The sequence below is a fragment of the Diceros bicornis genome, chromosome 1, assembly GCF_020826845.1.
Source record: "Diceros bicornis minor isolate mBicDic1 chromosome 1, mDicBic1.mat.cur, whole genome shotgun sequence".
NCBI lineage: Eukaryota > Metazoa > Chordata > Mammalia > Perissodactyla > Rhinocerotidae > Diceros > Diceros bicornis.
The window spans coordinates 15,009,848-15,154,026 of NC_080740.1; the positions used below are offsets into that span (position 1 = coordinate 15,009,848).

The 144,179-nt window shown below is 36.5% G+C and overlaps 1 protein-coding gene across 5 annotated transcripts; it reads right to left on the minus strand.

Annotated features, from left to right (window-relative positions):
- Positions 1–40,834: 40,834 nt before the first annotated feature.
- TMEM161B (transmembrane protein 161B) lies at positions 40,835–111,332 on the minus strand. Of its 5 annotated transcripts, XM_058527433.1 has the most exons (14): positions 111,252–111,325; positions 103,589–103,734; positions 91,218–91,321; positions 79,243–79,326; positions 76,992–77,089; positions 73,055–73,211; positions 53,480–53,631; positions 52,880–52,940; positions 52,240–52,380; positions 49,442–49,555; positions 44,508–44,682; positions 43,341–43,441; positions 42,474–42,522; positions 42,082–42,144 (listed from the first exon to the last, which is right to left on the minus strand). In XM_058527433.1, exons 2-13 carry the CDS (start codon positions 103,637–103,639, stop codon positions 42,510–42,512), a joined length of 1,251 nt encoding a protein of 416 aa, XP_058383416.1. In that variant the 5' UTR covers positions 103,640–103,734; positions 111,252–111,325; the 3' UTR covers positions 42,082–42,144; positions 42,474–42,509. The 5 variants fall into 5 exon arrangements, with proteins under 5 accessions (XP_058383299.1, XP_058383355.1, XP_058383481.1 ...); XM_058527316.1 differs by lacking the exon at positions 42,474–42,522 and having other exon boundaries at positions 40,835–42,144; positions 43,345–43,441; XM_058527372.1 differs by lacking the exons at positions 42,474–42,522; positions 103,589–103,734 and having other exon boundaries at positions 40,835–42,144; positions 43,345–43,441; positions 111,252–111,332.
- Positions 111,333–144,179: the final 32,847 nt, after the last annotated feature.

Sequence of the window (144,179 nt, forward strand, 5' to 3'; positions counted from 1 at the left end):
ATGTAGCCCAGGGGATAGGGAACATAGAGATCCATTCAGTCCTTTAACTGTGTTCACAGAGCTCCTTCTATAGTACAGACACTGGGCCAGGTACAAAGAATCCAAAGCAAATAACTGCTTTTCTGGAGTTCATACTATTGAAGAAAAAGACATACATAACCATGCAACCTAATATGTGATATCAGTGGAGAAAGCAAAGTGGTTGAATTTATGGGTTTGGGGGTCAGACAGATCTGTCCGAAGATTCACTATCCAAGTGATCTGAGCAAATTACACAAAGCATCTTAATTTCCTTTTCTTCATCAATAATAATAGAATTATAGCACCTAAGCATTCAGTAGATGTGAGTTGTTACTGTTGTTGTTAAATTAAAGTATATATTAATGGAGTGATATATTAATTCTATCCATAAAAGTCTTCATCAAGAAATATATTTGAATTTTATCCTGCAGGATGAGTGTGATTCTCCAGGTAAAAAGGAGGGGAACAGGATTCCAGGCAGAGAGGACAACACGGATAAAGTCACGAGAGAATGAAGTACATGATCCATCCAGGGATAAAAGAGCGTTTAAATGTAACCATAATAAAAAGTCGGGGAGGAGGCTGAAATGATGATGAAAATGTAAAACAGGGTTGTGGTGTAGCAGGCCACATAACCTGTAAGCAGTGAGGAACCATCAAATGTTTTAAACCAAGGAGGAGCAGAATTAGATATATTATTTTAGAAAGATAATTGCGGTGCTATGCAGAGACTGGAATAGAGGAGGAAAAGTCAGTAGGGTAGGACATCCAGGACAGAAAATCTCTGATGAAAATTAAATAAATATACCAGGGAAATCTTTGGGAATTATTGGTGTGGGAGCTGGGGAAGCCAGACAATCTATATCACTTTCTTTCTCCCTCTTTTACATACATACACACCCACAAATAGGTATAGTTATGGGTTGGTGATATAACCTCTGGACCTTAGTCTCCCTATTCATAAAAAGGAGATAATAATAGAATGTTGTAAGGATTAAATGGGTTGATATATTAAAAGTGTCTGGCACACAGCAAGGGCTATACAAACATTATCTCACTCTTTCCTATCATATCAACCCTTTCTCTCTTTTCTCTGATTTAATCACCATTCCCTTCCCATTGTCAACTACTTTTATGTCACCGAAATTCCAATTGTAAATCTGTAGGCCTAAAACGTTCAAGGAGTTCCATAACTTTGATTTAATTCAATACCTTTTAACTGGATCCTTCTTATATTAGAATTTCCAGACATGGCACGGGATAATCCCTGTATAAAACGAATCATCCTCTTTTGCCTGCACTACGGAAGTTCACAATCCATTAGGAGGAAGATGAGAAGTACATTAGGTAGTAAAATGTAGTGTGGAAGATAATGAGAGAAGTTACAACCAAATGCAAAATGGAGGAGCACTTCGCTAAGACTCAGAAGACCCATGTTCTAATTTAGGATCCAACACTTAGTGGCCAAATTTCCTGGGGCAAGTTGCTGAACTTTGGCTGGGCAGAGAGGTGTGATGGTTAAGCACTTGAATCTGGAACCAGACACGTGGAGTCTCATCTGACTCCACTATTTACTCATTCTGCAGCTTTGGACAGGTTCCTTTACCCCTCTGTACATCTGTGGTTCAATCTATAAAGTGAAGATGACAATAATAACATCCACTTCCCATAGCCCCTATCTAGATCAAATGAATTAAAAACAAGTCAAGTTCTTAGAACACTGCCTGGCACAAAGAAAGTACTCCATTAAGTGAGTTATTTTCAATATTTCTCAACTTCAGTATCCTTTACTATAAAATGAGGATAAATAATTGTCATCACCAATCTATCTTATAAGATCGTTGTGAGATAATATACATGAAATGAGATGATTTACGTGAAAGTGTTTTATCAATTGTTGAGTTTATAACATAGAAATTTACAATGTTGTTTATAATACAGATGAACACTAATACCGTTAGGTAATAGGTATTTCCTTCTTGGAGTGCCTTTTGGCCATCTTGTAAATGGGAACTTCGTTTGGAGTCCTTCCTAAGTGAATCAAAACTAGAATGAAACCTTTAGATCTATTTTACTGGAATTCTAATCAATGAGAATTTGGGATAATGTGGAAAATAACAAAAAGCATTGATGGATGTTTTTTAATAATCATTTGAGTGGGTTGTCTTTACTGATGAACCTGTAGGCATTGATGACCACATTTTTGAGATGATATTAGAGTAAATACAGGAAATTCAATCTTTTTTAAATGTTATCCACTTGGGATGTCTGTTGACATTTTGCAAAGCAAACCATAAATGTACTTAAACCGATGAGTAAAACATTAAAATTAAAAATCAGCCTATCTTTTCTCTGAGTACCTTTTTCAAATGGCACAGAGAACTTTACACAAGCTCCAGGCACCTCTATATTTAATTCCTAGGGGCAATGGTATTCATCAGTGCATTAAGCAGCCCGGTCAGGTACTGCTGAGTCAACCCCATTCTGGGACTTTCCTTGCTTGTGAATGCAGCACACAGGCCTTGAGATGTCATTATTCCAACATTATGATAAGGCACTCACTTATGCTGCTTTACAGGAGAGAGAACCAAAGTTTAAAAAGCCAGAGCCACCAATTTATATTATGCTACTGTGACACTCTTGAACAGAATCTCATTTTAAAAAACAGTGCCTGGAAGAGAAAAAGGCTTAATCCATAATCTTAATCCACAATCATGGAATTGGTGGTCATTTGAAAGGTGTCTCTTCTTTGTTTACCATCAGTAGTTGCATTTTCATTAGAAATCACACTCGATATTAAGGCAGCACCAATTTATTTGTAGCACAAAGCACGAAGGTGATCTCTTAGTGGGAGAACAGCTGCTAAGTCACTGGGCTGCTGATCGTCACAGTCCAGCACTTCTTAGCTTGGACGTGTTTACTAAATACATTTGCAGCAGTAACGACAAAAGTTATGAGTGCACGCTTCTAAATTATCTAATTTGAATAAAGGGCTGCAAATTAGCTTATTTGGGGGAAATGGCCACCTGCTCAAAATCTTCAAAGTGCACCAGAAAACATGAAGCTTAGGTGTGTTGTAATTAACTTAAGCAGGAAAATGGTAGATGCCTCCATCAACGCAATTTTGCATGATTAATGAAAGAAATCTATAACAGCAAAGCCCAGGGTTCATAAAGTGCTTCTTGCTGGCGGAATCTTAAAATTGTAAGTAGCAACGTGTTTACTCCTTTGCCCTTTTATAAGTGAGAAAATTGTGGTACAAAAAGGGAGACTTTTTCCCAAGGTCTCACAGAGCCTTAACAAAGCTAAAATGTGGCATCTACATCCCTTGATTTATAACTTCTCTAACCTTTACTTAAGAACTTATCCAAAGTGAATTCCAAGCGCCTATGTTACTAACTATTCTTTTAGTTGTCTAGTTAAATGAAACTTTTGTTTCTAGAGTCATTTGCCAGAGGGTGATGCTGATTATTAGAACTAAAACTAAGAATGTCATGTGAAGTCTCATATGTAGCAACTGGATAAAATTTTAACCTAGAAAAACACCCTGTTTTAGCAACAGAACTAGGATTAAAAACAGCACTCCTGTGATCACAACACTGTGATCACTCTTTACAGCTGGGATTGTCGTCTTCTCTACTCTAACCACGCCCAGAAAGTAGTCAGTCTACGAACATTTGCTTACTTCTCTCCTTCCCATCTTGCACATTAATACTGGGACAGCTGGCTTTGACAAAGACAGCTTTCAAATAGCTATGAGAGGACTATAAGTGTTTAAAATAAATAAGGCTTTAAGTAGTAGGTAATTCACAAACAATTGATATTTGACTTTGGAATTCTGAGACATACATTAAGAAATGCTTGTATGCCCACACAGGTTTACATACTCTGTTCCTGAACTTAGCACCTACTCTGTACAGTCCAGCTGATGGCTTCTCAGGGTCCAGGTAAGATATAAACAAGAGGAAACCAAACAAGAAGAAACCAAGCCCTTGAGGGTTGACAGGTTAGACCAAGATCTGGAATTACTCTGAATCCTTAAAATGTTTAGAACTCCTAGACTGATGATGTAAAGTTGTCATCCTGTATCAGATGTGTGGGAAACTCATTCTGCCAGTAAGGCTCAACGTGGACCTCAAAGAGCAAAGGTCAATCTTTCAACAAGGATTTGGGAAATATTTAGAAACAAGCCATTGTTCTACACTTGGAAATATACGGATGCTCAAAGAGTTAGAAATCTAAGTCATCAGCCACAGACCTGTAAATTCTCACATGCAGATCATCCGCCTCTCTAGTTATTCTGTCCTATTGCATTCAAGGTAACTAAATTAGACAGCAACTTCCAAATGACTGTGAACACGCATGTTTTTCTCTACATTTGGCTGGGTAGGTTTTACCTAGCCCAACACTGCACAGTATTTAACATCAGATTATAGAGTTGGCCTCTGGGGGCAAATAACCGAACACATTTATCAATGTAATACAATAACCATTCACAGATCCACATTATACATGACAACACCCTGGACAACAATGAGTCCATTCCTGGAATCAAGAAACTCTACACCAGAAATAATGCAAATGGCCTTCAACTGGTAAAAGGATAAACATTCTGTGGCATGTCCATGTAATGACATACTGCTCAGCAGTCAAAAGAAACAGACTACTGATACACTCAACAACATAGAAGAAGATCAGTTCATTAAGTGAAAGAAGCCAGATGCAAAAAAAAGTCTACATACTGCATGGTTCCATTTATATTACATTCTGGAAAAGGCAAAACTATAGGGATGGAGAACAGATCAGTAGTTTCCAGAGTTGAAGCTTATGGGGGAGTTGACTACAAAGAGCAAAGGGTGACTACAAAGGAGAGAACATAGGAATTTGGGGAAGACAGGATGAAACTGCACTGTTTCCTGCTTGTGGGAGTGATTACATGATTCTTTGCATATGTAAAACTCCTAGAATTGTATACCACCAAAAAAAGTGAATTTTCCTATATGTAGAGTTAAAATTACACAAAAAGTGTAAAAGATTCAGCATTTCAGTATGTCTTTTGAATATTCCTATTAAACTTGCTTATGACTTCAAGAACTTAGCTTCAATGTCACTTCTTCTATAAAGCTTTCCCATGCTTCTCTACGTTCCCTCATCTTTCTAAGTCTTTTTTTTTTTTTAAGGAAACAAACATTATTCATATAGCTAAAACCCGTATGGTTAAAGGCTCCCTCTCCCCCCTGGGGTAACCCCCATCCTGAAGTTGGCATGCATCTTTCCCTGACATATTCTTATAATTTTACTACATAGTTATGTACTAACAACTTTTGTACTGGGGGAGCTTTTTAAAAATTTTACATTTTAATAAAGATTAACATTACATTGATATCACGTGTATTTTTTCAATTTGTTGTTTTCACCCGACGTTGTTTTCAAGACAGTCCATTCATTTTTAACTGCTGCAGAATATTTCACTGTAGGAATATGCCAATATATTAACTCATTGTACTCCTGACAGATATTTAGACTATTTCTATGCTCCATGTTACACTGTACCACAGTGATCTGTCACCTGTCTTCGATGAGCAACTCCAGGGCAGAAACTGTCCAGATTCCTGTTCCTCTCCCTAATTTCCAGTACACCCGAGAATCACCGTGCATATAATGCGCTTTGCATGGAAGGTGATGCTGTGTACCTGGCACGAAATAAGCACTCCATAAAAATGTGTTGAATGAATAAATGCTGACAAAATATTATTTCAAATCTTGTGCTCGCTACTCACTCTTCTATGGTGTAAGATTTGAGGGGGAACTGACTCAATTCTCACTAGAAAGTCTTTTAAACATTCCTGTGTTGAAGTAGACATTGATGAAACAAGGTCACTTCACAATTTTCCTGCTTTCTCATTGGAGGATCTCAAAGCACTATACAAACCGTGATTTTCTCCAGTGACATTTTTCCCCTCAATGTGCCTCAAGGTCAGTTCAAAGCAGTATTTAAAGCTTGAATACCCTTTACCGGTGGCTGTAAAAGGCCGGGAAACCAGAGTCTGGATGTAAATGACAGTAACAATCTACTATTCCCAGGTCTTGTTTTTTCTTTGAGGATTTGGTTTTTCTTTTCACGGGTCCCCGTTTGGCTGAGTCTGCTCACCTGTGCCGTTCATTAAACATCAAACTGTACACCTTTAGCCGCTCTTGCGCCACCATTCGCTCCTCCCCTCGTCCCCACTTCTCACTCTCTCTGATACTACTAAGTAGCTCTAACGCTGTTTGAGCTCATCTCCAATTCTTTGCAATTTAAGGAGCTGTGTAGCCTTGATGTACAAGACAAATACACACTGTAGCTCTGGGCTTACAAAATCATCTATCATCATCCTGCCTTTGGACGCGACCGGGACATTGCGTGTTGCAGAGAAATTAATCTGGTGTTTAGGAGAAGAAAGGCATTTCAAAATCAGTCTGCGTGCAGAACCTTCCCGCAGACCCTGCAGAGGCATTTTCGACGCCTTTCGTCTGCTCAGCAAGCCTTAAATTTGACATTCGAGAGGGTTTCAAGGGTAGTGCCTTCCTCCCTTTCCCTCGCCTGTTCAAGAGCGCGCGTAGGCCTCCTTTCGGGAACCAGCTGCCCGGGACCAGAGCTCGGAGAACTGCACGTCCAGGCGCGCGGACGCGGCGGGGAAACCGGCGGAGGCACCGGCGGGAGGCGGGGGCAGGGGAGGGTGAGGTGAGGCAGGAGGGAGGGGGGCAGGGCACGATGGGGCGGGGAGGAGGAAGATCATCTGCATATGCATGAGGCACCCAGCACTGCCCTCTTCCCCGGCAGCTGCTCGGGCGGGGGCGGAGGAGGGAGGGGGTAGGGAAGGTGGAAAGAGGCGGGGGCGGGGCGGCAAGAGCAGCCTCTAAGACCGACGCAGGTTTTGAGAACGGAAGAGGTGATTTGCATGGCGCCTGGTGATTGGCTGATAGCCGGGGGCTGGGTCTGAGAGGCAGCTCCTGAATGGTTTAACGGAGGAAATTACAGGATTCGTTTGGCTCAAGGGGGCCAGGGAGGGCCAGGTCTGCTCAATATGAAGCCTGGCCGCTAGGGGGCGCGATGTCCCATCTTTGTTCTGGTTAAAGGCTCTTTTTCTCTCCTCCCTACCCCACCCCCGGTCCCTGCCCCCACCCCCCACACACAGACACATGCGGAAAGTGCAGAGAAACCCTGTGATCCAGTCAACTGGCTCTGCCCCGTCTATTAAGAAAGATGAACACTCCTTTCTCTTCCATCTCCTTCATGGGAGACCACTTTTCATTTCAGATTATCACATCAATAAATATTCTTCGAGGAATAAAAAAGGCACTCTGCCAAAAGATAAGAGAATATATATGAAATGTGTGGATTATAGAGAAAGACAATACATGTAGGCAAGGGAATAGGCACACATATGTAAATACGCACATAATCACCCTGAGAACACAAAACATGGGGGGAGGCAGAGACAGACAGGACACCCCGGGAGAACACACATCACTCACAAGGTGCTCGTAGGCTGTACACACTCTCCCACACACCGAGGAACACACTCACTGACCAGCACACCACCACCCCCACCCCCATACACACACGCGGACCTCAGAAAAGGCATCCAAGTGAATTCACACGCAGTGGAAAGACAACCGAGAAAATGAGAGGAGAATTTAAATGGCTCATCCCCTCCCCCTCCAAAAAATAGTCAAGCGGAATGATTCTATTTGCATAATACTGATATACGCAGGACGCAGACACGGGCACAAAAAATGGCTCCATTTGAGGCACACACCAGAGAATGCGTGTATCCACATACAGGCACACGCACGCGCAACTGTGGGCGGGACACAACCACAGCCTGTGTCATCTGCCCACGGGCACAAGCAGAGCACAGATGCCATCAACAGAGCAGTTTTCCAGAAAACACTAACGCGAGAAAAGAAATCCAGCTCAGCCACGGAAGCACCATTAGTGAACCCAGGTTTTCTAAACACACACACACACACACACACACACACACACACGCACGCACGCTTGTCAGACAAGAGAGTTGAGTTCCAAGAAATAATGGATTCGCAATAGATAACTGAGAGCTTCAGTATGTCATCAGCTTAAACAATACTTTGAAATTACTTCAGCCTGAAGACTGGTTTCTGGGATGCTCCTGAAAAATCCTACCTAAAAAAATAAAACATTTTCATTTATTCTGCTTTGCCTTTCTTTTCTTTTTTTTCTCCTTTCCGTTTTTTTTTTTTTTTAGGACAGGAGAGAGGGAGAATCCCCCTTCCCCAAAGGAGGGTAGCCCCTGTTTTTGTTTTGCGAGCTCATGAGCTTTCCAGTTGATTTCCCAAGGAGGAAGGTGCTGGGGAGCGGTCCTCTCCGCAGCCACCCAGCCAGACGGCACCACAAAAGGCATTATTACACATTCCAAATAACAAGGGCTGTCTATATGTTTACAAATCTGTTCAAATATTTAACCTCTTAACTTGCTAAATATCCTCCTCTTCTCGCTTTCTTTCTCTCCTGCGCTCTCTCCTCTCCCCCTTTCAGCCCTGTCTCCTCCTTTTCCTTTCTCTTTCTAAAAGCGGTGGGGACGGGAAGTGCCCTTCTGGGGTCCAAAATCTGGCCAGGGGCGCTGGGCTTTACCTAACCCTATTTGAATGCCAATTTCGTTTCCAGGCAATTGCTTCTTTGCCAGCCAAAAGATGGAGTTTGAATCACCAGGGCTACGTTTTTTAAAGGAGAAGCCCTGACGTTGCCTCAGTTTTCATACTGCTGCCGAAAGGCATCTCCTAAACAGAAGGGATTTTCCTGACCCTTTAGAGTTACCAGTGCCCCCAATCCGTGATGTTTTCCTCCGCATGACACCGCCTGTCCGTCAAGGAACTAGTAGAGGGGCAACTGCATAAGTGAGGACCTTCTACAAACAGCCAGCAAGTTTCGGAAGGATTTGGAGACCCAACCAAGGCCAGGGCTGAGGCACACGCCTATTGCAGGAACCAGTTTGAAATGCCCCCGTTGAGAATTTCTTACTGCCCAAATCCTTCTTCATGGGGCTAGTTAATCTCATTCTGCGGGCCAGTGTAAAGGCAGTGGGCCTTTAATGCAGCAAAAGCGTTAGACTAATCCAAAATCCAGGTGTTCTCACTTTGATGCATAAAGAGAAAAGAAAAGTTGTGCGTGGGCACAGCGGGAAAGGTGCAGGCGACCCGCTGGGGGCACGGGCACTGCCCACGCCCTACTGTCCAGGCGACCTTGGTAGGCTTCCCTTCGAAGGACCCACAAGCACCCTCACTCTGGGGTGTTCCGGCCTCCCCCAAGACTCCGCTGTGACACAATTTAAGCTCCCCTAAAGGGCTTCCCCTCGCCTTTCTGGGGTTTTCTTTTCGTAAAGAAAAGAATGGCAAGGAAAATCCGGTGCCTCTAAAGTTGCCACAGAAAGGGGCACTTCCTCTTGGCACGTTTCCTCTGGCCTCAAATAATTACTTTATTTACGTTTGTATTTGTTTGTTTCGAGGTGATGCAAAAAGTGAAACTGCAGTCTGGCGAGATGACATGTTTGTCTCCACGTCAGATTTCTTCAGTTGACCATAATAGTTCAACTCTCACCATCTGTTCTCCTGCGGCGCCCTACCCACCAGCGGCGGAGAGCACCTTAGAAAACCCAGCCCTCGCCTGGGAGCCTAGCCCTCAGCACACTCAAGTTGGGGTTACATCTCTCAGTGGTCCAAGAACTCCTCGCCCCGGGGTATCCGCCCGCCGCTGACTCTCCCGAGGTGCTGAAACGCACCGGTCTGCGCCACGATGACCTTTGCTCGCGGCTGTCGGGGCTGGCACGCGGCGCCAGGGGCGCTCAGGGCCGCCTAAGCCCTGGGCATGGGGAAGAAGAGAGGAGGGAGTGGCTAACGTGTATGTTTTAAAGAGGTTTGCTGAAAACTTTTACAGATGTCAAACAAGAGAAGGAGGGAAGGCTGAGTTAAAAAAAAAAAAAAAAAAAAAAAGTATGTTTACTCTTTGTGCCATGCCAGACCCGGGAGGAAAACGTTGGCACCAGATTCTTATGCAGTGTATCCTGTAAAATGCCATCTATCTGCATGACGGTCAGGACATTTCTCCCCTATTGCACGAATCCCTCAGGAAAACCACTGGCGGTTTAAGTGTTTTCTAGTTTTTCCTGATCGGAAAAGATATTCATCCAGAGACACTATCTAAATCTGCGAAAGAATGAAGGCTGCTTGTCATGCGTCCTTCGTCTCCAGTAATGTGTGCCACCCAATTAGAAGCAATTTAAGCAATCAAGGCCGTTATGAGAGAAGGGGGTGTTAAAAAATAGATTTTCTCTAGCCTCAGAACTCTAATTCGGAAGAAAATCTAAAATTACATACGTATGTTTTCCTTATATAAAATAAATATATAATCCGAGTGTCTCCTGTTCGCTCTTTTTTACTCCATGGTCCCTCCCCCACCGCCTGCCTTCCTTTTGGGAATTCATAACCGAAGTAAAGTGTAAAGCTCCGATGAAGAAGAGGGACTAGGGTCTTTAAAAGTCTTTCTGAGACCAGACGAGAGGATCTGGGTGGAGGTTGGCCCAGCCTTTCCCCGGCTTCTCACTGCTGTTGCGCCCTTGATAGTGGTTCCTATCTGACTTCCATCGCAGTGGGAGGAAAAAAGTCCCAAAAGTAGTGCCCAGAGATGGAGGGATCCCATTCCTGGAATCGAGTTGTATGACCCCAGGGCTCCCGGCGGGTCAGGGGTGGCGGTCTGAGGCGGCGGGCTCGGGTCACTGGAGGAAGTCAGGATAGCTACCGACACATGCGCTCATCTTGGGGGTTAGGGGTGCAGAAAAAGGGCAAAGAGGATGTGTTGGGGGAAAGGGGTAAGTAAAAGCAGGTATATGTTTCCAAATAGAATGCGAAAAGTAGAAATCAAAAGAAGTAAAACAAAACAGAAAATAGACCCGAAGCAAGAATGCAGAACTCGGGGCGCCACTTCTCAACCAATTCCCACGTTCCCACCGGGCGAGCGCGGGCCGGGGGAGACCGGGAGCAAGGGTCGCATGCAGGAGTGGCTGGCTCCCGCGCCTCTTTCCCTTCCCACCCAGCCTGCCCCTCCCAGCACTGCGATTTGAGGGGCAATTTTATCCTCCCCAGCTCTCGGGAGAGATTCGAAGAGAGCCGCTGCGGAAACGGACAAAAGCAAAGTTGGCAGAACTTCCAGGAAGCGAAGGGCCAGTCCCTGCGCTGCCTGCAGGCGCTGGGTGCGTCCTGAGCCTTTGATCCCTGTGGCCACGCGGCCCAAGTTCTCTGGAAGTGAGTTGTGCTCGAAGCCAAACACCTAGAACCTGAACCCTGAAAGCCCTGGCGGGGCGTGGAGGGCGGGGAGGGATGGTACGCTGAGCCGAACCCTGGGCCCACAGTGACAGGGTGCACCGAGGGAGGCGGGAAGTCGTCCTGCGGCCCACGAGAGGACACCAGCTGTCCCGAGGGGGCTGACAGCCTCCAGAGTGGGAATTAATCACCTGGCAGTAACCCCCTTCAGAACCCAGTCTTCAGGAAGGAGCTTAAGGTCAAAACAACATTCCCTCCCCAAAGCTCCTGAGGGTGGAGGACGAGGCAGAAGTCAGGACGCTTCTTGTCTCAGACGTGCCACTGTTGTTTCAAAACAGTAACAGTTCCAGAGGAGGCAGCAACGCCTCAACAGGACAAGCTGAGGACCAACGTCTGGGTTTCTCCGAGTGTGAGCCACAGACCAACCTCCACGCAAGCAGAGGCAGGTGCCAGGGCCCCCCTCCACCCCCAGGAGATTCTTGACAGAAGATTCTCGAACACAGCTATGATAATATTGCAGCGTTAAAATCCTTCCTAATAGCACCTAATTTATTTCCTATTTGTTCTGCTTGTTTGTATCTGATTCATGAACTGAAACCATTTGATTTTTAACAAATTGATCAATTTAACTATTCAAAAAGTATTTCTATTTTCAAATAATCTCTGGAAAGTAATGTTGAAATTTCTTCTTGAATTTAAAGCTTAATTGCTTCCAAAATTCTTTGAAAAAGCAAATATACTGTATTTTTACACAGTTGAGTTAGAAATAGGTGATGTTTAAAAAATGTAGATATTAAGAATATTTATGCTAATAAGTTTTTAGATACAAGCATTTCTGAATTTAATTCCTCCTTTTGCTACATAATGCCCTAATATGTTGGGGTAGAAATGACAAACAATGGTACCCTTTTAAAAACTAAATTTGTCCTCTAAATCTACTCTTTTCATATAGCAGTTTGAAAGTTTAATACACATATGTACATGCATAGAACTTAATATAGTCTTTGCTCTGCTATAAACTAGCTGGGTGAACTTAAGTCTTTTCTCCTTACTGGGTCTCAGCTTTGTTAATTTTGGAGATTGAACTAAATAATCCATAGTTCAAAAATTGTCGAGTTTTACGAAATATTTTACTTCGATGTATTTTGCAGTTACAGAAAGCAAGACAATATTAATATCAAAGTAAACATTTTCCTGGCTATTTTATACAATTTATCTCTATTTTAATTGTCTACTTTCTGTAATACTCTATGTTTTAACTGTCTAGGAGGACTTCCCACCCTGATCCATCACCCCTAACAGTCTAAAGGTCCATGAATATACAGGAAAGTTTACACAGAATTGTGTATCTTTATGCATATATCTACTTTTCTGTAAATGAGGTTGTATCTTTCACTAGATTCCCAATGAGATTCATGGTTAAAAAAAGTTTAAGAACCATTGACCTGTACAGAAAGCATTCATAAGCAAAAACACAACAATGCCAGCAATCACTGCATTTACATTCCTTTGCATGGATGAAATGGTTGGTTCTTAAAGTATCTAAGGGCACCAAATGCTATGTGAACTTCTCCAATAGCACCCTGTTTAGCTGTAGGAAATGAAGATCTCAGGAATGGTGTTATCTATGAGAATTTTATGCCCCTAAAAAGAGCTGAAATTTTTCCTCCAGCTATTGAAGTTGGTGAATACCCAGTTCCCTCTGGGCCCATCGTTCCAGCCTGACACCGAGCTTATTTGGTTTGAGCAACATTTTCAGGAATCATCATCAGCAGATTACAACGAACATTTTGTTTTTTGCAGTTCAGCCCCAAGTCTACGAAATTAATTTCCATTTCGACAATCACAAGACTTCCCTTGGAAATATCAGTGACTGCACAAGCCATAGACAGATCAAGTCTAGGTGCTCCATCATCTGAACGGGGTTGGGTTACATTTTCAATTGAAACAAGGTATTAAGTGATTAAACTGTGCCGGCAGACATAGCACTTTTATCAAGCCCTTCTCTACCCAAGCAGGCACAAGGATAGTCAATCCCTGGCCCTGAAAGTCTCTAAGGAAAACTTGGAATGCTTTAGGAAATCATGTTTGCAATTAAGCACTGGCATTTTTCTTCTCATCACCGAATAAAGGCTGAATACCAATTTTGAAACTTTACCTTTTTTTTATTTCAGTAAGCTGCTTAAGATCCTCTTGCATTCATTGACAGGATTTTTGGCACCATTCTGCTGCACTAGTCCACAACCATTTAATTATTAAATGTTAACAGATTACAAATGACTTAACAGAGGCACATTCAGAATTCCAGACACCATTATCTTAATTCCTACCACAGCTAGCATTCACACAAGACAGAAGATCAAATACCAATTTGGGCACCATGTTTTGTCTGCTGTTTTGTAGACAGAGTTAGAACACTGGTATGTCTTCACTTCATTCCTTTCAGCATACCTGGCACATGGCTGAGAGAATGAGTGAATTAATCAGTGAATAAATAAATATCCCAATGTCTATTTGACTATTTGGAACCATGGAAGAAGTGACAGCTTTTTAGTGATTCCTATCATGGTTCCTATATTATAAGTGCTTTTAAATGAAAAACATAATATGAACACAATAAAATACTAAATACATATCATAAATCTGAAATAAAATTGTTAAGCAGGCTATTATCATAAAATTCTTTTTAAAAGTCTTCCAACTGATGGAAATAGGGGAAATAAAAACTAAACTTCCTGGGGCCGACCCTGTGGTGTAGTGGTTAAGTTTGGCATGCTCCACTTTGGCAGCCCAGGTTCACAGGTTCGGATCCTGGAAGCGGACCTACACTACTTATCAGCTATGCTGTGGTGGTGACCCACATACAAAGTAGAGGAAGATTGGCATGGATGTTAGCTCAGGGATAATCTTCCTCAGCAAAAAACAAACAGAAAAACACCTAAATTTCATTGGAAAGACCAGAAGATTAGAGTGTCAGGCACTGTTCTTAGTGCTTTATGTGGCTTATCTCATTCAATCTCCCAGGAAAACCCTCTGAGGCATGGACTGTTACGTCCATTTTACAGATAAGGACACCAAGGCCGAGAGAGGTTAACTCACTGTTCAGAACATCTGATGCTGCTGACTAGTGGAGCCAAGATTCAAATGGAGGAACCTGGTTCTAGAGACAGAGCTCTTAGCCATCAGGCAGTACTTCACACAAAACAGCGTTAAATTGATGCTCATATAATTTGAGGTTTTTGTTTTTATCATATAATTTGTTGAAAGAAGTAGAAGAACACAGGAATTAAAGAAATATTCAGAAAAATAGCAGGTGCTTCCAAGAATCTAAAGACTACACTCATATTGCTAATGGCAAATGAATGAGTGAATGAATAAATGAATGAATGAATGAATAAATAAATACATGAATAAATAAATAAATAAATAAATAAATAAATAAATAAATAAAATGGCAGCATAGCATGGCCTGTAGAGTCAGTTGAGCTGGGTTCACATCCTCAACTCTCTACACGTTCTTTTCAAATGCACATGGAACATTCTCCAGGATTGATCACATATTAGGCCACAAAACAAGTCTCCATCAATTTAAGAAGATTGAAATAATACCAAGCATCTTTTCTGACCACAATGTTATGAAACTAGAAATCAACTATAGGAAGAAAATCAGAAAAGCCACAAATAAGTGGAGATTAAACAAAATGCTACTGAACAACGACTGGGTTAACGAAGAAATCAAAAAATACCTGGAGACAAATGAAAATGAAAATACGACATGCCAGAATTTATGGGATACAGCAAAAGCAATTCTAAGAGGGAAGTTTACAGCGATACAGGCCTATCTCAACAAACAAGAAAAATCTCAAATAAACAATCTAACAATGCACCTAAAGGAACTGGAAAAAGAAGAACAAACAAAGCCCCAAATCAGTGGAAGAAGAGAAATAATAAAAATCAGAGCAGAAATAAATGAAATAGAGACCAAAAAAAAAAAGAAAAAATTAATAAAACCAAGAGGTGGTTCTTTGAAAAGATCAACAAAATTGACAAACCTTTAGCTAGACTTACCAAGGAAAAAAGAGAGAAGGCACAAATAAGTAAAATCAGAAATGAAAGAGGAGAGATTACAACAGACACCTCAGAAATACAAAAGATTATAAGAGAATACTATGAAAAACTATATGCCAACAAATTCGACAATCTGGAAGAAATGGATAAATTCTTAGAATCATACAACCTTCCAAAACTGGATCAAGAAGAAGTAGAGAATTTGAATAGACCAATCACCAGTAAGCAGATCGAAACAGTAATCACAAACCTCCCCAAAAATAAAAGTCCAGGACCAGACGGCTTCCCTGGTGAATTCTACCAAACATTCAAAGAAGACTTAATACCTATCCTTCTCAAACTCTTCCAAAAAATTGAGGAGGGGGGGAAGCTCCCTAACTCATTCTACGAAGCTGACATTACCCTGATACCAAAACCAGACAAGGACAACACAAAAAAAAGAAAATTACAGACCAATATCACTGATGAACATCGATGCAAAAATCCTCAACAAAATACTAGCAAATTGCATACAACAATACCTTAAAAAGATTATACACCATGATCAAGTGGGATTTATTCCAGGGACGCAGGGATGGTTTAACATTCGCAAATCAATCAACGTAATACACCACATTAATAAAATGAAGAATAAAAATCACATGATCATCTCAATAGATGCAGAGAAAGCATTTGACAAGATACAGCATCCATTTATGATAAAAACTCTGAATAAAATGGGTATAGAAGGAAAGTACCTCAACATAATAAAGACCATATATGAGAAACCCACAGCTAATATCATCCTCAATGGTGAAAAACTGAAAGCTATCCCTCTAAGAACAGAAACCAGACAAGGATGCCCGCTGTCACCACTCCTATTTAACATAGTACTGGAAGTCCTAGCCAGAGCAATCAGGCAAGAGAAAGAAAGAAAAGGGATCCAAATTGGAAAGGAAGAAGTGAAACTGTTACTATTTGCAGATGACAGGATTTTATATATAGAAAACCCTAAAGAATCCACCAGAAAACTTTTAGAAGTAATAAACGAATATGGTAAAGTTGCAGGATACAAAATCAACATACAAAAATCAGTTGCATTTCTGTACACTAACAACAAAGTAGCAGAAAGAGAAATTAAGAATACCATCCCATTTACAATTAGAACAAAAAGAATAAAATACCTAGGAACAAACTTAACCAAAGAGGTGAAAGATCTGTACACCGAAAACTATAAAACATTGCTGAAAGAAATCGAAGAAGACACAAAGAAATGGAAAGATATTCCGTGCTCTTGGATTGGAAGAATTAACATAGTTAAGATGTCCATACTTCCTAAAGCCATCTATAGATTCAATGCAATCCCTATCAAAGTTCCAACAACATTTTTCACAGAAATAGAACAAAGAATCCTAAAATTTATATGGAACAACAAAAGACCCCGAATAGCTAAAGGAATCCTGAGAAAAAAGAACAAAGCTGGAGGTATCACACTCCCTGATTTCAAAATATACTACAAAGCTATAGTAAGCAAAACAGCATGGTACTGGCACAAAAACAGACACACAGATCAATGGAATAGAATCGAAAGCCCAGAAATAAACCCACACATCTATGGACAGCTAATCTTTGACAAAGGAGCCAAGAACATACAGTGGGGAAAAGAAAGTCTCTTCAACAAATGGTGTTGGGAAAACTGGATAGCCATATGCAAAAAAATGAAAGTAGACCCTTACCTTACACCATACACAAAAATTAACTCCAAATGGATTAAAGACTTGAATGTAAGACCTGAAACTGTGAAATTTCTAGAAGAAAACATGGGCAGTACGCTCTTCGACATCGGTCTTAGCAACATATTTTCAAACACCACGTCTGACCGGGCAAGAGAAACAATAGAAAAAATAAACAAATGGGACTACATCAAACTAAAAAGCTTCTGCACAGCAAAGGAAACCATCAACAAAACGAAAAGACAACCTAACAATTGGGAGAAGATATTTGCAAACCATACTTCTGATAAGGGCTTAATCTCCAAAATATATAAAGAACTCATGCATCTCACCAACAAAAAAACTACCAACCCAATTAAAAACTGGGCAAAAGACCTGAACAGACATTTCTCCAAAGAAGATATACAGATGGCCAACAGACACATGAAAAGATGTTCAAAATCACTAACTATCAGGGAAATGCAAATCAAAACTACAATGAGATATCACCTCACGCCTGTCAGAATGGCTATAATTAAGAAGACAGGAAACAACATGTGTTGGAGAGGATGTGGAGAGAAGGGAACTCTCATACACTGCTGGTGGGAGTGCAAACTGGGGCAGCCACTATGGAAAACAGTATGGAGATTCCTCAAAAAATCAAGGACAGAACTACCATATGATCCAGCTATTCCACTGTTGGGTATTTGTCCAAAGAACTTGAAAACACCAATGCGTAAAGAGACATGCACCCCTGTGTTCATTGCAGTGTTATTCACAATAGCCAAGACTTGGAAGCAACCTAAGTGCCCATCAAGGGACGAATGGATAAAGAAGATGTGGTATATATACACAATGGAATACTACTCAGCCATGAGAAACGATGAAATCCAGTCATTTGTGACAACATGGATGGACATTGAGGGTATAATGCAAAGTGAAATAAGTCAGAGGGAGAAGGTCAAATACCGTATGATTTCCTTCATTAAGTAGTAGGTAATAACAACAATAAACAAACACATAGGGACCGAGATTGGATTGGTGGTTACCAGAGGGGAAGGGGGGAGGGAGGAGGGTGAAAGGGATAATTCGGTACATGTATGTGGTGATGGGTTGTAATTAGTATTTTGGTGGTGAACATGATGTAATCTATGCAGAAATAGAAGTACAATGATGTACACCTGAAATTTTTACAATGTTATAAACCAATGTTACTGCAATAAACAAAAAATTAAAAAAAAAAAAAAGAAATATTCAGAAAAATAGCAGGTGCTTCCAAGAATCTAAACACTACACTCATATTGCTAATGTCAAATGAATGAGTGAATGAATAAATGAATGAATGAATAAATGAATAAATGAATAAATAAATAAATAAATAAATAATATGGCAGCATAGCATGGCCTGTAGAGTCAGTTGAGCTGGGTTCACATCCTTAACTCTCCATTTTTTAATTGTGAGATTTGGGGCAAGTTACCTAACCCCTCTGAGCCTCAGTTCTGTGGCTGTAAATTGGCAATAAGAATACTAACCCCAAAGAATTGTAATGATTAAATATAATGGATACAAAGTACTTGATATAAAATAAGTATATAATAAGTATCAGTTATTATTATGTGAGATATAGATTATAGGATTAAACTGCATCCTAATTACAGCATTGACTCGATTTGAAAATTGAAATGCCAATATTCAGTTAGGTTAGATCTCCTAGCTACTTCCACAACATCCCCACTCTTGTTTTTCCCATCCTGTTATTTTCAGAGAACGTTTCTATTACACTTAATATGAAACCAAACAGTTATGCTCTTTGTATTTCAGAGATAAATTTGCAAACCTTCTCCCTGCCCTCACCAAAAGTACTGTCTTGCAAGTATTAAGAATGTCTCATCTGGAGGAGGCCTAAAACATGAGGAAGACTTGTACAGGGGCATGAGAGAGCTTGAAATGAGAGGAAACAGTCTTTGTAATCTGGTCATTAATTTTCTTGTAAGAGGAGTTCTTTCTGATATTTATTTATGTATGTATGTATTTATTTATTATGTGTCATATTTATTTAATTACATATTTACATAATATTTTTAATTTTTATCAAAGTAAAGCATATACATGGTTTAAAAATAGTATAGACAGGTACAGTCTCCTGCTCTAACTTTCTCTACTTTTCCACTTATAACCCTTCATAAAGAATCACTTTAAATGTTTAAAACTGTCTCTGATTTTCCTTTTTCTGGGAATTACCACCATATTGCTAAATAATATATTTATATATCTATTTTTTGTTTATTAATTTAAACATTGCCATAAACTTCCTGCCATGAGAAATGCAGATATAGCTTACCTGTACCACTTCATATACCTTTTCCTAATATAGTTTCATCACTATTTTTTCTTGTTTCTATATCATTTGCCTTTTTAATTTTAAATAATACATTTTCACATGCATTTCTTGGTGCATCAACCACAGATAATATTCTTTGATTTCACAGTTTAGCTCTCCTCCCATCTTTCACCACCCAAATAATATTCTTTGTATTTTGTATTTACCTTACTAAAATTGATGACACTATATTTTGCTTTTTTAAAAATTAGCTGTATGTACTTTTTTATAAGTTGAATATAAAATGGAAAATCAATCAAGTTTTTAAATTGTGACAATGTAAATATTATTTATTGCACAACAATACTTATATTTCCTCTTGTACAGCTTTTTGTTTTTCCTGGAGTTTCCTATTGCCTTCCTTTTTTCTTGAATTAGCTATCTTTGTTGCCTCCATAAGTTTTGCAGATTCTCAAGGATGGTATCAAATCTTTGGAATCTACTATTTGTCTGAAACCTCCCTCCATGAGCCTTCTCATTTTCTGCTTCAATCTTGACAGATTTTTCCTCAAGTTGTCTGCACAACAGATGGGGTAGATTACTTTTCTGGATTGCAGCCAGTATTTTCTGCATTGGATCTTGTGTCATTCTTTTTTAGATCACTCCTCTCTCCTCTTCCCATTTTGCTCAAGTAAACTCCTAAGGTTGAGCATGTGGGAGACAATTTTTCTGAGTCCTCTCTTGTCTAAAAATGATCTTTATTCAATTTTCACACTTTATTGATAATTTGGCTGGGTGTAGAATTCTAGGTCTAAAATGTTTTCCCTCAGAAATTTTCAGACATTGATCCACTATTTTTTGCTATGGCTGATGAGAAGACTGATCAAATCTGATTTTCACTCCTCTGTAAAAGTTCAGGTTTTTCCCCCCCTCTGGAAGCTTTTAGAGTCTTCTCTTTATCCTTAGTTTAAGTCCTGTAAGTTTAAGTGATATATCTAATGTGGGTCTTCATTTATTCATTGTTCTGAATATTCAATGGATACTTTCTAATTACTTATGCCCTTCAACTCTAGTTCCTCTCTTTAGTTATCTTTTTTTCTCTGTTTCTGAATTCCTATTAGTTGAGACTGGGCCTCCGAGATTAATCTTTTCTCCCTTGCACTTCTGTTGTATTTTCCATTTATTTTTCTATTTATTTTACTTTCTTTGAAATTTACTTAATTTTGTCGTTCAACCGTTCAGTTGACTTTTTTAGTCTGATAATCACATTTTTAAATACCAAGAGCACTTACTTGATTTATAATTTCTTTTTCATAGCATCCTATCCTTTTTTAGCAGTCTATTCTTATTTTCCTGATGCATTATGTTTTCTAATATTTCTGTAGTATGAATTAGAATTTTTAAGGATTTTGTTTTTGGTGTCCCTATATTATTTTTTTCCTTCAGGGTTTTGCCATTTCTCTGTCTGTTTCTTTCTTTCTTCCTTTCTTTCTTTCTTTTCATGACTGGTTTTCCTGGCCTTTCTCATTCATATTGCTGGCTTTCCTCAAATGATTAGAAATACTTGGTTTCTGTTTATATCTAAGAAATAGTAAAATGGCCGACTGGTAGCTCTCTGAACATGGGTAGGGTCTTATTTACTGGCAGTTCAGTTAATGAAATGTGATTGGGAAACTGGCCATTTTATTGAAGAACACATACTTGCCTTAATTCAGAGGTCTTTGTTCTGGGGTGTCAGTGCCTGCACAAGCTTCTCTGGACCCATTTTGACAATTTCTCTAGAGAAGGCCCTTCATTATATTTGCATCTATGCTACAATGCCTCTACTCTACACACTGGGTGGGGGCCTTGATAGTTTCATATACAATTGATTAAATGCTTGTTTTTAGCCACATATCTCACTTCTATCCCTCCCCATACCTGCTATTTCTGAATTATGAGACTTCCAGCATTCCATATGGCAGTCTGGTCCCCTCTTTGCCTCAGGTCACCTCTGCAAGTATTGTAGGTAATGGCTCTTTCTTACTTGGTTCATCAGTTGCCACACCTCCATCCATTTTTCAACCTCCAGAACTTTTCAAAATCTCTCTTTTGCCATTAGATTCTTGTTATATTCTTTGTTTTATACCTTTAAAGATAGTTTTCTATAACTTATTAATGTTTTATGAAGGTCAGACTGCCATATTGAACCAGAAGCTTATGTTTAAAAAATTAAAAACCTTTTTATATTGTTTATACTTTATATATGCTACATCTGATTTATTGCTTTTTATTGGCAGTTTCTACTCAATCATGAACCTGAATTTAATTTACAGTGTAAATTCGAAAGAAAGATAGTTATAAGACACAGTCTTTGATGATATAAAAGACTAAACATAACTCTTTTTTTTTTCAAACTTATGCTTTATAATGTGAAATGGATATGAAATGTTTATTTCTAGGGGATCATATGTCAGTGCTAAGAGCCTAGAAAAGACAATGTTGGATTTACTGAAATTTATTTATACCACACATCTTTTCAAAAGCTACTTAAAGAAACTAGAAAATCCTACTTGCAGCAAAAGCACACACCCCAACAGTTGGCATTCCATTACTAGATGTAAGTTTGCTTACCTACAAACGTGAAAGCTTAGATTTTTCCTCAAAAGTGTCTTCAGTACCCTCACAATGGTCACAGCATTGACCATTGATACCGTAAATGATACACATTCTTTGACCCTAATTCATCTATTCACCTTATAGATTAGCTCCACAGGGTCTGTGGTCATTTCTGTTTTCACCACTGTATTTCTAGTGCCTAGCATAGCTCTTACACGTTGTGATGCATCGAGTAAATGCTGAATGAACCATGTGTCCAGGCAGGGTTCTGAAACTGACAGTCAGGTTTGGGAAATTAGATGTATTAAGATGTATTAGGAATAAGAGTCTGCAGTGTGTGATAAATGTCATAGGGGTCACCTGAGCAAGTGCAATAATAGGCATTCAAAGGAGGGGAAGATTGCTTTAAGCCAAGATGATTGCAACATCCAGCAGAAAATGAGGGATAGGGTTTTGATAGGTAGAAATGAGAAGGGAAGAGCTTTACATGGCATACAGGGTTTAAGTCAAAATAATATCCATCTTATAAAATGTTTGCACGTATTCAATATATTTCACTTAAAAACAAAAGCCTGACCTACAGAATTCAAAAGTAACAGTTTCATAAAGAAGCACTGAAGGTAGATCAGATTTTTTTTCTTAAATCAACTCTATAAAGGTACTGAATGGACATTACATATAATTATCTTGGTATGTAAAATCACATTCTTGAGGCAAGGTTAGAAAGTTTCATACCATATCTGCTTGGCTTTGGAGCTGAATTAAAATATACTACTAATTCAATATGCAAATGTCCTTTACTTACGGTTGATTGCTTAGGAAATAGGGACAAATATCTCTCATTCCTGATAATTTTACTTAGTTTTGGCAATTTCAACTCGTAGCTATTAGATTTTCTTAATGAAAACAGAATGCCTGGATATTTCAATGTTCTGTTTACAAATACTCAGGTGCTTGCACTTTAATCAAACCACAAAGTGGTCAGGCAGAACTAAATGAATCTGGCTGAAATTCCCCAACAGAGCCCTGCCAGGGACAGATTGTGACACTCAGGGTGGGTCGGTGCACACACTTGCAATAGTGTTATCTGGGGCCCCCTTCAGAGCAGAGTTGAGAGTAACCATCAATTCCAATTTTCCTGGTAAGAGAAAGCAGCATCTCAAAAAAGAAAGGGATACACATGACTATTTGGAAAAAGAATGTAAGCAAGGAAAGAAGAGGAGGAAATAATAAAACAAATGATAAAATAGTCATAATAGTCAAGCACTCTGAGGTCTTCACATGTATTAATTCATTTAAGGAGAGAAGAGAAGAAGAAGGAAAGCAGAGAGAGGGGGAAAATAAATTTATTTTCCTAGAAAGTTATGGTCGTAAAATGACATACAGTGGTCCCACTATTGTCCTTGAGGAAGTATGATGAACTGGATTGTCTTCCTCACCTTCGGTCCTAAAGTCTTGGATCTTGCCAGAAATCAATCTTGCTTCACATTTTATGTGATAAAAGAGGCATTCACAGAGGTATTTACTGGCGACTCCACCAAGACAGCCAGATGGGGAGAAATGCTTAGTGCCCTTACATTTGGGGGTGGTAGGCACGCAAATTAATTGAATTAATAAATCTCAATGCAAATTCTATATTTTTATGCATAAAAACTGGAATAACATGTTGTTTTTAAAAATTATTTATAAGCTATATTGTAACATAAGTCCTCTTCTAAAAGCGCCATTATGCTCTTAAATAGAATGAATGATCAACAGCATGGCAGTAAACGGCAAACTGGTAAGTGTCTTGGCAATGTGGACTCTAACCTCAGCTCTGGCAAGAATCATCTCTGTGAAGTGACCACATGGAACAAGGTTTTCCAGACACTCTTAACGGTGCCAGGCACTCACATACTAGGGACCTGCTAAATTCTCACCGCCACTCCCACTGCCTAATTGGTTATGCCTCAAACTGACTGTTAGGCTTGTAGCTTTGTTCTGATTTAAGATTGCCTTCTTCCTAACGAACTAGCTGAGCTCTGCAACTCCAGCTCTAAAGAAATAAAATGTGCCCTTTACAGCCATCACATGGAAGAGCCATGTGCTTTTCAGGACATCTCAGCTGTGCAAATCCGTTTTAAAAGGCAAAATTACACATGTGCTTTAGTGGAACCCTACATTACAAGTCAATATCCAAACCACCTGGTCATTTTAAATTTCAAAGATTATGTGTTATTTTTCCTATTTTTCATAAGCAAGGCTTACTGTTGCTCTAAAACATGCAAATCAACGCCCAGGAAAATAATGCAAGCTAATGGCAAAGCAGAAAGAAATCATTAAAACCTGCTTTTACAAAGTTTCAGCCTCTCTCAAAAGTACCAACTTTTTTAATATTAGTCTCTGTGTGTCTCAAAGTTACTAAAATGTCATCTTCTCATTTTGCAGTGTCTAAGCCACGTTGCCCACTCTTATCCCACTTATTTTCCACTCCCCGTATGCCTACGCCCATCCAGATACCAAATCAAGTGACCAATAGTCCAGTCATTTTTTTAGACCAATAGTTTTTAATTCTGGCAAAGCCAAATAACAATAGAAGGCCGCTTTGGAGTGTGCAGCATTGCCAAAATTGCACCCATGCGTGAGCGCTAATTTTGTGGTATGCAGGTCTCCAAAACAGAGACTCTGCTACTGTTAGCGATGAAGTGTCTCTGGGCAGGAACATTCAGAGCCCCCACGTGTACAGGAGCGGCACCTGCGAAGATTATGAGAGCATTTGCAGGCTCTGCATAGTACTAAAAGCTCTGCCGGATCATTCCACTGCTGCTCTAGTCAGTAACAAATTGAAGCACTTTATAAAATTTGTGGCTCTTCAATAATTTTGAATCACTTTAAAGTGCTCATGCTCCAAACCATAAAGTCTTTCTTAACCACTGCAAACATATAAAAGGCACATCATCAAAATGACAGTAATCAACTCCTTCAATTTTAGGTGTGAAATTGTTCTGTGTTTTTTCTCCTTGTTTTTGTTGTTCATCAAGTGCAAAAAAAAAAAAATGGTCATAGGGACACAACGTACAAAATCTCCATTTTTCAACAGCACCAAGAAATCAAAATTTTAAAAAGTTCTCAGATAAAGAAATTTGATTTCAGATAAGATACCCTAAAGGGTGTGTGTGTGTGTGTTACATCTGTCCAGGATCCTAAATGAACCGAGAGAGGCCATTCATAGGTGCAAAGAAGACTCTGCTGATGCAAGTGTTTGGGGATGCCCTTGAAGTAACATGTAGCATGTTGTCAGGGAAAGGAAGAGAAGGGATGGCAAATGAAATGGGTCATGCATTTGATAGCGTATGAGTTTCTTTTTGAGTTAAAATAAATTTTGTATGGCTTAAACCACTAACTGAAGAGCACTAAAACACTGTCATGTTGACACAATTTTTTAGTGTGCTTTTGTCTTTAAATTATTGAATTGATCCCATTCAGATTAAGTCCTTCTAGCCGATGGATCATATCAACCCTAGTTCAAATTCGTTCACAACCAAACCAAATAAAACCACACATTACTTTCTAAACAGGGTGTTGCACCAGACTAGTGTAATAATACCTTCCATTTCCTGGGACAGCTGGAAATTATCTTAGAAACATTCTGTGTCCAGAAAGCACAAGTCAAATTTGGTTCACTTGAAAGCATGCATAAAAATGAACATATCCTTACAAATTTGAGGTTGCGATGACACACATCACTTCTCACAGCTCTCGCTCACCCTAGTTGGCAGAACTGGCCACATGGCCCTGCCTAACTGCAAGAGAGCTGGGAAGCATCAGGGAGCACATACGTATTTGGTAAGCAGTATGTATCTTTGCCACAGGTTCTACTCAAAACACAGCAGATGCCCCCTACTAATTTTTTTAAATCATACCATGTGTTCATACAGAGCTTACTCTCAAGTCTAGGGGGATCATTTTTTTTCAAATATAGCATGGGTTGAACCTTATTTCCCCTTCCTATATTTTTTTTTTTTGTAAGATTTTATTTATTTATTTATTTTCCCCCCAAAGCCCCAGTAGATTGTTGTATGTCATAGTTGCACATCCTTCTAGTTGCTGTATGTGGGACGCGGCCTCAGCATGGCCGGAGAAGCGGTGCATCAGTGCGCGCCCGGGATCCGAACCCGGGCCGCCAGCAGCGGAGCGCGTGCACTTAACCGCTAAGCCACGGGGCCGGCCCCCCTTCCTATATTTGTATAGCTGGTGGAACTCAGAGCAGATTTTTTCTCCTATAAACAAGAACTCAAATTCATAAAGGCAAAGCACGAGCAAGCTCTTATTCTTTTGAGTCTCCATGTGTAATGGACTGAATGTTTGCATCCTCCCACTGCCCCAATTACATGTTGAAATCCTAATCTCCAATGAGATGGCTTTGGGAGGTGGGGGCCTTTGGGAGATAATTAGGTCATGAGGTGAAGCCCTCAGGAATGGAATTAGTGCCCTTATAAAAGAAGCTCCAGAGAGCTCTCTGGTCCCTCTTTCCACTACGTGAGGACACAGTGAGGACAGCAGTCTGCAGCCCAGAAGAGGGCCCTCATCAGAACCCGACCGTGCTGGCACTCTGACCTCAGACTTCCAGTCTCCAGAGCCAGGAGAAATAAATTTCTGTTGTTTACATATAAGCCCCCTAGTCTATGCTATTCTGTTATAGCAGCCTGAACGGACTAAGACAAGGGTGGGAAAGAAACAGATCTCCAGCTGAAGGATATGGCTTCTTCCCACGGCAGGTAGGCTGCTATACACATCAGTGGTGAAGAAGGGGGATGAATTGTTTCAACAGCCTGTGGGCCCTGAGAAAATGTGGCCCTTCCTTGTCCAATCAAGGAAGAGCAGCTTGGCCTTCAGCACATCAGCAGGGGTGACAGGCTCAGGCTCGGGCGCCCAGGAGAGAGAGCCGCCAAGCCCTCTCTATTTATGAGCCTGCAGAGTGTAGCCCTGACTAAACCCAATCTACCATTCCCATGAAAATATTAACTAAAAAGCCGATCACACACATTTCGTATATGGCATTGGGACGTTAATTTAAACATCGATTACACAGTTGCTTCAGACAGGTTTGTATTTATGGTTTACATACTTCAATTAATTTAAGAGACATTTCAATGACAGAAGAAAATCTCTTTACAAAGCAGCATTTAGTTTTGGGCCTCAGAACCCAAAGTAGGATCAACAAGGGACATTTACCAAGCCAAGAAGCATGTAATTTTTCTTGATCAAAAAAGAGAGCATTGATTTGACAAGGCTAACACACTTGATATAGAAGAGACTGAGGTAGTAAAACTGTTCCCTGTGAGTTTCTACGTGAATTAGCATGAACCTAAGAATGTACAGTAGTCGCCTTTATTGTTGGGCAATATGTTCCAAGACCCGCAGTGGATGCCTGAAACCGTGGATAGTACCAAACCCTATCTATACCTTTTTCATATACATCCATACCCATGATAAAGTTTAACTTATAAATTAGGCACAGTAAAAGATTAACAACAATTTTTGTTGTTAGTGCAATCGAGTTGATTCCGAATCCTAGCACCCCTGTGTACAGCAGAGCAGAGCACTGCTCAGTCTTTTTGCACCAATGCTCCGCTGCTATTCATGGAGTTTTCATGGCCAATTTTTTCGGAAGTGGGTGGCCAGGTCCTTCTTCCTAGACTGCCTTAGTTTGGAAGCTCCGCTGAAACCTGTCCACCACGGGCGACCCTGCTGGTATTAGAAATACTGGCGGGCTGGGCCGGCCCGTGACTTGGGGGTTAAGTGCACGCGCTCTGCTACTGGCAGCCTGGGTTCGGATCCCGGGTGCACACCGACGCACCGCTTCTCCGGCCATGTTGAGGCCGCTGCCCACATGCAGCAACTAGGAGGATGTGCAGCTATGACATACAACTATCTACTGGGGCTTTGGGGGAAAAAATAAATAAATAAATAAATAAACAAACAAATAAATAAATAAATAAAAATTTAGGGAAAAAAAAAAAAAGAAATGCCGGCGGCGTAACTTTCAGCATCACAGCAACAGCAACCACCAAAGTATGACAACCACAGATGGACGGTGTGGTTCCCTGACCGGGAAGCGCACCCAGGCTGGGCGGTGAGAGCACCCAATCTTAACCACCAGACCACCCGGGCTGGCATTAACAACAGTAACTAAAACAATTATAACAATACATTGTAATAAAAGTTATGTGAATGTGGTCTTTCTCAAAATAACTTATTGAACCGTACTCACTCTTCTTGTGAAGATGTGGGATGATTAAAATGTCTACGTGAAGAGATGGAGTGAGGTGAATGATGGAGGCCTCCAGACCGAGGCTCGTGAGGGCGTGGGGACGGACCGTCAGGCCACGACTGACCTTTGACGATAGCTCAGGAGGAGGATCACAAGCTTCCGGACCGCGGCGTCGGCGGGTAACGGGAACCGCGGGAAGTGAAACCGGGGATAAGGAAGGCTGCCATATCAGGAAACAGCTGTCATACAAACTGCACAGAGCTCCAGGGGTTCTCAACTAGGGGAAGGTTGCCTTCCTAGGAGGCAGCTGGAAATGTGTAGGCGTGATTTGCTTTTCTTTTTAGTTATCCCAAGCATTTAGTGGGGGGCCTCTCTTGGTGATAGTTAGTGGGGAGCCAGGGATACAGATTATCTTGCAGTGTGTGACAATCCTACATATAAATACAAAAACTTACAATAAAAATAAGAAAGCACTGACTCTTTTTATATTCCTCTTACAACAAAGCAGAACTCTCCCTATCATATATCCAGAGAAATGCAGATTTCTGGAAGAAGAGATAAAACACATCAAGCAGTTGGAGGAACTTGAGACAAAAGTCAATAACATCTTAAGTTAGTTTTTATTCAGACGTTTAAAAACTAACCTTTGACTCCTTCCTCTTCCTGAACAAAGCAGCCATTAAAGGCACTAGGTGGGCTGAGCATTGTAGGCATCCATGCTGGGGAGGGGCATTGCCATGGTTGTCAATATATTGCTGGATATGAAAGTCAATCTAATTGTAAATGTACGTACGTATGTTTCCATGTGTTTGTGCTTATACTCATACATTCCATGGCTCTGTTCACTGAGAAGGTCTGGGAACAATGACAATCCAAAAGCAATAAACATACCTAAATACTCAACTTGTGGTTTCTAAATGCCATTTTCCACTAAAAGAAAAAGAACTGTTTCTTAGAAAAATGACTGATTCCAGAGGAGGGAAAGTGCAAGATGAGTATGGAATATCTTGCTGTGCCAGAAAGTAAGGAAGAGCTCAAAGAATAAAGGGGACATGTCAAAAGGTCATAAGAGCCAGCTTAAAGGAACTTCCACTAGCAACATCTGGGACAATATGAGCATTAAAATAAATGATGATAGTAACAGATAACAACCCATTTAAAATCTTCACAGAAACATTTGCATGAAATTTTAGGAGTTTGCTGAGCACAGCACTCTCCCTTCACAAGGTCATTCATGTAACCCAGATTATAAACCCCTGATCTTCTATGTGTCAGTCATTGATTACTTCAATTTTATTTTCATGACAACCCTGCACCCTATACCCTGAAGGTATTGTTATCCTCATAATACAGCAGAGGAAACTGGGCCATATCAAATGGTATAACTGGGATTTCAATCAATGTGTCTTGCCTTCCCTAGATCCTTTCACCTACATACTTTTACCTACAAAATGGTCCTCAAAACTCACCCAACTAAACCTAGAGTCTTACAGTCAGCCTTCATCCATCCAATCAGCTTCCACCACATGCCAAATCTTTTAACCATTTTCCCACTCATCTGAGAAAAACAGAGTCTAGAAAAGCTGCCAAACCTCTCAAGAGACTCACAGAATTATTTTAATAGTTATCCCCTTGCTATGTGGTCTCTAGAGGCAGCTTCCTAAAAATGAGTCTAGCTTGTAGGGTCACTGCGAGCTATTTTTAAAAGTTCCTCAGTGAGGAACGGTTCCTTTGTACACAGCTTCTGCTTGTAACTACCAGGCTAATGATAAATAGGGATGTAGCTGGGCTTGGCTTTCTAAATTCTCAACCTCCTTCTTCTGGCCAGCTTACCTCCTTGGCGACAATGTATCCTCATCTCTAGAACCATTCCTCTGCCTTTCATTCTCTCTCAGTATTCAACAAGAAGGAACTTTATGGTAGTCAGGGTTTTGGAATAACTGATTACACATAACTGAAACTCAGGCAGGTGAAAACACTACTTCAACCACAGAGATACTTTTTAAAGATTTGTATGTCTCAATGTGAAATAAAAACTTTACTTTCTTGTACTTCCATGCATCAGCAGGCAAATGGACAAATTATTGTTGTTTGTTTGATTGATTGATTATAGGAGCAGAAGAGAGAATGAGTTGAAGTCCTGATAGATGAATTAAACATGGGTAGACTCAGGTTTTGTGGATCCCGAAGCATAAACAATTTGCGGGACTCTCTTTAAGAAAAATATGTAATTATGTATACAAAATTAAGTTAAAAAAAGTGAATACTTAGAATGAAAATTCACATCAAATCACAATTATTACACCATTCAAAATAACACAAATATCACAAAATCCAGAAAAACAACAATATTTTATTAGGTGACACGCCTCTGGCCCAGTCAGCACAGTGGGAGTTAGGAATATTCTAGAAACCAGTCCTATACTTGGATGGCCAGCAATAACTATACATGGAAGTGACAGAAAACCACATAAACATACCCCACTAAACCTGAATGACACGTCTGCAATTCATCTTCCCCTCAGTGGGATGCCCCTGCCACTCCAATACCATTCAACCTCAGGAGCAGTCAACCAAGGGGAAGTCTCAATTTGAGTCAGCCATCTTAAACAACTGCACATTTTGCAGAGAATGTTAAAGTGGAAGAGATCCAGGAAAACAGCTGCTACAACTTTCTTCATTTTGCCTGGTAGCAAATAATTATCTTTGTCTGAGACCATCACAGGGTCTTTGCCTTGGCGACGAATGTGGAAGGACACTCTGCTGCTGTTGGATGCCTCTCTCCTCTCATCCCTTCCTCCACTGTCCCTCCTCTGAACCTCACCTCCTCTAGCTTTGTCTCTGGATAAAGGTAGACTCTATACATTTAGTGTTTTTCGGCTTTGATTTCATTAGCAATTACAAAAATAAAGAGTTTGAGGAAAGGGATTCTGAAATAGACCATCTATTTTTTTTTCTTCACCTTATGAATAAGGAATCCTGCTCAAAGCAAGTTTATAATTCACATTCCCAGACTTCTAAAATAGTGGTTTGAATAATGTTCCATACTACTATCCCCATATCTGTGATTCTAGAATATATCTTTTCCTTTCAATATGATTCCAACTGCTAAGTTTGAAGTTTCTTCCTTGATTGCTCTTGACAGTAAGAGTATTGGCAACTCTTAATATCTTGATTTCCTTAACGTTCAGCCACACAAACTCCAACTTTCTTTTTTTTTTTGTGAGGAAGATCGGCCCTGGACTAACATCTGCCAATCCTCCTCTTTTTTTGCTGAGGAAGACTGGCCCTGGGCTAACATCCATGCCCATCTTCCTCCACCCTATATGGGACACCGCCACAGCATGGCTTGACAAATGGTGCATCGGTGCGCGCCCGGGATCCGAACCGGCGAACCCCGGGCCACCGCAGCAGAGCGCGCGCTCTTAACCGCTTGCGCCACCAGGCCGGCCCCCAAACTCCAACTTTCAATACGGTGTTTGTCCTTTAAAAAGTTTTCCTAAAAATCAAATTTACATCAAACCTTAAGGAAGTACTTACCATACTGTATGGCAATCATGTCTCTCAACTAGATTAGGAGCCACTTCAAGGCAAAGACTGTCTGGTTCACATTTATATACACAGTACACAGTACAGAGGCAAAGACTAACCACTAAATGTTTGCTGGGCAAACTAATGCACATTTGAATGAAGGATATACATCACTAAAACATGCACTTAGTTTATAGAGGTATGACCATCAATGGGAACACTTGGAACTTCACTTTGCTTCTGTAATGTAACCGTTACCACACAAGGCAATAACCATTGTATAAGTCGATGGAGGTTTAAATTATTTTCAGATAATCTTAAAAGGTTAGCCAGTGGAACTTCCAACTCTTGTAATCTAGGAAGAAAACCCCCCAGCTCACTCCACCCTAAAACATAAAAAGCCATGATGAACCTTTTCCGGTTCCATTATGGACAGATTTCTACCACTTACCTTCTGAATCCATTGCCCTGAGGTGCCATACTCTCCAGAGTCTTCATTTTCTACCTTACTGTTAAGAAAAAGTTGATAAAAGAGTTCTTTTCTTGGATTTTGAACTTGGGAAGATCCTGGTATTTCTTTTTACCACTGGATGCCAGATGAGATTGTGGGAAATCTTCGCTTTTATTTTACTTGGTTCTTCTGCTTTGATTTCCTTTGCTCAAGGGTGCCATAAGTATCAGATACCCATCTAGACTCTTAAAAATATGTAGAGGTAGATGTAAGAGAAACAACATAAAGCAATAGTATTTTGGTTCCGCCTGGCAAGAGGAGCAAATTTCTGAAAGGGTTTTCAGAAACTGAATGTAAAGGCAGCGGCTCAGACTTTTTTATTTCGGGGACAAATAATCAACTTCTTGTGGTAGTATAGTAGTAGACCAAATCTACTATTAGCATCATTTCAAAGCAAAAGATAATTTAATATCACAAACTCTAGAAACACTCCTAGAATAAAGAACAATACTTTAAATTCTATCACTGTAGCTTCATGAAAAACATATTACTTTGTTCTATTCTCCTTATCCTTATGCTACACAAGAGCAAACACCCCATTACATTCAGAAACCTGACTATGAGCTCTATTCTTACTTGGCATTCCTGGAGTCTAATATTTATATACTTTTAATAAACTGTAGATAAACTTCATATTTATTTTTAAATAAACTTTTTATTTTAGAATAGTTTTAGAGCTACAGAAAAATTGCCAAGGTCGTAGAGAGACCTCTGTGTACCCCATACCCGGTGCTCCTATTAACGTCTTACGTTAGTAGCGTACATTTATCACAACTAATGAACCAATATTGATACTAAAGTCCACACTTTGTTCAGGTTTCCTTAGTTTTTACCTAATGTCCTTTTTCACTTCCAGGATCCCACCTAGGAAATTACATTACATTTAGTCATTATGTGTCCTTAGTCTCCTCTTGGCTCTAACAGTTTCTCAGAATTTCCTTGTTTTGATATTCTTGAAAGTTTTGAGAAGTACTGGTCAGGTATTTTGTGGAATGTCCTTCAATTGGGATTTTTCTTCTGTTTTCTCATGATTAGACTGGTGTTATGGGTTTTGGGGAGGAAGGCCACAGAGGTAAAGCGCCATTCTGATCACATTATATTAAGTGTACATACTAATAACATGACATGTTGTTGACACTAATCTTGATCACTTGGCTAGGGTGATGTTTGTCAGATTTCTCCACTGTCAAGTTTCTATGATTACTATGCTGACTAGTGTTCTGTTGTACACACACACCAGTGTATTTATCTACTCTCCTACTGATGGAAACCTGGACAGTTTCTAATCTGGAGCTATTATGAATAAAGCTGCTATGAATATACTTAAATTTTTTGCAGACGTGTGTTTACTTCTCTTGGGTAAACACTTAAGTGTAAAACTGCTGGGTTGTTGGGTAGGTGTATTTTTAGTCTTATAAAAAGAACTACTAGAACTTTTTATAAAGTGGTTTTATCATTTCCAACGTGGCTATATCACAAAGTATGAGTTCCAGGTGCTTCATATACTTGTCACCATTTAGCAGTGCCAGAGTTTGTAATTTTAGCCATTCCAGTGGGTATATAGTGGTATCTCATTCTGGTTTTAATTAGCATCTCCCTGATGACACAGGATGTTGAGTGACACATCTTTTAAAATAATTGTGAATGTAAGGCTGTCTCTGAACAGACTCTTGGTTAGGAACAAAAAGTCTCCAGTAAGAAATTGAAACTTGGAAGCTGGGGCCTTCCACTTCTAGCCAAGGAGAAATTAATAGGGACCGGATGTACTCTTCCATCTTACAGAACTAAAAAACTGAATAAAATACATGAAACAATAGTTTTAAGATACTGAACAGGCAGCACAGGACAGTGATCCTTGAAAGAAGGAAAATTATGAGGTGAACTCTGATTTCTCCAGCTTACTGACTGAAGTCCCAGCCACAGCACAGGGAAGAAGAACCTAAGTGAGCCCAATGGTCTCCCTGAGTTGAGAATCCAGTGAGGCAAAGGCAACTAGAAACCAGAGAGAAGAGTATCAGAAAGGAGAACTGCAAAGAGAGAGAGCTCTTGAGATTGGCAGAGTTCCTTCACGTCCTCAGCTGAGTTCTGATCAATAGATGCATTTGAGGAAATTACCCAATGTTGGGGAAAGAACCAGCAGAAAGGAACAGGCAGAAAAATCCTCGGGACTCAAACAAAGGTGAGAACAGTTACTGTTCCCACCAGCTAAAGTCAGAAAACTTTGTAATACAGGGGGCATTGGTGAAGTACTCAGAAGGGTGTTTCCTCAGTTGTGAGTGAAAATCAGCACTAAATTAAAGGCTGCTCTTGTCTTAAAAGCAAGCCTCAAAAGAATCAAACCTGTTTCCTAGGTTTCCTAGTAATTTAGCTGCATTCCAAAACAAAGTTCAGGAATATTTAAAGAAATACTAAAACATCCAGTACTCAACAAGGCAAAATTCAGTGTCTGGCATCCAGTCAAAGATTTTCAGGAATGCAAACAAGCAGGAAAATATGACCCACAATGAGAAGAAAATTCAATCAACAGACACAAGTTCCAAAATGACACAGAAGATAACATTAGTAGACAAGGATATTGAGTCAGCTATTTTTAATATATTTAAGAAAATAGAGGAAAGCATGAACATGTTAAGGAGAGACATGGAGGGGAAAAAAAAGACCCAACTTGAACTTCTAGAGATTTTAAAAAAAAGGTCTGAGATGAAAAATATACTAGATGAGTTAAACACCAGATTAGACACTGCAAAAAAAAATTAGTGAACTCCAAGACATAGCAATAAAAACTATCCAAGGTGAAACACAGAGAGGAAAGAAAAAAACTGGAAAAAAAATGTACAGAATGTCAATGAGTTGTGAAACAAATTCAATTTTTTTAAATAACAGACAAAAAATTTATTGCGTTACAAGCCAGCAACAAATACAGCTGAATAATTACAAACATGGTATTTCTAAATTCTCAAATGGAGTGACAAGACCAGAAAGTGCTCTTCCCCTTAAAATGCTAAAACTGAAATCCACTACTTTTACCAACAACTTTAATATTTCAAGCAGAATCAATACTTAAAGAAGCAAAGAAGGGGTCGGCCCAGTGGCACAAGCGGTTAAGTGCGCCCGCTCTGCTGCAGTCTCCTGGAGTTCGCTGGTTCGGATCCTGGGCGCGCACCGAAGCACCGCTTGGCAAGTCATGCTGTGGCAGCGTCCCATATAAAGTGGAGGAAGATGGGCGTGGATGTTAGCCCAGGGCCAGTCTTCCTCAGCAAAAAGAGGAGGATTGGCAGATGTTAGCTCAGGGCCGATCTTCCTCACACACACACACAAAAAAGCAAAAAAAACTGTTATCAAATTTACTGCATACATTTGATTGTGTAATTGAAAAGCCTTTTACGCTTGATCCAGGTCGTACTATTAAGTAACATTTTATGTAACCATCCTAACTATTAAGAATCTAACACCCTTTTCTATCAACACATTCTTCTGCACAAAGAGCTGTCAAAAAAATTACTGTAAAATCCAACAATGCATTGCAACTGTATTTCTACTTCTTTCCTCAGGATGAAAAAATTAGTCAGTCTTGAACCCGACCTGAGATAAAAACCTTAGTGATCTAAGAACCTCAATGACCTCAGTGCAAGAAATACAAGAAAACTATAGCAAGGATGCATCATATTACAATTGCTGGGGGTTGAGCACTTTTTCATGTGCTTTTTGGTCAACTGTGAAGTGTCTATTTAAATTTCTTGCCTATTCTTTAATCTTTTTTTTTTTTTTTGTAGTTCTTTCCATATCCTGAATACCAGTCCTTTGTCTCATGTTTTGCAAATATTTTATCTCAAGCTATGATATGTCTATTTTCTTAACAGGTTTTTGTGCGTGTGTGTGTGAGGAAGATTAGCCCTGAGCTAACATCTGTTGCCAATCCTCCTCTTTTTGCTTAGGAAGACTGGCCCCGGGCTAACATCCGTTCCCATCTTCCTCTACTTTATATGTGACGCCGCCACAGCATGGCTCGATAAGCGGTGCCTAGGTCCATGCCCAGGATCTGAACCTGCGAACCCTGGGCCTCCAAAGTGGAGTGCGCGAACTTAACCACTATGCCACCTGGCCGGCCCCTGAACAGCTTTTTTGATAAACAGTTTTTAATAGATTTCTGTGAAATCTATTTTGTCATTAAAACAAATTTTATGGTCCTTGCTGCTTGTGCCCTAAGAAATCTTTGTCCACTCCTAAAATTACCAAACTATTCTGACTTCCTCTAAAAACTTTATGGTTTTAGCTTTTACAATGAGGTATATGGTTCCTCTTGAATCAATTTTAATGATTAAAATTTTTTAAATAAAATTTTTTGTTTTATTCCTAGAATTCAGTTCTTTTTCTGAGGTTGATATTCAATTTCAACAGCCTATTCAGCTGACATACTATCAACTTTAGACATCAACCACTTATCCAAAACATAGGGGGACTACCTACTATAATGATAGAAATTAAATTATGTGGAAAAAAATTACATTTCACACTCTAAGGAACTGTTAAATATAGATATGAAAGAACAAGTAAATATACACATAAACACAATTACAGTAATTCCTATATCCTATCATTGCTAACTATTTAAAGTAATTCTACTAACATTGTTTCATTTTAGTCTTTTGGAATTTTCTATTCATAAGTATAAATTGTTTCAGTGTAGAATTACAGAAAGAAAAATGCATTCCAAATAAACAAAATAGATGTTAAAGCTAATTTTTGTAGAGTACTATTTAAAAAAATACACCTCCCTCATTTTTAATACTTCAGCAATGGGTACTCAATATATTCAAAGTGAGTTATACATTTAAAATTTTGATTTTATTAATCCAAATTTGTCCTCAGCCATGTTACCCTGTGTGTAATTACTTTTGTGTAACAGATCATCTGCCGGATTGAAGAACAGTGGTTAAAATTTGTCTGCCAAATGGAAACATCATATTGCTCCAGGGTCCTGCAATTCTTTTGGCACCCTCTGAGTCTTTAAAAGTTATACTGAAATAAAATGCAAACATGCAAATTAAGTTAAAAAGCACTTGACAGAAAAACTGTAAAAGTGGACTCAGGAGATAATATTTGTTGTATGTTTTACTATTTATGAGCAAACAAGCAGCATTTAATTCAATGGCTATAATCTTTCCTATACAATACACCAACTGAATAAGAAATATACAGTATTGTCCATCTTTTTAAAAATTCCTTTAGTGACCTCACAATTAGCAAAGTGCAAGCAATCAGGGGGTTTTGTCTACCAACGAACTACAGTCCTATAAGAAAAAAACACTATGATGGGCCTCATTTCCTTCAAGTCTTTACTCAGAAATCACCTCAGTGAGGTTTTCCCTCGATGCTGTATTTAAAATTTTAACTTTATCTCTACCCTCCAACTTCATATTCTCCCTTCTCTGATTCCCCCTACCTCCCACTCACTGGATCTTATCACTACCTAATATATCCTATATTTGACTCCCCCACTAGACTCTAAGCTCCTGGAGGGCAGAGATTTTGATGTTTTGCTCAATGCTGTATGTAAGGCAGTTTCTGGAATATTGTAGGCACTTAATAAATATTTATTGAACAAATAATTAAATGAGTATAAACCAAAATATTCCTGGAGAAAACACTCTTTGTGAAGTCATTTCCAGCTAACAATAAATGAATGTCCTCTAATTGACATGATCTGTAACCATTCCTGAAGCCAAAAATAGCTATTCATTTTTCTCATGCTAACACAAAGAGAAGTCAATATCAGATTTAGGAATATATAGCCACATATTTAATGTAAACTCTTTATTTTATCTTACATATGATAAAACTGAGGTCAAAAGTGACAATAATTCAGTTTTATTTAATTAGTATGGGCTGAATGCCTAATAAGTGCAGAAAATAGCTAATTACAGCAGAAATTGGGTGAAAAGAGGCTATTCATGAATCTTAGATTAATATTCTTTGCACAAAATTATCCTGCTACTTCATTTAAGAAAATGAATAGTCTTTTGACAAATGGGAGAAAAGAGGGGAATAACTACCCATAGGGAGTTACAAGGAAAAAGAAAAAAAACAAAAACATCCACAATGGGATAGAAAAAATATACGATCTCTGAATCAATAGGCCCAACCAACATAATAGTTTGTAGCTAAAAAGGAGTCCAATACTAACAGAAGACAAGCATTTGAACAGGCTATATCTCGTTTTTCTTTTTTCTTAGGAAGGAAACAAAAATAAGTGAAAATGTTCACCATTTTGAAGAGAAAAGTTGACATTAGCTTTTTGACCATCCTTAGTGTCCATGTCAAAGTCTTCATGGCATACAACCAACTCAGCTATAAACCCACGATATAGACATAATGAGATGAGTGGGAGTTAAAAGATGAGATTGTACGACTATTTGAGACACTGGGTTCAAGCTCTAGGATCAGAAGTGTATTTAAATCTTATTCTTTAAGCCACCTAAAGCTCTGTGAAGACACAGGATGATCCACATTCAAAAAACCACTTAGTTTTATTTTGCTGAATAGAGCCATACACCATGATAGACAATTTCTAATTAGGAGATGGCTCAGAAAGTGTGTATGAATTCAGAGAATGTTGAGACGCTATGCTTTGCAGTACTGAGAATTTAATCTTTCATTTGAAAGAATAAAATCTATCCAGTGAAGTTCCAATTATAGATTTCATAATGAATTCTACTTATTGCTTCCTGGACCTATCGATTCCATTAATGGATGAATATCTCTTTTGAATCATAACTCAAGAAGAAACGTCACTATTTTACCAATGATATTTATGTCAGAAACAAGAAGATAATGAGTCCATTCTGCTTGGATGCATTGGTCATTTATGCATAGCCATTGGAATTCTGGGGAAAATACCAAAGATAATCAAAATGCATACGAATATTAAGATAAAATGATATGCTTTTCATTTCAGACAAATCAATGAGGGTAGAAGGGCGAACAGAGCTCTGATTATAGTGCAGTGGGCAGGGGATGTAGGGTGGAGGGCAGGAATAAACAAATTGTCAAATAAAATTCCACAAATCATGCAAAGCAAGATTATAAGGGTTCCCAGTCAATTTGGTAAAAATCTAAAATACAAATAAATGACCTTGGAAGCATTCACATTGACTAGAGTCCAATACAAAAAACAAAAGAATTCTACTGGTCTAATTTAGGATATTAAAATATTATTTGGAATCATTTCACAATACATACACATATCAAATCATTATGTTGTACACTTAAAACTAATACAGTGTTATATGTCAATTATATCTCAATTTAAAAAAATATTTGGTTTAAAGTATAAACTCTTTTGCACTTAATTCGTGGTACCAAGACAAGATGCTTAAACAAACCAGTTAGTAGTTATAACCATCGTTCTCTTCAAATTTGCTTTGAAAGGCTAAAAAAACCTAAACCAAACCGATTACTTAAATTAATGTGCAGTTTGTGCAAGTTCACAGTATACTCAGGGAGAATTCAAGTTTAAAAAGAGTAAATCAATAGTATTTTAGAAATACACGTTATTCCATCCAATAATGAATTCTATGTCCTTTCCCCTCATATTACTCCTCTACAATTTTTGAAACTCAAAATAATAACTTTAATTTTTTAAATGTAGCTCTTTTATAATAAGAACGGTTATAAATACCAGGTGAGATTCTTTTCAAGTTCAACATGTGAGAACTTTCACATACGAAATAAATGTCTTACTTTGCTGTAATCTTGTTATAAGATACTTATTTTAGTAATGCTGATGTATCTCAAAAATATATTTGGAATGCTTCTTTTGGAAAAACACATGAACTATCATTAGGATATATTCACAATTCATTTCAACCAAAGAGTATTATCCAACTTAAGCACTTACCACTCAGTCTTATTTAAAATATCAGTTATTTCCAAAATATTTAATCTACACCAAAAGACAGGAATCTGCTGTATTGAGATTATTCAAATGAATGTGAACCACAAGCCTTAAGTAATTCCAAAAGAAGAGTTTCAAAATTGCCTTCAATAGTGACAATAGCACTGAAACATAATATACAGCCTCTCAAGACAGTTCTATGGAAGAACATTTATTTATAAATTCTACTATTTGTTAAAAAAAAAAAAAGCCTGTTATCTCTTATATTCATTCCCTTTATAACTATAATCCTTCATTTTGGGTTTTAGATGTAAAAAGCATCAAAAAGAATTTTACTTTTTCTTTTCATTTCATTTGAATTTTTCATTCAAATGACCTCAATTTCTGTTCTGTAAAATAAAAATTTAATATTTCTAATTCTAAATACTTCAAATTTAAAACAAGCCTTATTTAACATGGGCTTAAATAATAGCCATAGACTTGTTTAGAATGGGAAAGGTTCTAATTTTTGACAGAAAATGAATTTTAATTTGGGAAAAATCACCTGAGTATTTATAAAATTTTAAGTATGCTCACACACAGGCAACACAAATAAATTTCTTGCTCTGATGAACTTTCAAAATGTATTTTAATCTCATTCCAAAAAGAAAGGAAATTTCTAGATACAAATACACCTCATTCAATCACATTTTAACATACATTCAGCAACTTAAAATATTATAAGGATTCAATATTTTCATCTTTTATAATCTCAATATATTATATATTTAATATATAATATATATATATATATACACACACACAATACATACAGGTAGTCAGCAGGATTACAAAGTAATTTTTTAAAAGTCTCATCAATGTTGATAAATATTTTTAGACTATTAAAGAGAACCATTTAGGATCATAGAATAAAATGAAATATGGGAGGCCCAAACATGACAGCAAGATTGCAAATGTTCATACAGTCAACCATTTAAAAAGATTCCTCAAGTTGGCTAGAACACATTTTAAAACAATACTCTTGCTACTCTCAGGCAGCAGTACTTGTAGATATTAAGCATGTACATCTCCATTATATTTAAAATTACTATTCAGCTTTCTTTACTGTAATATACAGTAGCTATTTCTTCCTTTCTGTTGGATTTTATTGTTGTTGTCTGAAGAAGGACTAATATATTAATTACCAACAGAAGCGACTTTAGCTCCTCTCCCTCCCCTAAAGCATGGCTCAGTGTGAAGATTGTTCTATAGGCAGCCATTATGAATACTAACAGTACCTTAATACCATTAAGAGCAATCAATCAATAACCGGAGTCATGTGAGAAGTTTCAAAGACTGCTGGAGGTTTCTGTAAACCAAGGTAATCAGAAGTATTACCCTTGTAGATAGCTCTCTCACATCAGTTAATACAAGGAGTTAAAATTCCAATGCCACAGTATAGCAGTTAACAATCTATTCTGTAATTTTAAATATTATACCATTAATTCACCCTGAGAATACAGAGGAAGCATTTAAAACAAGATATTCTGATATGGTTTTTTTCCTTTGCATTTGCTTTCTTCTGGTTTTCGTCAGCCGTTCCAGGGCACCGACACTTGAATTCGAAGTATGACTTGGATATCCTTTTGTGTTAACTGAGATTCACGCCACAGTCAGATACTGGTGATAGAAAAGCCCAAAAAGGCTTGTAGAAAAGAGACAAGCAGCGATCCACCAGGTCAGGAAAGACAGAAGCCCTCGAAAAAGCAGAGGGGTGAAAATGTTTTTTAAGCTGCTCAGTGCCACCGTTATTTGTGTGACAGTCACCTTCATCTTCCCATCAGCAGACGGTAATTCAGACTGAACAGAATGGGAGAGCAGACCATGGTCCACTGGCAAGGTAGAGACAGGTTCTGGATAAATCCCCCAGGAATGATTACCTAGAAAATTCAAGACACAAATAAAACTTGGAGAATAATTCCAAACTTCCTTATTCAAAAAATAATACTAAATTCCTTAACTTATATTTGAAATTAAGAACAAAAAGTTTAGTGATATAAAAAGTTACTTTATGCTGAAATAAAGTAAAATAATAATCTTTCTGCATACCTAGTAAAAAATTCACTTAACTTGACCAGACTACAATCTGGCTTTATCATTAAAAGTACACATAAAAGCTAAAAGTCTAATTTACTTTTAATTAACTGCACTAAAATCTGCTAAAATAATAAAAACAGTTTTCTCCTTGTATAATACATGAATCAGTTACCTCTACTGGATTGACAGGGACAGACTCAATAACTTCTTAGAAATCTTTTCTACCCGTAGAATATCAGAATAAATTTCTTTCTCAGAAACTATCTATGATTTCAATGTGAGAGACTATTAATAGCTTCCAGAAGTTTTTTCATCATATACTTTCCTATGTTGGATAGGATATGAGTCACATAATTTATAATTGTGCTGCTCCTTTATGTTCCATAGATTCCTAAAGGACATTTACATCTATCAACAGCTCTATGGGATCTACTAAGCCCACCTAAATAATACTTTTAGTCCCTTTGGGCTTCTTAAACCCCCACATTGGCAGACTGCTTGATCTAAGCAAAAAGAAATGATCAATAGAATAATGGATAGTTCCTGAATAATACCACACAGGGACTTGATAGGTTAGTGAACAGACTCATAGGAGAACTTTGTTCTTCCATTGAGAAATCTTTGCTCTTTCAACATAAGTTATCTAAAGTAGAACTCACCAAAGGACTCTGTAATTCATGTAAGTTTACAGGTATCTTGTGAAAATTTAAATGTTAGGCACTAACAAAATCTTAAATCATCCTCTTATAGCACAAAATAACTAAGATCAACAGTGCTTACTCAAGTGACTCAGTAAATTTGGAATTAATTTTTAGCAAACAATTCTTATAAGTAAAGCAAAACGTTATAAAACTGTATGGTCCTGAGTTTTCAAAATCAAGATGATGAATCAACTTCTACAGCTAAAAGTTTCCCATGTTTCCTTTTAAAACTTTTAAAGAGAGAAATGATTTTAAGAGGCGTATTTCACGTAGGTAACAAAAAGCATTATTAATTACAGGCAGAAAGTAAAACCTGTTTCCCAGTTGCCAGGGCACGCCTACCTAGTGTTTTCAAAAGCAGAGTTGTATGAAGCAGCATCACCAGAGGTGCCACATACTGCAGTGCAACGACACAAAGGTAATAAAAGACTCGAGCCACCTGCAACCAACAACATTCTTAAGTGTCTAATATGGCTGACATGTTATAAATGAATTAAACGTTCATATAATTGTCAAACTGAGTTGCTTAAGAGATAAGTTATCCTTTCTTTGGAAGGAAATTAAATGGTAGTTAAGTTTGCACTTTATGAATGCCCCCAAACTGACTTCAGAAAGGCTCAATTTGAAGATAAGTTTTTTAAAATGTGAAAATATTAAAATAAATTCTTTAAAAACAGTTCTTAAGTGATTAATATAAATTGAAGAAAATAACCATTAAATTCAAACGGTATTCACTTACATTTCAAATATAAAATAAAATGCTAAAATCTCTAAAGACACCTAAAACATCAAACTAAATAACAACAGGCAGAGTCATATACAAGCATAAACCCCTCATAAATAAAAACATTAAATGCCCATGCTATATGAACATATTTGACTGAGATCAAATTATAGAGTACGAAAATACATAAAAAGTAAAACAGAAAAAAAGTTGTTTAAATCTTGATAAAACTCTCCTGACTTATGAAAGAGAGTCAAAAACAGAGGACTCAACACCAAATCTCTTAAAAAGACATGATCAGATTATAGGTCCAGTCCACTATAATGGCGGATGGATTCCTAGCACTTTCCTTCTCTGGAAGTCCCATTAACTTAAATATTTACATTCCATGTTCAAGTACTTGGAATAATGTTAAAAGGAATAAATATAGTCACTAAAACTAATATTTCCTACCCTTTAAGCCATAAAGGCTGGACAATATACTGTAATGTCTTTCAAATCAATTAGAGGTCCCATTTAGCAATAGTAGACATATCACAGATTTGTACCACCCAACTGTATGATACTTAAACCACTTCAGGCAGGAAGAATTGAGACCTTTTCTTCACTTAGCACCAAAATCAGATCAAGGTCTGTCTGATATCTGTCAGTTTAAGATTATCCCATTTATTTACAATAAGAATATTATGCGGTAAAATTACTATCTATTAAAGGAAAGCAAATTCTTTCTTTTCTTACAACACAGTATTTGCCATTCTTCATACTACAGTATAAAACTTACCATTTTCTGTAGCTCAACCGTACTTATTCGCCCTGCTTCTTTCTTCATCTGATCCACACATTTCTGGGCTAAATTTAAGTAAGCTTGAAGGTGACTACGCATCATGGCCAACCGCAAAGCACACAGCAGGATTATTAACCAGAGTCGCAGAGTATCGAATGTAGCTTCTGTCATTCTACAGATCAAAAAGTTGATATGGTGCTCTCAAAGACCAAAATATGCTAGCAGGCTAGTTATATGTGTTAATGTTCACCATTTAAGATATAGGAAGTCTAGGGGCCGGCCCCGTGGCTTAGCGGTTAAGTGCGCGCCCTCCACTACTGGTGGCCCGGGTTCGGATCCTGGGCGTGCACTGGCGCACCGCTTGTCCGGCCATGCTGAGGCGGCTTCCCACATACAGCAACAAGCAGGATGTGCAACTACGACATACAACTATCTACTGGGGCTTAGGGGAGAAAAAGGGGGAAAAAAAAGGAGGAGGATTGGCATGGATGTTAGCTCAGGGCTGATCTTCCTCACACACACACAAAAAAGATATAGGAAGTCTATACTTAGCTATATACTTGGAGATATAAAACAAAAGTATTCCACTCTGCCATAGACTTATCCATATAATACTCTCACTTGCATACTAGAACCAGATAGATAAATGTATCATGAAAGTAAAGTAGTAACAGATACCCAGAAGAAAAAAGTAGAGCAATACTTGGGATCCTTTTCTCTACCTACCCTCCTCCACGGGAAACAAACTGGCTATGAAATGAAAAGAGAAGTTGGGTGCTCTTAAACTGGAACCTAGGAGAAAGAAAGAAGGAAACTACAAGAAATTCCAGGTGAGAAGATGTACCCTGAGGCCATTGTTTTGAGAAACTAGACTACTGTTGAGGGCTCCTTAAAGGACTTGAGAAAGAAGAGGTAATTTCTGATGTCCTTCTGGGGTTTAATGTTTTTAAAAGACCATGTTTTCGGGGCTGGCCCGGTGGCGCAAGCGGTTAAGTGCGCGCGCTCCGCTGCGGCGGCCCGGGGTTCGCTGGTTCGGATCCCGGGCGCGCACCGAAGTACTGCTTGGTAAGCCATGCTGTGGCGGCGTCCCATATAAAGTGGAGGAAGATAGGCACCGATGTTAGCCCAGGGCCGTCTTCCTCAGCAAAAAAAAAAAGAGGAGGATTGGCGGATGTTAGCTCAGGGCTGATCTCCTCACAAAAAAAAAAACAAAAAAAACAAAAAAAACAAAACAAAAAAAAGACCATGTTTTCTGGTCTTGATAAAAGATCACATTGTGAGTAGTTTGAAAGTAATGACTAGACCATGCTCGGCATCTAGTCTAATCTCCAGTAGAGATCGGGTACCTAACATGTGACTGCTGAAACGTGTGGAGTGATCTGCCAGATGGGATCTGAAAGGGTCTCCCTCAAATTCTTAAGACCATGAGGGTAGAATGGATGGCTATAAATAAGAATGAATGGGAAAAGATAAAAACTTTACAACACTTCTCCCCAACACAGGTTCCATCATCACCTTTTCCTCCTGTGCACTTTAAGCACCTAGGAAATGGACTAAAACTACAATACAGGAGAAGTTGCCAGAGGAAATACAGCTGAAGGACAGTACAAGGAACAGAAAAGGCAGAGCAGATGTGAAAGTGTACAGTTTTGTTGGAACTATTTATGAAATGGAAGTTAGAAATGGGCATAGAACAAATGCTTTATTATGTATGCTCTCTTTTGGTTTCCTTTTTACAAGGTCATGAGTGCAGGAAATTCACATAAAATTCCAATGGAAAAGCACGGTTGGCTAGGAAGGATAAAGGCCTAACTTTTCATTTTTTTTCTGTTGAGGAAGATTCACAGTGAGCTAACATCTGTGCCAATGTTCCTCTATTTTGTATGTGGGACGCTGCCACAGCATGGCTGACGAGTGGTGTAAGTCTGCACCCAGAATCTGAACCCACGAACCCAGGCAGCCGAAGTGGAGCATGCCGAACTTAACCACTATGCCACAGGGGTGGCCCCAAGGTCTAACTTTTTATCCACATTTCCATTATTATGAACAATGAGCTTAAGGAGTCAGCCATGTGAGACAAGGCCACCCACAGCCTTGAACCTTTCCAGGGGCCCAGAGACAATACGGCGCTCCCTGGAGCTGTGCAGCAGGGATGCCTGACTGGTAGCATCCTGAAGACAGCTATTACATAGACTCTGAGGGTGATAATAGGAATGAAGGGAATGGAATAAGGCACTGAATCAAAAAATATTCACTCAGTTTATAAGGAGTTCAGGATTTAGGATAATAGTCATTAAAGAGTATCTTCTAATTCAGACTATGTAACTAACCTCATAAAGATCTGGTAAACTGATCTGATGGGTAACTCAGGAAAGAGCCTGAGCTGGGATAAAATACATAGATAAAGAACAGGCAGGAGAAATTTCTCCAAATTCCTAAAGCCATTCTAGGTTTCCCTGTATATGTTCTCTTTTGGTTTTCTTCTCACAAGGTCACGAGCACATATGGACTCTGTTTGCCTACATTTTATTTTTTTGATGCCAAATCAGAACACATGGATGGATTTAAATACACTTCCAGGTTGAAACTGCATTATAACCATTTTTGCTTCTGACTACAAATAGAGACCTTTCTACAAACCATTTAGTCCAAGTGACAGACGAAGACCTGTCACTTGCTTTCTTCTTGATCTCATTCTCTTTGATTGATGGGCAGCCATTCTTTCTCAATCTACCACATGGACTTTGGATTTTAAACAAAAATTTAAAATTATCTCTGTCTCATCACTTAATGTAATGGTCTGACAAATAAAGAAGAATAGGATGGAGCAGAGATAAGACTGTAATTTTGTTTGAATTGTTTATAAAACAGGTCAGAAATGGGGATGGGACAAAGGAAATAAAGCTATAGGAAGAGGATCCTAGGTCTTTGTATACAACCAATTTTTTCCTATAATTTAATATACACCCAAGGAAAAAATTCCTTATCCCCATTTCCTTTAGCATAGTCTTCACTACTAATCTGCACAAAGTTTAGTCAGGCTGAAAGTGGGAAATGAATGTTGGTATAACCACTAAATGCTTTATATATACCATTTCTGGCTGAATAATCTTAGCCAAATTATTTAACTTCTGAGTCCGTTATTTCATCTATAAAATGGGATGAGAACAATCACAAATAGAGAATTACTATAAGAATGAAGGAGATAAAATACACGAAGTATCAATACCTAGCATAATAACTGGTGTATGATGGATGCATCATAAATGCTAGTTTCTTTGTTTTCCTAATTAAACTAAGGCAAATACAAAATCAGAGAACATAATTACAAGAGTATAAAATCCAACTTCTAAGACTAAACTTCAAGGAAAGACTGGGAATACTTTTAGCATCAAAGACGTGAGTTAGAAGATTTTGTCTAGAACCCTAGGATCCTTTTTTTTTTTTTTTTTTGTGAGGAAGATCAGACCTGAGCTAACATCTGCCAATCCTCCTCTTTTTTGCTGAGGAAGACTGGCCCTGGGCTAACATCCGTGCCCATCTTCCTCCACTTTATATGGGACGCCGCCACAGCATGGCTTGACAAGCGGTGCCTCAGTGAACGCCTGGGATCCGAACCAGCCAACCCCGGGCCGCCGCAGCGGAGTGCGCACCCTTTGCTTGTGCCACCAGGCCAGCCCTAGAACCCTAGGATCCTTAAGATTACTTTTAAATACTTAGTGAATCTGTCAAGTTAAAATTACCATTAAAGCTTAATCGTGTGAGGAAAAAACATTGTGACTTCAACGGATACTTCCCTAGTTCAGTAAGATTAACTCTTAAAAAAAAAAAGTCATGGTCATCACTGATTATATATTCCAAGAAAAATGTGTACCAGGATCTAGAAGAAATACATAATATAAAATGCACACTGTAGAGTCCATGACTGGTCAAGGGTTTCTATTTTAATTTTGATGAGGCAAAGCAGTGGAAGGAACATTTATTAAGCACTTACTTCCAGCTGGTTGCATTATGCATGTTCTTTCATTTATTTCCAATGATAACTTTGTGAGGTAGATACTATTATCTTCATTTTCCAGATGGGGAAACAGAGGCTCAGTGAAGTTATATAATCCTCCTCAAGTGACAGTGTTAGCGAGGATCAGAACTGGGGTTTGAACCAGCTCTGTCTGAATCTTTCTATTACTCTAACATAGTTCCACGAGGCTAACAGTTAACTTATCAAGTACAGTTATTAATGCCTTATAATAAACTGTTTTTACATTCTTTACTATCTTCTGTTAAAATATAGTTGGCTAATTGGGGAAAAATGACCTAATATTAGATAATAATGCTAAGGCATTATTTTTCCTAGGTGTGATGATACTACTGTTGTGTAGGAAAATGTTCTTATTTTTTAGAGGTGTACACTAAAGTACTCAGGGGTAAAAATGTTATGTCTCTCATTTATTTGAAAAACTACTTTATCAAAAACAAAACTAAAAAAGGGTGAAGCAAATGTGGAAAATGTCAGCAACTCTTATAGGGGCTGAATATATGAATTTCCATTTATACTACTCATTTTTTCCTCCCTAACTTTCACAATTAAGAGAAAGCAAAAGAACTGCAGAAGATATCTTAAAAACACGCCCAACAACAACAGAAAAATGTCACATAACAACTGGACATTAAGTGAGAAAGCAGAAAAACTTACCAGTTAATATTAGTGCGGGGTAATAATCATTCACATTCATTAATGAAGATCACAAAAAGGTTAAATGATGACCTGGTCAATTTTGTAACACATCTTTTAGCATTTCTAATAATGTTTAAAAAATACAATGTCCTAATATTATCATTAAAAAACTTAAATAGAATTTAAATATAATACTCTGGAAACAGTTTTGATTATATAATGAAACAAAAATTAGCCCTCAAATACGCATACTTACAAAGGCACACTTTCTTTACCCAATGGTGGGTTCATAATGTAGTCTTTGGTGATTGGTTTTACCCAGAGCAGAACCATAAACAAAGGTGCCAAGAAGTTGATATGAAGTAATGTTCTGAAAGTATGTAAGAAATAAATATAAAAATCCAGAAACAAAATACACTAATAAACTACAGAAACTTGGGATTTACAAAATGAAAGTAGGAATTTATTTTCAGTATTCTGTATTAAGGTACTACTGCCACCATTATTTTATACTGAACATCACTCAACATTGATTTGAGCCCTTGCAAAACTACCTCATTATCTTAGTTTTTCAGATGAAAACTTTTAGATCCAGGCAAGTTAAATGACTTGCTCATGGCAATATTACAGGTTAGGGGCAGATCTAGCACTAAAATCTAACTCTGTTCATTTCTATTTTAGTGTTCTCTAACAATCCCCTAATATATCCCTGATTTAATACACAGGTACTTAAATGATTCTCTAACTTTACACAGTCAATGAATCCAATGGATTTTTAGTCGTCTTTTGATACTTTTCAGTGCAGCTGAAATAAAGTGCCTCCTTATTACTTACAAGTAAGAAAGAATGATTAGCAAGGTCCATAATATTAGAAGGTATATGACAGATGGAACCTACTGCAACAACTTATAACTGAGGAACCTTTCAATATGCAATGATCATGTATAATGTTTTAATTACATTGTTAAAATCATAAATGATTCACATATTTTCATTCCTTCTTAAGAGTATTATGACTATATCTGAAATTAATTTCCCTATCCTACACAAACCAAGGAAATTTACATTACTCCTGACAAGGCAGTATACCTAACACAGCAAAAGGTTTCAGGTCTGAGCTCTAACTTCATTGTTAATTGTTGTCCCAAGTTTGTATCCTACAGAGACAGATAACTGGTAAAGATTTTTCTTATTTTAGAACAAGACAAATCTTTCAGACTACTTTACTATCCTGTACTGCTTTATCAACCAGGCTGAAGGGCTAAACTGGAGGGTTTAAAATACACATACACACACACATTAAAATATCTCGATAATGCAAATGACAGTGCTCTATGTGAGGAAACAGGGCGGGGTGGGGAAACATGAACACCCGACAGAGAAAGGTGGAACTCTGGTTGTAAGCTCTGGTATTAAAGTACCAGTGCCTGACCATGGGGGTGAGGAGCATGCTGCTCTTTGTGCCAGTCATGCTACTCTCACAACAGAACTAGCTTGCCCACACCCTTGTATCAAGGCAGAGTGCTACAACACAATGTAATAAACTGAAAATAAAATGAAACTCCAAATCCCCAAAGGGAAAAATCTTTAAGGAAGCCACCTTTTCCTGAAAAGGAAACTAAAACGTGACCCCCCAACTCCAAACCAACAGTAAACGCTTTAGATATTTTTATCAAGTGATTCTTTCATCCCCCAGCCTTGGTAAACCATCGGTGCGGGGGAAGAAAGCAGCAGTATTAGGTATGCAGTGTTGCTAGGGAACACTCTAGCATCAAGGAGCAGCCCACAGCGGTTTCAGTAGCTGGTGAAGGGCTCCCCTCCACCCCCCCCTTTCAGCTTATTTAAATCATAACACTGGGGTTAGTGGACTGAAGTGTCTGTGTAGAGAGGAGGGGGAGAACAAGGTTTTGTTTTAAAAGAAACCATTAGAGATAGGATGGTGGGAGAAAGGCAGGATGTAGCCAAGAGCATGCTGAGTAAAAGAAGGGGAAAAAGAGGGATGAGGGAGTGTGTCGTGGGAGGTGAGAATAAGTAAACACACACACAAAGCACATGTAGAAAAATGGAGGTAAGGAAAAAAACAAAAAGGCTGTCAAAATTAAAATAAAGGAAAATGACATAAGAGAGATAAGAATGTGAAAAGACTAGAGAATCTGCATCATTAAACATAGGGTTTTAAAGAGCAGAAATGTTAGGAAATATGATCACTCAGAGAAACTTAATGATTATAAATACATAAATCAAAATGGAATACTCTCAACTAGGGCTTCTAGTGCAAAACAAAAAGACAAGATGGGAATTTGGATCTGGATATGAGTTCAAGGAGATATAAACCTGCTGTTCTGCCAAGGTATCTACATCAACAAAAAAAAATCTGACAATCATAAAGAATATAGCAAATGGGCTTTGAACTATATATAGAGATTCAAATATAATTTCTCCATTTGAGAACTAAAATAGAATTTGGTAGTTAAAAGTAATCTATGATATCTAACACTGTACAATATTAGCTATCCCCAAACAAAATAATGTATTATTTTAACAAGAGTCTTACAAACAGATCAATAATTTAAGGAAAACAAACATCTCTTATGTATACAGATTTCACCTTCAAAAAATTTTTAAATATTTTAAATAAAAAACATTAAATTATTTAAATAAAATTATTTATATAAAATTTAAATACAATATTTTTAATTAAAATGTTCTGATTTAAGGAAATTTCCACAGACCCTTAGTTCAAGCATAGAGATTACAATATTATAAACATTGACCTCTAAGTTAAAAAGAACATAAATATCGATATTTCCATTTTAACAAGTAAAACAGAAATTTAGTAATTGATGATATATATATATTTTTTTAACACAGGACTTAAAATTTAGAAGTGAATAAAAGAAACTTGCTTATAGTAGAAAGAGGAAGTAGTGTGATATCAAATGGTTATTTATTAACTTTCAATACAATAATTTATGATTTCATTCAATAATATACCTTCATTAAGATGGAAAACATATATTTATCTGCATGTGCTTATGTACATTTTCCGCTTACTGTGTAACTTTTTCTGTGGCCAAATTCAGGGCATCCAGATGCATTTGAGCCAGCCGTAATCCAGGAAATGTCAAAAAAGCCCCAATGAGTGAACAGAAAAGAGCCAGGAAAAATTTGAAAGTAAGTTTTGAAACAGGACCCCTAAAAACAAAATTTTTGAAAAAGCTGATAAATTTTTTAGGTTAACTTTCTAGGAATTTCCTTTCTTCTGATCAATTACTTTACACACCACAATAATAACAGTAATAAAAGTAAACTTCTACCAAAAGACTGCTCTTATACAATTATCTATAATGGGTTTTAGTGAACTATAAAAATCAGGCATCTCTTTAGCTACATTTGTAACAATCCAACCTACATATTCAACATAGAATTTGATATGTAACTCAGGTATAAATTTAGTTTAACTTCTGGTGGTAGCGGAATTAAATCAAGTAAGAGCAAATCCAAATAAGAATTCTACAAAAAATATATTAACTATACAATGTAAAAATTATGAGTAAGGCTATTTCTAAAAGTGACAGTCCTACTTAAAAAAGAACTCTTCATTGATTAAAAGTAAAGAACCATTTATACCAAATGCTGTTTTACTAAAAATGGAAAAATTTAAATTTAAATAATGCTGAATTTTTAAACTTACTGAGATTCTAAACCTTGCTTTTCAAGAAACTGCATCGCACTGTCTGAAAAATTTGTAAACCCTGTAGGGAAAAAAAAATTAGTCTTATCACAGAGGTAAAATACAGAATCTTCATTTGGAAATAAAATGCTAGAAAACAGAGCATCTTAAATTTTGAAGTGACTAGCTTAGCTCTTTCATGTGCTAATTAATATGCCATAATGCAATAAAATTTGGTTATTAGTAGGAACAGTCTTTGAAAACATCCCTTTGATATTTGTACATTTCATGACTGTGCATAAAATTTGCATTAAAATTTGTGTCTTTATCTATGTGAGTACACCTTAGCATTACAGAAACTTATTTAACTGTAAGGAAAAAATGGGGAGGGGACAGTATTTCTGGAAAAAGGTAATAAAAAACTTAGCTAAAACGAAAAACAAAAAAAGAAGGAAGATCTTACTTAAGAATAATAAAAAATTATTTAGAACATTACAGAATATACAATTCAAACCTAATTTCAAAAACTTATCAGATATAAAACTTACTTAAATATTGAAGTCAAAAATATTAACGCTAGATAAAGCAAAACGGATTTTTAAAGTTGTATGAAACGATTACCTGTTTCGAGTCCAAATTCCAGGTAGTTTTCTGTTACAATCAAGACCGCCATTGCTTTCACGAAGAAAAAAAATCCAAAAGTAACACAGACTGATCTCTCACCACCATCTTCTACTTTAAAATAGTGTGTAGTTAATGAAAATAGAACTTTGCTGCAGAAGGAAAAGTTCAGGAAAAACCACAAATAACTCTGTGGGAGTTAAACACAGCCATCCTTACAGGACCTGAACTCCAAGAAAATTTGACCACAACATTTATTTTGATTCTACAACATGCTTATCTATAAGGTACTCTTTGAAAGGAAGTGAAAAACTAATGAAAATCTGAATAGTCTTCCAGGAAATAGGACATAAAAACAAAACAAATCTAAGTGAAGTTTATAACATTTTTATTTATTTTATTGATTTTTTTTAAAGATTTTTTTTTTTAATTTTATTTATTTATTTTTCCCCCAAAGCCCCAGTAGATAGTTGTATGTCATGTTGCACATCCTTCTAGTTGCTGTATGTGGGTCGCAGCCTCAGCATGGCCAGAGAAGCGGTGCGTCGGTGCGCGCCCGGGATCCGAACCCGGGCCCGAACCCGGGCCGCCAGCAGCTGAGCGCGCGCACTTAACCGCTAAGCCACGGGGCCGGCCCAATATAACATTTTTAAATTAACGAAAAGCGCACATAACACAAATTAAGTTGTAATTAGGGAAAGAATGTATTTCTAGTTTATCTGACTCAAATTTTACTAGGAGGTGATTACAATAAGTTTATGAAATAGGTTCTCAGTGACATGAGAAGCCAAGGCAGAGGTTATTTTAGGGAACCACCTTTTAATGTGCATGTGTGTCAAGTAGTTTATATTTAGAATTAAACACATTACAGGAATCATCTGCAAAAAACCCAATAATTCAAAAGTTGAGAATTACTAATAGCCACTGGCAAGCTTTGGCACAAAAACTAAGTATCTGGGATCACCATTTCACAGTATGATTAAACAAAAAACTCTAAAGAAAACAAGTTCCAGTTGAGTACTCAAAAACAGCCAAAGGTTCAACATGCTCACTTATTAAAAAATATTAAAATATTTTAACTTTACAGGAAAATATTAAAGAGATCATTTTATCTGAACCCCCCCTCACTAACTGATCAAATCAAGATCAAATCAGTGGCTGATCCAAAGCTAGAACCCAGATTTCCATTATACCAAACTGCTCTCCTTCAAAGCAAAACTCACCAAACAAAACAAGGTGCTGGGCAAAAAAAAACCTGGAAAAGTAACTTTAACATAAACCATATGTCAAGCATGGAAAATAGTTACAGCTGTCATTTAGTACTTTCCAAGGCTAGGCATTACCAACTAACTAATTTCATCCTCACATTAGCCAACTATTATCACTACAGATTTTTAAAAACTGTGGCACAGGGGGGTTAAGTAACTTGCCCAAGATCACACAACTAGACTACAGGCAGTTGGGATTTAAATCTAGGCAGTTTGGACTCAGAGTCTGTTCACTTAACAACTTAAACTGGCTTTACAAAACTGTATACAGCACCTAAGTTAGGTGGTAGTTTAGCAGTAACACATGAAATCTTAAAAACAGAGCTGCCATGACAGAAGCAAACTGTTCAAATATTCTCACAATCATAAGAATCCTTATTCAGGAAGAGTTGGACAAGGATAAGGACTCTCGTTTGACTCCTTAAAAGGAAGCTGTCCTCTGTTGCCCTATTTAACAATGGCTAATATAGTTATTACCCATTCACTATTATTAGGATACTGGATATAAATGTAGAGTCCCAGCTGCTCTAGCTAAAGGCACCTACCCTCAGTAAGCCAACTTGAAGGTAATAAAAAATGTTGGCATCTTTCAAATGGAACTTGAAATAAATCTGTACTAGAATATAAACTCCACAAAATCAAGGATTCTTGTCTCTTGTTCACTGATGTAGTTAGAGCACCAAGAAAAGTGCCTGGCACATGGTAGGGACTCAATCAGTGAATGAATTTTGCCATAGAAATAAGGTTTTACATGGTAGTTTAGGAAAGCTGAAATAGTATTAATTCTATGCTTTTATGGTAAGCAGACCTTCTGAAGAATGATACCAAAACCAACACTTTCCCTGGGATAATATACTCAAAGTAAAAAACAATACAGAAAAGGGTTTAGTCTAAGATCTGTTTTTATCATTGGTAATATTAACGAAAATAGAAATTATTTACCATTCATGGTTATAAATTTAAAGGATTTTCTGGGTTTTATAAAGGCTAAGGCTTTGTTTTCCTAAGGCTTATTAGAGGATAGTTCCCCTTTTAAAATGTCAAATAACAAAGTATAGGAACAGCTCATCTTTACCCACTATTCCAGGGGCAACCAGATCCTCAAAACAATGTGCGATGGGAGTATTCTAATGAATCTCCTTGAGTCCAGCACTTCATTTTTCGGTGAACATCATCCCTTTTCCCGCCTTTCACTGTTCTGACCTCAGTTAATTCCACTCTAGCTAATTCTCCCTTTCACACAAATCTCTCTGCTTTTTCTCAAATACCATGATTCCAGATAAATACTTTCTCAAATTTGTTTTCCTAATTACTTATTAGCAAGAGCATTATTTTCTTTGGAAAAAATATGATCTTGTATGCTACATTACAGACCAAATGAACTTTCATGGGCTAATCTTGGGGCAGGGTGGGGGTGGGAGTGGAGGGTGGGATGCCATTTATAGCATTATTTCTCTAAAAAAAGATTATTTTATTTCAAGCATTCTAGAATACAATCTACATTTAAGTTGGAGGTATTATCTAAAAATTGCTACACTAGGAATTCATTTCAACTTTTTAATATATTTCTTTATCGACTATTATAATGATATTACTTATAATGCTATATTCTATAAAGTATCTGATTTGCTAAGACAAGACTAAACCTGATAATGAAAAGCTAGATGATAACCTCTGAACTTTTTGATTAAAAAGATCTCTCTGCATGTTTTCATATTTGCTATAATTAACATATGCTTTAGGATACATATAAACAGAAACACACATATATAGCTTCAGCATACACCTTCTGAAGACATTTACCAAGTGTGTTACTTCCCTTCTAAATGTCTTCTAATATTCACCATAACTCAGGTTATATATATATATAATGGCTAAGTATTTGAACAAATTACTTCTCTAAAGTAAGAAATAAAACTAACAAACAAACAAACACCACTGGTTTACAATTATTACTCCCACCAAACATTCAGTCCCCTAACACAAGGTTATCTTGCTCAGTTTAACTCTGCAGCCCTCTGGTTATAGAACAATACAGAAATTTGAAACTCGACTGAAGTAAAAAAAGCTAAGTCACAAAATAATGGATGTCAGTTTTTCTTGATATTGAGCATTAGAGGGGAGAGGAAGCTAAATTATTTTTAAAACAAGAGACATAAATCCTCAAGTGTTATAAATCAGCAAAACCAATAATCTCTGCAAATTATAGTAAGAATTTAAAAAGTGATATTTACATTCCAGTTCTTATTTTGCAATGAAATATTTTCTGATATTTCCATGTGTTACTCCATCAAAATTCTTTCTAAAATCAGCTAACATTATTGTAACAAGCTTTCCCTAAACATATCTGTCAACCTTCTTCCTATTTTGGCTAACAGCTACTAAATCATTTATAAGCAATAAGAGTATACTGCATCACTGCAGAAGTTGGCATGATTTTGTAATATTAAGCTTAAGTAGGTTCACCAAACTGATAGGATATCAATTTCAATTAAAATGATTAATGGGAGTTTAACAAAGCACATTTAGTTTCCCTGTTATTTTGAGATGTAATGTGAATTTTTTTTAACTTTTCTACAACTTAATTATTGCATATATCCAACGACTATTTTTTTCTCCTTTTCTTTAAGAATATCGTTCAAGAGGAAGATGGGCAGAGATGTTAGCCCAGGGCCAGTCTTCCTCAGGAAAAAGAGGAGGATTGGCATGGATGTTAGCTCAGGCCTGTCTTCCTCAAAAAAAGAAAGAATATCATTCATTTCAGAGTTTTTGCGTTTATGTTTTCTAATCAAAGACAAACACTGGTAGTCTATAGTTGCTTAAACTAAAAAGATTCTCCAAAGAAAAAAATTAGGAAGACTATATAGCCAGGACAAGACTCTGACAGTAATTAAGAGTCTCCTGCTAGGGGAGATAAAGGCAGGACCTGCCCCACCATCAGTGCAAACCCATCCCATTAACCGGAGTTAAAATATATTGTTTGAAATGAAAGACGCTTCTGAGAGGAGCCAGCTGTGTGTGCAGGTAGAAAAAAGGTTAGAAAGCATTAATCTAAACCATCTTGCATAATCTAAGCTCTTGGAATAGTTTTTTAGCTAACCAAAGTAATAAACACACTGTAGTTTAAATTTACATTATGATTTATTTTTTAGTAGTCCAATTAATTAAAAAAAAACTACAAAGTTAAGGCTTCTCTGCTTGAACTTTCTAACTCCTCCTCATAGGAGAAAACAAGGTATTATACATATGAGTCTATTATACAATAATTCTTAAAATTATGCAATTTTAAAAGCATAACCTCACTATATTTATGATTAGTAAGTGATAGTAATCACTTTAGCAAGAGTTGAAGCCAGGTTAAGTGTGAAAAATATGAAAGCAAAGAACAAAGAAAAAAGATCTGATTTTTAAATAATTAGGACTAATAAAGATTTTTCCCAGGCAAATAGTAGTTTATCTCATAAGGAAGTAGAGAATCTATCTCTGAGCATCAAGCTTTATGAGTCTTTTTTGTAAGTCTTAAAAGAAACTTCATCTAATTTTCAACATTCAAGATGGAGTTTATGAAACACAAAACACTGTTTAAGAACGATGATGAGATTCTAGGATACAGATGCTCAAACTTTTCTCTCCAGGATACTTAGAATCTCATGTTCCTTACTCATTTATCTTTTCTCTAAAACTTAAAAATAAAAGAAACAAAGCTGGTGATTCCTTTTTACCAGTATGAAACACTACAGGTCCATCTCTTTCTTGGCACTGTAAAGAAGAGCTTACATACTGGGAGAGAATAAAGAAAAAGAAATATGGTTAAGAAACAAAATATAAAAACTCCAAAACCACAACTGAACTGCTTTTGAGATCCGGCTATGATCTCTCTCATTGCCAGAGGGCCCTAAGCCCAGGTTGGAAAAACACTGCTTCATTTTCACTGAAAATGGACACTAGAATCTATAAAGAGACAATTTCCAACTGCTTCACTTACACTAAAAGCAAAATAACATCCTAACCCAAAGAGATAGGAAACGGCCAAAACGAAATTTCTCCAAGATCACACCTACCACCAAACTTTGTTACCACAGAACAATTAAATAAATTACAAAATATGTCAACACTAAAGGGAAAAAACAAAATTAGATGCAACCTAATCCAGGTGTGAAGCATAATCTTCCTTACATCATTAATACTTTAAACTAATATAATCCTACACCACAGACACCTAAAATGTTATAATCCCTGCACCCTTAATTCGTCTTGAATACAGGATAAATCTTAAAATTAAGTATGTATTGAGTCCATATTAGAACAAAACCTTCCCATAACCCACAGTGTAAAACACACATACAATATTCTGATATGTAATACTATGATCTGGCTACACCCATTTGTTCACGCTTTCATTCAGTAGTCCCCAAATCTCCACTTAAATCAGGGTGGTATATTTACCATCTCCTAAATACAACAGCTATACCATCTTGGATCATAACCTATTATCTGAACTACCCTCTTCCCTTCCCTCTACCTAATCCAAGACTCAACTCAAGCTCCATGTCCATTACCTCTCCAGCCAGACCATTCTCTTCCTCTTCTGAACACACAGCACTCACTACTATAATTCACTTGCCAAGTATATCATATGCTATCTTGAACTATAGTGCTGACATAGATGTAAAGAAAGCATTCTTTAGACCTAGACTGCCAAGCTGAATCTTCGTTCTATTCTTACTATGTGATCCTCCATGTGAAGTTAATTAACTGTATCTCCAGTTTCTTCATTGTAAAATGCAACTTACACATCTACCACCGTAGAGGGCTGTTTTGAAAACTAAAGATTTCTTTGTAGTTCTCTCTCATATTGAACTTCTAATACCAAAAAGTAATATAAGGACAAATAGATTACATAATGTTAAAAAACTGAGTTAATTTTACTTTGGATACAATTCCTAGTCATTTTTAAATCTTTTCACTTTCTCCATGAAAATTTAATCTAGGAGATACAAGATTCTACAAAACACAGCAGTACGGTGTGAGCTGAAAATAGAGGTATGAGTTGACCTCTACATAAGTAGAAATTGGACCCCCAACTCTCCTCTCCCATTACCTTCCTGTGCAGCAGGTAACAAATTCCACTCTGGCTCCAGCAGAAGACTAAGTTTTAGGCTCTGAAGAAACCGAATCTGAGGTACACAGAGTTCCAATTAAGGTAATTGTACTGAAAACAGAAAAATTAAGTGAAAGTCTACATACTCAAACGTGTACTCACCTTTGAAACATGTCTCCAGACAGGAGATTAGAGACTCTCCTCTAGAGAAAAAGGTCCCAGAGAAAAAACCAATAGATACTGACAAAACCAGCTTCGGCTTTAGCAAGTTAGTCTTCAGTGAAGCTAACCAAGCCCTACTTACATACAGAGTTTCCAACTCACTTTTAGTGTCTGACTCTTAAATATGAAAAGAAAGACAAGAATCTCCAGACATTAGAGCAGGGATCAGGAAACTTTCTTGGTAAAGGACCAGACAGTAAATACTAACGCTTTGTGGGCCATATACAGTCTCTGTAGCATATTCTTCTGCCTGCTTTTTAATTTTTTTAAACCTTTTAAAAATGTTAAAAACCATTCTCAGTTCAAGAGCTGTACAAAAACAGAATGCAATTCAGATACAGCAGGTCACAGTTTACCAACCCCTGTAGTAGACCACAGCATCTTATGTAAAAGACACGATAGAAAATTAACAATGGAGAAAAAGTAACTTAGAAAAAAGAGACATGATACAGACAGCAGAATAACAAAGTTTTACATATATATATATATATATAAATAGATACACATATACATCTCTATACATACATATACATATGAGATACATCTATATTTCATAAAGCTAAACGAAGATAAATGCATCTTTGAAACATGAGCAGGATGCTATGAAAAAAGAATGGTTAGAGCTCAAAAATAAGCTCAGAAAAATTAAAAATAGGACAAGCAAAATAAATTTTAAAAATAGGTTTGAAAGATAAAGTTGAGAAAAGTTCCATCAAGCAGAAAAGGTGATAAAATGAGGGGCCGACCCGGTGGCGCAAGCGGTTAAGTGCGCGCGCTCCGCTGCGGCGGCCCGGGGTTCGCTGGTTCGGATTCTGGGCGCGCACAGACGCACTGCTTGGCAAGCCATGCTGTGGCGGCGTCCCATATAAAGTGGAGGAAGATGGGCACAGATGTTAGCCCAGGGCCGTCTTCCTCAGCAAAAAAAGAGGAGGATTGGCGGATGTTAGCACAGGGCTGATCTCCTCACAAAAAAAAAAAAAAAGAGGTGATAAAATGAGAGGATCAATCCAGGAAGGTGGAGGGATTACAGAGGGGAAGAAATTATCAAACACATAATAAAAAATAATTTCCAAACTCGAAGTTTCCAAATTAAAAGAGCCTACCAAAAGCCCAGCACAAACAACGAAAAAAGATTCCTAACAAGGTACGTGATCATGAACCTTCAGAAACCAGACAAATAAAAAAGATTGTAAAAACTTCCTCAGGAAAAAAATAAAGCAAAACAAGTCATACGCAAAAGATTAAATGACGTACTTCTTAATAGCAACTTTGGAGGTTAAGGACAATGAAGCAGTGTCTTCAAAATGATGAAGAAAAATATTGACAACCTACAATTCTATATCCAACCAAAATACCAATCAAATAAATGAGAGTACAGCATTAAGACATTTTCAAAACTGCAACGTCTAAAACTAGTTACCTCGCATGCACACTCTAGTAGAAAGCTCCACCAAAACATATGAATAAAAACCAAGAGAAACACTGAATCCTGGAAATGGGAAATTAAACTTCAGAGAAAGACAAAGGGAATTCTGAGGATAACAACAAAAATAAGTCAGTTGTGCAGCAGGCCTGAAGGGGAACCAGTCCACATAAAAGCCAGAGGTCTCCAGGAAGGGTATCTCCATGGGGGGAAAAAAAGGAACTAATACAAGTTGTAAGTGACCTTGTGGAAAACTATACTGAAAAGCTAGTGGAATTACTAATAAACACAAAGAAAAAATAAATAAATTTTTAAAAATTAATTAATTAATGAAAAAACTGCAAAAGAAGCTATAGGACCATATAATGCTTACATATGAATACTATATATAGGTGTAATAATCACTGAATACTGATTTCAGCAAAACTTGTAAAGTAGCTACATTAAGAACATAAAGGAGAGAAAGCACAGGGGATGGCAAAGTTGAAGAAAGGAAAATTCTCACCTCCCATAATTGATGAATTAAGAGTCAGTAGTATAAGCATTATATTTAGAAATATGAAGATTTTTAAAAGCCAGAATAAACAGCTAAAACAGGATGAGAAGAAGCGGCAAGGGGGTAGGGAAGTGGACCCTTGGTTTTTAATACAACACTTTTTGTACTTTTTGTCTATATAAAGTAGACATAACATTTGATAAGTTAACATTTTAGAAAACTCAATCTAGATTTTAATAAAGTCTTGATCTACAATGTACCCCCTACTCTGGAAAAAAGCACAGTACGTCCTGGAGTTTAATAGAACCTCAACTACATACAAATTCACAGCATAAAGCACATATTTTACTAATCTTTTCAATCTCATGCACTGAGATTACTTTCATGTCCTATGAATTAAAATATAGTGAAATACTAACGATGATTAATATTAACCAACTGTTAGAAATGTTTCCCATGCTTGTGAAACACTATCATCATAAAATCTTAAGATTTCAATACAATCTAGTTCTTCACTGGCAAAGACCTGATATATGTACAACCGGAACAGAACAGAACAAATATTTAACCTATTTTATAGAGAAGTAAACAGGTAGCTTTTCTAAGAGTTATACTCTCCCTCCAAAAGAAAAAAATCTGAGTATTTTCCAGCAATAACCTCAGTGCCTAACAGTTCATTCCTGGCCAAGTTACACAAAGGTTTGGTGGACCTACTGAAGTCTATTCTGGGATTCTGTTTTGTAGAATCTTCATATGTTTCAACTCAAAACTCAACTGCTTGTTCTACCAAACTTTTAAAGCAATGTGCATTTTATTCAAGTAATACATAAGCCCAAACCATAGTACATGGTAGTAGACTAAACAAAAACCTACTAAAAAGAAGACAGATTTGGTTAGCATTAGACATATCAGAATATAAATCTAGCTTTTTTTTTAAGAGACAGGAGAAATAACTACACTGTGGTACTACTCTATTTAGAGTTCCTCACTCACAACTGCAGTAACTGAGGTCACATAGAGAAGACTTTGTTCTAGCTAAGATAGTAACAAAGTTTCTTCTTGAGCTACTTTAGCAAATTTCTGTAATACCTATATAACAAATTGTTTTGAAATAAGAAGAAAAATTCTTTTATGCTCTAATCCCATGAATATGTTTATTAACAGTAAGTTATTCATATAGAAAAATAATAAACTACACCTGAAATATTGTATGGCTTTCAAACAAAATTTTTCTAAGAGTTATTTCCTTTGAATCTGTTCTTTCTTATAAATTGTCCACGGTCTCCAAGTAAGTTAGATATACTTATTTTTGCCCTTTTGTACATAAATACAACCTTATAATGTAAATAACATTATGACAACACCAAAATTAGGCTTCTATATTTACAGACATGTACAACAAAACACACTAGGTAAAAACATGGTATTTATTTATTTACTACTTAATGGAAATAATGGTCAAGTACCTTCACATTCTTCCCCTACCTTTATCTCACTATTATTACTTTCATAGAGCATTTTGTAAGTTAGACTTTCATAAAGAATATTATATTAAGTAAATTTTCAAAACTGCATATGGAAAACTGATACAAATAGTCATATTCTTTTTCTTTTAATAATTTTTTTTTCCTCTTTAAGCCTCAGTCTTAGCTGAATGGACCACCTACTTTAAGTGCCAATTTACTTTACTTTATATTACAAAATCTCAACCTTAAAATAAAGAGAATGCTCAGGGTGTGGGATAAATTTTTTTCTGCCACATGGCTGACATTTTTAAAGTTCTAATTTAATATCAACATTTTTTCACAACTGGAATTAGGCCGTAATTTATAGATGCAAATGCAAAAATTACAATAGGAAAGAAAATTCAAGGACAGGTGGAAAGATTTACTCAGTAGGAAGTATTTTGAATATATTTATCTTTGAGCTGGAGAGAAGAGCTTTCAAATGGTGAACAGGCTTACTTTTTAGTTCTAAAATGATAAATTTCTCTCAGATCTAAGATAACTTAAATAACATGTACTTATCAAGGCACTACTGTTTCAACTTAGTTTGTACTTATATTGCCTTAAAGACTCAAATTCTCTTATTAAGAAAATGTCTTCTCTACCCTAACATCTTGAAATTATTCAAAGATATTTTATCAATGTTTTTTTGAGAAGGAAAGAAACAGAAAGAGATCATATTCTAAGAAATATTTTGTTGCCAATACAGAAACCTAATGGATAGTATCCTAAGGAATAAACACAGAGGCTTCTCAAAAATTTTTCACAAAAAAATTTATGAATATCTTTTTAAAATAGATCACATTTCCACTCAACTAAGCGATTTTCACGTAAACTGAAAGTTTTTCCATTCTGTGAAATATTATATTCTTGTTTTTGTGACTACTAACAGTAAAAAAAACCCTAATTTTTTTTATTCAAATGGTTAAACCTCCCACATCTATTTTTCCATAAGAAAAGGCAATCAAAATACTCAAAATACATTATACTTTGCATTCTCACTGCAAAGAAACCTAGAAACTACACCAAGAAGCTGCTTACAGTATGCACATTGAAAACTAACAATAAGTACACTAATCCTTACGATCTATCAAGTAAAATCCTTTTATAAACAATCCAATCCTGTCCCCCAATGTTAAAAAACAAAACCAAACAACCAACTTGGATAATTTTTCACTAAAATATTTTTTCCTATTTTCTTAGAGATGAAAGTTCACTTACTTTATTTTAGTTAAAGAGAAAAGAAACAAAACCTAAAATTCTCTCAGATATAGGCAAAAAACTATTATGCATGTTTAAAACCCATCCCACAAAAAAGCTTATAGCCAGCCTCAATCTAGCCAGATTGTGGAAGGAAATAATAGTCAAAGATTTTCAAAAGCATAAAACACAGGCTTTATTTAAAAATAAAAGCAAAAGCAAACAAACAAAAGTAACTATTAACTAATTTTATGGATTAAAATAAAGCAAAAGAACGAAGGTTACCCTTAAATTTTTAGAGTCAGCAGGCAAATTATCACTTCCCAGCTAAAAGAAAAAAAAAAGTCCTACTTAATTATAAATTAATAAAACAGAAATACGATCCTATCTCCCAAGTAAGTTCCCTACATAATGCTAGGTTTCTGACCTGAAAAGTGAATAATTTGGCAGCATTAATGTCACAGAAGAGCTCCAACAGTCTACATAAAAAACAAGCTTTGATACAACGCGCTATGTACAAATTTTCAACTTCCTTGGCTCAGATTCAATAGCTTTGACTCTGTTTCTTTCTCACTAGGAGACATGATAGCTTATGCTATCAGTTCAAGGTCTAGTGTTTCGTTTTTGTTATTCACCTAAAGCAAAACATTTTTGTAAAGTAAGAATACAGTAATTTAGAATCTTTTAAAGAATTTAGAAAAGGTGACTAAGTTGTGCTAGCTTGCTGTCGTTGTCTATTTCTTACAGCAAACAAATACGGCATTTAATTTGTACACCTCTAATTTACAAATCTACATACAGAACTGAATATTTAACACAGAAAACCTCAGAGTTGATTTCAATTTAAACCACACACAACTTTTTGCTTTGTATAAAATTTGCATGTCTGGCAACCATGGCAAATTAAAAATTTAAAACATAGCCTTACAAACATACATAATAGGGTTTTGTACCTTAAACCATCCACATTGTAAAATACAAGCACTGTGGAAATGTGACTAATGATCCAGTCTTTTAACCAAATATAATAGGACTACTGAGAAGCTTTATCATTCTTTGTAGAATAGCTTTCTCCTCACTCAAATTCACGTAATTGACTCAATATTACTCTGTGATACAGCTTATTCATAACAAAAGGCTCTTTAAAAAAAAAAATCCATCGATTGCAGAGTATTTAATTTTTAAAAGTTTTACTTCCACCAAAGGATCTCTGGATTTTTTGCAAGCAATATTTTTACCTCTTTACTTTTCCTTTATTCATAAATGAAAATGATATGCTTTACAATACAAAATCAGTAGATGTTTCTCCATCTTTTCTCAAAGATTTCACGGGGCCATCATACAGGAAAGACAATTACTACAACTGTTCCATCCTCACTGTAAGGCTTTGTTTACCCTTTATCTTCCCCATACCATGTAACCTGGTATAAACGGAATTGGAACACACACACTTGGTCCAATAAGATGGTTAGAATTACAAATGGGCAAGAGAGTAGAGCTGAGAATTAGTTTGGGTTGGGGAGTGAGACTGGAAGCAGGTGTGATAGCCGAGACACACGTACAACTCAGCTGAAGCAGTAAGCTGAGCTGATGACAAGAGATGGCTCCATTTTAGGTTCCAGCGTTCAAGATTTCAGTGCCACACATTTGAAAAGGCCATTCTCGTGTTTTTAGAACTTTCAAGATTCTGTAAAAATTATAATCGTTGTCCTAAATAAGCACGTCAAATAAAATTGATGAGGGGGATGACCATGGAAATAATACAATTTTCTCCCTCAATTTTAAGTGAACCAATTATTTAAGTTATATGTGTCTAATTTTGGGACCACTTTAACAAAGGACATTTCATCAGTAACAACTGCAGAGAATTTCTGAATCAGCTGATGTATGTGTGACTCTGCAATTAAGTGGAGCTATTGTCCTATGTAATCAATGGAGACATGTGTTTGACTAATAAGTAGGCACATACAATAAGAAAATAAAGAGAAGCCTGAGACAGAGGTCACTGTAGCTAGACTCTGTTCATAGGGTGTGAAAGGCATACCAGATATGTTATAACAAAGATAAAAGATAGGCTATAAACAGAATCCTCCTTGGTGTTAATCTGGGTAGCTGGCATTTAATTCTGGTTTCCTGCATGCCATTGAAGGCAGTAGGTCATTTTTCTCACATGCTACAAGTTCGAAGGAAAATCACGTACCCAAGCATGCACACGATTCTAGTTTCCTTCTTCTTCTCTACCCTTTGTGGAGGGTCACAGTTGGCAGAAAATAGCTTGGATTCTAAAGCCCTTCAGCACTTTCTGTCTACTCTGGGATGGGGAGACAGCCAGATACTAGATTCCCGCAGAGATGCTATTGTTTGGCGCCTTTCACGAGTGCACTACTTAAAACTCAGCAGAGCCAGTTCAGTGCTAAAGACTGTGTGGGACCTTTGCTCTCACATTATTAGGCATTACTGAGTGAAATGAAAGATGAAATTTATTCACATAAACAATAATTTGAGTAGCTATCAAGAAGTACATTTTTTTAATTTCTCTGGTAGGTATTAAGAGCTGTATCACATTAAATAAAACTGGATATCAAGAATATGCATTTCTACATAAATACCATAAATACTATTTTAATGTTGTATCCATAAACCATGAAGAAAATGAAGTGAAGACAAGAATATTCCATAATAAATAATATTTCAGAGAACATGAAAATTCAAAGTATGAAAAAAGTAACATGGCATATAGTAAGGTGGTGTTAATTATCAAGTTAAAATATTTTTAGTGTGTTTCATACGACTGCATGTCTAGGGATGGGACTTTATTCTGACTAAATGGTATTTTCACATATTTAATACTACAGAACTAAACAGTAATCTTGTAAATGCCTGAATTTAATCTGCTCTTGAAATTAGTACAACACTGGATATCTGGGGATGTTTATCAAATGACACATATGATCAGTATTTCTACCCAGTACAATATATACTTTGTGAAGATGTCGACTCTTAAGGCTTTGTTCTGGCTCTTCTGGTCTAAATTATATCTAAATCAATCCAAAAGAGTCAATAGAGAGATAGCACAGTGCTGTTGAATGTCAAATTATACCATATACTTTAAATGGTATCCATGTATAGCTTTAAAAGACGGTTCAGCAGTCTCTGGTTGACTATAAAAGACATAAGACACGGGCCAGCCCTGTGGCTTAGTGGTTTAAGTGCACGCGCTCCGCTACTGGCGGCCGGGGTTCGGATCCCGGGCGCGTACCGAGGCACCGCTTCTCTGGTCATGCTGAGGCCGCGTCCCACATACAGCAACTAGAAGGATGTGCAACTATGACATACAACTATCTACTGGGACTTTGGGGAAAAAAAAAAAAAAAGGAGGAGGATTGGCAATAGATGTTAGCTCAGAGCTGGTCTTCCTCAGCAAAAAAGAGGAGGATTAGCATGGATCTTAGCTCAGGGCTGATCTTCCTCACAAAAAAAAAAAAAAAAAAAGACATAAGACACACATTTACTCTGCCTATTCCTCAAATTTGACTAAATAAACCATACAGGTATCAAAAGCAAAAAATAGGAAAAGAGATGACAGTAGAAAAGAGATTTCAACAAAATTTTGGAAGACAGTAAGCAGATGTCCAAGCAATAACTGATTTAGGTTTCAGCTTTTTCTTCTATGCTGGGTCTACAAGGGGAGGAACCTAGCAAGAAGAAAGCCAATTCATTCATAAAATGTCCTGGAAAAGTCAGGAATTGGAGACAGCAGATACCTCTGAAGACAGAATTGCAGAATGGATGAAAATAGGATGATTGGTTGAATGTCTATATTAGTAGTAATCAGAATTCCTAGACCTTCTGTCTTGCCTAATCATACACATTAGGTGATGGCCCTTCCCCAGCTCTGGCAGAACCCAGAAGTAATATCTGAAGATATTAAGACAGAAAAGATTGGGCTTGAAAGTACCATGAAAAACTTAGTGTGACAATGAAGAGCTAAAAATAAGGGCTGGGCGGAGACCACAGACAATGTATTTAAATTAATGCCTGCACAGTGAATGCTGAGTCTCTGAGCCTTCTTTCCCAATCAGCTCCTACAACACTGGCTGTCAGACTTATACCCCACAGATGCGAGAACGGACAACTCTTCTGAGCAAACGATAGGCCCAACAACCTGCAGACACTGATATTCGGAGGTTCTCCCAAGGATACTGCCAGGTCTCCACTCAATCATCCACTAAAAGGCATACCAATCAACAAGCACCAGCCACTTGCACAAAACTTCCAATTTTTTAATGCCTCCTTCTTGAACATAAACAGATCCTCAAAGATCACAAGACATTTGATAACAATCTTTAACATGACTGTGATTAAAATAAAAACAGGAGGAGGGAGACTCAGTAAGTAAACAATGCAAGGTTCAAATTAAAACTTAAAAGATATTAATATCCTTAGAAATAAAAAGATATTACACATTCATGACACAAGAATGCTATGAAAATGGAACATTCAAAGGAAAAAAGTCTTAAAAATTAAAAAAATAACAGTTGATATAAAAATTTCAACAGAGGGCTAAAACAGAAAATTAAGAGAAAAATCAAGAAAATAGTATAAAATAAATGGAAAAGGAGAGATAAGAAAATGGAAGACTCATTCAAAGAAATCAAACATCTCACTAACAAGAGTTCTTGAAAAATAAGACAGAAAATAGAGAATCAAAAAAAGAGATAATATAAAACTTCTGGATAAAAATAGCAGATTGAGCACAGTGACTTACTTTTGGCCTCTCCCTAATCCCCACCAAAATAACGGTAAAGGAATTTGTTTTTAAGTAATAAATACAGTGAATGAGAAGAGAAAAAGCAGTAAAATTTTGGAAGCTTAAAAGAAGGTAGATTAAGTGGTAAATGACTAAACAGAGGGAGGAAGCTCAATGAGAAAGCCAAGGTGCAATCTAATTTTGTTGCAGAACTCCCAGAAAGGATAAAGAACTGGTCACATGCCGCGCAATTCTCCACACTGCCGTGCAAGTGTAAATGTGTGTGTCAGGGGTGACAGGAGGTATTAAAAGCAAGTACCACTAAAAAGAAATACCTTTAAAAGTAACCAGTTCAAACTGTCCCCACCTGAAAGAAGTCTGGAGAGTTCTTTAGAGGGTAGAAAAGATATCTCTGGCCTATCCAGATGATTCAACAACTTGCCTCACCACACACTCAGAGCTTCCATTCAGCCTTTTAGCGCCTCACACTTAAATATGAACAGGCAAATATGGACCACCAGATCTCTCTAAGAAAAATCTTAACATGAAAGACAGCAACCAAATCAAACAACCAAACAAAAATCAACTTAGAGTAAAAAGATACTTGGCAGAGAGAAAACTTTTACAAAATCTATCAATATCTCAAATAGACACAAGAAGATAACATAATCATAAACCAAGTAGGATTCCACAGTGGGAGAGAAACAGAAGAAAAATAGCTCTTGAAAATTAAAAACATTTAAAGTTAAAAATTAAATTATAGCAGAAATTAAAAACAAAAACTCAGGTTTGAAAGGTTGAGAAAATCTCCCAGAAAGTTAAAAATACAAAAATATAAACATAAACGTATATATGAGAGAGAGAAGATAAGAGTCTTAGAGAACCAGTCTAGGAGATCCAATATCTGAACAATAAGCATTCCAGAAACAGAGAAAATGGAGAAGAGGAAATCACAAATAAAATAATTCAAGAAAATTTTCCAGAAGTCAAGAACATGAGTTTCCAGAATGGTAAAGTCCCAGCACAATGGATAAAAACAGATCCTCGACAAGGCACATCGTCATAAAATTTCAACACATAAGTGGCTAAAGAAAAGATGTTAAAAATTCCACAGAGAAAAAAATACGACATACAAAAAATCAGAAATTATAGCGGCAACTAGAATACTTAAAGAGCAAAAATGGATTTCAAAGACAATAAAATAATGCCTTCAAAATTATCAAGAAAATGAATTTAAACTTGGAATTTCATTCTCAAAGGATCAACTAATTTTCAGGTAGAATAAAAGTATTTTCAGGCGTGCAAGGTCACAAAAAAATGCACTCCCCATGCAACTTTTCTGAAGATAATACCGGAGAATACACTCCAGCAACATGAGAAAGTAAACCAAGTAAGAGGGCGACATGGAACATAAGGAAAAAAGCTCCAATTCAAGAGGTGCAGAGAGAATCCCTAAGATGACGACAATCGGCGCTTCCAGGAGGATAGCTGTACATCAGTTGGGAAGGTTTATTAATCCAAACCAGGGCCTATCTGAGGGCTCCGGAAGAACTCCCACTAGAAAGATCAAATTGACATACCACCTGATGCTTCTGAACATACTGAGAGATTTACACACCCAGAAGAGTTTGAGGTTGAATTAATGATATGCACAAAGTAAACAAGGCAAATGAAAACTTAAGTATTCATCTGAGAATAGTGTTCACAAGATCATAACATAAACACTCAATGTTCTTCTAAAACATGACTTCTTATATTCGAAAGATGAGGTGAATGGGAAATGATCAGCGGTAGGTGACAGCCCAGGCAGATGTGCTAAGTCCTCATTTCCAGAGTGAAAGGACAATAGTTAAAGCCTAAAACTAAAATCAAGCAGTGGCTTTGTATGCATATGGAATACGGATGTAAATGTCAAACAGAAAGGACCTGGAAGAAGTTGCCTCTGGAGAGGTGGAAATGGAGAAGAGAATGTTTAATTTTAATAAAAATAAGAAAAAAGAAAACAAAAACATTGCTCAGTAGTAAAGGAAATAAGTTTCCAGATTTAAATGCTAAATCTAGAACTTAACATAATTCATAATGAAACTTCGGAATACCAAAAGGATAAACAGAAAAAGCCTCTACAGGGTGTATGTAACCAGCGGGAAGGGAAGGCATACGCTAAAAGTAAGAGGGCATCCAATGTCTCAAGAGCCTTCAAAACTCTGAGGAAAAACTATTTCTTTCTTAGAATTTGTACTGAGCCAAACTATCAATTGAGTATGGGGGAAAAATTAAGATAACTTTAGCTATGCAAAATTCCAAAAACAAAGTACCACCTTTTGTAAGGACACTATGGAAGAATGGACTCTGCCAAAAGGAGAGTAAACCAAGGAAGAGGAGTGATGTGATCCAAAAAGAGGCAGAGGGACTTCTTAGGAAGACAGGGAAGAAATTGCCAGGAAAACAGCTAGGCAGAAAGTTAGAGAACTGAAGCCTCCAGGAGGATATTTCCATTGGAAAACAAAATAGAAATGATATTTCTGAACCACTGAGGTTTGGAATTCTGTAGAAGAGTTTAGCTTCTATATTATAAGAATAAAAAATTGTTCAAGGAAGGTAACAAGACACTATAATGCTTAGCTTATTATAAATACTATTTCCATATGATACCGGCTCAAGACAAGGTTGACATGAGGGAAGCCACGTTGTAGAAAAGAAAAACTCTGTTGTAACTTTGAATGACCTCTGACAAACTAACCCAGCTGGATATGCACCCTCCAGGAGATCTAACTGCTCTGTAGGTTTTACGACCCCTGCTTGTGCATGTACCTCCCAGCTTCGATAAGATGATAACTTTGTTTTTCTGAGTTCCTTAGGAATGTGATGACCCCCGAACAGAGAATCTATGCTGATAGCCATCATCAGTGAAAACTGAAAGATCTGGTGTGGCATTCCCAGTCTGTAACACCAGAAGGTCAACATTCCTAACCCCCTCCCCAATAACACAATGGGCTATATAACTGCTGTAAGATTTCATGCCCCCTTAAGATGGTTCTTTTGGACATGAGTTGGCCATCTTCCCTCTTGCTAGCAAGCTGTAATAATAAAGTCCTTTTTCTCCTACCACCTTGCCTCTTGACTATTGGCGTGTCTTGCAGCGAGCAGAAGGCTCCACGCTGGGCAGTAACACATAGGCATAACTAAAAATGACTACTGATTTAATTAAAAAGCTGTCTCCTTACTATTCTGAAAGAATAGAAGAAGGGAAGGAAAAGGAAAGGGGAGAAGGGTGCAATAATATCTAAAATTAAAGAGGTACCATCATCATATAATATTTGAAGATATGGAAGGAAATTCCAAAAGAAATACCTAAAAGAGGAAAAATGGCTCCTGTGACCTGAGACACAGAAAAGCAAAGGCAGGGAACTGGCATCTTTTCTTGTAGTTCACTTTTTAAACTATTTACCTCTATTTTGAAATTTTTTTCAATTAAATAAAGAGGAATTCAACAAAGAAAATTTCTCTAATAATCTAAAATCTTTTTAAAATCAGAGATGATATTTAATGGCGTTAGCTGCAACAGGAAAACAAATTCATAACTCAATATTAATGATGTTTTGAAGGATACATTGCAAAAGACAAAACAAGTAGGCACCAGACTAAGCTGATATTCATTTCCTGTGTGGGCTTCATAAAATTGTAGTAGACTTCAGTTATTAGATACACAACTGTAGCAGCCACTGTGAAATCCACCAGCCACTGGTATTCTGGAAAGTAATGCAATGCTGAAAAATAAAAGTTTTTAAAAAAGAAAGTTTTACTTAAACTTTCATAAACAGCTTAGGAGGATTTATCTATAATTAACTTTAAACATGCTAGACTTTATTCTATTTGTGATTTGCAATGTAAAGTTTGCAAATATGAGAATCTACAAATGCAGGAAATAGGTCAAGAATGTTGGCATCCAACACTCAATTTTAATACCTCATAAATTAAGTAATTAAAATAAACCTGAAATGATTACCAAAAATTATTTTAGATCATTGTTAAAAATATGATTGCAAAATGAGTTGGTATTTTCTTAGCTGATTAGTTATTTTTTACAGAAATTATTAATCAAGATTTTTTTTAAGAATCTGAGCTATGATACCTTAACTTTAAAATACAACTTAATGTAGAGTACTACAGATTTACTGATACTCATTTCTGTGAAGAGAGTTAAACTTTGTTAGTTATTAACCACACTAATGGAGGATCAGTAATTTTGTGAGTTACTGCAGATTAAAATAATAAATTAAATATACTTTTTATTCTCTCTTCTGCTTCTGCAAGAAAAGCTGACAAAATGCCTGTTGATTTTCCATAAAACCATACCCCTTCAACAAACTATTTCATCCTTAAAGGTTTACATTAAAATTAGCTTTCTCTGAAAGTAAATATGATTCCATCTCCCTTTTCATTTCAGATATTCTGGTTTACTTCTGCCACAGTGTAGTCCAAAATATCAACATCATTTTGTAGAAGGCCTCCTAAAAATGTGGAAATAAATCACGGACATAAACATCAATTCGCAGGTTCTCACTGGCACATAATAAAATGATCTACGTTGGTTTGGAAAAATTTTAGTTGTAAAATGTAATACCTAAGGATATTTTTAAATCACACATTTACAGAAAAAGTATTTAAAAAAAAAATACCACTCAAAGTAAGACAATTAAAATATCAAAACAAACTAATCAAACTTACATCCCTATGAGGTGACAGCAAAAACTCCAAATTCTTTTACGATGGGGTAAATTTTTTATTTGCTTCAAGTTAATTTAACTTCTAATTTGCTTCAAGTTATTTTAACTGCTTTAGCGTTCTTTGTGATAGACCCAAAGCTTCTAAACATCAGTCAGAAAGATTTACCCTAAAGTCCTTGCAGGATTCCAACCCTCTAGTCACCCCTCCCCCTCTAAAACACCCAGTTGAGCCTTGTGAATAACTTTCTAGAAGGAGGACAGGGAAACGGATAGAACAAATAGACAAATATCCGTTTATCTAAAAGTTTTCAATTTTTATTAACAACAATTGAAGTAAGCATTCCAATCCTCCAAGCCTGCTCACACTTACACAGGCTTCCTCCAGGGAACTTACAGCCAAGTGACATTCAAATGTTCTTATGTTCTTTAAGAGGTTTTTATAATAAATAGCTAATACAAATTGAGACAGACTTTCAAGAGAGTTATTGGGATATCAGTAATACACACATTCAACAAAAGCACAAATTATAAATATTCTTGGCTATATATTTAACCCAAGTATCATATTATATTCTTTTGTATTCAATAATATAATTATATATGTGCCTTTTAATAGAATATTGGAATCAAAAGAAAACTTGGAGTTCATTAAACCCAGTGGTCTGCATTAAGCTCCTGAGAGTATCTAAAGTTCAGGTAGAAAACTCTCTACCTTTACCTAAACACATATACACAGCATGCATTCACAAATGATTACATAAATATAAAAATAAAACATCTTCCTGTTATTCTGATTAACTGAAATGCTCTGGATATTACGTGGCCAGTTGTTAAACTAGTACCATTTGCAATTAGTTCTCAAAATGGTACAAGTAAAAACAAAATATTGAATAAGCTGTGTGCTGAAGCCACATTACTCTAATTTCAATTTTTTAAGTCCATTAAAATAGCCTAGTTCTCACCGGCTCTCTTTCTCTCTCACTACATTCAGTGTGTAACCCTGGCCAAGTTATTTAACTCCTCTATCTAATGAGTTTAAGAAAAAAAAGGTTGATAATAGTTACATACCTCATAGAATTGTGAGGACGAGGGAGTTAATACAAGTAAAGCACTTATAATAATGTCTGATAAATATTCAATTTTAAGCTATTACTAAAGTCAATTAGCTGATAATTATTCAATAAACATTAGTTATTAGTAAAAATGACAAAAATCTGTACTGGAAATCAGAGTGTATGTGTATATTCTTGTATTTACACGTCTACAAACATTTTATACAAGTAAGCACACATATAGGATTAGTAAAACAAATGTGACAACTAATCAAAAAGTCAAAGTGTGGGGCCAGCCCGGTGGCGCAGAGGTTAAGTGCGTGCGCTCTGCCTCAGAGGCCCGGGGTTCGCCGGTCTGGATCCCGGGCATGCACCGACCCACCGCTTGTCAAGCCATGCTGTGGCAGCATCCCATATAAAGTGGAGGAAGATGGGCACAGATGTTAGGCCAGGGCCAATCTTCCTCAGCGAAAAAGAGGAGGATTGGCATCGGATGTTAGCTCAGGGCTGATCTTCCTCACACACACACACAAAAAAAAAGTCAAAGTGCTTTTAAATGTTTTAAATTTTGCATGAAAAATAGTTACAAAGAAAAAAAGAATATGACATAACCAGTCTTGACACTCTTAATGACACTAGATAATTGATTTATATTGTTCCTCACTAACATTTTTGGGTTCTAGGATACCCTTTCTACACACACACATATACAATCTTTGTAGATTTAGAATCAACTTTCAAATATATTGAAGGCACCTTGTATCATAAAATTATTCTATACAAGTTGCTAGACGAATCTATTAAGGTTTCTCTGGGGTAGTGTGATTTAACCCAAGAAGGGCCAAAGTACATAATAATACTTTATACAACATTACCAAAATTATTTTTTTTAAATGTGTTATTTTAATTCCTCACTTATCATGTAAACCATTAGTTCTCAAACCTGGTCAAAAACCAGAACCACTTGGACCATTTTTAAAAATACAAATTCCCAGAACCCACTCTAGACTTACTGAATCTCCAAGGGTAAGTACAGGGAATTTTTATTTTTAAAGAGCTGCTCAGGTATTCTGATTTACAGCTGGGTTTGAAAACCAGTGTTTTAAATAATATCACCTTAGGTGCCTTCCTCTTCTAGGATTCAAATAATTTCATATAAACTTCATTTAAATCTAAAATCATTATAGTTATTATATAATTATAAACATCAGCATACAGGGAAAAAACTGGATGACTTATTCAGAGATAACCAATGGGTAAAAGCGAATCTTGAATCAAGTTTTCTGAGTCTTAATCCAGTTGATTATTCTAAAAATGTTTTCCTTTCTACTAAATGTGAGCATAAAGTTGAATTATTGTAAATACAGGCAATTCAATACAAATACAGAAATGTATTTCTGCAAGGCACATTATAAAAGAAGTAGACTGGCATAGACGGCAAAAAGTTTAGAATTTGAAATAATGAAAACTGACCATGATTTCAACAGAAAGAGAAAATGTGTAGCAAACTTGTATAAGTCAGTCTCTTCTGAAAAATGGGAAAAATAATGCTTACTACAAGTTAGGTAGGTGAATAGAAAGACAAACTCAATTCAAATGAAGTCATTTTGAGTTTCTAAGCTCTTAGAAAGATTTCATAGTCTGTATAATGGACTTAATGATTAGAAAAACAAACAAAAAAAATCTAGCCACAATAGATAGATAAAACGAAAGTAGTTTCACTAACATAATATAAAACTGAGATTTACTTTACCAGGATTTCCCTTACCTAAAGTATCCACTTCTGTAACTGACTTTGTTTCTAGATGGAGGTCAATATCCTTTGGAATGGTTAGTGGCTTACTTTCAATGTGACCATTATATTTCCTATAAAAATCAGACAAGTGATACAAAAAACAAGTTACCTATACTGTTATCCAAGTGCTTCTATCAAACTAATTACAAATGAGGTTTTAAATTTCACAGTGAAAAAGAAGCAGAATTTCTAATATTTCATCAAAAAGGAGGTAAGGTACTCAAAAATAGTTTTTAAAAAGAAGACTACAAAATGTGGATGTAAATTATTATGTGAATATACAGATTATCAGGGAAAGAGTTACCTAAATTAGTGACAGGAACAAAATCTGGATTGCTAGTGTAGTATTTAACCCCATTTCTCTTTCTTTCTCTCCTGTAGATTTAAAGACAGTCTAACATCTCTTTCTTTAGGCACAAGAGTAAAAGCAAATGAAGCGAATGCATTTCTCTTTGAAATTATACACATATATACATACATACATATAAACAGATCTGTAGCTATAAACAAGCCAAAGTTGAAGGAAAATAGTAAGATTTAAGTGTATGAGAAATTCAGAAACATGAAAGGCTAACTCGGATTTGCTTTTACTAAGAATCATGAATGGAGGAAAACAACACAACTCTTCAGGTGTAGGTGTATCATTCCCAGATTTAATTTTTAAAGACAACCAAACACATACAGAAAGTAATAAACTAAGTTTCAATAATATTAATTAAAATACCAACAAATAATTTTCCATTTATTCTTGAATAAATATAAACTTGGAAAACCTCAGTAAAAATATGAATTCATGTCAATAAATCAAAAAATAATTACTGCTACTAGGACCAAGACAGTGTCGTTAGTGCATCTTTTCATAAATGTAAAGAAAGCACTTTCAACATATAAAAATTATTGTAAAAATAACGAAATTATTGACTGCAAGGCATATAGTAAGAATTCAAATAGTTGTAATATAAATATTGTACTACATAACTAAATTTTACAAATGTTGAACACGGTCGCTACGAACAGGCAAAGGTGGAATAGTTAAAAAAAAACGTAGAAACTAAAAACTAACCTGGATTAAAGCCTGACTCAATAGTTATGAGAACTTGGGCGACTCATTAGTAAAATATAAATTAAATTAATAGCTAATGTTCAAGGTTGTTGTGTGGACTATGTAAAACTGTGTAAAAGTGCTTTGGAAATTATAATAATAAGCAGGAATATTTCATTAAAGAACATAACTATTGGAATACAGAGAAGGCAGGTTAAGACAACATTCCAATGAGCTTCAAGGTGTATTTGTAATGGTAAGTGAAAAACAGAATGGAAGTAAGATCAGAAAAGATAATCTTTTCAAATTTCCAATTTGAGGCCAAATAATTACTAATGTTTAAAGAATTTTTTAGCACCTACAAATGTATTAGCCCAGGTTAATATAACTTTTATGATATATATGAGAAATTCAGTGACAATTTGTTGTCATTGACATTTTATAATATATGAGAATCAAAGTTTCAGGTCCTAAGTAGTCCTCTCCAGCTGAGGAAATTAAGGCCCATTCAAAGAGACTAATCAACATGTACTTTCCTCGAGAATTCAATTTAAATAGACATATAAAATTTTAAAGCTTGAAGGATCCTTCAAAATTACTATGTTTGGTCCTTCCATTTCACAGATGAAGCTGCTGTAGTCCATTCAGTGAGGTTTATTAGCAGGCAGTTTTCTTCATAAATTTTAAACATTGATATACTATTCAGCAGCTGAATGGGACCTAAGAAGTTATACTGTCCACCCCTTTTATTTAAAAAATGAGGAAACAGATCAAAAGCAGGTGAATTTGCCCAATATCATAATAGTGAGTGGTAGCAAAACCTGGAAAAGAACCCAAACCAACCGGTATCTTTAAATGAGTTGCAGGGTAAAGACATGGGTTATGGGCTTCTCCCCCATCAACCCTCCACTAAATTTTAATATGATGGCTATATTGTTTTCATAATTTGAACACAAAGAATACAGTTACCCACTCTTAAGTAAAATAATTAAAGTAAAATAATATATATTGGGTTTTATTAAAGGGTGATTCAATATTATTTTAGATCATGTGTTTTGATCTCAAATTTATCCACTGTTCACGGCATAATCAGAAAATGCCCCTTTAACCAAAGTATAAAAATATATTTACATAAATTGTGTCAAATATTTAACACTTTATAAGCTCAACAATGTAACTTACCTATCTTTTTTGCTTTTCCCTCTTTGCTGCTTTCCTGCAAGAATTCTTAACTCCTCTTCTGTAGGATGTTGATACCACCTCAAACTAAGAAAAAAGGAATCCTTTTATATAAAGCAATTACAAATCACCAGAATTATTCATCTATTCTACAAATATTTATTGAGTTTCCTATTTGTGAAGACACTGCAGGGAAGTATAAGGTGAAAAACTCTAATCTGAAACAGATACCACTGCTTAAGCCTTAAAAGGGTTTAGATTCAAATCCAGCAAACACTTACCAAGCACTTACTACATGCCAGACCCTGTAATGCTGTCTAGGTATATTTCTTACAACTGACAATGTATTAATATATATTAAGATCATATCAGCTTACTATTAAAAGTAAATGGAGTGAACTCTGCAGGCAAGCTGGCAGGAGCACATTAGAATTCTCCAACCATACTTCACTTACACAGAAGGAATTGACATTTGTCTTAAAAAGAGAGTCCTTTGAATGCCCTCAACACTACAAGTAGTCTTTGCTTTCCTTTCCTTTCTTTGCCTCCTTGAATTTTGCTAGAGAATTCTCAAATTTTATGTGTATAAGACTTATAGGAAATCACTATATTTACAAAACTCTTTACTCTTGGCTCTCTCTATCCCTCTTCGGTTAGGGCTCCAACAATAACCGAATGTATTCACCTCCATCACAGTCAAACCATCCCAACAAATCATTTATTCCCTCCTAAGCACCCACCTGCTCATTTTCAATTTCCTGTCTCACGTGAACTTCCTATCTACCAGCCACCTAAATTTGATATTGAGGTTTTATCTTTAACATGCCCTCTCCACATGTTATCATTAATTCTATTCTTTAACTCTTAAAATTCTAAACCTGTCTGCTCCCTTGCAGGGATCTGAGTTGAGACCTTAGTTTAGCATATCTTCCTCTCTAGTTCTGACTGTGGCCAAACTCTCTAACTGGTCTCCTTGCCTTCCCCTGGACACTTTCCTAAATGCATTCTGATTCCATCTTTAGTTGTTTTTCCATAATGCAAATCTTATCAAGATATATGTCTGTTTAAATCCTTTCTAAGACTCCTTACAGGGTAAAGAAGTGAGTAAGGCAGCTAGGCAAGGACTTGGACCAAAGTCCTGTTGTTATAAAAGAGAAACATACACCTAGTACTGCTAGACCTTCCAATTTTTCAATTACAAAAATTGAAGAGTAACTTTTAAAGTGAAATATCCCAATTTTTAAAAAATGTTAGCAATTGATGTACTGGGGGCATTTTTTGGATTTTTTTTTTGTTTTGTTTTGCTGAGGAAGATTTGCCCTGGGCTAACATCTGTAACAATCTTCCTCTACTTTATATGTGGGTCGCCGCCACAGCGTGGCTGACGAGTGGTGCAGGTCCGCGCCTGGGATCCGAACCCAGGCCGCTGAAGCGGAATGCGCCAAACTTAACCATGATGCCACAAGGCCGGCCCCTGATTTGCTGTTTTTAAAAACACTGAATAACTGGCAATTTGAGTAATGACTAGATATTTGATGACGTTAAGAAATAATTGTTAAAATTTTTTAGCTGTAATAATGGGATTATAGTAATTTTTTAAAAGCTCATACATTTTAGAAATATACTCTGAAATATCTAAGAATGAAATAATATTTGCTACAGAATAATATGTTGGGGGAAGGAGAGATGAAGAGCAGCACAGATGAAACAAGTTTGCCACCAGCCATTAACTGTGATGAGTATATAGGTGCTTATTATATCCATTATATTATTCTGTCCACTCTTTGCATAGGTTTGAAAATTTCCATTAAAGTTAAAACACACATTACAAGGCCCAAATGTGCATAAGGTTTGTGACCTCCTGTTTCCACAGCCTTTCATGATCTGACTACTGTTTACTTCACCAGACTCACCTTCAACTATTCCCCTTTTTGAACATGACATTCTACCTACACTAAAGAACATTTTATTCCACAAATTTTCATCCCTTGGCGTTTTTGCATATATTTTTCTCTCTACTTGTAAACACCTATGCCCCTATCTGGCAAACTCCTAATCTACCTTTTACTGTTTATAAAGCAGTCTCTCTGTGGTATAATAAAGAATATATCTCGTCATTGTCCCCAGTTGTAGGCACAGAGCTTCAAAACCCCTGGGAATTTCCTCAGTGATAGGAGGGTGTCTTTGTTATGCTAATGAGGGGACTCATGGTGGATCTCCACATAGCCTCAGGATGAAGGCTGGTCACCAGAAATATCAACCATGTGATTAGAGTTGGGACTTTCAGTCCCCTGACCTCTAGGAAGGGGAGGGGGGCTGGAGATTAAATTCAATCACATGGCCAATGATTTAAAATCATATTTTCATAATGAAGCTCCATAAAATCTCTGAACATCAAAGCTCAGAGGAGCTTCCTGGTTGGTCAACACACTGGTGTCTGGAGGTAACATGTCCTGACTCCACAGGGAGAGGGCATGGAAACTCTGTTCCTTCCCAAACCTCACCCTGTGTGCAACCTTTATAATAAAGCTGTAATCATAATTATAGCACTTTCCTGAGTTCTAGTCATTCTAGCAAATTATTGAACCTATGGGGGTGGGGGGGCAGTCTTAAGCATGCCCTAATTTGTAGCCAGTAGCCAGGTGTCAGAAGTATGGGTGGCCTAGGGATCCCAAGAACTTGTAGCTGGCATCTGATGCCTGGGCATTCTTACGGAAGACTAGTCTTATGGAAGACTATGGAAGGTAGTTAGTGTCAAAATTGAACTGCAGTTGGTATCAGACCAGTTGGGTTAAAATGAAATAGTCCCTAACTGAAAGATTCTGGGAGTGAAGATTTTATGACTTACCTGTTTTTGTATACTTCAAAATTAGTAGAGTTACTGGCATATAGTAAGTGCTCAAAAAGGATCACTGAACCAAAATGAATTCAGTTCTCCTCTTAGTTTACGGGTTTTAAAATAAAATATATATCCCATCCAAAAAGTCCCTAAACTCAAATTAACATGGGTAAGGAAGCACTTCCTGAAATTTCAACTGAAGTCCAGAATTTTAACTTACAGTCGATTCTCATTATTCGCGGTAATGTTCTATAAAGTCGCTGCGAACACTGAACCATTGCTCCTAGGGGAAATACAGGGTTAGATTCCTGCAAGCCTCTGGTCACAACATTTTCATCAACCAATCAATATGTAACCTTGTTTTATGTGTGTTTCTGTCTAAAGGTATCTTATTTAATATATAGTGTTGATTCATTAACATTAAATTCACGGCTCACAGTACTATAACTCGTGCCTGAACAGAGCTTACCTAATAACTGTAATTATAAGTATAGTATTTTCCTGAGTTCTGTGAATATTTCTAGTAAATTTTCTTCATAAGGCACATCAGAGCTTTCCTGCACTTAGGAACACTAGACGGCACTTCAGCACTATGCTTAGGGCCATTTTCAATAGCGAAGTCACCAACAAAAAGCAAAAATGTGAAAAATGTGGCATTAACTAAACCATGAAAAGGACACTTGTTTACAATATGAGAGGTGAAACAAGAAGGCCTCAGCTGGGAAAATGGGCCACTTAAATTTTTCGCCACTCTGCATATGTCTATAAACAAACTCAAAAGGACCACAAGTATGGCTTTTGGGGCTACAATAAATTTTACCAAGTAGGCAAATCACAAATAGAATCCACGAATGATGAGAATCGAGTGCATACCATTTAGAAAAAGTTAAGCAATAACTCATTTATAAAGACTAAAATTAGTTGCCTACCTTTGAGAAATAATAATCAGTGAAAGAAACAGGAAAACTTAGGTTACATTTGGATCCCTATAATAATGAAATATTTTAAGACCCTTACATTTTCTAGGACCCATTTTCTTTTTAAATATACTCAAGCTTGTTTAATCTTATTCTGTGAACCCATTTTTCTAAAATAGATTACATTTATTACACTTCTTACTTGACAACTCAGGTCATCTTCATTAGTAACAATTATTGTTCAAAGTTGAAATTTAAGGATGCTCGGTGCTCTTAGGGCCACTTCTAGTCTGTTACTCATCCATCCATCCATCCATTCATTCATTCATCAGACATTTATGGAGCCCAGAAGAATTTAACCAATTAAAAAAATGACAAAAAAATCATAAATTGGACACCATGCAAAAGAACCAAACAAGTGGTGAGAATGAGAGAGAGGAGCCTTAGGCAATAGGTTAGGAAAACCTCTCTGAGACGACATTTACCCAGAAAACCTAAAGGATGAGAAGAATGGAGGGGAAGAGCAGTCCAGGCACAGAAGAGCATGTCCAAAAGCACAAAGGCATGAAAGGACACAGAACACTGCAGTAAGCAAAAGGCCAGTAAGGCAGCAGCACCATGTGCAAGGAGAAACACATGAGGGAGGCCAAAGAGCTAAGAAGGGAACAGATCATGCAAAGCCTGCTGGGTCATGGTATGGAGTTTAAGTTTTATGCTAAAATAATGGTCTCAAAGCTGGAGAGAGAAATAATTCAACACATTTTATGATCTCTTTTGCTGCTCCGTGAATTCGAGGGAGGCAAGAATAGCAAGGAGATATATTCTGGATATCAAATCAACAGGTCTTGCTGATGGACTAAAGGTAGGGAGTAAAAAAAAAAGTAAGAAATGAAGGATGATATCTACATTTCTGATTTGAGGAAGATGGTGGTACATTTTCTATGATGGTGTAGAGCAGAAATAAACCAAGAATTTAAACATGCTGTTTTTAAGTACCAATGAGACATCAAGTCAAAATATCAAGAGGGCAACTGGTATATTAGGATCTAGAGTTCAGAGATAACTTGGGGTCATTACATAACTGTCGTATTTAAATCCACAGGAATTAATAAGATCACTTAAGGAGAAAATAAAACATGGTAGAAGGCTAAATAATTAACAAGGAAGTGAGAAACTAGAGTTTATGGAGACAATGCATGTAACAGATTTGGCTAAAAAGAAAAACAGGGAAATAGGCCAAAAATTAAGGAATGGATATGGGAGGGGCTTGTTTTATAAGGAGGAAGGGAGGCAAGGTTGTGACTCTTCTTTATTTGTTGTTGTTATTCTTTTTAACAGGAGTTTTTTTTTTTTTTAAAGTATGCGCTAACAGGAATAATTCAAGAGAAATGAAGAAATTATGACACAGAAGAGAGGAAACAGCCAAGGAAGCAAAGTCTGGGTGAAGGGTAGAAGGAATGGGGTACAGAGCACAAATGCAGGAACTGGGCCCTGACAGGACACTTCCTCCACAGGCCAAAATTAAATATATAACATTTAAATACACAAAGTGGGGGTTGCACGTGTAACTAAGGTTGTGGGTTTGGTAGTATGAAGATGAGACTGATGGGCTCGGTTCCAAGAGCTTAGAGCAAGGTTGAAGCAGGCATGCATAAATCTGAGATAGGATTTGGGTTGAAAAAGCTGTCTGAGAAGTGAAGCATGCAAAGACTACCAGGCAGCACGGAGTGGCCATCTAAGGTCTGAGATCACGAATTCAAAGTAAAACCTAGAAGCAGAGTTGCACAATTTTCTTCAACAGTCAGTGCTTCATACCCAGTTTGATTCCACACCATGTGGTTCCCATCTACTATACTTTAAGTTCTGGTCTCAATTTTCAGGTTTTTCCTTTGCTGTTAGTTGGTATGTCTATATCAGCAAAATGACTTGCAATCTGCCTGCAACTGCTGTACTATGCCTTTCTAAAATGGGCTTGGAAGACAGATATAAAAGTTTATTAGCTTTAGAGTCTATGTAGCAGTTAATAATAATGGTTACAAAAATACAATTAGAGAAAAATGCTCTATGTTAATATGTGAAGCAAAAGTAACATGATGTAAAATTGTACATACAGTATAATTACAACCATGAGGAGAAAATATGAATAGAAAAGATTAGAAGGAAATACAACAAAATTTACAGTGATTGTCTTTGGCTGATGGGAATACAGCCCATTACCTCGTATTTTTCCTTTTTATCAATTTACCATCTCTTTCTACATCATAGGCATGTACTGTTTTTGTAACAGAAAAAAATAAATTTTTTAAAAAATAAAGAGTAAGTATGAATAGGATCTCACTGAAAAACTGAACCTCTTGCATTTAAGCTAAATGTATTGATTTCAGTGTATTTTATGACATTTACCTTGGCTATTCAATGGCTTTTTTCACTTATGTTCAGATTGTTGGCAGTGTCTCGGATAATAAAGCCAAGCTGGTGTTATACTCCACTAAATTATTGAAATAACTTTTCAATGACCACAACCTTTCTTACTAAAGCAGTTCAATAGCACTGAAAAAATATGTATCAGAAAATACAGAATGGATTGACCTAGACTCTACAAAAAATTTAAGCAGCAATATCATTTAAAGCAAATTGCTTTAAAACTTTTCAGAAGTAAAAATTTCAGAAATTTAAAATGGAAATCCGAACACGAACAAATAAAGAAAAGCTTAGTACTGAGAGCAAGCTAAAAAATCTTTAAGACGTAAATAATCATACAAAACTCTATTTCAGGATACACAACATAGGTCACTAAAGACAGCTTTACTCTCCACTCTAAATCTCCATAATTTTAACAAGCGAAAAAAAAACCAACTTAAGAGAAAGCAAATACCACTTAAAATCTAGAAAACCTTTCAGTACAAGCAGCTAAAATATCATTTGTTATACACATACATTCTACTGTTATTTACTGGACATTTTAAAAGAATATTACGACATTCTGGAACTGGAAGACAGCTAAGGCAAGGAGAGCAAGGACTCAGGCATTCCATAAGGGTATAGCTGAGGGTTTAAACCTTTCCCTTAGGTCACAGGTCCCACCTACTGTGCATTTGAATAGTAGGTTTCTCTCACCAAAGGGAACTTGCAAATTCTTGAATCAGGCAACATGCAAAGAGAACAAGCAAAAAGAATTAGAACAATTGAATATGAAGGTGTTGTTACACCCTCTTTACCCAATTTAGGATGAGACAAAATCAGAATAAATCGGACCATAATATATTTTCTATGAGGGACATATGAAGGGAAGTAGCAGACCAAAGTGAGAGCCTAGGGACATAAAGGGGTAGAGAAAAATGCATAAGGTTAGGAAAATGGACAGCAAGTTCAGCAAGGAAGCTATCATGAAGAAAAAGCAAAACCCTACTCCTCATGCAAAACCCACTATTCAAATGTACAAAGAATGTAACCTATCACTTACCTCTCCACGAAAAGAGGGGCCAAGCAAACTTCAAAACAAAAAGGAACTTTAATTACAATAGAAGGTAGAGAATACTTGGGCTATAAATTAGTGGTATGCTGGACATGATAAAGAACTAACATCTTTAGGTGATCTAAGTAACTGTTAGAACAAGTGTTCCTTATGTTAGGGAAAGCAGTTCATATTAAAGGTACAGAGAAACCAACTTCCCATGATTTTTCTTCCCTTTGGGAAGGGACAAGGGAACAGAGCAATCTGAGAGCACTAGACACTTCCCAGTTGAGTTTTTCAAGGTCAATAACACACGTTCACAGCTTATGGGAAAAAGAAATCTTGCACTTAAGTTCTTGTTAAAGCAAAAATCCCTTCAACGAAATCTGCAAGTCATATAAAAAGTCATGTAAAAAAAAAAGGAGAACTAATAACATTTTCTAGAAAAAATATTTTTCTATTCAAAAACTGAAAGAATAGAATAAAAATATAATTGAGTAATGTGGAATAAATTTAATCTCAAATGGCGAAGTGAGAGGTATAATCTGAACAACAGATGATATTTATTAAACTCTACTTCATACTTAGCATGCTTTTGGTAATCCAAATCAATGCTGATGCGCATCTTAATGTAGCTCAGAATAAAAGGTGGCTATGTAGTCATAGAAAAGCCATAAGAATATAGTGAGAAACGATACACCACCTATAACCTGAAGGATATTTTCTAAAAGGCTAATAAGTACACCTAGGGGAAAAAAGATAGAAAAAAGAAAATATTAAATAAATTACTCCATAAACTGCCACAGGAGTCACAGTGGTTGTAGAAAAGTTTACCTCCAACAAACTCTAAACTCTGTTCAAGTATGTCAGTTCCAGGACAAGGTCTGGAGCTGATGAGCAGCTATAAATCAAATAAATACTAGACTGAGTATCAGACTTCTAGGATAAGAGGCCTGAATCTGTATTATTTTTCGGTATGTGAATGTGAGTAAAGTTAAAACCTGTTTCTCATGTGTAAAAATGGAGACAGTATTGCCCACAGCAGAGGACTAGACACTCTTCACTCCCATTTTTACTTGCTTGGTACAATGAAAACTACACTTCCCAGCCTCCCTTGCACTTTGGCCTGAACTAGTCACTAGCCCCAGTTTATGTAATGTGGGCAGAAATGATATACCTACTTCTAAGGTTGGCCCCTAGAATCTCCTGAAAGATTCGCAGCCCACTCTCTCTTTACTTGCCAACTGGCAGAGTATCTAACATAGGACACTAAGGTAGCAGGAGGAACAGAGGAACCATAAGACAGAAGCCAGGAATCCCTGAGTCACCACCTGAAGGATAGCTCAATCCTTGAAACATCATTTTGTGAAGGATCTACCCAGAAAGCTGGCCAGCCCCTCTGATTCCCGCATTTGACCCTGACTCCTGTCTGAGGAAACCGAATGTAGAACTTTTATTAAATTCAGACACTGAGATAACATGCCCCAACACATCTCCTTTCCTACCTAGCTCAGAGTGTACAGATCCAAATGAGATAGAAATAAAAATTTTATCAATAAGGACTTTTATAATATTATAAAGGAATACTAATGGAATACTAATGGAAATAAACCAAGCTAACGACTGTGCAGTTTTTAAAAAACTAGAGATCTACAATACTAACAGCAATATATAAATGTTATTTAACAAGAGCTAGAAAACTAGTCAATTTTTTTATATTAAAAATCAGCAGGCTGCTACTTTATAAGCAAAAATTGCTTATTACTTCAAGGTAATGACTTCTGCAGGAAAATGGCAAGCTTACTCATTAAGTCAACATAGTAGAATCAGGTGCCACTTCAAACCCTCCATTCCAAAAGAGACAGAGGCCGATGAGAGATACAGACAGAAATTAATGTACATGATACAAAAAGAAAAGCCATAACTTTTAAGAAAAATATGGATGGGCCAGCCCCATGGCGTAGCGATTAAGTGCACGTGCTCTGCTGCTGCTGGCCTGGGTTTGGATCCCGGGCGCGCACCGATGCACCACTTGTCAGGCCATGCTGTGGCGGCATCCCACATAAAGTAGAGGAAGATGGGCACAGATGTTAGCCCAGGGCCAGTCTTCCTCAGCAAAAAGAGGAGGATTGGCGTGGATGTTAGCTCAGGGCTGATCTTCCTCACAAAAAAGAAAAGAAAAGAAAAATATGGATATTTATTTACAATTCGAAGACATGATACTAGTGGAATAAATGACAATATATACAGAAACTATAAAGAAGTTTCTTCTGTCATATTCATGATTACCCTATCACAGTATCTACACATCTATTCATTTGAATAGTTCTATTCAATACAGTCACTCCCAAGCCCCTATACTGTTCATAATTTAAAAGTCCTCATGAGCCTCTCCCCTTAAATTCCTTTAAGCATTTTACAGACAACAAAGAATCCTCTCAGATCTCTCTTTCTTCAATTCAGCAGCATCATATAGTTTCAAATGCCATCTGTCATCTCTGATCAATAATATTTTTACAAGAGCAATTCAGAAGGGATTTTAGATTTTCTCAATATTAAAAGAGTATCACTTCATATCACAGAAGGTTGGTACAACAATAATTATCCCAAAAGGGTACAGTCAACAATCTTATTCAACGAAGTTAAGCAATAACATTCAGCAATTTGGCTTCATGACCTAAAAGTTTCAGGATTAACATTAAAGAAAGGTAGATGATCTTAAAAACACAATATAAAACAGAGAGGAAATGAAACTAACTACAGCAGAAAACTAGCTACTGCTAGAAAATTCTGATTGGTATCCTTGGAACCTGATTTGAAATTAGAGACAGCGTTAATCAACACTGAAGTTAATCTGTTTATAAAAGCAAATCAAGATCACAAAAAATATCAACTTCATGTTTATTTTTAAAGGTTGAGCTCTCCCTCAAATTAGTAGTATGTATACTTCTGATATACTTGTCAAAAAAGTAAAGACTTTAAATATACTATTCCAATTCTAACAAAGAGAAGAGAATCAGGTTTTCAATCTCTGAAGTTTTAGTTTTTACTAGAGAATATAAGTTTTATAGAAACAAATGGAAAGCAGATTATGTAAGAACATGGAAATTGCCTGTAGACTAAAATGGGACAAGACTGCCAAGATCTTTACAGCCAAAAGAGATCTGGGAAGTCTCACTGGACACTCATCATAAACAAAGTCTAGAGATGTACAATTCTCAGTAGAAAATAAGATACTTTAATGTATTTTATCTGGTTTATTAATTCAGTTTCCATTTATTTAGAGTTAATGATATTCGTCCAGTTTACCCTTTCATGATCTATGGAAAAGGATTTTGCTAAGCAAAAAAAGTAAACAAGATTGCACAGGGCATAAACCTACAGATGATTGATTTTTACTTACAAATAGCTCTGATAGAGGCTTTCAACTTTATGAAGCCTTTAGTCAATTTTATTTTGCTAATAAAACATACTTTTTTTTTTTTTTCTTTGCTGAGGAAGGTTCCCCCGAGCTAACATCTGTTGCCAATCTTCCTCTATTTTTTGTATGTGGGTTGCCACCACAGCATGGCCACTGACGAGTGGTATAGGTCCGCGCCCGGGAACCAAACCTGAGCCACCGAAGCAGAGCACGCTGAACTTAACCACTTGGCTACAGGGCTAGCCCCATAAAATATACGTTTTTAAACAGCTGTTCTCTCACACATTCCATACACACACGTGTATATATATCACAGTGTTCAAAAAAATTTTTTAACCAGTCTGAATAATATTTTTCTATGTTTCAACATTGCTATGGAAAAAATATAAAGCATAGAGAAGAAGAATATAAATAATACTAGAAAATAAATTCTATGGATGAAATTTAAGCTTTGTGGATGGAATGGCCCCAAATTAAAGGCTTATTAATCTTGCGGTATATAAAATCACTATGAGAATGCGAGTTATCCATTGTTTCCTAACTTGAAAAGGTCTAAACAAAAGAAAATGGACATACAAATCAGTAACAGAATTTGGTTATTTATTGGAGATGAATAATTGGAGTAAAACTATAGTCATGGTACCAAATCAATAACTTACCTTTCATAATTACACAGGATTTTGGCATGTATTTCTATATGTAGAGTTTTCCTGCTTTGCCTCACTATATCTCCTATATTTAACTTTATTTTTGATTTTATTATTTTATTGTACAAATTTCAGCAAAGCAACTTAGCTCCTTTGTGGAAGGAGTAGGAAGAGTAGTAAGGCTTGTAGCGCAGTAGGTAAAATTAAAATCCTACAAAATAACATAACCTCTTCCTTGCTAAAGTTTAAAATTCTTTGCAGTAAAACAAAAAACACTTAACTCAAAATAAACTCGCAACAGTCACCAATATTAAGACACATGCTTTGAGTAATTTTTTCCAACAATGGTGAAAATATTTAAGCACTTCAATTTATAGTCTCATCCCCTTACTGACCAACTTCTTTTAAAGGTAACTAGAAAAGTTATGTGGTATTTTCAGTGGCCATGGACAGAAAGGGACAGGGAAGAAGAAGAGGGGTACTGAATTATTGACCAGGAGCCTATCACCTTTGTGCTAAACAAATAAACTACTAATATCTCAAGTAAGAGAAATAAGAAAGCTAGATTTTTCTCATAATTTTCCTTTGTCATGTTTTTAGAAAACAGGAATTACCACTTAATTTCTAGGAAGTTAATCAGCCTGGTAAACTAAATAGAGATTTGAAAGTGCCAGTCACAATCAGCCTATCCTTGCCTTACCTGCCGTTACAGAGTAGCCATCGAGCAAGAGAATAGTGAGGTATAATCTTCTGCATAATACTGGCCATCACCATGGTAACGACCAGCTGTATACCTATTATACCCTGTGTAAAAAAACAAACAAACAAGTTCAACAATGAATGGATTTAGATTTGAGGACATTGCTGCAAAACTTTCTATATATTTTGAAAATTATACTTTTAAGAAAGACGAGTTTACTATTAAAATACTACATATTATTCTAGTATTTAGGCATTCAAGACTACATATGTTTAAACCTAAAATATTTACTGTCATCTCATAATCCTCTACAAATTACCCAAGGGTCACATCCATGTGAACAAATGTTAAATAAATTAGCATACACATTCAAAATCTATTCCCAAGAAATGTTCTCCATTACTTAAAGATATCAAAATTCAGTGAAAAGTAGTGATTTTTTTCATCCTTTTCCAACATACTTAAAACACTAGCTTGGCAAACTTTAAAAGCAGTATGACTGTTTTTTAATTCTAGAGTGGTAGTGAATGATTAAAGAGCATTAATTATATTAAGTGTGATGGCAGAACTGGCCTGAAAGTCACTAGAAAAAAAATTTAACTCACGCTGTTATCACCAACTTCCAGTGGGTGGGCCTTCAACAATGTCCAAAAATCCCCTTAGTTGCTCTCATCTATCCCTCTCCCATTCTCCATGATAGCTAATTCAAACCTTCTCTCCTCGCGCCTCCTACCTCCCTTAAACTGCCAACTCTCCACTCAGTAGAGGACATCTTCTACTTCACAGAGAAAATAAAAACACCATCAAACAGGAACTCTCACTTGCCACCAACAAGCTCACAATCACTTGTGTCTGCACCTGTCTTTCTGCATACTATAGAAATAAGAGCACCTTCTACATAAAGCAAATCCTTGCATCTGTGCTTCAGAGCCTAACCTCTCTGATTTTCAGGAACCTCAACTACTGAAGAGCTTCCTTCTTGCAGCTTCTTTAATCCCTTCTCTATTTAAAATCCTTCCTATCAGCACTGTAACACCTGTAAGTCTCTTTCATCTTCTAAAAAATAATAATTTTCCCTTATTCTAAATCCTCCTCCTTCCTCATATTCACAGCCACTTTTCAAAAGACTTGTTCTCACTGTTTCTCTTTTCTCATATCCCCACACAGCTCCCATCTGACTTCTGCTTCAGCCCATTCCATTGAAACACCTACCATCAAGATCACTTCATTTTGCCAAATTATCTTTCCTTATCTTAAATCAGCAGTATCCCACAAGGTCTACCACATCCATTGCTTTACTCCCGCTTCGATGATCAATTCTTCATACTCCTCTTTGCTGGCTCCTCCTCTAACCAAGCAGTCCAAAAACAAGGGTGAATTCCTACCTCAAACCTAATATACCAAGTACATAAAAAATATTAAAATGTTCAAAAAGAAGCAGTATAGCATACTGGCTTAAGAGCATGGACTCTAGACCCAAACTACCTGGGATGGAATCTGCCATCTACTAGCTGTGTGACTTTGGATAGGTTATTTAAACATTCTGTACCTCTATTTCCTCTTCCATGAAATGAAGGTAAGAATTGAACCTACCTAATCAAGCTGTGGTTAGGAACTGTGTCTGGTACAGAGTTAAGCAGTCAACAGGTGTTAGTACTATTTGTTGTTACTGTCATTGTTATCAATACTATTACAGGATAACATATTTTTTTTTAATTTCAAGAATAGAGAAGGCCTTTCAAAAAAATGACATCAGTTTCCCAGGTGATAAAAAAAAACTAAAAAATAAGTTGAAAAATTAAATTTCATTAATTTTAACAAATTGTTCAAGTGATTGCTCATCACTGTAACAAATGTACTACTGTGGTGCGGGATGTTGACAGTAGGGGAGGTTGTATGCGTGTGAGGACAGGGGTGTAAGGGAACTCTGTACTTTCCAACGAATTTTGCTGTGAACCTAAAACTGTTCCAAAAAATAAAGTTTATTAACTAAAAAAAATCAAATTTCTGCACAGAAGAACAATATAGACAATGTCCAAAGACTAAGCGGAAGAAAGCATTTGTAACTCACATCACAAAGGGGTATTTTACTTATTAGGCATTATATACAGAGAGAGTTCTTATAAATCAATTAGCAAAAGACTAAATGCCGAATTGAAAGAGAAGAACAAATATGTACAGACAGTTCTCCAAAAAAGGAAGTAAAAATGGCTCTTAAACAGGACTGTTTTTAAAATGTCTTCAAAATCTACCTCAACTATGGTTTTACTGTGGATATTTTAATGCCTTAAACTCTACCAACTGGGTTAAGGTTCAGACCACTTGTATATTCACCTAACATCAAAGGTTACATTTTTACCTTTTTTCCTTTCACATTTCTTATCACTTAAATTTACTATCCTATTTTCTGTGTAGTTTGTGATAGAAGTTCTGCAATCTCCATACAATGAATGCCATTACAAAGAACTCTTTCAGGCAGAACAAGGCCAAGAAATATATTAGCAAGTATGTCAAAAGGTTGGTCTATTTGACATTATAGACTTAAAAGCAAAAGATAATTTTTTAGTCAGGGAAAGTTCTGTGGACAAAGTGAACCTCAATCTAGCCTTGAAAGAAATAAGTCATAGTATCATAGAATCTTCAAGGTCATCTAGTACAATCTCTCACAAACATATAACAATTTATTAGAGTGTAAGCTCCTTAATAGCAGAAATCATATCTTAGTCACATCTAATAAATGCTACAGGTATTAAATGGTATTTCAGAAAGACTGATCTGGAAGATATATATGATGGAATGTGATGAACTGAGGAAGACAGGCATTTTGCCGAACTCTCCCCTCTTACTCCAAATCACTAAGCATAATGAGACATTGCTAATAGACCAACTATTGAAGATGTAAACCATACGAAGGCACAAACAAAAATTAGTAAACTAGATTGACTAGAAATAGGAATATCAATTAAGTTTCTGCAATAATCCAGACCAGAAATAACGAAGCTTTACATTACAGTGGTATGTCTGTACTCAAAAGAGAAACGGGTTCTAAAGATATTGTTGCAGAATTCAGAAACTGATCAAATATGGAAGCAAACGAGGAATTAAAGAGACCAACCCTGAGAAAGGCAAACACCACAGAATAGCTGGCACATTCTCAGTATTGTAGTTAATGTTCGACTAAAAATATTCAATGCAAAAGTGTAACCTCACTCCATTCCTTTACTTTTGTATGCCATTTCTAGCTTTTTAAATGAAGTTGAAGTACTTTCTCAAAACTTCATCTATATACTGTGCTAAATATATTACTATATAATAGAAGTCTTCTTGCAACTTTTTAACAGAAGTCAAGAAATCTTTCTAGAATGTATCTTCTGTTAGATGACTATCTATATACATGCTATTGAAAGAAAATATATCACTTTTACCCCAATACAGGAATCTACCTAATCTTTTGGAGAGGTAATTTTTAAATTATGTGAAAAAATATTTCACCAAAGTTAATCATTTTTATATGGATTTAGGAAAGAGTCCTTGGAATATATTTTCAAAATGACAATCATTTTACAGAATTATATATTATCAATTTAATACATTATTAATACTAAACTTAGATCAACTTTTGAGACATTACTATTCAATTGACAATTACAGCGCACATGCCAGGGATTAACATATTAAAATATAAAGTATTCAATTCATTAACTAAGAGATACAACTATTTGAAATTTAAAAACAAACCATTCTAATAACCAGACTTCACTGCCCAACTTAATGTCTATGTATGTCTCAGTTTATACAAAAGCAGAATTTTTGAAATGTTTCATTTAAAAATCAAATTTCCTGAATATTTTTCATTACTTCTAATTAAAAGAGAAGGCTTAAATAAATTTAACCATAAACAAACATAAATTTTACAACACAAAACTGTTAAACTGGGCAGAGATGCAGTGAAGCTACAAAGTCCATCGTGGCTGAAGTCTCAAACACACAACCATATGGGTCATTGACTCAAGTAACCTTAATGGTTTTATTAAAGCTTCAAAACAATAACTTGACTAAAGAGATGGTTTCTGTCTAGATTCATTGCCTCTAGGCCCTGACTCTCTTGATAACTAGAACTGCAGAAAGTCATTTATGAAATAGCTCATAAGCACTCAAGAAGGGTGAAACACTGGAGCAACTTAGGTTTCAACGTTTCCACATCTATTAACCTGAGGCCATGAAGAGCAAGAAAAAGTTATTTGCCTTTAGTCTCTAGAAGAATGATCATTTCAATTTTTGTCAATAATTGTTCCTGGGTAGGTTAAAAAAATTCTTACCAAGGAAAATTAAACAACTCTCCAAGAAATAAAATATATCAAATAATACTTTATCTTGCTTGGCAATATTGGAAATAAAACTCCCAGAACTTAAATACAAACATGCTGTAATTTTAAAATTCAAACTTGGATTATTGTGTCAACCTTAGTGGAGTTGACATTTTGTTTTGTTTCATTAAACTAGCTCTGCTGGTGATAAGCAGACTGAAACAAAGCATATATTGTTCACAATTAGAAGACATATTTGCATATACACTTGGGGCTCAGACCACCCCAAATGGTTTCAAGTTCATCTTCCTGAATAAGTTAGAAGGGAGAAAAAGGAAAGAGGATACTACCTGATGACCTTCCTATTTTTTGTTTCTTAGCTGTTTACAGGTTTTAGTGATAGCTAGACATGTTGAGACAGACTTCTTTGAGAAGCTCAAATAATTTAAAGGTGTAAACTTTGCTATTTCAACCTAGATTCACATAAAATTTAGAATTCACACTATGAGCATTTATACAAACTATCTCTGAACAATTTACAAGTGAGGAAATCAGGGTCCAAACAATCAAGATCACAGAACTACCCAGTTACAGACTTGTCTAGAACCCAGACCCCTAATTTCCAACCTAACGCTTTTTCCACTAAGTTGATTCAGTGCATTTGATGAACATTTATTAAGAAACAAACTACACATGCCGAGCACTAGACTACTTGCACGCAACAGGGAGAAACAGTACAGTCCCTGCCATCAATGAGCAGCCAGTCCACTAGGAATGTAAGTGAATCATTCAAATACAAAGTGATGAGAGGATAGACAGATGATTCTATGAGAACACAGCAAAAGGAGAGAGAAATTACTAGCAGCAAAAAACTGTGAAAAGGGCATTTTGGAAGGTAAAGCATGAGTCAAGACCCAGCGGACTCAGCGTGGTGGACCATCAGTGATATCCACTTCAGATGGGATGATAGCAGATCAAAACCAGATACTGAAGGGCAAAACTAACGGGTTTAAATGTAACCTGAAGGCAACAGGAAACCCATGAAAAAGTAATACGATCAGATCAGTATTTAAGAAAATCTCTCTGGATACCGTGTAAAGAATGGATGAGGGATGACAGCCCAGCAGCACTAAGACAACTGCCCAGGTATGACAGGAGGACCTGTACTCAAGGTAGCAGCAGTACTGCAGGAAGCAGGAGTGCAGCCTCTCTTACTGTGCTGATAAGAACTACATATCACTATATGTTATGTGACAAATAAGTTAGGTTCTTGGTCAATGTTAAAAATCACTGTAAATCCAAATTATGTCCCTATAGAAACTATTTATATCTATAAATAGGAAAAGCAAATAAAAATTTAACTAACAAGTATAGGCTGTCTGCCTAACATGCACCCAATATCTTGCTGGCTGTTATCAGGAATTTGGCAAAGGATTTTTGTGTTTCACTACTGGTATATCTCAAATACTTAGAGCAATGCCGTTTAGTATAGTTCAAGGCACACAGTAGGGCACTTGATATTTGTCGAATGAATGAATGAATGCCATTAGTGCAGAAGAATTTGTCTTAACAGAACTTAAAATCCAAGATTATCGTATTGGGTAAAAACAAATATATTAAGACAATATTGGTTACACTTGAAATTTTTACAATGTTATAAACCAATGTTACTGCAATAAACAAAAAATTTAAAAAAAAAAGACAATATTGGAGCAAAAAATTGCATAGGACTATGAACAAAGGGTTACAGAAATTCAAAAAACTGGATATGAAAGCTTCACAGAGTAGATCAGACCTAAGATGGAAATTGAAATCACACAGAGGGAAGAGTAAAGAGAAGGGAATTCCAGGCTAAATGACAAATGTGAACATAGAGTAACCACGGGACAGCGAAAAGCCTAGCTCAACCAAAGCAGACTTTAGTATATGGCAAAGAATTTTGAAAAATAAGATGAAGACAGAATTTTAGATTGTTGTGAGTCTTTAAAACCAAGAGGACACATCTAGCTGAGGTGTTTAAAAAGCACCTTGGAAGACTTTTAAACAGGCAGGGGTAGAAGGATGAAATAATGCCAATAACATATAAAGAAAATTAAACATAGCAATATATTGATCAATTAAAGAGAAAACCTAGACTTGGCTGAAACTAGGAAAGAAAGAACAAAGATAAAAGTACGTCAAAAGAAAACCAATCAAACTTTGAGTGTGACTGAACATGAAGGAAAACAACCATAGAATAAGACTGAAGAATGTCTCAAAGGTTATTCTGGGATGTTTTCATTTGGGTGATTGGCAGAATCCTACAGACACTGACAGGAACTTTTAGACTGAAGGAAACTCAAGGGAAGTGGCCTAACAGCTTCGGACAGGCCTCCTAAGGACAACCCCCTGGCTGCATCCTCAGCTTTTCAGAACATGCAGAAAACATACTTTACTGGTACAATCAATCTACATAAGACAAACTGGCAATAATTAGGCTTGTAACAGTTTTATCAATTAATTTACAGTGCAACATGCCTACCAAGTGGATCAGATGTTCAAGTTCACTAAGTGTTCCATTCGATTACTGCCTTAATGATACACTGGAACTCAAATGATAAGCAGGCTGCTTGGTGAGTAGTGATTTAGAGCAAAAGACAGCATTGAGGGAATATTTCATTCAGGCAGTGCTGAAGTCTGAAGAATACACAGAATAGAGCCCTAGAGTGTAAAATACTCTCAACCCTAAATAGTTCTGGATAAATACGTTCAACTCTGGCTATTTAAACTATTTTTCCAGACTTTCAACTGATAAAACTACTTTCCAATTGATACACTCTTTCTTTAGACAAAAATCTATCTAAAAATTATTCTGTGTTTTGATATGTAAATACCATTGTTTTGGCTACAGTCTAGTCTACCTTAGGTCATGGAACCAATTCATATCTAAGTTCAAGGTGAGAGGACAACTCATTTCTTCTATCATGTGTTGATTTTATCAAACTCTTAAAGTGTTCACCACGCCTTATGGCCACCTACAAATAACATGTGATAAGTGGTATGGTAGAGGTCAGAGCCAATGTTATTGGAACACTCCAAGAAAGGGAGTAATTAAATCTACATGGGAGAGCCAGGAAAGACTGGTTCACAGGGGTGACATGAACTAGTCTTACAAAGTTAAAGAAGGATCCCACTGTCAGAAAAGGAAGAGAAGTTTAGAAGATAGACCTATGTGTACAAAGAGAGGAAATTACATGATCCAAAATAATAAGCAGTTCCACAGGGCTAGACTTTGGTATGGGTTGCACACAATGGACTTTTCTGCAGGTACTTAGAAATAAGTCTGGGATCTTAAGCCTGGAAGAGACCAAACCAAATATCTTTTGAAAGGATAACTCTGCCACTATAGTGGAAAAAATTAAGTGAAGGGGTAAAAGTAATTAGAAGCAAAGAACTACATTAGAAATCTGCTGAAAAAGTCCGACCAACACCATAAAAGCCTGAATTAAAACAGCTTCAAACACAAGAGCAAAATCAAAAAGAATTAAGAAGATTTTTAGAGGGGAAAAAAAGGAATTAGGCATGAGATTAGTAATTATCTCTGCAAGGAAAGTATCAGCAGGTAAGGATAAAACTTAGGTGATTATGTAAAGATAAGATGGAAATAATGGGCATAATTATTCCTTAGAGAAACTAAGCAATAAGAGGAAAATCCGATGGTTACTAAAATGGTTCACACATGAAAACATATTTTTATAAGGGGGAAAATGTACATGCTTAAGGTAAAAGGGAAGGAACCAATGCTGGGGGTACTGAATATTCTAGAAAGAAGTTAAATGTGGGAATTCAATTGCTTAAGAATCAGAAATCGATGAGACCAAAGGCATAAATTGAAAGTACAACTTTATGAGACCTCGTTCTACTGAACTGAAGCAAAAATAGGTATAGGGACATATTAAATTTAAAAACTGAGTGGATCAAGTTTGAGAGACGTTGAAGAATAACCACACCAAAGTCAGGATCTTGTCAATGTGACTGAGAAGAGGTCTAGAACTTGAGAAGAAAGGTCTGACGAACTTATACATGTGGATGATTGACAGACCCAAGCTGGGTTTTTAAAGATGGTTACTTCCAATAGGTTCTTTAATAGGATTGAGGGCTGTCTAGATTTAATCCAGAAGATAAAGTCTTCCATATAATGTCAAAGCAGGTAAAAGCAGCATAAAACAATCACGGACAGGGCAAGGCACATTTCTGCCCACAGACCACCTCTTGAATCCCAGGGTTGGTTATACGGGCTATCCTGGCCTTTATCTGGTTTTATAACTTAGCTCCAGCCCTTACAGACACAGTAAACAGGCCTGAAAATAAGAAGAGGAGGACTTTACTAAATAAATGAAATAAAAATAACAAAAGGTTTTGATAGGAAAGCAGCTAAAAAATGAGTACGGCCACCTATTGATATTAATATATATTTATTGACTGAATCATATATTTGTTTTGACCTAAAAAACTGCAATTTCATACAGTCATGCATCACTTAATAACACAGATACATTCTGAGAAATGTGTTGTTAGGTGATTTTCATCGTTGTGAGAACATCATAGAGTGTACTTACACAAACCTAGATGGTACAGCCTACTACACACCTAAGCTACATGGCACTAATCTTATGGAAACACCATCGAATATGCAGTCCATCATTGACCAAAATGTCATTATGCAGCGTATGACTGTAGTTCAAATTATTACTACAAATAGAATTATATATATAAAAAGGTAAAATGAGAGAAAGGGAATGGTAAAACACAATTATCAACAACTATGATTTTAACTCAAGCACATAGGTTTTCAAATTTAATTGTTTACAGGATGTTTGGTTTGCCAGCATCAATGTTTTGCAGCACAAAATACAAGAAAGGACTTTAAGGTCAAAAATCATAAACCCTCAGTAAAATGCCTAGGTATATCCTAAATATCTTCATTAGACTGACAACACAGTAGAATGCATGTATCTGACATAACTATATTCAAAAACAGCAGCTCCAGACCTTCTGCTGAAAATGATGATATAAAGTCATTTCTCAGAATTTGATTAAATTTAGAAATACACTTAAGAGAAGACATTTTCCTCAGTATAAATTGATAAGGCAAAGTGGAAGACCAACAACAAACAGAGGGCAAGGACAGATGTTTTTTCACAAGAATAGAGGGCAATTTAATTAAATATAATTCATAAACTATTTTAACATATTAGTGTTGAAATTAATAGTTGTTTATTTTAAAAGATAATTTTCCAGTTACAGTAGGTTGAATAAATTATGCAATATCTCATATAAAGCAACACTGCACAGTCATTAAAATGTTGATGAAGAACGAAATATTTTTAAAGATATTAACAAGCCACTTTATCTCTAGCCAAGACATGCATAAATGTTTCATTATAGTACTGATAAGTAACAAAAGGTTCAATGGAAGAAAGCATCCCTAAATTCTGCCACCCTTCCTTTACTGTATTTTCTGACATTATACGAAATATCCCTACAGATCTATATTCAAAGAAGCTATTAGTCAAAACTAATAAATTTACATTTGACACTTACAAATCATCTTATTCAGACTAATTCCTACTCATTCCTCAACATTCAGTTCCTCTATAAAACGTTCCTTGCTAAAAAACATATGCCAGAGGGGAAGGGGGGAGGGGGGAGGGTGAAAGGGATAATTCGGTACATGTGTGTGGTGATGGGTTGTAATTAGTATTTTGGTGGTGAACATGATAAAATCTATGCAGAAATAGAAGTATAATGATGTACACCTGAAATTTTTAGAATGTTATAAACCAATGTTACTGCAATAAACAAAAAATTAAAAAAAAAAAAAACATAAACATATGCGTAACTCCAAAATAGCCTTTATCATGCTCAACCACCAACTTAAGGGTCTCTCCACCACTAAAACTATATATTCATCGTATTTCTTCAGCCCCAACTCCACTCCCAGGAAAGTACCTAGCATGGCAAGCTTTCAATACAAGTTGAATATTTACCTTTTATATGAAATAAAAGGATAAAGCATAAATTTGCCCACTGTTCTTCACTACATTCAGGTTCCTACTGTGTGCCAAACACTGAACTTCAGCATAAAGAAGAAAATTTTTCACTTTAGGATCAAAGACAATATATTGTGCCTTCTACATATCTCAAAGGAAGAGGTTTATTTATTTTTACAAGATAATCTTCTCTATTTAATGTAATAGGTATTTGTGTTACAAATAATCTTTTAAACAAACTAAAAATTACAACTTTGGTATTGTACTAATCAAGATTCATTAAACAAATTTAAAATAAAAATTTCAGCTTAACTCTAAATTTTAAGGCATATACAAAAGCCAAGAAAATTTAATGTGCACTCCCAATGTTAACTATTAGAAAGATGCATTCATTGCAAATATTTTAATGTGTTGAATAATTAAACACACTAGGATCGCAGCAGTTCTGTCACTAACTAGCTATATAGCAATTAGACAAGCCGTCTCTGGGACTCATTCCTTATCTACAAAATGACAAGAGTTGGCAAATGATCTCCAAAATCTTAGATCTCATTGTTGATGACTGCAATATTTTAATTAAATACATAATAGATTGCTGGAATTCACATATTTACCATTTCTAAACCACCATCAAAGCCTGTGATATGTAGTTATTGCTAATGGGAACAAATAATTATCCCTTCCTCATAAGGATTAAATGAGCTAACATTTACAGGAGACCTGAAAGGAAATCATTGCTTCAAGTTAATGTAAAGCAATATACCTAACCCACTGCCCAGCATTCTCACCTCAATTAGTGGTTTGTGAGAATTTCTCTCAGAAGATTTGTGAGTGCCAATAGTGCTACAGTTTTTTGTTTTGTGTTTTTTTTTTAAATTTATCTCAGATATCTGGCCAATTCTCTCTTATTAAATGATTCATTTTCTTTATGATCTGAAAAATTTTTAGTGATTATTAAGAGAAAGAACTATGATGACCTTAAATACTTCTGATATGAATGATTGAGAAACCCTCTATCAAAATCAAGAATAAGCACTGAATAAATGTTAGCTGAAATCAAATTAGAAAATAGTTTGAGTCTTAATGAACTAACGTCTCCAAGTTATGACTTGCGTTAAAATAAATGTTACCAAAGCTTTTTTCTTATCTGTCCCTCCTGACTAGAAAACATATTTTGTTGGCAATTAATTCTAATTCCAGTTATCCAGATTCTTCTCTACTTCCTTTTTTTGTCTTACAAATTGAATTAGGAAAAGATTGGTATATTCAATATGAAACATCTGACCTACTCAAACAACTAAGCTGTCTAGTAATAAATGATACACTGAGGCTTCATTGTCCTAATGTTAATTAATCTAATAAGGAAAGGGAGGGGTGAGGCAGTAAGCATAAATTTAAACAGAAGTAAATTCTACTAATAAATTTAACTACTAATACAAGCAAAACTTTTGAGGAAAAAACATCATGGCTTCTCTTTTTAGCAAGACTGTTTCCAGAAGCAAGTGATTCTAGTCATGGAACACTTACACTTAAACACATATGCCCATAAACCATAAAGAACTGGAACCATTTCCTAATTACTTATACTCATCATAACAATGGCCAAAATCTGAAAAGACAGAAACACTTAAACATTCAAGTTAATGAAGTTTTGGTGCAGCAGAATCTTCCTGTATGACTTTTTCTTTCGGGAAAAGAAAGCAGGAAACTATGGCATTGCTTGTTCTAAGTGGATCATTGCATTTGGGCAAACAGTGGCAATCAACAGGTAAAAGATAACAAAAATCAGCTGAGCACCGTGTAAAGGGCAGACATAGATAACTATACAAAAAATAAGCAATTCAGATTAATATTTCAAAAGCCTTCTATTACTTATCACAAAGATAAAAGTATTAAGCTTATTTAAGAAAGAAAAAGTTATAACCTTATAGTGCCTTATTCATAACATTAACTGATGGCAATCTATAATCACATATTTATAATATGGAGCACAACAGCTTGTTGAAGTTCCTTCTTCATAAGTAATGCCTACCGGTGGAGAAATGTCTTCCTTTCTCTCTCCAATGGCCTTTAGTATCTTCATCTCATCTCTTCTTCACAATCCAAACCTCTCTACTTCCAAGAATTTATTGCAAGGGCTCATCATTATCTAGAGCATCTATATCTTCCCTAAAGGACCTTTATGATAAATAAATAAATAGTTAGTTAATGGTTAGCTGGAAGTAACATGGGGAGATGACTTTTAAAAATCGCCTAGCAGTAAAAATCTTTACTGTGTTTGCTGAATGCACGGAAGGGAAGGCAAGGTACTCCACAAGACTACACTCTTCTTTGCAACTCAGGGAGAAAACCAAGTTCTAGTTGCAGGCAATAGGTAGTCCAAGCGAAAGGAAAAGGAGCAAGCCAATCCTTAGAGCCCTCAGGAAAAGAAATGGGCTAACTGTGAGACAGGCTTGGAACAAGTGTGACACACTAAATGCTTACACTGATAAGAAATTCCAATTCACAACAGCTCCTCATCCCCAGTTCTCTAACTGCTCCTCACCTCATCAGTGTTACTAGAAGTCCATCCTCAGGCCTAAGGGAAATTAATACTTTGGTGTGACGGTCTGCCTTAAATGGATGCAGTTAAGGTGGAAAGAATATGAAGGAATCCTTATTGTGACTTACTGCAGCAGTGTCAGATGTGTTTGGCACCCGAGTTAGAAAGGCCAGTCATTGGTGCTATGCATGACAGTAATAATTAATTTCTCTAACACTATATAAGATGTAATATTAGGTATTAACTAGGTTGGGAAGGATTTCCTAGAAATATAATCACTAATTATAATATTATTTCTATAGGAAAATGTTTTTGAAATTCAATCCCTTCATAATCTGAAACTGATCAAAGATAAACAATAAGACTGACAACAGTACGGTGGCCAACAGCCTGGGTCAAAGTCAAATTCCACAAACCTCTAGCTGCATGATTTTGGACAAGTTACTTTAATCTCACTGTGCCTCCATTTCTACGTTCGTAAAACAGAGGTTAAAAAAAAAGTAGGTAAAAAATGAAGGTAAAAAAATATTAGGAGGTTAAAAAAAACCCCAAGATTTCACTACTTCATAAGGATTTAAATGAGTTAATATGAGCAGATAAACATTAACTGCTAAGTAAATGTAGCTATTATTGTTATTGAGGAAAAGTACAATTCAATTTCTTATCCATTTGACATATACTTAAAGACCTAGTCCAGTCAATCCTTTCTGAAACTCTTCTTGAACTCCACACAAACAGACTGTTCACTCCTTTGTCCCCTTGATGTATATTCAGCTAAATGTACATTTACAATATTCACAAATTCACATATTCAGAATCACAGAACCTTGAGTCAAACTATAAAGGTCATCTAGTTCTAGTTCAAGCAGACTTTCAAAGTCATCTACTGTACTTTTCTCAAAGTCATTTGTAAGGATATCTGTGTATGGGTAGATTGGTTTTCATAATATCTAAAGATTTTAAAAAAATAAACAAAACATTATAACCAGACATTAAGATCCTAAGTCTCAATATCAAAAAGCTAAATCTTGTTTATGGCCAAAACACAAAAGATATTTAATTTACTTTAACAAGAGTATTACTAAGTCTGTGTTATTTTTTTAAGCAAAAGATACGCATGTAAAATTAGGATATTTTGAGTGAATGAGTTCTATTCTCTCAAGAACTGTAATAATTTACAAGACTAAAAATATGTGGCAGAAAAATTAATATATTAAATAAAATATAGTATCACCTACTATATAGGGGTTTTCAAAAACACATTTTTATTGATTTTCCCTTCACTGTTTAGAAAAATGATAACATATAACTTCATTGAAAGATTTATATAGCTAAAGACAGTATGAGCTTTGTGCCTGACACTACAATAATTTTTTAGGGTGCAGTTGATAAATATGTACTCATAGGTACCAGGCATATAGGCTGAACATATATATAAATTCATATTTGTTCCAATGTCATCTCCTCACTGAGGCCTTCCCTGAATGCCCTATCTAAAATAACCACCCCAATCATGTTCTATCCCTTATTCTGCTTTAACTTTCCTTGTTGCATTTACCATGACTAACATATATTATGTCTTATTTGATTATCATCAGACTCTCCCAATAAAACATAAGCTCCACAAAGGAAAGATTCTCTGTTTTATAAAAAGTTATATCCCTGTTGCCAAGAACAGTACCTGACCTACAGATGGTGCTTAATAAAAATGAATGAATGATTGAACAAACGCTTTTGAGATGAGAGCATGACTTTTAAATGTTTGGTGAAACAAAAGGTACAATCATTTCAATCAAAACCAAGAGAATGTTCATTTCACCAGAACTTTAAAGATTATATTTTACTGTAACTCAACGGTAAGTGGTATAGAAGAAGTAGGAAGGCAATTTACAGATAAGTTTATTTCTTCAAAGTTCCTTTGCGGCAAGTTGTGTTCATTCTTGACTTAGCAACATGGGCAAAAACATGGCACAACAGTAAGAAAATAATAAATTCTCTCTTATAAGTGAACACTGCAGAAAATCTTCTGATTTTCTAAAATCAATTAAATTTGCTTTAAGCTTTTATTCCAGAGCAAACAAAAGAACTAAATTATTTTGAAAAGTGAGCCGAAGCCCAAAGTATAAACCAGTCTTAAAAAATCAACCTTGAATCAACCAAATGCTAACCAAGAGAACAAGTCTCTACTATTATTTGAACTAAGACTCTTTAGGAAAGAAGTAGTGAGGGAGAGAAGCCAGACAAAAAGTCAGAGAACTGAGAAGAAGCTCACATCTCTGCCAAGTTGTGGTTAACTAACGAAACCTGACCAGAATCCATCCTTCAAGCTACACATGTCCATTAACCAGGATAGAACAGATTCTGGGCCATAAAAACACCTTAACAAATTTAAAAAAATAGAAATTATACAATGTCTGACCTTAGATCATAATGGAATTAAACAAGAAATCAATAACAGAAAGATAACTGGAAAATCCCCAAATATGTGGAGATTAAACAACTCATTTCTGAATAACACATAGGTCAAAGAGAAAAATCTCAAGAGAAATTAAAAATATTTTGAACTAAATGAAAACAAAAACTCAACTTATCAAAATTTATGGGATGCAGCAAAGGCAGTGCTTAGAGGGAAATTTGTAGCATTCAATGCATATATATATATATATATATATATATATATAGTCATGTGCTACATAACGATGTTTCAGTCAATGACAAATTGCATATATGATGGTGGTCCCATAAGACTAGTACCATATAGCCTATGTGTATAGTAGGCTATACCATCTGGGTTTGTGGAAGTACACTTTATGATTTTCACACAATGACAAAATGGCCTAACGATACATTTCTCAGAACATATCCCCGTTGTTAAGCAATATATGACTGTATTAGACAAGAAGATCTAAAATCAATCACCTAAGGTTACATCTTAGGAAACTAGTTAAATACAAAGTAAGCAGCAGAAAATAAATAATAAGAATTAGCGCAGAAACCAATGAAATTGAAAACAGGAAATCAATAGAGAAAATCAATGAAACCAAAAGCTGGTTCTTTGAAAAGCTCAATAAAATCAATAAGCCTATAGCCAGGCTAACTAAGAAAAAAAGAGGACACAAATTACTAATATCAGAAATGAAAGAGGAGACATCACTACAGATCCCACAGACATTAAAAGGCTAATAAAGAAACACAACAAACAACTCTATGCCCACAAATTTTTAACCTAGATGAAATGACCAATTCCTTGAAAGACACAATCTGCCAAAACTAACACAAGAAATAGACAATCTTAACAGGCCTATATCTATTAAAGAAATTGAATCAATAATTAATAACCTTCCAAAACAGAAAGCACCAGGCCCAGATGGGTTCATTGGTGAATTCTACCAAATATTTAAGGAAGAAATTATACCAATTCTCTATAATCTCTTTCAGAAGACAGAAGCAGAGGAATAGTTCCTAACTTATTCTATGAGGCCAGCATTACCCTAATATCTAAACCAGGCAAAGATATTGCAAAAAAAGAAAACTACAGAGCAATATCTCTCATGAACACAGACGCAAAAGTCCTAAACAAAATATTAGCAAATCAAATCCAACAATGTATAAAAATAATTATAAACCACAACCAAGTAGGATTTATTTCAGGTATAGGAGGCTAATTCAACATTCAAAAATCAAGTAGGGTCCGGCTCTGTGGTGTAGTGGTTAAGTTCGCATGCTTTGTTTTGGCGGCCTGGGGTTCACAGGTTTGGATCCCAGGCACAGACCTACACACTGCTTATGAAACCACGCTGTGGCAGGTGTCCCACATATAAAGTAGAGGAAGATGGGCATGGATGTTAGCCCAGGGCCAATCTTCCTCAGCAAAAAAGAGGAGGATTGGCAACAGATGTTAGCTCAGGGCTAATCTTCCTTATCAAAAAAAAAAAATCAATTAAAGTAATCCACATCAACAAACCTCCAATATCTCTATCAAAGTCTCTAATGTCTGCATTAGAGTTCTCTCAAAGTGTGGTTTAAGGATCACCAGTTTCAGACTTAACTGTAAAACTCATTAAAAATAAGATTCTGAAACTCCACCGCCGAATAATGGAGCCCAGATAAGCATTTTTAGCAAGGCTCACAAGTGAATCCTATACAAACTCAAGTTTGAGAACTAGTGTCCTAACTCACTTTTCAAAACCCAGTTGAAGTCGCCTACTACATGACCCCCTCCCCCTAGTCAGAATTAATTTCTTTCCTCTGTACTCTTTGAGCACATTACATGTATTTCTCTTATAACACTGACCACATCCTCTTCCCAACACTCTTCTTTGCCCCCTAAAAATAAAACTTTCTCATTAACTCTGATTGACTAAGACGTTTACAACATTTTTTTCCAACAGACCATAGCTCAACCCCAGTAGCAAAAGTTACCGCAGAATGGTACATAGATAAAACAAGCCATGAGATACTTGCAATTCCAGGAGCTAGCTCTAATCTACTTTTCTCCCACAAATCAGCCTAAATGGTGGCAATAGCTATTTGATTAAAGTTGATTTGCAATTTTCAAAAAGAAAAGTATAATAGAACAAATAGTTTTATTCCTTTAGTAAATTTTCTTCGGACTATCCATTTTCAAAACAACATGAAAGCAAAAAAAATAAGAGTGAATACATAATCCTATTGTCATTTGCTCACAATAGGAGAAACTTATTACACGCACAGGCATTTATTGAGTTTTGATCTACATAACGTATCAGAGAATGAGAGGAGAATGAATTTATATTGATTAAACCAAAAATAAAATAAAGGTGTCCCAAGGCTTTGCTTTCCACTCCAAAGTAGTATTTAAGACAGTAGTGAAAAACCTGGACAAACATATGGACAAACATTCCAAGTATTACCTACATAATGTATAAAAAAATGAAAAGGAGAATGATAAAAGAAATCAAACTTAAATCAAACGGCAAAGAAAAAAGAGTAGAAATCAGACTAACTTTATTTAATCACAAATATGTACTTATGCTGAAAAAAATCCTGAGTGAAGTCATAAAATCATAAATAAAAGAGTTAGAAGGTGTTTAATCCCCACCAAGTCCCACTTCTCTTATCTAGGAAGAAACTTATCTAAGTTGGGTGATTTTGCCAAACTCATACAACTAATAATGGGCAGAATCCGGGTCTTCTGAGTTCAAGTATTACATTCTTTTCTTTATATCATTAGGAGTAAGCAGTGCAAAAGTTCTCAATTCAAGCAAGCTGAATCCTAAATAAATTCAACCCTTGTTCACTTCATTTAATGGCTAAACTCTTTCTTTTGAAGGATTCCAAGCATTGACCACACTCGCATGTACAGACATAGTCGATTTCACAGCTGGGAAATCTAAAGTGGAGTTAATTAATTCAGAAATATAAGCAATGCCAGAATGGAGAGAGTCAACTACCTGGCCCCTGGCGACATTCTCTTAAGTGACATTTTGAGAAACAGCATGAGTTTGTTTACCTTAGCTTAAAACAAAACTACCTCTTTTGAGCAGGCGGGGGAGAGGATTTCTAGTATTACAGAACACTGGGAATAAGTTCACATTCAACTTCTCTGTGACTATCATGAATTTAAGGATATTAATTACACCTTATTTTCAACTTTTCAAAGTTGAAAGTCTTTTCAACTTTTCAAAGTCTTTGAAGAATTCAAAGACTGAGCTTAAATTTAAGAAGTGGAGATCTGACTTTTACTCTACTATGCGAAACTATTGTTACCTTAGGTAAATCACTGCTTATTTCTAGACCTTAGATTCTTCCTTCTGTAAAATTAGAGGGTGGGCGGAGGTTAGGCTAATTATTATCTTTGGTTTCTTCTTCTTCTACTGTTCCCTATCTTTGCCTAATTTCACTGATACAAATGGAGAAGAAAAAAAGAAAACCTCTTAATGAATACAACCTGTATTATTCACTGAGGTTTAAAAACACACACACACAGTGCTCAAAAGAGTCCTCGGTTAACTGACAGAGTGCACGAGGAACCACATTATTTTGAAGTTCTTCTGTTTCACATGCAGTTAAGTTTCTAAAAGTCATTCATAACTCAATCATACACGATAGCTGAACGATGTCAACATTTGGTCCTGAAAAAGCACGGCAAACTGAAGCTAAATTCCAAGACAGAATCCCCTTCAGATAAGGATTTGAAATCTTTTATAGTCAAGCAACTTACAATGTTGAACTTTACAGGACCCCTGTGATCTTGGAAAACACAAAAGTTAAGAAATCCCGCCATGCCCACCCTTGTGTGTTCTGGAAACTGCTTACTGCAAGGAACCGCCAGTCCCCATTGGACTTAGGTAAGCCTCATGGATGCTCCCCTTGTTTACCTATGACAAGGCCAGACATAGAGCCTGAAAATTCATTCTTTGCTTCATAAACGATTAGTTGAAATGATGGTCCCCACAGATCAATCAGAACAAAACATTTGTACCCCAATTCTGGTTAAGATCCTCTTCTCCAAGTCCCTGAACCTTGGCGCACCTTCAGTTTGAAACAGCATACAACTCCTCCTTAACATCTCCCTATTACAGTCTCCCTAGTGAAACAGTCCCTTTCCCCATGCCCTCGCAATACTCCTTTCGAATAAAGCCTCTCCTTACTAAGTCCAGACTTTTTAATCTGACACCCTTTCCAATTCCAAAAGGGCTGAATATGAAAGACAAGCTGGCTTTGCCGTTTAAGTAAGTGACAGGTGTTATCTTTCACAAGAAGAGGATCCGTTGTGTCCACGTGGAAAGGCTACAGGGCCTCTAAGATCCGAAATTCTTGGCCACTGCCTTGTAACTAAGCAGGGCGGGGAGGAGAGGCTCAACCGGGCAAGGTCAACTCCGCGACCACCTGGAGCCACGGGCCGTACACAGTGAATGGGCCACGAACATTCCGGCTACCTACTCCGTACTCCCGTACAGATCTCGCGGTTGGGCAGAACAGATGCTGCTTCCTCAGGGGCCCAGGCGCTCCTTCTCTCTGGGGCAGGTGGTGGGTCCTGCCCTGCGGCTCACCTCATTGCTCCCGCCCGCTCCATCCTCAGCTGGGCACCCGACCGGCTCCCTTCACAGGACTGGCCTCCCGGCCCCTTCCTCCCTAGTGTTGTTACTCCAGCCCTCACAGGAGGACTCACCATGGCGCCAAGGACAGGTCGTGAACCACACGCCTGGAGTCGCCGGGACCTTCCCGGACCTCCCCTCCCCACCCCGCTGCCGGGAACCTCTGGACACCGCGAAGGAGAAGATCTTCCGGCTCTGCCGGAAGTTCTGCCCGCGCGGGACAGGAAGTCCCGCCCCCTCCTGAACGCCGGCGACCCCACGCCACGCAGAGGTGAGGATACGCAGGGCGTCTTCGATTGCGGCTTCCGTGGGTCTAGGTTAGAGTCTGGGGGCGGTGCTGACCTTGAGAGCGCGCCGGGGAGGCGCAGGCGCAGCACAGGTAGGTGGGCGGGCTGCGCGCCTTTGTCGCGCCTGCGAGGATCTTGAGGTAGGTGGGTGGTCTGGGCCGGAGCGCGTCGGCGCCCCGGGAGGTGGTGGAGGTGCAGGTTGGTGAATGGGGTGGGAGACAACCCCACACGCAGCGGATTTAGTAAGGGAGAAAACCACAGTTAGCCGGGCTCGTGCTGAGACAACACAGTAATTGCCTCAGCTCAGCCACGCCCTTTCTCTTGTTACCTTCTCGTTTTCCTGGCTGTCCCTTCTTGGGGACTTTAAGGATCTCCACAGACCTGTCCTGCTGTCGTCTCTGCTTCCTGCTTTAGTGGGTCCTCCAGCCCTTCCCTTCCTCAGGGCAATGGAATTTGATCGTGAGAAGTTTCTTCGCTGTTCACAGATGCCAGCTGAAGCCAGAGGACATCTACCAAGAGCAGAGAAACCAGAAAGAGAATTCTGCCTATTTAATACGTTCCAAAACGGACGAATTCCTTTTAGTTTAAAAAATATATATCATCAGCTGGAAAAAAGTGAAACTCCCCTATAAGTCTTAATTTGGGGTTGTTGTTTTTTCCCAAAATCTGTACCCGTCAACTCTGTTTATTTGGCTATAATAAGTTATAGTACTGGAGACAAGCTTGAAGTGGATATACAGAGTAACTTTAACCCAAAAATTTGGCTCACAACTTGGGAATCCTTGCTTAAGTCGTCACTGTATCTGCAGTTTCATCTATGGGATCTCTTTTTGCCATGGTATCTAGTGTTACCATAAAACTGGAATTGGGAAGGGAAATTAGGAAGCTTCGGAAGAAGTTAAGAAGGTTGGGCAGGCAGAGGTGGCTGTAGATGTTAAGTTTCATCGTCCTTGTTAAAGTACCTGGAGAGCATGACATCCATGCTACGCATGGTGAAAAACCCTGGGAGTCAGAGTTCTGAGCCACCCAAAAGAAGCATGCACAGGGAAGTTGCATTATGTTAGAAAGGGGGCTAGAAACTGAACGTATGAGTTGATTTACTTTAAATTGGGGGCGGGTTGGGGGGAGGGGATGAATAGCATGACGGAGAAGTTATGGGAACCCTAAGGAGTACTGACACTGAAAACAGCTAACGGAGGGATGGAGCTGGGAAATAGTTTGTGAAACATCTTGCTGAGGATGAATCCAGAACTTCCCTGAGGGTGCCACTTCTGCTGTATAGGGACAAGGTTGTAAATAAACAAGCCCCAGGGCATCCGCAGATGCTAAGTGTGGTACAGAGGGACTGGAGTCGTCTGCTGGTGTACCTGTGGGAAGCAGTTTTGGTCCTTGAGGAAGAATAGGTGGAGAAGGAAAGTGGCTATCTGTCTGTCAGTGACAACACATCCTGTGAAGTCTTACTCTTTCATTTCTGACACTGTAGTTCTTACATCCATCCTAAACCTGGCAGCCTCTTTGAGGTTCACAAAGCATCTCCTATGTGACAGTAAGACTGAAGTTATTATCAGGGTGGAATCCATTCCTGCCGGAGTAAAACCACAAAAGGAAATTGTAGTCAGTATTTTGTTACCTGCTTATTATTTTTAATAGATCATGGGCTTCGATGTTTCTTATTTGGTATATGGCAAGTTGATAAATAACTCTTTGTTAATACCCTTTAGTGTCCCTATTTCTATTAACAGTGTGAAAAATCTGTTATAAGTGATGTTCTTTTAAAGATTAAAGTACATACAAAAATGTTTTAAGGCAGCATCTCAGTCTTTTTTATCCCGCAGAATAATGTTTTGTATCGGTTACATGCCTTGAAGTAGAGGGGTTTACCCATTTCCATTACTTAAAATAGATGAGAGTCTTTGACATAGGTATAGAGAAAGGGGAGTATTATGAAAGGGGAAAAAAGATACGGATGATGATTAAAAAGAAATTTGGTAAGTTTGGCAAGGGAGTTAGGAGTCCAATCTTTGATGAAAGTCTTGGTTGCTTACTATTAGGGCTTTGTGATGAGATGCAATATCCTAAGTGAGACTGTTCTCAAGTGCTTAAGAACGCTAGCAAAAAGTTACCTCCTCCTTCAACACCCACAGCGACCTGGAACATTTTCACCCATTAAGACTTACCACTTTTTCAAAGTCCAGCCTCATAGAGATTGTAAAATGTTTTCCTGATTAGCTCCTCTAAGAAATTCCCACTACTTTTTCTTACCTTTAATAAATATGATTATTATATGCTTTATTATACAATGTCTTTGTAATTTCCCCCCCAATGTATATTCTTTTCTTTTTTTTTTTTTTTTTGTGAGGAGATCAGCCCTATGCTAACATCTGCCAATACTCCTCTTTTTTTGCTGAGAAAGACTGGCCCTGGGCTAACATCCGTGCTCATCTTCCTCCACTTTATACGGGACGCCACCACAGCATGGCTTGCCAAGCAGTGCGTCAGTGTGCACCCGGGATCCGAACTGTCAAACCCCGGGCTCCCGCTTGCGCCACCTGGCCTGCCCCTATTTTCTCAATTATACATAAACACCTGGAGAGCTGAAACCTTCTTTTTATGTTGCCCGCTCTTTCCCCCATAAGAAATGCCGTTTAAATAAATGAACGTTGTGGACAAAATCACTTCAGTTAAATTGCCCTTAAAATGCTTTATGGACAAAAATATTAGTTGTAGCAATACTTATAATGGTAAAAAATTAGGAACAATCTTTAGCAATTGGAGATTGATCAAATTCTATCACATATACTTAGTGGAATATTATCTATTTTCTAAAAGTCATCAGACTAGTCTTTCTAATAGAAAATGTTTATTTTCTAAGTTAAAAGAGCTGGATACAAAATTGTGACCAGTATGATTGCTTTGACAAGAAAAATATCCTAAGCATAGAACAAAGTAAAAAAGGAAGTAACCAAAAGTATATCAATCACCATTCCTGGAATTACCATGCGAAAACTTTCTGTAAGGGGGTAATTTTTAAAAAGTTTATTTTCTTTTACTTAAGAATGGATGAAAGGAGTTTTTTTATTTTCAAAATTATGGTTTGTAACATCCATCTATATTACTCTCATCTTTCTGATTTGGGAAAAACAAACGAACAAACAGGTTCTTCAGAAGTATATTGCAAACCTTTAGTAATTCAGTATCCTTCTTCTGCATATTTCCTTTATTTACATGTTACCATAGTTATATCTAGGACTACACCACATATCTGATTAATTGGTGGAATAACTCCTGCAAATTTTACACAGATTTACAATGTACATTTTCAAGGATCACTAACGCATATAAATGGGATCTTGATCATTTGATACCTTTTAGTGTCAGGAAAGTCAAAACAGCCACCACCAAGAGCAATAAACGCAAAGCCATAAAAAAAGTACCTATCTGTTTAAAACCTAAATTGGCTTTATTCATTCATTAAATATTTATTGAGTATCTACTGTGTTCTAGACTTGGGGAAAGAGTGGTAAATAGAGCAGACATTGTCCCTACTATCAGGGAATTTACGTTTTAGTGGTAATAGACCGTATATAAATAAACAAGAAAAATATAAGATAGTAATAGTGCTAGGCAGGAAATTAAAATAGATGATTATTTTAGATTAGGTGACTAAGGAAATCTTCTAAGGAGGTGCCATTTAAGCTGCTGTTGGACAGGAGAATCCAGCTTTACAAAAATTGGGGAAACCGTTACTTGCAGAGGGGACAATAACACAAAACTCTAAGACATGAGCTAACTTGGGGTATTTTAGGAAGCAAAAGAAGGCCTGCTTGGTTGGAGCATAGTGATAAGAGAAAAGTATAAGTTTGGGGGTAGGAAAGGGCTAAGTTATGTTGGCATTGAAAGCCAGGAAAGGGTTTGGATTTTATTCTAAGTGCCATGGAGAAAGCACTTTGCCTGAGGAGTGATGTGAAATAATATATTTTTAAAACTTAAGTCTGATAATTTTTTAATTAGAGTGTTTGGTCTGCTTACATGTAACACATTTACTAATATACTTGGATTTAAATCTACTGTCTTATTATTTGCTCTTTATTTATCCCATCTCTTCTATGTTGATTTTTGCCTTCTTTTAGAGTATTTTCAATTATTTTATTTCTCTCACCTCATAAGCTTGACAGCTATATTTTGATAACTTGTATTGTACTTCTTCCTGGACAATGTCAAGACCTGAGAACACATCAACCTCGTTTACCACCCCACCCATGTTGTATACGGTGTGTGTACTTAATATATATATTTCTTAAATTCCTCAAGACATTATTATTTTTATGAAATTAATGTGCATTTATATTTTACTCAGATATTTACTTTGTCTCTTGTGCTTCATGACTCCTTGAGTTTCTGAGCTTGTATCTGGGCTCATATTTCTTCTTTCTGAAGAACATGCTTTAGTATTTCCTTTTGTAAATGTCTGCTGCTGACGAATTCAGTTTTTGTGTCCTGAAACTATTTATTTCACCTTAATTTTCAAAGAACATTTTTACTGAATTAACAACTGTTTTATTGTTTTGAAGATACATTCCATTGCTTCTGGCTTCCATAATTTTTTTGAGAAATAACGTCAGTTTTATTTTTACCCCTTTAATTCTTTTTTCCTCTGGCTGCCTTTAAGATGTTTGTCTTAAATTTGAAGTAGTTTTGTTATGATGTGACTAAATGTTGTTTTCTTTGTTTTTGTTGTTATTGTTTGTTTGTTTTCTCTTTGACATTTGTAATGCTTCTTAAATCTAGGATCTGATGTCCTTATTCTGTTTTGGAAAATTCTCAGCTCTTATCTCATCAGATATTGCTTCTGCCCCACTCTCTCCCTTCTCCTTTCTATTTGGTACTCCACTTAAATGTATGTTAGATCATTCATTTTATCCCTTATGTTTCTGTTCATTTGTCTCTCCATGGTTCATTCTGGATAATTGTTACCTTTCTTTCAGCTCACTGTTTTCTTTTTAATAGTCTCTAATCCTCTGTTAAACATATCTGTTGGAGCATTTGTTGCAGTTTATTATCTTTTTGATTGTCAGTTCAAGCATTTCTGTTCGGTTCTGTTTTAGTTTCCAGTTATCTATCTAGTTATGTCTCTCAATCTGATCTTTTATTTTCTCAAAATATTAAGCATAATTGTTTTAAAACCTGTGTCTGGTAGCTGTGAGGTCTGCTATTGCCTGAAACTTCTTTGCTGTGGTTGCTGTTTATCATATTGTCTTATTTACTTTTCTGTTATTTTTTATTTTATATTACTTATGTTATTTTTATTTATAAAATTTTGTTGATTTATGTTATTTTATGTTATGTTATTTTTGATTGAGTGTCAGAACTAGTATATGAAGAAATTAGAGTTTGAGGTCTAAAATGATGATGTTTTCTGCAGAAAGAATTTATGTCTCCTGGCAGGGGCTTTGGGCACTGGTAATCTAAAATCACCTTAATCTAGACAGTGATCGAGATGATTGGAATCTGAGCAGGTCTACTTCTAGTTCATACCATGTAAGGTCTCAACTTGAAGCCTGTAGAATTTACCAGAGCAGGCCTCATTCCAATTTTTGTCATTTTAACTCCATTAGTTAGTCAGAAGCTCTGTTCAGCTTCTCAGCCATCTTCTCAGGAATCAGCAAATACCCGAGAGGAAAAGCTATCATAAATGCTGGGTTCAACAACTCTGGTTTTTCTTCTGGATTTTCCATTGCCTCATTAGCTCTCTAATGCCTTCAGATGTTTGTTTTATATTTTGCCCAACTTTTCTAGTTGTTCTCAGAAGAAGGACTAGTCTAAATTACCTAGTTCGTTATTACTAAAAATAGAAATAAAAAATATTTTAAGTAATAATTATTGTAAATAAACCATTTACAAAATTTAACTATTAAAAGTCTTAAAATCTCAAAGGATTGGTATCATTTACATCACATTTTCTAATCACAGTATAATTAAGTTAGAAATTAATAACAGAAATCTAGAAAACCTCATATATTTGGAAAATAAGAAACCCATTTCCATGTAAGATGGGTCAGATTCACATAAGGATTCTCACATAATGGCCTCATATATTGAAGCATCATTATCTTGGACTGTTTGACCTGGTTTAACTGTTCTGAGAGGCACTTTGGATGCTGGAGGTGAGAGCTTAATTTCTGTTCCTGAAATGGCACTATGTTCTGTAATTTCCACTGTGGTAAATACTCAGTTCTATTTTGAGATTCCTGATAAAACCAGCTTTATTTTTCCAGCTTAGCAAGGATTTAGCAGCAGAGGAATCCCAGTACCTTTTAAGATTTGTTGTGTGGTTTTCTTTTAAAAAGCCCCTAATTGTTTTTGAAAAATAGAATTTATTGTTAGAGCATCTGTCCATTATTTGCACATAAAATAAAATCATTTCTAAAGTACCTATATATTTATTATTTAAAGGTATTAAAAAAAGGAATGAAGTATTGGTTATTTGGAAGAGGAAAACTTCCCCCCACTCATACTACCAAAATAGGAGATATATTTAATTAAGGTAAAAATATATACTGAAAAAAAAAAACAAATAAGGATTCTCAATGAAAAATAGAAAATATGTTTTCAGAAATGAACAATGACAAAAATACTATGTATCAACATCTATAAAATGTAGCTAAAACAGTACAGTCATGTGCCACATAACATTTCAGTCAACAACAGACAACACATATGATGGTGCACATAAGATTAGTACCATGTAGCTTAGGTGTGTAGTTGGCTATACCGTCTAGATTTGTGTACGTACATGCTGTGATGTTCTGACAATGACAAAATCGCCTAAAGACACATTTCTCAGAATGTATGCCTGTTGTTAAGTGATGCATGACTGTACTTACAAGGAAATTGAACACTTTAAATACTTAAAGAAGACTGAAAATTAAGGAGCTAATAATCTGTCCTAAACCTCAAGAATTGGGAAAAGTATAATGGAAATAAAATTAATGAAATGAATGGAATGAAAAGCAAATTTTTAATACAGAGGGGCAACAAAGTCAAAAGTTGTATCTTTTAATAATAACATTGACAAATCTTTGACAAGATTTCTCAAGAAAGAAAGCAGAAACAATGAATATTAGAAATGAAAATGAAGTTGTTACAAATGCTGTAGAGATTGAGATACCATGAACAATTGTATTATATTAAATGGAAAAATATAAATGAAGTAGGCAGTTTTTAGAAAAATGTAACTTTTCAAAAGTCATTCAAGAAGAAATAGAAAATATGAGTAGTCTGATTGCTGTGTAATTAAGTCAATAGAAATTTTCCAAAGAGAAAACATGTTGCTCAGTTTTGCCACACATTTCAAGAACAAATCATTTCAATCTTACACAAACCATTTCAGAGTATAGAAGAGAAAAGACACTCTTCTATTCATTTTATTAGGCTTCTGTAACCTCGCCACTGCAACTTAATAAGGACAGTAAGAGAAAGTCCAATCATATTCGTGAAGATAAAGGCAAAAGTCCTAAATAAAATAGCAAACAGAACTCAGCAAATGTATAAAAGCGATAATAAATATGATCAGGTTGAATTTAATCGAGAAATGTATTTTAACATGTAAAAAGATTAAAGGAGAAAAACCGTATGGTTATCTGAATAGATACCAAAAAAAAAACTTCTGAAAATATTAACATAGACATGAATAAAACCTTTTTGCCAAATTAGAATTGTGCAGAACTTCCTTAAGTCAATAAAACCTACAACAAACATATCTAAAGATGAAATTTTTGAGGCAGTCCATTAGAATCAGGAGACCCCAGCCAGCATTGTAAGGCAATAAAAACAATAGATATAAAGATTAGAAATGAATAAACATAATTTACAGATAAATTGTTAAAATAAGAGCTTTGAAAGGATTCTGGATATAATAACAATATACAAAAGTGAGTTGCATCTCTCCAGCAGAAATGAACTGTTAGAAAATGATGTTTTTAATTAAGGGAGGGCGAAAGGGGTAAAGGGGCACATCAGAATAATGTAAATGGCAACTAGACTTTTGATAGTGAACACGATGTAGTCTATACAGAAATCGAAATATGATGTACACCTGAAAATTTATGTTATAAACCAATTTTACCTCAATTTAAATAAAAAAGAGAAAATGATTTTTTTAAGATACGATTTACCATATTGTTTTTTGTTTGTTTGTTTTTTGTTTATTGCAGTAACATTGGTTTATAACATTGTACAAATTTCAGGTGTACATCACTATACTTCTATTTCTGCATAGATTACAACATGTTCACCACCCATATACTAATTACAACCCATCACCACACACATGTGCTGAATTATCCCTTTCGCCCTCCTCCCTCCCCCCTTCCCCTCTGGTAACCACCAATCCAATCTCTGTCTCTATGTGTTTGTTTATTGTTGTTGTTATCTACTACTTAATGAAAGAAATCATACAGTATTTGACCTTCTCCCTCTGACTTATTTCACTTTGCATAATACCCTCAATGTCCATCCATGTTGTCACAAATGACTGGATTTCATCGTTTCTTATGGCTGAGTAGTATTCCATTGTGTATATATACCACATCTTCTTTATCCATTCGTCCCTTGATGGGCACTTAGGTTGCTTCCAAGTCTTGGCTATTGTGAATAACGCTGCAATGAACACAGGGGTGCATGTATCTTTACGCATTGATGTTTTCAAGTTCTTTGGATAAATACCCAGCAGTGGAATAGCTGGATGATATGGTAGTTCTATCCTTGATTTTTTGAGGAATCTCCATACTGTTTTCCATAGTGCCTGCACCAGTTTGCACTCCCACCAGCAGTGTATGAGAGTTCCCTTCTCTCCACATCCTCTCCAACACATGTTGTTTCCTGTCTTGTTAATTCTAGCCATTCTGACGGGCGTGAGGTGATATCTCATTGTAGTTTTGATTTGCATTTCCCTGATAGTTAATGATTTTGGACATCTTTTCATTTGTCTGTTGGCCATCTGTATATCTTCTTTGGAGAAATGTCTGTTCAGGTCTTTTGCCCATTTTTTAATTGGGTTGGTAGTTTTTTTGTTGTTGAGATGCATCAGTTCTTTGTATATTTTGGAGATTAAGCCCTTATCAGATGTATGGTTTGCAAATATCTTCTCCCAATTGTTAGGTTGTCTTTTCTTTTTGTTGATGGTTTCCTTTGCTGTGCAGAAGCTTTTTAGTTTGATGTAGTCCCATTTGTTTATTTTTTCTATTGTTTCTCTTGCCCGGTCAGACATGGTGCTTGAAAATATGTTGCTAAGACCGATGTCGAAGAGCGTACTGCCTATGTTTTCTTCTAGAAGTTGCATAGTTTCAGGTCTTACATTCAAGTCTTTAATCCATTTTGAGTTAATTTTTGTGTATGGTGTAAGGTAAGGGTCTGCTTTCGTTTTTTCGCATGTGGCTATCCAGTTTTCCCAACACCATTTGTTGAAGAGACTTTCTTTTCTCCATTGTATGTTCTTGGCTCCTTTGTCAAAGATTAGCTGTCCATAGATGTGTGGGTTTATTTCTGGGCTTTCGATTCTATTCCATTGATCTGTGTGTCTGTTTTTGTGCCAGTACCATGCTGTTTTGGTTACTATAGCTTTGTAGTATATTTTGAAATCAGGGAGTGTGATACCTCCAGCTTTGTTCTTTTTTCTCAGGATTCCTTTACTTATTCGGGGTCTTTTGTTGTTCCAAATAAATTTTAGGATTCTTTGTTCTATTTCTGTGAAAAATGTTGTTGGAACTTTGATAGGGATTGCATTGAATCTATAGATGGCTTTAGGAATATGAATTACATAGAAATAAGTTTAAAACTATAGAAGACTTTTAGGAGAAAAGAATCACAAAACGTTGTTGAAAGACATTAAAGAATATCTAATAAAAAGAAAAATACACCATGTTCAACTATTAAGAGACTCTAGAGTTAAGATGGCAGTTGTCACCTACACAGTGAAAGCAACTGCAATAAAAATCCCAAATGAGTTTTTCCAGAAACTTGACAAGCTAATTCTGATGTCTATATGAAAGAGCAAATGGTCAAGAATTTCAAGATACTTGAGAAGCAGAAGATTTAAGATGGAGAGAATTGACTTGTCTAATAGCAAGAATTATTATAAAATTATATTAATTATGTGTTCGTAATAGCCAAAAAGTGGAAACAACACAAATGTCCATCAGCTGATCAAAGAATAAACAAAATGTATATGTATACAGTGGAGTATTATTTGGCTGTAAGAAGGAATGAAGTACTGGTACCTGCTATAACATGGATGAACCTTGAAAACATTATGCTAAGTGAAAGAAGTGAGTCCCAAAAGACCACTTATTATATGTTTCTATTCATACAAAATGTCCACAATAGGAAATCTATAGAGAGAGTCGATTAGTGATTGCTTGGGGATGGTGAGGTTTAGGACGATGGGGGCATTAGTGAAACCCAAGGATATGGGGTCTTTTTCTAAGGTGATGAAAATGTTCTAAAATTGACTGGTGATGGTTGCAGATATCTGAATAAGTTAAGAACCATCTCATCATATACTCTCAGGGGCGAATTGTATGGTGTGTGAATTATATCTCAATAAATCTGTTAAAGCTTTAGTAATTAGAATAGTGTGGTATTGTCTCAGGGATGGAAAAAAAATGATTTATACTAGAATACAACCCTGGAAATAGATGCACTCTTATAGAGAATCTTGATTTCAGTCAGAGATGGCATTGCAGGCCAGCAGGAAAAGCAAGAGCATTTCAATAAATGGTGCTGGACATCCATATGGGAGGAAGTGAAATTGGTCTTCCTACTTAACACATACAGAAAAATCAGTTCCAGATGAATTAAAGATTGAAATATGATAGGTTTTCCTATCATAAACCTTCAGAAGACAAGATAGCGAGATATCTTTATGACCTTATGGTAGGGAAATGCAAACTCTATGCAGAAAAAAAGAATTATATATTCAAAAACATTAAAAGCCTCTGTTCAAAGGACACCATAAGCCCTTAGAGTAGTAGTTGATTTCAGTTAGGCATAGGAAATGTACAAGATGAGCCTGTAACCTTTTATTGTGTAAGATAGCAAGGAACCTATCATAGGCTGCTAGGATCATGCCAAATGGACTCAGGAGGCAACTGGAAAACATCCGACTGGCCAAAGATGGGATAATCTGAGTATCAATAAGGATATGCAAGTTCCTAGAAATTCTGAAATCAACCTGAGCACAGGTTGGAACATATCAAAGGCAGTGGATTAGAACATATCAAATTATCAAATGTCCTTAAATCTATGAGTTCATAATGATAGTAAAACTAGCAACAAGCTTCTGAGAGGATGCTATGGAATAAATTCATTATTTCAAAAACAAGTTTATAAAGAAATGAACTAATCAAGCATTTGTCCTTCCTTTCCTATATGAGCTCTACCACAGGTAACCAAATAGTAAATGAGGGGAAGTTTCTCTACATGCATATATTAATAAATCAAGAAGGAATGATAGAATTAGAAAATTGCTATTTTGAGATTACTAATGAGTAAATAGATTTATTCATTGTACATCAACAGCTGCTAACATAACAAACAAGGAAACTTTATGCCTCTTAGTGGAAAAACATGCCATCACCTGTTTAAAAATCTTGCCCCAAAAATTGAACCTGATACTAGGAAATTTAGGGAACATGTTAAACAACATGGCTATGCAATCAGGAAAATCCGGTCTATGGAAAATCATGAGACAAATCAACAAATATGTTGCAGGGGAGAGAGAGAGAAGATGGAGAAAACTAGATTAAAAGAGGCTTACTCAAAATACGTATGAAGCAACGTGTGAACTTGTATTAGTTATCTATTGCTGTATAACAAACTATCTCAAGACTTAACAGCTTAAAACTAAAAAATATTTGTCTCACAGTTTCTGAGGGTCCGGAATCCAGGAGTGGCTTAGTTAGGTATTCTGGCCCTGGGTTTCTCATGAGTTTGCAGTTAAACTGCAGTCTTCTGAAGGCTTGACTGGTGATAGATGATCTGCTTCCAAGATAAGTCAGTCCCGGGGCTGCCTGAGTGTACTCACAACATGACATCTGGCTTTCCTCAGAGCAAGTGATCCAAAAGAGACAGAAGCCAAAATGGCTCAAAGTGATACACCGTTACTTCTCCTGTATTCTATTAGTCCCACAGATGATCCCTGATAACAGTGTGGAAGGAAACTACACAAAAACATGAATACCAAGAGGCTGGCTACAATAATTTGGCCTCCAAAGATTCACGATCTTCCAGTATGCAAAATGCACTCATCTCCCAAAGTTCCCCAAAATTCTCATCCTATTACAGCATTAGCTCAAAGTCTAGAAATCTAAATCAAGTCCAGGTGTGGATGAGGCTTTTTAGGTGTACTTCCTTAGGCACAGCTCCTTAAATAGAGTTCCCCTTGATCTGAAGACCTGTAAACTAAAGACACACAGTATCTGCCTCCACACACCTAACATAAAATGGATACAATAACCACTATAGATGTGTATTTAAAAAGGGAGAAATAAGGCACACAGGTTCACAGAAATTCTGAAATCCACCTGGGCACAGGTTGGCAGTTACTTGATTAGGATTCAAGGCCCAAGAGTAATTCTCCATGGCTCATAACTCTGCCTGTTGGTCTCTTGGATCCACCCACTGAGTCATCCTTCCATTTCCATGTTTACAAATGTGTAGTTGTCTCTGCTAGTAGAAGCTTGGATGTCCAAAAGCCTCTTTTCATTTGGTACTCTGTACCTTTCGGTCCAGGCTGACAAACAGCCTGCTAATATAATTCTCTTTAAAAAGTCTCTTTAAAAATTATATTCTGCTAATATAATTCTCTTATAAACTTTGTGGGTCTCCTGTGAATTTTATTTGAGTTCACACAATTAGACAAAGCAACACCTGTAAATCTCTTCCATATAAAACCTCTACCTTGGGATTTTGATGCACCACACCCATAAACTTCTTAGAAGCCCTGAAATTTGATTGAGAGGTTCTGTGAGGCACACCCTTTGTGTCTGAATGAAAATACTCTGAGGCACCACACTACATCTTTCTGAGGTATTAAAGGGCTTTACAACTATACCCTCAACCTTGTATTTTCCTGTTAGTGCCCTGGATTTGTTCTTCGTTCTGAGCCATTTCCTAATTTTAACATCATTTGTCACCTGGAGAGGCTGGGAATCTTCAAATCCCACAATTTCTGGCTCCTTTTTGTTTAACAGTCCTTCCTTTAACTTACCTCTCTTCTCACATTTTACTATAAACAGCAAGAAGAATCCAGGTGATATCTTACTATGCTGGCTGGAAATCTCCTGAGCTAGATCACCCGGTTCTTTAGGCATATTTTCTACTTTGCACATAACTGCAGGCAACACATTTGCTAAACTTTCTGCCAGTTTCCTCCAATTTCCAATTAGACTTTTCTCATCTGTTAAGACCTTATGTGCAGCCTCCTCAAAGTTATGCATCTACAGTTTCTTCAAGGCTCTTCAAACTTTTACTAACACCCTCTTCCAAATCCTTCCACCTTCTTCCCACTGCCCCTTCCAAAGCCACTCTTACATTTTAGATTTTTGTTATGTCAGCAAGCTGCTTCCAGGTACCAAAATCTTTATTAAATTTTCTAGTGCTCTGTAACAAACTACTCCAAAACATAGTATTTAAGGCAACAAACATTTCTTATCTCATGCAGTGTCTGAGGGTCAGAAGTCCGGGAGCATCTTAAGTGAGTGGTTCTGGCTCAGGGTCTTTTGTGAGGTAGCACTCAAGCTGTCAGCTGGGGCTGCAATCATCTGATGGCTTAACTGGTGCTAGAGGACCCACTTCCAAGTGGTTTACTCTGATGGCTATTGACAGGATGCCTCAGTTCTTCACTGGCTATTTAGCAGAGTACCTCAGTTCCTTACCACATACGCCTCTGCGCAGAGCTGCCTGGCTCTCCCTAAAGCAAGTAATCCACGAGAAAGAGGCAGAAGCCACCATATCTTTTGTGTCTTTTTTGACCTAACTTCAAAAGTGACATACCATCACACAGATACGTGACCAACAGGTTGATCACACATACCAACCAAGATACAATGTGAGAGGGGATTACACAAGGTTGTGAACACCAAGGAATGGGAATCATTGCGTATCATTTTGGAGGCCAGCTACCACAGGACTTTATCTGGATCATGATTCAAACACACAAAAAAGCACATTTATGATAAATAGAAATTTGAATGCTTATTGAATATTTGATATTAGGAAAATATTGTAGATTATTTTTTGTGTTATAGTAATCTTTAAAGATCCCTTATCTTTTAGAGATACATATTGAAATGTTTAGCAATATAATGATATAATGTCTGGGATATACTTCAAAATAATAAGAGGTAGGGAAAGTGGGTGGTAGTATAAATGAAGCAAAATTGGTTATGAGTTGATAATTGTTGAAGCTGGGTAATAGGTAAATGGGAGCTCATTATTCTGCATACTTTTATATATATTTTTAATATTTTTTGTCAAAAAAAAAGACACCATAAGGCAAGTAGAAGACAAGCCACAAACTAGGAGATCTTTACAACCCATAATACTGGCAAAAGGATTAGGATTCAGAGTGTGTTTTTGTTTTTTTGTTTGTTTGTTTTTTGTTTTTTTTGTGTGTGTGTGAGAAAGATTAGCCCTGAGCTAACATCTGTGCCCATATTCCTCCACTTTATATGGGACGCCACCACAGCATGGCTTGACAAGTGGTGAGTCAGTCTGGGCCTGGGATCCGAACCTGTGAACCCCGGGCCACCAAAGCAGAGCACGCAAACCCAACCACTACGCCACCGCAGAGTGTGTAAAGAACTACTACAATGTAATTTAAAAAAAAAGATAATGCTCTCCACCCCTCCCCCCAAACAGGTAATTCATAGAGAAGGAAACCTGAAGAGATGTTGAACCACAATGAAATACCATTTCACATCCGCCACATAGGCAAAAATTTAAAAGTCAGACAATATCACAAGAACATTTATACCTTAGTGGTGGGAGTATAAATTGATATATTCAATTTGGAAAACAATTTGCTATTATCTAATAAATGTGCAGATGCACATCTTCTATGGCCCAGGAGAAATGTATACCAGGATATATGAGCAAGAAAACTCATAACAGTATTATTTGTAATAGCAAAAATGGGAAACAACCCAACTGTCCATCGACGGTAGAGTGGTTAAATACACTGTGTATACTCATACAGTAGAATACGACAGTGGAAAAAAATGAATTACAAATCCATGGCCATGGATGAATCTCTAACAACATTGAGCAAAAAAGCAATTCACAAAAGAATATTACAGTAGGATTCCACTTCTATAAATTAACCAATAAAAGTAAATATCTTGTTTAAGGTACAAACATAAAAAGTAAATCTGTAAATTAACGCAAAAGAATGGTAACTACAAAAGCGAGATAGTTATTTTCTCTAGCTGCAGAGAGGAGATAGAATAATAAAAGGGCACAGAAGGAACATAAAAGTGTGGCTATACATGTTGGTTTAGCTGCAACAGTCCTGATTTGCCTATTTTTCTGGTATAGTACCTAATAGCACTCTCGTTCTCAGAAGTGTCGCTGGTTCGGATAATAAATTTTATGTTCATCCTTTTTAAAGTAACTTTTTTACCTTTAATCTAGGTTGAGGGCATATGGATCTTCCTTGTATCATTTTTCATTATATCACACAGGTATTTTATAACTGTTCATTTGAAACTAGCCAATATTTAATAATATAATTGTAAATTTTAGCCAGTGACAACACAGTAAAAAAAAAAAATCTGTATGTAGGACAAACATAAATAGGATTTGAATGAAACCCTTATCATCTGGGTGGATGTGGAGATAAATAATATACCACGTGCCTGGCATTGTGTTAAGCCCTTTACAGATATTACTTCATCTTCATAGCGAGACTTTTAGGTAGGTATTATTATCTTCATTTTACACATGAAGAATCTGAGGCACAAAAAGTATATGTAACTTAACCAAAGTCATACCATAAGTGACAGAAGATAATTTGAACACAAGCAATGTGACACCAGACTACATGCACTTAACCACAATGCCAAAGTCCATAATAAACATTCTTAATCTTTTTTGTGCCGTGGATTCCTTTGACAGTGTGGTGAAGTCTATAAAGCTCTTTTTAGAGTCAAGTTTTTTAAATGCATATAATATGCATAGGATCATATATGAAACCAATTACACTAAAATACAGTAAGTTCATCAGAAGTGTGCTATATATGTGCTTCTTTATTAATGCATCAAACAACAAAATCTAGCAGAAGGTCTAATAATACGTATAATTTTAGAGTAGTGAACACCAATTTTATCTTGAGATTTCTACAACTATAATAATGTGATGAGAAAAATCTGTGATTTTTATTGGTGAAAAAGTCACCAGCACTTCTAATAACACTGTCGTTTATTGCCTATGTTCACAATTGAAAGAAATACTAAATTTCACTTAGAGATTAGCAAAAATTAAGGTATAATGTTTTTCCCATTGAAATTCACAGCTCTCTGTTTTATGACCTTAATTCATAGACTTTATGACATATTTTACTTCTGAGAGGTCATATTCCCCACCCCACCTCCCACTTTCTGGTTTGCGATTACACTCAAAATGAGATACACAAATAAATTAGTTTATTAGAAATAAAAAGTATTTCTCCGTGTGGTAAACTTGAGTGGGGGATGAGAAACAGGAATGTGTTGGAATCACCAGGTGTACATATAGATAATGGGAAGCTTGAAACTGCTTTAGAGTGTTTTATTTGAGAGGTTTAAAACTTGTTCCAAACATGTACTGCCACATGCAATTATTCATAAAAGAATTCATTATTGATACCACAGTGCCCTACAGTATACTATCTGTCAATTCCTGTAGCAATGCAACAATCAAAAAAGAAAATTCAAATAGCTGGACACCTTTAAAAGTTTCATTGGGCTAAAAGCAAAACATTTTTGATTTGCCTTTCTCATGATTTGATGTCCCAGCAGAGCAACTGGGGGAACCTAATTCTGACCAACAAGGAGGAATTGCTTGGCTAATCGGAAGTGACAGAAACCTTGGGAGAAAACAACCACATACCAAGGATAATTATAAGAAGGTAACATGGGCCCTAAAGGACAGTGTCAAGAAACCTGAAGCCCCCAAATGAGGTGAGACTTGCAAAAAATGCTAAGAGAGTACAAAGAACGGGCTTTTTAAAATTCTGTCCAGAGCCAGAAGATGATCAGGAAAGGGAAAAGCCCATTTGCAGTTTCTGGTATAAGGTCAGAGCTGACAGAAAAAGCAGAACTCCCTAAATATTATTTTGCTTCATTCTCTGGAAAGGAAACTTGAGAAGTAGGTTGACATTATAGAAAGAACTATGTGTGTTTGTGGGGTCAGGAAAACCTGGGTTTAATTCTCTGTTTCAACACTTAGTGGTTATATTTCCCTGGGTCTCCTTTTCCCCGTCTGTAAAATGGAAATAATCATATATTTCTCTTAGGATTTTTCTGAGTAATGGAAGTAACACATTCAAAATGCTGAGGCAGGCTCACAGTAGTGACTCAATAAATAGCAACTTATTACTCAAAAGAGTAGTATAAATATTGACAGGAAGCAATACTCTTCCCAAATAGGGGAAGAAAATCTAAGAAAGTACCTAACAGTTCCAATTTAGATTGTATCATCTGATATGAAAGGCTTATATTGCAGTCTTTGGGAGGGGAAGTATAAATGAGACCTGAGAACAACTGTCCTCATTTTTGAGGAATTACGGGTAACAGAATAGGTGCTAGAACACTAAACATGGGCACATGTCTGCCTTCAGGTGAAAAGTGGACCTCTAAAACCTGGAATTATTTGCTTTTTGACTTAGTGACGTTCCCTCCCATTGGTATAGTATTCATTTGCCCAGGGAAGGGGGAATTCCAAAACAAAGCAACTGAAACAAAGGAATAGATTGAATTTTCCAAAGAAGTATCTAAAGTGAAGACACAAGTCTTGAAAGCTAGAGTGATAAAGAAAGAACAGGTTTCTTGAATTTCTTCAAAGCTTCGAGAGGTAACGTTTGAAAGAAGAAGGAAAAAATTGTATCCTTAAGCAAGATGTAGTGGGTTGAATGGTGGTACCCAAAACAGATATGTCCATGTCCCAATCCCTGGAACCTGTGAATGTTACCTGAAAAAGGGTCTTTGCAGATGTAATTAAGCTAAGGATCTTGAGATGATGAGATCAATCATCCTGGATTGTCTGCTGAGCTGTAAGTGCAATGACAAGTATCCTTATATGACATAAGAAGAGAAGACACAGAGAAAAGGAGGCAGTGTGGAGGCTAAGATTGGAGTAATGAGGCCACAAGTGAAGGAATGCTGACAGCTACCAGAAGCTGGAAGAGGCAAAAACAGATTCCCCCCAGGTCCTCCAGAGGAAATGCAGCCCTGCTGACACCTTGATTTCAGGCTTCTGGCCTCAGAACTGTAAGATAATAAATTTCTGTTGTTTAAGCCACCCATTTGTAGTCACTTGTTATGGCAGCCCTACTAAGTTAATACACAGAGTTTAAAGAGAATCTAGTAATATCTCTGGTAGATTAGGTTTTTCTGGGTTGGAGGGAATGGGGGATTGTGAAATGGATGGTGGAGGGTGGAGAAGGTCTGAGGGACGCCTTGGAGGGGAGAACCAGAGTGGAGTTAGCAAATTACAGACCACACAGTCTCTGCTTTCATAGAGATTGTCAGAGATTGAAAGAGATCTGACAGGGTTGCTATGCACTGCCAGAACCAGGACCCCATGTGGCAGTGTGGCAGCCAATCCAATATTCAAAGTGCCTCCAAAGAGTATTCATGTCATCAGAGAGAGTTTCTGTTTGATTGACAAATGCTTTCCACTCCCCACCTTCTTGATCTGTAGCAAGAGTAACAGCTGACTGGATGCCAATACTTTACTCAATCCTACCCAAACTACCCATAGGAAAAAGTGCTTTTTCAGTATTCCCTGGCAATCTCAAACCCTCAGAAATAGAGAAAGGGGGGCCGGCCTCGTGGCTTAGCAGTTAAGTGCGCGTGCTCCACTGCTGATGGCCCGGGTTCGGATCCCGGGCGTGCACCGACACACGGTTTGTCAGGCCATGCTGTGGCGGCGTCCCATATAAAGTGGAGGAAGATGGGCACGGATGTTAGCTCAGGGCCAGTCTTCCTCAGCAAAAAGAGGAGGATTGGCATGGATGTTAGCTCAGGGCTGATCTTCCTCACACACATACACATACACTAAATAAATAAATAAATAAATAAATAAATAAATAAATAAATAAATAAATATTTTTTTAAAAATTAAAAAAAAAAATAGAGAAAGGATCATGGACAACTAAGGGGTTCCAGTGATATAGAATGGAAATCCATATCACTTGGAAACCCTCCCTTCAATCTTTACTTGACTGGGACTTTATTCATTCAATTGAGAGTCCCTAACACCCCTAATTCCCCACCAGGACCACACTGATCCTAGGCAAGAATCTAAAAGGAACTTGTAAAAGGGTGCTCTGGGATCTTCTATAAGAGAAAGCAGTAATCAGTCAAATACAATATGGGTTTACCAACCAGAATTTGTCTAATTTTATTTTCTTCCTGACAGGGTTGCTAGACTAGTACACCAATAAAATGCAGTAGACAATATGTATCTGTGCCCAACAGGCATTATTGACATTTTTCATCATATACTTATGAGTAAGTAGGGGAGGAAAAAGGGCTAGATGATAGTACCTTCAGGGAATGACCTGACACCTAAAGGGTACTGACTCCTGAATGGCAGTCAGCCTCTCCAGAGATTTTTAGTGTAGAACTACAGTCTCTATCTGGGTCAACACTACATTTCATTGACTTGAGAGAAGATACAGAACCCATATTAACAAATTTTTACCTGATTCAAAGTCGGAAAGGGTTATGTGTTTTACAAACCTTAGAATAGCTTGATATTGACTCTGGGCTAAATTATAGATAGTCATAATTAGAATTCATAAGATTTTGGGAGTCTGTAACCATATGAGCAGAGTCCAACAAACAAATAGGGATTTTTAAGTTTATTCACTCATTTAGATGTCACAAATTTATGGAACATCTTCTCTGTGTAAATGTCTATGTTAGGCTTTAGAAAGATGATTAAGTTATTGTCCTCTGATTGCAGGAGTTTAAAATCTGGTGAGTGAAACAGACTTGTAAAGAGATAAAAAATGTTCATTGTAAGGCCTTGTATTTAGTAAAAATTACAAAAACAGTTAATTACATTTAATTGAGATGGGCTGGCACTTTGTTGTTAGTGCCTCAAGTCGATTCTGACCCCTATCGACCCTGTATACAGCAGAGTGGCACCCTGCCATCCTCTCACCTTCCGGTGCTATATCAGACAATGCTCTGCTGCTATTCATAGGGTTTTCATGGCCAGTTTTTCAGAAGTGGGTGGGCTGGTCTTTCTTCCTAGTCTGTCTTAGTGTGGAAGCTCTGCTGAAACCTGTCCACCATGGATGACCCTTCTGGTATTTGAAATACTGGTGGCATAGCTTGCAGCATCACAGCAACATGCAGCCGTGACAGTGTGACAACCAATAGACAGGTGGTGTGGTTTCCTGACTGGGAAACAAACCCAGGCCACTGTGGTGAGGGCTCCGAATCTTAACCAGTAGACCGCCAGGGCTGGCCAGGGCTGGCGGCTAGTATGTGTAAAGCATCTATAAGGGTTTAATTAGCTGGAAAAGATACATTTGCCAAGAATATGACAGCGGGCTGGAGTTCTTATCCTAGCTCATACAAGTCGATTTTCTAAAAAAAATTAGCAAGGGCTTAAACACTTGAAAGGAGGAAATACAAATAGAGATATAAAAACATATTAAAAAATTCATTTTCAATTGTAAGCAAATCAAGATGACAAATTTGAAAAAAAATAATAGTATTCCATGTTTGCAATGGCATGGTGAAATGGACACTTATATACTGCTAGTATGAACATAAAATGGTAATTTTGTGGAAAGTTATTATATACACATAATATGTAATGCAGCTATTCTCTTCTAGTAATCTACTGTAAGAAATAATCTAAAATATAAAGTATACATAAGGAAGTCCAGCATTATTTATAATAGCAAAATGAAGATGAATGATTAAAAAGGTGTATAGCCATATTATGGAATGTCATAATCAGAATTATGTGTCTTAAAAAGAGGATATCTGCAATATTATGTTGTATTATATTCAACTAGAAGGCTAGGGATTATGACTTTTCACTGTAAACCTCCTTTGAGATTTTGAACTTTGTGCCATGTGCATGTAACACATCTAAAAAACACAATTTAAAAATAAAGTATTGAGCTTAAAATTTTTAAGATACATTTGCAAATATTTTTTAATCAAGTAGAAAATACACTAAGTGAAAGGCAAGGAAATTTCATGATTTCCTATAGTGAATATATATAATTGGAAAATGTATATACTCTGGCTGTGTTACTAGAAATATTTTGTTCAGCATTTTGTGCTGTGAGAAATCTGGGACCAGTTTACATACAAGCAAGAAGGAGAGTAAAGAAGCTCATCTAAGGAATGGTTGGAGGAAAATGTGCATGTTTAGCCTGGAGTACATGTGTGAAAGCATGATGGCTGTCTTCAAGTATCTGAAGTGCTGTCATGTGGAAAAGGGACCACACTTCCTCAGGAAAGTCTCAGGATGAAACTAGACCCATTGGCAGGAGCTATAGTAAGCCATTTCAGCTCAATGTCAAAACACTTAACAGACTTGCTTACTTGTTTATAGGCCATTTCAGCTCAATGTCAGGAAACACTTCCTAACAGAACTGGGCAAAAAATGAGTGAATTCCCAGTCACTTGAAGGATTCAAGCATAAATTGTCACCTACTTGCTGGACGTTATAGAAGAGATTCAAGCATCATAAGTGTAGTTTTTGGTATGATTCCAGCTGTGTGAGAAGTTATTTAACCTCTCTGGGACTCAGTTCTCTGTAAAATGGGGAAGTTTGACTAAATTACCTCCATGTTCCTTCTGAGTTTTAAATTGTTTTGATTCTGCATTGGTGTAATTACGTTTGGCTGTCCTTTCCAATTTACATAATATCAGCCTTTTACCACTTGAAATACATCATCACACTATTCTTGTGAGAATTAATTGAGATGTTTAAAAAAGTATTTGTAAAAATGCAAACACTATGTAAGTGTAAGACATCATTATAGTTCAACATCATTGGCCGTTAGGAAAACGCAAATTAACACCACAATGAGATACCACTACACACATATTCAAACAGCTAAAATAAAAAAAACTGGTGATAACAAGTGCTGACAAGATGCTGAACAACTGTATCCCACACTTTGCTGGTGAGAATGTAAAATGGTGTAGCCACTCTAGAAAACAGTTTGGCAATTTTTGATAAAGTTAGACATACAGTTACCATAAAACCTACTAATCCAACTACTGGATACAGCATTTACTCTAGAGATGAAAACACATTCGTACAAAAATCTGTATATAAATATTCACATCAGCTTTATTTGTGATAGCCAGAAACTGGAAACAACCCAGATATCCTCTGACAGGTGAATGAATAAACTGTGGTACATCCACATGATGGAATACTACTCAGTAATAAAAAAGAACAAACGATACACACAACTTGCAGGGATCTCAAGGCCATCATGCTAATTGGAAAGCCAATCTCAAAAGCTTACATATGGTATGATTCCATTTATATAGCATTCTCAAAATGGCAAAATTATAGTGATGGAGAACAGATCAGTGGTGTCAGGGGTTAGGGTTGCAGGGAGGGTGTGACTATAAAGGGGTAGCATGGGGGCCGGCCCCGTGGCATAGCGGTTAAGCGCACGCGCTCCGCTGCTGAAGGCCCGGGTTCGGCTCCTGGGCGCGCACATTGCAATGCACCACTTGTCAGGCCATGCTGTGGCAGCATCCCATATAAAGTGGAGGAAGATAGGCACAGATGTTAGCCCAGGGCTGGTCTTCCTCAGCAAAAAGAGGAGAATTGGCATGGATGTTAGCTCAGGGCTGATCTTCCTCACAAAAAAAGAAAAAAAATAAAGGGATAGCATGAAGGAGTTACTTTGGAGTGATGGAGTAATTCTGTATCCTAATTGTGGTGATCACCATATTAATCTATTACATGTGATAAAATTTTATAGAACCATACACCAAAAAAAATTATATTTATCTTCAAGGTTCTGGAAAGCAAGGAAATTTGTATCTTCATTCACTTTTTGTTTTCATTGACATTTTTATGTTTAGCTATGAACTGTCTTGTAATCAATATGGAATGTTTTTCATGTGAAACATTTTTCTTATTGAGCAATGCCGTAGAGATAAGAGTGTGAGGTGTACTTATTTGATGGTAATTTTACTCCTGTTCTTTAAAGGAGTAAATGGTCAAATGTGAAGGTAACTTCAGGCAAAGCTCACTTTTATTTATATTTTATTCTTGTTTTTAAAGTTTACAATCACATTGTCAAGGAAGCCTCTGGAAAAAGATTTTTACATAAATTTTCACAGCTCACTCAAATTTGATCTATATTTTACTGTTTATCTTATGACTGAAGAGACTGTCCATGCCTTTCCAGGTTCTACTTTAGCTGCTGATTCTCTCTGTTTATACTTAACTAAATTTACTTGCATTCAAATTGCATAATAAACACAGGAGCTTAAATTTAATTCCTGTCCTAGGATAAAATCTATGCAGAGTTTATCCCAAGAGTGAAATTCTTTTATAAGATGATTCTTATGGATACTAAAATATTAGCCTCTCTCAGACAGTGTAAGACTGTTCTTGTGGCTGACATTAACACTGTTCACCAACATTTTCAATTCTCTTCCCTTTTCTGGATATGTAAAAGATTACATTTCTTAGTTCTGCAAGTCAGGCAGGGCCGTGTGACTAGTTCTACCGATGGACAGTGACGAGAAGTGATGTGTTGCTTCCAGGCCAAATCATTTAAGAGTCAGTGCTTCATTCACCATGCTGTCTTTCTTGGCACAAAGAACCCTGTGGCATCACATTGAGATGAAATACTAGAGGAAGGAAGCAATCTGGAATGTTGAGCCACTACATGAAGAGCTGCCCTGGAAAAACTCCTGGACTCTTAGCAGATTTGCCTGAGTAAGAAACTTTATGTGATAAGCCTCTGAGATTTTGGTATAGTTTATTACTGCAGCATTTTCTAGCCTTTCCTGACAAATAGAATCTGTATACTAACTTTGTTGTATTAGACGTTTTGTGGCCTTTTGTGCTTTCAATACATTAGATGAATAGTAATATATGAGTTGTCAGCTTATCTAATGAAAATATCTAATATGATAAACATTTCAGCTAATAACTTATTCTGTTAGTCTCTACCACCAACTTAAGATTTCAAATTTCTAATCGAAATGAACAATAATACCTTTAATTATATATACATTTATCTCAAACTTACACTTTGTGTTAATCATTGCCAACCAATAAAAAAGAATATATTTGTTTCTGCAGTCTTTCAATTCACTAAATAACCATTGATGTTTCTGATCATGTTTTCTGGGAAGAAGACCCTGAGATAGAGATTTGCATGCAGAAAAATTTATTAGGGAATTCTTTTGGAATTAACACTTGTGGTGAAATACAGGATGGGGTAGAGGGAGAAGTAGGGCTGTGATACAGGTACAACAAAACCTAAGCTGACCGTACGGGTGGCTCTGAAGCTAGGGTGGCCCTTCAGGGGTGTTCTAAGTTGATGCAAGGGGGCTAGGCCTTTGCATACCCACCAGTCATTGGATAAAAACTGCCCCCAGGAAGTGGGTGTGACGTTGGGAAAGCAATTCCTGGATGGAGCTGACATCTTGAGAGCTGTGAGCCAACAGCATTCCCAGCAGCTGGCCAAACAAGTCCTTCAGTCCTGAAGAGAAATCTGGTGTCAGTGGAATCCATCTCAGTGTCCAGTGCAACTGATAATCACAAAGAGGCATGTATCTATCTGAAGTTGCTAGGTGATCACCACTACCACCATCATCATCATCACCACCACCACCACCATTACCACCATCACAAACATTTACTTACAACTTTACTATGTGCCAGGCACTCGTCCTAAGTGCTTTGAAATTATTAACTCATGTAATTCTCAAAATAACCCTATAATATCTTAAATATTTTGTCTTCAAAAATAAAAATCAATATAGGTGTTTTCTGCAACACACTTCAATGCCAGAAACACTTTGCTAATCATCATTCAGTAATTTCCAATACTTCAATGCCAGAAACACTTTGCTAATCATCATTCAGTAATTTCCATTGTAAGTTACTCTATCCAGTATGAGCAGCCCCATTTGGTGATTGTCATTGGCCAGGATAGTTAATTTTTTTCATGGATTGTAGCTTCTAAATCATGGATGGTATTATTATGTCTGTAATTTACTTTGAAATAATTGAGTATAGATAATGTGATATTATGTGTGAATATATATGTGTTAATTTAGGCTACATCATAAGTGCTGTTTCTTGCTGTAATTAGGAATTCACACTCCCAGGTATGGTCAGCTAATATTTAGTCAAAAGGCCACACTCCAGAGGAAGCTACGACAAGTGCTTGAGTCATATTTACCTTGAACAACATCAGAATTTTGCTAATTAACATAATGAATATTATCAATTGGTTTTCATTGGTGAAATTAGTGTGGCTTAAGGTATGTGGATTGGCTAATATATTTTAGACATTCCACTTTTGCAGAACAGAGTTTAAAAATCTAGCAGGCACTATAATCTGTATTCTCAGGAAAGGCACCAAAGTTTGATCCCTAAAACGTCCTGTGTCCAGCTATTGATTCAGCAGATTCTGATTGCCTGAATCCTGTCTAAGTATTGCTGCATCTGCCTTAAGTGAACTTTTCGTGCACGTTGTAGTCATATGTGATAGCCAGACTTCAAATTGGCCCTCAATGATCTTAATACCAATGATCCTTAGTATTCAACTCTTTGTGTAGTTCCCTCCCACACTGAATAGAGATAACTTGTATAACCAGTGAGATATTCTGGAAATGAAGACACATGACTTCCAAGGCTAAGTCTTAAAAGACATGGCCACTCTGCCTTGTTCTTTTTTGGATTATCTATTCTGGAGGAAAACAGCCATCATGTTGTGAAGCTGTTCAAGCAACCTTATGGAGAGATCCACATGGGGAGGAACTCAGGTCTCTTGTCAACAGTCAACACTAACTTGCCAGCCATGTGAGTGAGCCATCTTGGAAGCAGATCCTCCAGCCCCAGTCCAGTCTTCAGGTAACAACAGCACTCGCCAACATCGTGACTTGTGAGAGACCCTGAACCAAAACTACCCAGCCAACTTGACCTATCCCTGATCTACAGAAACTATGAGATAAAAAATATTTATTGTTGTTTTAAGTAGCTAAATTTGGGGTAATTTGTTATGCAACAATAGATGGCTAGTACATCATAGTACACAAAAGGACAGAGATCTGGAACTTAATTGAGCTTTTACAAGAGGTTGTATGAACCATTGTAGGTAAGCTTCCTTGCTAATAACTGTTTATTTAAAAAATGTCTATTTATATGACAGAATTTGGTCTGAGACTTAACGTTCATTGTAACTTAATAGCAAGGCTGGTCAAAGTAACCACCCCCCTAACTTATCTCAAAAATTGGTGGCTACTTTTATCTGTCAAAAAGAACAAAATAGTTATGCATGACTAAATTGGCTTAGATCATTTTGCAGAGAGTCCTATTGATTTTTCCGCCTACTATGGCTTGATTCTATTCACTTCTCTTTATCACCACCGTCAGTCCAGTCCAGGCTACCTTCATGTCTCACCTGGACCGCTACAACAATCTTCTCACTCATTTATTCATATTCATTGGTCCTGTTCCATCCCATTGTCAATATTAAAGTTAGAGTGATCCTCTTATAACACAAATCTATCCATGTAATTCTACCACCACACCTGCCTCCAGTTAATATCTTTCAGTGCTTGGAAAAGATCATAAGGCAAAGACATAACTTATCATGGCCTACCAAACCCCTGCCACATGTGGACCTACCAACCTTTCGAGCGTTATCTTGCACCCTTCTCCTTCACGCTTTCTGTGATCCCACCTCACTGGCCTTCCTTCAATTACCAGTGCTCTTCCTGTTCCCACTCACCACAGAGGAGTTGTATGTAGTCTTTCTTCTGCCTTGAAATCTCTTCCTTTTCCTCTTTGTCAAGTTCAAGTCTGCCTATCCTTCATATATGGTACATATGTCAGTTCCTCAGCAGAACTTTCCCCAATCTCCCTGATTTATTCTTGTAGCATTATACATCCCTACTTTGTGCACCTATCACATTGCAATTTTACATATGTTTGTGTAATTATTTGATTAATGTTTTGTTCACTGCTAGACCTTACATTCTATAAGAGCAAGTACCATATCTGGTTTAACTCATTCATGTATGCCCTGGAGTCTGCCACAGTGCTGAGAACATACTATATATATGATAAATATTTGATTAAAGTCTGAATAACTGATTAACTAATTGAATGAACTCAGGTGTCTATGAAGGTTGCTTCAAAGCCAGAGTGCCTAGGTTCAAATTCTGGCGGTTTTTAACTAAATAATATTAGGACCAATTTTACTTCATTGTTCCTTAGATTGTTCTCTGTAAATTAGGAATAATAATTACCTTATAGGGTTTTGCAAGGACTAAATAAGTTAATATACGTTAAGGACTTAAAGCCATTCCTGACACAGTAAGTACTATATACGGCAGCTGCAATAATAATAATTATTATTATTAATATATTTATTCATTTTGTCATGCTAGTCCCTTAGGCCATGGCCATCAGGTCGTTGGATAAGTTCACTCTTTTCTTGTACATATCAAATTTCAAATTCTTGTAAAAACAAGAAGCCATGTCAAAGACAAAAATTGAGGGCAGAGTTTATAAGTCTTTTAGGCCTGTCTAGTTTCGACTAAGGTGTAAGGATGCTAATGTTAACCACCATATGATTGGTGTTTATTTGGTAATTTGCTATTTATACAAAAAGACCAAGGAAGCAGGGTTTGAATTAAATGAGAGTCTCAGAGAGTTCTATACCTATCTTTTGCTAGGGCACAGTTTATACACCAAAAAGAATTGAGCCTAGCATCTCTGTCTGAGTTTTTTGCATTGTTTACTTACTTGTACTTCAAATAATGGCAACATGTTAACTTAATATATAATACTATTGATCTCTTTGGATTATGGACCTTCCATACTCTGAGGCACTGAATTTAAACTGACTTTAACTGCAGTTAAAGCTGCACGTTTGTGACTTTTGAACACCGTATGTTATAAACTACTGAAATGATGTCTCTTCCTGTTTGACAGTGGAAATGTTCTTCACACTTAGCACAAGGCAGCAGTGGTTGGACCTTATTTAGCTGCTAATGCTTTCTACAGAAGTTCTGAATGCTGGCATTTTATTGTATTCAGGGTCCCCACCTACAGAAGGTCCATTGTAAGCTGCCATTAATTTGGGCAATAGGTCATAAACTGAAGGGTTGTTATAGATAAGTGTTGTCAACGATGCATTCTATTCTTTGTTTACTACCAACCAGTGGAAAACACTTTGTACTTTACAGAGAAACAGATCACCCAGTTCTTGCAACTTAGGTCGTTTCAGTCTGGGAGGAAAAAAAAGAGAACTCTTTTCAACTCTTTGCCAGTTCCTCCTGGGTTTTTGAGAAGGAGCTACCTCTGAAAGAAAATAGATCAAAGTTACATGGGACTAAGGGCAGATCTTTGTAGTCTGTTGAAAACAGAACTAGCTTTACTGGAAAAGAGATCATGTATTAGAGTTATAAGGAGCAGAGGAAAGGTTAGAGGGAAGGTTACTAGCCTGAAAAACCAACTTCATTTCTCTACCAGTTTGTCAGACCTTAAAATTCCACCATTAGAAATTCATTTGTATACATTTTAAAAGATAATTCCTTAAAGCAGTTACCTGTGGAATAAAGTGAATTCTCTATCAATTTCTTTTCTTGAAAGTGAATTTTGAAAGCACTGAGACCAAGAGGTAACCTAGCTCCTGAAAGCTCTGGTTTGACTGTAGGAGCACTGTGGAGAGAATTGGTTGCCAGAGCACAGACTGTATTTGAAGAAAGGCTAGAGGGAAATCTCTGGCCATAGAAAACAGTGATTTCAATGTGTGATGACTGTGAGGAGAAAGAGAAAAAAGAAGTGGATTTTTTTTCACTTGCTGCTCTGGGCGTCTACAATAGAAGAAAGAAAATACTTTACTATATGTTGAGATAGAATGAAAGTGACACTCAGACAAAGTAGGAGGATCATTCCCCTGTAATGCCTAGAATGTGAGAACAACTTCACTTTCTTAAATATCCTGGTCATTAGTTTTTTTCTGACCACAATCAAGCTAAATTCTTTCCCTGCTTATAGAGTGGTTAGTATGTACAGAGCACCTTGAGAGTAATGCAAAATTTTAAGTTTTCTGTCTTTGAGGAGCTCTCCACGTGTCCTTTCTCCTAGTAATTCACTCATTAACGCACATGTTGTTTACCTATTAAACTGAATATGGTACATTGAGGCTCCCTCCATTAATAAGTGAGGAAACACATGTCTCTTTGTCTTGTAATAAGGAACCAAGGAACATACAGAAAGTGAAGGTAGGATGAATAGATAAAGATGGAGGCTGGCACAGATTTATACACTTAACTATTATTATGTGCCTGATATTTGCCAGTTGAACAATAAAGGAAAAACTATGTGTGAGAAAAATCTATCACCTTGTGATGAGCAAAGGACTTTTGTGGAAGGACAACAACATGCTAGTGGATATAGGGGAGATAGAAACAGTAAGAGCAGAGGGATCGTACCAATTTACACCCCACCAGCAATGTACAAGAGGAGTAGTGTATGATTTTGAAAACTTTAGTGTGTGGTGGTGTCTGATTATGGTTTTAATTTGCATGTCCCTCATAAATAACAATATTGAATCTTTTTTCATATGTTTGTTGACCACTTAGATATCTACATTTTTGAAGTGTCTATTCAAGTCTTTTTCCCATTTTTCAAAACATTGAGTTCTTTGTTCTCTCATTGATTTATAGTAGCACCTTAAATGTTTTGGATGTATGTCCTTTGTCAATAGTTGTTTTACATTTTTTCTTCTCTTACTCTGTGGATTGTTCTCTCATTTTCTTAAAGGTGTCTTTTGATGAATGAAAGTTCTTAATTTTAATGAAGTCAATTTTATCAGTCTCTTCTTTAATGGTTAGTGCTTTTGTATTTTAAGAAAATGTTGCCTACTTTAAGGTCATGAAGATATTCTCCTATGTTTACTTCTAGAAATTTCGTTGTTTTACCCTTCACATTAGATCTTTGATCCATTTTGAGTTAATTTTGTGTATAATGTGAGGAAGGGGTCAGGATCATTTTCTTCCATGTAGATATCTGGTTGCTCCCGAACCATTTATTCAAAAGATCATCCTTTCCTCCACTGACTTGCACCTTTGTCATAAATCACATAATTGTATATGTATGATGACTTCCCCCAAATTTTCTGTTAAACGTATTAATTATTTGAGTGAACAATACAACTGATATTGTACATTTACTTATTGAACAATTTTTCAATTGGTAAAAACATCAAAAACAAAGAAATGAAGAAACTAATTCAAAAGGGCACATAATGCCCATGAAGAAGAATAGAAGTAAATGTACCTTCTACCCTGTTCCTCAGTGCTCCATTTCTTTCCCCAGAAGCAGTCACAAATGTCAATGCCCAGATATGCCAAACATCTCTGCTGAACTGTTTAGGGTCCTGAAAAAAGAAAGCTCCTTATCCCAAAGTCTACTCCCTGATTCTAATGTAGCGACTTCTCAAGGTGATTCTGATATTAAGTTTCTAGGTAATTCTGATACTGAGTGTGTTCCAACATAATTTAAAAGTCCATTTTCCTTCACTCTTTTGAAAAGCATACAGCTGGACTTTTTTTTTTTTGGTGAGGAAGATTGGCCCTGAGCTAACATCTGTTGCCAGTTTTCCTCTTTTTGCTTGAGGGAGATAGTCCCTGAGCTAACATCTGTGCCAGTCTTCCCCTACTTTGTATATGGGATGGTGCCACAACATGGCTTGATGAGTGGTGTTTAGGTCTGCGCCTGGGATCCGAACCCGCAAACCCCCAGCCATCGAAGCGGAGTGCGCGAACTTAACTGCTAAGCTACCGGGCCAGCCCACAGCTGGATTTTTTAAAAGCTCAATTAGACAAGGGCTTTATTTTATTACGAGGATTTAACTTATATATTTATTGTGATTATATTTATTCTGGCCATTTTATTTTACATTATTTACTACGTTTTTTTTTCCTTTCTTGCCTTTTGTGGAATTAATAAGCTTGCTTGCTTTCTCGTTTTAGTAGTTTAGAAATTATACATCTTATTTTATTCTGCTTCTAGATATTTAAATTTTAACTCTCATTTTATATGTGTCTTCTCTTAAAGTCTAGAATTAAGCAGCATCTATGTCCTGCCCTTGATCAATTCACTCCTATAAAAGACCCTAAGAGATGCTTTGCCCCTTCCACCATGTGAGGGCACAGCCAAAAGGCGCTGGCTATGGGCCAGGAAGAGGGCCTTCACTGGAAATCACCCATCCTGGTGCCTTGATCTTGCACTTCCCAGCCCCCAGAATTGTGAGAAATTTCTGGTGTTTATAAGCTACTTAGTCTGTAGTATTTTATTACAGCAGCCCCAATGGACTAAGATAGATACTTTCTTGCTTTGTTATAGGCTCAAACATTTATGTTCTCTTACCACAGGTTCCTCAGTTTAAAATTATGGTGCCCTGCTTTTAAAATAGTGAACATTTATTTTATTTATTTGGGAAGCGCTCCTTCTTGCTACCTTTCCTTAAAACGTTTGTATATGACACGCGTTATTTCTTTTTTAAATGTTTGATAGGATTCACCGGCGAAAGTATCTGGGCCTGGAGATTTCTTTGTGGAAAGGTTTTTCATAAAAAATTCAATTTCTTCAATTAAAGGGCTATTCAGATTTTCTGTTTCATTTTTTGTCAGTAGAGTAAGTTATATTTTTCAAAGAATTTGCCTATGTCATCCAAGTTGTTGGATTTATTGGCATAAAGACATTCAAACATTCCTTTTTTATCCATTTAATGCCTTTGAGATCTGTACTGATATACCTTTTATTCTTGGCACTAATAACTTGTTTTGTCTGTATTATTTTCTCTTGATCCATTTAGTGAGGAGTTTATCACTTTTGTTATTCCTTTCAAAGAGCTGCTGTTGTTTGTTTTTTTCTTTTGCTTTGTTAATTTTATTTTCCATTTCATTGCTTTCTGCTCTTATTTTTATTATTCCCCTTTTCCACTTATTTTAAGTTGACTTTGCTTTTCTTTGTCTAGTTTCCTAACTTGGATTCCTAAGCTACTATTTTTATAACTTCTTTTCTACATGTACATTTGGAACTATAATTTTTCCTCCAAGCACTGTTTTAACTGCATCCCATAAATTTTGATAGGTTGTATTTTCATTATTATTCAGCTTGAAATATTTTATAATTTCCATTATGATTTCTTTTTTGACGCACTTTTAATTAAACAGGTAATGTTAATTTCA

Bases quoted from the DNA above. Each gene is read 5' to 3' on its own strand.
- TMEM161B (XM_058527316.1), bottom strand. From the start codon at position 103,639: ATGAAGATACTAAAGGCCATTGGAGAGAGAAAGGAAGACATTTCTCCA. The intron at 49,556-52,239 runs GTAAGCGGAAAA...ACATACTTTCAG, and splicing joins GCCACAGAAAAAGTTACACA to AACATTACTTCATATCAACT. The intron at 42,145-43,344 runs GTAGGCGTGCCC...TGAATTTTCTAG, and splicing joins TCTGCTTTTGAAAACACTAG to GTAATCATTCCTGGGGGATT.